Source organism: Hetaerina americana, unplaced genomic scaffold (assembly GCF_022747635.1).
Source record: "Hetaerina americana unplaced genomic scaffold, ioHetAmer1.1.p SCAF_3, whole genome shotgun sequence".
NCBI classification, from domain to species: Eukaryota; Metazoa; Arthropoda; class Insecta; order Odonata; family Calopterygidae; genus Hetaerina; species Hetaerina americana.
The window spans coordinates 87124163-87268341 of record NW_027286874.1 but is presented as its reverse complement, the minus strand read 5'-3'; the positions used below and the strand labels follow the sequence as shown (position 1 = coordinate 87268341).

General features: G+C 37.3%; 9 protein-coding genes and 1 non-coding gene across 10 annotated transcripts in view; 6 read left to right on the top strand and 4 right to left on the bottom strand.

Moving 5' to 3' along the window:
• Positions 1 to 8223, top strand: part of LOC139690892 (aconitate hydratase, mitochondrial-like) — a 14741-nt gene extending 6518 nt beyond the window's left edge. Inside the window, exons 8-15 of the mRNA XM_071588507.1 lie at positions 861 to 990; positions 1613 to 1770; positions 3334 to 3592; positions 3689 to 3894; positions 4213 to 4310; positions 5409 to 5545; positions 6182 to 6393; positions 7714 to 8223. Coding sequence (XP_071444608.1) covers positions 861 to 990; positions 1613 to 1770; positions 3334 to 3592; positions 3689 to 3894; positions 4213 to 4310; positions 5409 to 5545; positions 6182 to 6393; positions 7714 to 7854 — 1341 coding nt within the window. The 3' untranslated portion in view covers positions 7855 to 8223. The remainder of the gene's footprint in view (positions 1 to 860; positions 991 to 1612; positions 1771 to 3333; positions 3593 to 3688; positions 3895 to 4212; positions 4311 to 5408; positions 5546 to 6181; positions 6394 to 7713) is intronic.
• Positions 8224 to 15813: 7590 nt separating this feature from the next.
• Positions 15814 to 28460, bottom strand: LOC139690566 (leucine-rich repeat protein lrrA-like). Its single transcript, XM_071588038.1, has 6 exons — positions 27063 to 28460; positions 26786 to 26950; positions 21306 to 21435; positions 21167 to 21221; positions 18256 to 18335; positions 15814 to 17974 (listed from the first exon to the last, which is right to left on the bottom strand). The coding sequence occupies exons 1-6, from the start codon at positions 28221 to 28223 to the stop codon at positions 17784 to 17786; spliced, it is 1782 nt and encodes a 593-aa protein (XP_071444139.1). The 5' UTR covers positions 28224 to 28460; the 3' UTR covers positions 15814 to 17783.
• Positions 28461 to 35289: 6829 nt separating this feature from the next.
• Positions 35290 to 42638, bottom strand: LSm3 (U6 snRNA-associated Sm-like protein LSm3). Its single transcript, XM_071588388.1, has 3 exons — positions 42302 to 42638; positions 42082 to 42189; positions 35290 to 37374 (listed from the first exon to the last, which is right to left on the bottom strand). The coding sequence occupies exons 1-3, from the start codon at positions 42320 to 42322 to the stop codon at positions 37195 to 37197; spliced, it is 309 nt and encodes a 102-aa protein (XP_071444489.1). The 5' UTR covers positions 42323 to 42638; the 3' UTR covers positions 35290 to 37194.
• Positions 42639 to 43173: 535 nt separating this feature from the next.
• LOC139690761 (UPF0193 protein EVG1 homolog) lies at positions 43174 to 45650 on the top strand. Its single transcript, XM_071588305.1, has 4 exons — positions 43174 to 43527; positions 43607 to 43834; positions 44981 to 45118; positions 45207 to 45650. The coding sequence occupies exons 1-4, from the start codon at positions 43437 to 43439 to the stop codon at positions 45374 to 45376; spliced, it is 627 nt and encodes a 208-aa protein (XP_071444406.1). The 5' UTR covers positions 43174 to 43436; the 3' UTR covers positions 45377 to 45650.
• A 6808-nt stretch (positions 45651 to 52458) lies between these two features.
• On the bottom strand, positions 52459 to 58291 carry LOC139690335 (uncharacterized). Its single transcript, XM_071587734.1, has 2 exons — positions 57787 to 58291; positions 52459 to 52924 (listed from the first exon to the last, which is right to left on the bottom strand). Exons 1-2 carry the CDS (start codon positions 58159 to 58161, stop codon positions 52529 to 52531), a joined length of 771 nt encoding a protein of 256 aa, XP_071443835.1. The 5' UTR covers positions 58162 to 58291; the 3' UTR covers positions 52459 to 52528.
• Positions 58292 to 58495: 204 nt separating this feature from the next.
• Csas (CMP-sialic acid synthase) lies at positions 58496 to 59738 on the top strand. The gene is made up of 5 exons (XM_071587908.1): positions 58496 to 58593; positions 58705 to 58865; positions 58951 to 59103; positions 59216 to 59366; positions 59610 to 59738. Exons 1-5 carry the CDS (start codon positions 58496 to 58498, stop codon positions 59635 to 59637), a joined length of 591 nt encoding a protein of 196 aa, XP_071444009.1. The 3' UTR covers positions 59638 to 59738.
• A 205-nt stretch (positions 59739 to 59943) lies between these two features.
• On the top strand, positions 59944 to 66198 carry LOC139690625 (sorting nexin-8-like). Its single transcript, XM_071588110.1, has 11 exons — positions 59944 to 60040; positions 62060 to 62184; positions 62264 to 62396; positions 62545 to 62738; positions 62819 to 62936; positions 63039 to 63241; positions 63379 to 63500; positions 63618 to 63752; positions 63860 to 64076; positions 65299 to 65487; positions 65819 to 66198. Exons 1-11 carry the CDS (start codon positions 60019 to 60021, stop codon positions 65918 to 65920), a joined length of 1560 nt encoding a protein of 519 aa, XP_071444211.1. The 5' UTR covers positions 59944 to 60018; the 3' UTR covers positions 65921 to 66198.
• Positions 66199 to 76964: 10766 nt separating this feature from the next.
• On the top strand, positions 76965 to 79507 carry LOC139690854 (glutaminyl-peptide cyclotransferase-like). Its single transcript, XM_071588458.1, has 7 exons — positions 76965 to 77073; positions 77328 to 77444; positions 77515 to 77658; positions 77886 to 78155; positions 78340 to 78501; positions 78936 to 79173; positions 79247 to 79507. The coding sequence occupies exons 2-7, from the start codon at positions 77367 to 77369 to the stop codon at positions 79396 to 79398; spliced, it is 1044 nt and encodes a 347-aa protein (XP_071444559.1). The 5' UTR covers positions 76965 to 77073; positions 77328 to 77366; the 3' UTR covers positions 79399 to 79507.
• Positions 79508 to 82359: 2852 nt separating this feature from the next.
• Positions 82360 to 130464, bottom strand: LOC139690684 (homeobox protein Hox-A4-like). The gene is made up of 3 exons (XM_071588182.1): positions 128879 to 130464; positions 84228 to 84391; positions 82360 to 82603 (listed from the first exon to the last, which is right to left on the bottom strand). Exons 1-3 carry the CDS (start codon positions 129870 to 129872, stop codon positions 82496 to 82498), a joined length of 1266 nt encoding a protein of 421 aa, XP_071444283.1. The 5' UTR covers positions 129873 to 130464; the 3' UTR covers positions 82360 to 82495.
• TRNAR-UCU (transfer RNA arginine (anticodon UCU)) lies at positions 116507 to 116579 on the top strand. Its single transcript has one exon. It is a non-coding gene; the product is annotated as a tRNA-Arg (tRNA).
• Positions 130465 to 144179: the final 13715 nt, after the last annotated feature.

The window sequence follows — 144179 nt, the reverse complement described above, 5'->3', positions numbered from 1 at the left end:
ATCGCACCATTTGGTGTTACATTTTGTTAATTAATTATAGTATGCAGTGCTCAATGATTTTATAGCATGAATGACCGAGTGACATTTGGTTGATGAGAGTAAGGCCATCTAGGTCTGAATGTTCTCGCAATAAATTCATCAGAATTCAAGAGGCCTTAAAACTGGAAGCCTTAAGTAAACTAGTCATCTGTAGAATTCATTTGTCAAATCTATAAAAATATGTGTAAAATAATGAATTTTGATTTTGAAGTGCATCACACTGCAATTTTCTCAAACGATTAGCCATGTGTTCCGAATCTTTCAATTTTTATTACCATATTGTTTTATTATCTTGACAACTTACTCTCTCTGCCTCAGTGCTTAAGATGAAGAGCGTGAAGGAAGTTTGTTATTTATGTTCTTCTTAACCAATTAAAGCCAGAATTCTAAATGTGTTTGCTATCGATATTTTTTACTATTCCCTTAGTTATCATCATATGTTAAACATTTTGAAAACTTCTAAGATACAGTTTAGATCCTAAGATACAGTACAACATGATTCAATAGTTGATCTTGTAACTGCTTGCATGACATCCATATCAGTGTCCCAATTTCCTGAATATTTGTGCTAATTTATGACAAAATATGTATTACCAATTTTTCAAAGATGAAAACTTATTGCCAACCAAGTTTCAATATATTTTACTATCTGCTGGACAAAAACCTGAAGATGACATGGTATATCAAAACCTGGTTGGTAATAAAGTTTTATCTAGAGGATAGGGCAATCGTTTGGTCCTTAATATGTTCTAATTTCACTGCATCGTGCCTGAAACTAGGTGATTCATCTGCTAATTTCTTGAATCATCTCTTCCTCATAGGTTATTGAAATTAATCTTAGTGAATTGGAGCCTCATGTGAATGGACCATTCACTCCTGATCTTGCTCATCCTATCTCCAAGCTTGGTGAGACGGCCAAAAAGAATGACTGGCCTCTTGAAATTAAAGTTGGTATGTTGCACCATAATTTTTACACCTTATCTGAAATTGTAAATAGTTCCCCCATGAGCATGTATTGAAATATCCTTTTTGAGGTCACCCTATTGACGCTTGGGTCTCATAATAATTTTATACCCCTTTGTACATAGGGATGTACTCCACCCAAGGTCCATGCAGTCATACCCCTCAGTTCAATTAAACACCTGTGGTAAATTAGTTAACTGCTGCTAATGATAATTATTTAAACCTTCAAAATTAATTATTTTCTTCTGGAATTGTCAATAATGTCTTTATAATTCATGTGTGTGTTATATGACCTGCTTTTCTTTTAATTTATTGAATTTATATCAGTATGGGCTCCTGGTGCAAGAAATTAATTAATATGAAAATTAATTTTCTTATTTCACTTCATTTAATATTTAAAATATGGTCTTATGGTTGAATGTTTGAAAATGAGTCCAAAGTACATTTATATTATGATTTATTATTGGAATTTTTCCCTAAAATACTTCCTGATATAATTGCTCCTGAACTTAATTTTTTAATTTATTGTTTCAAGGAATGTTGTTATTGCAAATGGTGGATGTCTTATAAATATGGTTATGATGAACATATATTCTCCCTTTGTGAATAGGATTGATTGGTAGCTGCACAAATTCCAGCTATGAGGACATGGGTCGCTGTGCAAGCATTGTGAAGCAAGCCCTGAAACATGGCCTCAAGTCTAAAATTGCTTTCAACGTGACACCCGGATCTGAGCAAATCCGTGCTACTATCGAGCGTGATGGAATTGTGAGTCATGCAGTTGGTTAGCTTATCTTCTACTTGTCTAATACAGATATATTCGTTAAATGATCCCTAGAGCTGTACTGGTGGGAGCAATGGTATTTGCTCCTGGTAGGGTCACCCATGCCGTATTGGTCCAAGGGCACTAGCCAGATGAAACACAGTCCTAGCAGTGTCTGTTCCTCATAATATTATCAGTATAAGTATTTACTAAGCCAACAATTTTGGTCATTGTTAAGGTATACATGCCACTGAGCAATCATTGAGGGAAAGAAGTCGATGGTGTATACAATCAGTTAAAGGATATAATCGCTGGTGTCCCTGGAGGGAACTATTTGATAGTGATGGGAGATTGGAATTTGACAGTTGGTGATGGTAATGAGGTGGGAGATTATGGTTTAAGTACAAGGAATTGACCAACGGGAGAAAGCAATCAATTTCCAAGAGAGACCGGTTAATCTAAAAATCACTTGGTTTAAACCACACAAAAGGTATAGGTATTCATGGAAAATGGCTGGAGATGCAGGAAGAAATCAGTTATATTATATTATGGTTAGGCATAGATTTAGGAATATCATGATTAATTCACATTTTCCCAGGAGTGGATGTTGACTCAGACCATAATGTAGTAATGATGAAGTGTAACGTAAAATTCCAAAAGATAAAACATGGAAGAATGTTTAGGAAATTGAATTTGGATTTCACAAGGAGGAGGTGATTTATGACAGGGAATTGAGTGAGGATGTTACAAAAAGGATCATCAGAACTTTGATTTAGTGGCTGGTTTGTGCACTGTGGAAGCATAGTCATTGAAGCAAGGCAATAGGCATAGATTGGAGGCTTTTGAAATATAGGTGTGGAGAAAGATAAAGAAGGTTAGGTGGTCAGAAAGGAAAACAAATAAGGAGGTGCATGGTATGTTGGGGGAGGAGAGGGGATTGGTGGTAGAAATCTGGAGTCAAGAAAGTTAGATGCTGAGCATTTTGATTGGCAGTGGGATGCTGAAGAATGTTAGGCAATCGAGGAAGGGGCAGGAGTAGGAAAGGGATGTTAAATGGAATGAAGGGAGGAAGAAATATCGGGGATTGAAGAGGGGCTTACTATAATATTGGATGTTATTTTATGTTTTGTTGAGAGAGGCATGAGAATTTTCACTGTGCCATTTTGTAGCTTGTGTCCATCTGAAACCTACCTTAACCAGTAGATTACTGATTGTAATAATACAATTCATCAATGATTCTTGGAAGCAAACAACTGTATAATATTTTGAACAAAAGAGCCATATATTTCCAACTAGGTAGCTTTGTTGAATACCAACATTTTAAAGATTTAGCCGAGTCTTTTTCTTCACAGTAACTTTATCATGATGATGATGGAATGAGTAAGCTTAAGGCATCAGTCAGGGTTTGAAAATGCTTCTGAGTGGGAAACTCCAAACTATTTTCAGGAAGGCCTAAGGTTAATTCTGCTATTTTGTGTAGCAGATATAAAGAATGTGCACAGTTGTTTTATTTATTAAGTGACATTACTAATTTTTTTTTATGTTTCTGATTACTTTGTTGATTGTAGGCCCAAACATTGCGAGACTTTGGAGGTACCGTTTTAGCAAATGCCTGTGGTCCTTGCATTGGTCAGTGGGACAGGAAGGATGTGAAGAAGGGGGAAAAGAACACGATAGTGACCTCATATAACAGGAATTTCACCGGCCGAAACGATGCCAACCCAGCAACACATGCATTTGTGACATCCCCTGAGTTGGTGACTGCCCTATCGATTGCTGGCACCTTGAACTTTAACCCACAGACTGATAAACTGAAGGGAAAAGATGGTAACTGAAATAGTCTAAATGTGTGGACTGTTTTGTTTTTATTTTGTTCTGAGAATTGCACCAATCCATTGCTATAATTATTTTGTCATGGTGTAGGTAAGGATTTCCTTTTGGATTCACCTTTTGGTGATGAACTTCCTAAGAGTGGATTTGATCCTGGTGTGGACACATACCAAGCCCCACCTGCCGATGGAAAGAATTTGAAGGTGGATGTGGACCCTAAGTCACAGAGGTTGCAGCTGTTGGAACCATTTGATGTGTGGGATGGAAAAGATCTTACTGATCTTACAGTCCTCATCAAGGTTAGAATGTTTCTTTAAATGGACTATTTTAGATGTGCTATTTATTCACTTTACGGTTTTATGTGCTAAAAGTTTCTGATAACTTAGATCGGACATCATTCATATATTGAGGTAAGCCATGCATATATAGTTGAGGCATAATTCAGATCTTTTTCAAGTTAATTCTGTTATTCCTTCCTAATTTTATGTCTTCCTATCCTGCTGAAAAATACTTCCTTCAATTTTATGGTTAAATGTTCCCTTTCAACTGTTTGTCAATTCAGTCAATAATGAAAATCATCGAAACAAACTGGTAATGTTGGCAATTGAACATTTCAGGTCAAGGGCAAGTGCACTACAGATCATATTTCGGCTGCTGGCCCATGGCTAAAATACAGAGGACACCTTGATAACATTTCAAACAACATGTTCCTTGGGTGAGTTCTTTGATTGGGTCCCATTTTATGGTTTTTTAATATTGAATAGGGTTTCAAAGTCGTCAATAATTAACACCAATGCATCATGAAATGGCCTATATACTCACATGTTAACTTTACTTCTATTAACTGAAGTTCTACTCATAAAATAAGATGCACTCTTTACTAAACAGCATTTTTCAACGAAAATTTTGGCCACAAGTAGGTAATTTCTGGGTCGGCCATTATTCAAATTGCTTGATTTCATCTACTTCGAGCAGAAAAGACACCAGAACAATATTTTTAATGTGCATAGATAGTCCTTGGTTGGGAAAATTAATTATTCATCCCAGCGGAATTAAGTTCCCTGTGTGCACTGAATGTTATAAAGTTAGAACTTTTAAATTTTACTTAAGTTTTAGTTTCCAGTAAATATAAATTGTCTTATATTTAAATGAAATCATAAAAGATAAACATTTTATTTATGCATAAAGAAACTACATTATTAAAATGGTTAATTTATATCAATGATAATCGATGTATAAATTCCTATCCCTTCATCAAGAAGTCAAAGAACCAAACATAAAATATCTTGTCAATCCAGATTGCAACTGATGTTGAGTTCTATAAAACAGAATGACTGAAGTATTTAGAGTCAGATGTGTAATAATTCCAAATTTTTCGTGCTAATTATTGGTTACAGCTTAAAGAAGTTAATGCAATTAAGTATTAGATTTCCTGAGTTTGTTTCCGGGAAAATCAACTGGCATGAGTTAATTGATAATATGTTTTCAATTTTTCCTGTTAAAAAAATTGTGGTACTACTTATATGAAGTGGTGGTGTACAAGCATATATATGCACATAAATGTGTAATACATTTGTTGCGTGTAAACTATATACTAATATTTCTTGCTATTGGTTGTTCATTTACAATTGAAGCTAAACATGTGAAGTAATAATTTATTAATTAATGTAAACTAGTTTTTAAAAATTTCAGGTATTTATCATTTTATTTATTGCTTTGTTTTCCTATTCTTTTGTTAATCTAAATTATGAACACGTGCGAATTCATTCTTGTAACAAAATAATAATATGGCAATAATTTCTTTAAAATACAGTGCTGTTAATTCTGAAAATAATGAAATGAATAAAATCAAAAATCAGCTAACTGGAGAATGGGGTGGTGTTCCTGATGTTGCCCGTCATTACAAGTCAAAAGGAGTCAAGTGGTGCGCTGTTGGAGATGAAAACTACGGTATGTAGCTCCTCATTCACACAGGGGGAAATTTTGTGGCTCTTGTTGGTTCGGATATCAATATATTTACGAGGACTAACAGCAACCATTTTGTTACAATCAATCCAAGCTAATTTTATCATAGTTAATTAGAATACAATATCAGTGTCAACCTATTTAACCAATGGGCTTCATTTTCTAAAGCGACAACTTAGAGAAGCATATTGTTTCCTGTGAATAGTAACCTTATCAAAGAGGTTGCATTGATCTATGAATAGTTATGATGCACTATGTGTAAACTCCTGTGAGATGTGCACCCCATCTTTGAAATCACAAATACAGAATTTTTAAGAAAATTCTTAGCCAAACCAAATCAACTTAACCAAAAATGACTGATCAATAGCAAAATGTAGCCAATGAATCAAGTCGAATCCTGCATCTTCATTTCTCCAAAGTCTTTGATTACTGTTATTTACTGTGGTAGTACATGGGCATATATGGTGCACCAAAATTATATTTTTGTAATTGCACTTCTAAAATGGGTGGAAAAACCATATTAGAACTGCATTTTGATAATAGTTTGCATACATGGGAAAATAATTTGAATTGCTTCCTTTAATTGTGGGTTATTGTCTATCTCTTTGTCCTTTGGAACAGGTGAGGGAAGCAGCAGGGAACATGCAGCTTTGGAACCTCGCCACCTTGGAGGGCGAGCCATAATAGTGAAGTCATTCGCCCGTATTCATGAAACTAACCTGAAGAAGCAGGGGCTTTTGCCTTTGACCTTTGCCAACCCATCCGATTATGACAAAATTCAGCCGACTGACAAAATTTCGCTCCTTGGACTTGCCAATTTAGCCCCAGGACAGGTAGGTTTTCCAAATGCAACCTGCATATCTGGCAGTTTTAATCTTTTATCTTGTTGATTGGTTATTTTTCAGAGGGTATAACTCAAAATGTGCAATAAATACCAGGGGCCACTGCCCCCATCTTTTCTTTCAACCCTGAACTCACCTCTCCCACCTTGAGCTCACTGAATGTTCAGTTAAGTACTGACACGGACATCCTTCCACATAAATCCAGGGTGTCCATTTTTGGGAAATTTAGAAAACTTCAGAAATTTCCATCTTTTTAGAATTTATTTCATTTAGCTGGGTTGATGGGGTGTACAGAGAGTATTCAGCTACTGACAGAGGATGGTCCTGGGTACTGGATGATGACTCTGGACGCTCCCAAACTTCACTCAAAAGTATGTAATTTTAGGAAGCCAGGGAAATCTTCGGCTGCCACTCAAGGGAAGGAAATCCTCCCCCCTTTTAGTTTCATGCTAAAAATCACTAGCTTCAAGGTTTAGTGCAGGGTGGTGTGGCTCTCCTATTAGGCCAATGTTGGTATAATTATTTTTTCTGGGAAAATTAAGTTCAGGTTCATTTGAACAAGGAATGCTTACTCTGTATTACAGTCAGTAGTGTAAGTTTAGAAAAAGTATGTTTCAGGAAGTGTAATCATAACAGCTACATTTTGCCCTTCATTTTTATTCTACCAGTTTTTTATTCATTTTAATTATGAAACAGTGCTGATTGTTTTTCATTTATAGATTTATTATTTTTTGGATGTGTATAGTTTCATTCCTCAGCCCTGCTGTTGTCCAGATAATGTCTGATTCATGTTAGCAATCAATATCATGTTTTCCAGATGAATGATGGCATTATTCAATTTCTTATTCTAAAATTGACTCCAATTGGTACCCATTTCTCATACCATCGTTCAGCAGTCTTGTTCATGTATAATTTAATAAAACCTACAAAATGCCCTGGATAATCATTTTAAAAAACCATAATTATCCCTTGGGAAATGCTATTAAATTTTTTAAATCATTTGATGTATTGGTAGTGGACATCCAGAAAGCCCTCAACATAGTTTTCTCCTTCCTGATGGTGATCAACTTGTTGACTTAAGTATTGATGTCTGAGAAATTTGTCTCGTATATCACTTATGTGACATTAGTTGTTCACCTAGTGGTAGTAGATTTAAACATTAATTGAAGTCTAAGCAATGTCTTTACTCTCTTAAAAACTTAATGTGTGTTTGAAATAGGCCCTTAATGGGATAGAATAGAAATGAATGAAATATAAATTTAAACATCCTTTAATTACTACTACTTATTGCATATGCTTGTTTTTTTTCAGCCAATTAAAGCAGAAATCAAACATGCTGATGGTAAGGTGGAGGCAATAACTCTAAACCACACTCTGAATGAGCAACAAATTGGATGGTTTAAGGCTGGAAGTGCACTTAACCGTATGAAGCAGATTGCGATGGGAAAGTAAAAGACTCGTTATTGTGCGAATGAATAATAGTGTGATTATGGCATCTTTGTGAGACTTGTGGTGATTTTGTACAGGTGTTCAGGCATCATGTGTAGAAAATCAGGAAGATTCTAAATCCAATTGGCATGTTAAGTTGAATGTACCGGATAAAATTTTAATGGAGTACTTTGCAAGACCGCACATGTCAACCTATTGGCCTTTTGTATTTAAAAATTTTTTTTTAATTCATGGTGTAAATAGACTTGAGCCATATGTAGCTGCTAGCAGTTGGATTGCTGCCCTTGTTTTAAACATTTAGCAGTATTAAATGTACAAATTTCAAAATAAACTTAATCAAATTTAAAAATAAATTATTATATTAAAGTATAATTTATGTATGCACTTATTTTCCTTCTCCTTAATTGCTAATCTTCAAGCAGACATTCTCTTAAAAATGTAACTAGTTACTCGACTACTGTAAACATTTTAAGTGCTGTGTAACAGAAAGAATCTATTATAAAGACTATTCACTTTTCTAATAAACAATCTTGTAATAGAGCAAAACTGCATGCTACAACAAAATAAGCTACTAAAACTTCCCGGCAATGCCATTTCTTCAAAATTTTCCTACAAACCTCTTTATTTCTCTACTACCGATTAGTTTAAGTCAGAAAAGAAACATTTTATGTTCCATTGTTTTCATATGAAGCATTGAAACATTTCTAAATATTTTTAGATTTTTTCAAATGTTGTCAGACTTGGAATAGTTGGGAGGGGGGATGACAGCAAAAGGTTAAATTTTTCATGAAAGTCAGTTTCAGAAAGCTTTTCTTCAGTGATCAAAATTTAAAGAAACTGTGGTCCATAATAATTGGAAGCATAATAAATAGGCCCGCATCAGCAGCCAGCTCTGAGAGCCTCTCCTGCATCAAAATTTTCCATGTGATTTCGGAACTAGAAAAATAGGCAGGGAGAGACATAAATATGCATTATGCCAAGGAGCCTATTCCAATATGCCTTTTGAGAATATTCATGAATTTTCATTATTGCTCAATATTTACTATTTTTGGCAATCGTCACTGTGTATTGAGTCACATACAACATTCATTTTTAAAAGTTTAATAATGATGATGATATTGTGTTTTTTCACTCTAGCATAAATTCTATGCAGCGTATTTTGTAGCATCCAAAATTAATACAGCCATGTGAAGTGAAAGTATTGTAAGCAGAGCTAATACTGTACTGCCTGTACTTAGGTTTAGATTTGTGTTCTACGAAGCCTCTTCCATCCTGAAAAACAAATACTGGACTGGATTTGATTATGGCTACAGTTTTACCTCATGAGCAGGGCCCACTTAGTGGCTCATTTGATTCACATATTTAGTACCATTATTGGCCTCCCAACAATTTGTTGTGCAATGAAATCTACTATAGTTTTATAGTTAGTTGTAAGAAAGATATTCAAAGATAAATTTTTAAATACCCTCAATCCTACCAAAGATTCAATTCTAGCTCTTTTATAAAACAATAAAATCTGTTATGGTTTAGAATTAAAGGAGAGGAAATTCAAAACCATTGCAAGGACATATTTTTATTCCATAAGTTTCTTGTCTGCATTTTTCTGGAATCGGCTTCCTAATCCCAATGCTCACCTTAGGTTCATTTTTATGACCATGTACTTTCAGGTTATGACTTTCCAGTAGGTTCTTCATGTAACACCAAATACAGTGTTTAATTAAATGTTAAAAAAAGTATTGCTCCTTGGAGATGAAGTTGAGTACCACATCAAAAAAAAAGGCTGGACCTGGGGTTTTTTCATCATCAAAAACAAAATAAATTGCTTTTTCTTCAGTTGAGCCAAATGGTTATTATCAGCTATCTTGAATTAGGCCCTCGGCTTGTTCCAGGATCGAAGTTATTGGACTTCCACCTTTTCCTAGGTCATCCCAAATTTCTTTTACCACAACGTTTGTATTGAAAAGCTTCCCCAGGAAATCTTCCTTCTTCCATCCATTTCACATAAACCTTGCATTTTTTTGTATTTTCTATTATTTTCTCATTAATATGTTATATTTTAAGTCAATTCTATGATGTCAGTATTCCACAGTCTGTCTTGTCTGGCTCAAATGATCTAAGAAAGTGCATTTCTGCTGCTTGAACCCTGTTTATCTTTCCTTTTTTGAATCCAAAATCATATAGAAGAGTCAGAACTTGCATACCTTTGGAGAGAAATGATATATAGCACTTGTGATGACCACTATACTATTTTTATTCAGGTCAGGTAGTCCCGGGGTAGAGCATTGGACTACTGACCAAAGGGCCCAGGTTCAATTCCCAGGCAAGACTGGGCACCCTTGGCTCCACCCAAGCTGTGTGATTTTTAGGTAGCAGATCTACCTGGGAAACCATAGCCAGCTCAGGGAAGAAACTGACCCGCTTACCCTGTGTGAATTTCACATGCCGTCAGGTTTAATACTGGATGAACTCTACAATCGCCTACCAAACCGACCTTTGGGTTAATTACTGTGTATTTTTATTCACCAACCTTGGTCTCGGCACTATGTCATCTTGATCATGAAGTCAAAAACGTTAAATATCATTTCTCTTCAATATGGATAGTGTCCACAAAGTTAAACCTGAAACTATTCAGTCTGCAATAAGATTGTAGAACTTAATAGAACAATTTTCTTTATGTTCGTCCATTAGTGTAAGATATTCCCAAATGGTAATTTGATATTAAATATACCAGGTTCATGAAGCTCTGGCAGTCTCGTGATTTAACTTTCATAAGTGATCAATGTCATAGCCTATGAATTGGCATACCCCATGGTATACTAGAGCTGGTGGTACAAGCAATGCAAATCCAGAATTTTTAGCACAGGCATTAGCGATGAGAATAATAGATAGAAAGCATATGGGATCTCAGACTTCAGAGAATACCTATATAAATATATATATATAAGGCTTCAACAAGAATGCCAAAACACCATGTAGTTTCATTGATTGCATTCTGTAGTATGGTGCATTGCATACATGGTCACACTCACTCACTCTGATACAAAACATTTTTACCTTCAGCATTGGTGAAAAAATTTCTTTAAATGTGGTGTGGTTTAGTCCAATTTATCTACCTTACCAACACAATACACTACTGGATGAGGATCAATATAAAGGAAACAAACATAATGAGGGTCTCAATAAATAGGCTAAATTAAATTTTAAGGGCATGCACAAAATCAGCTGTAACAGGCCAATTATTTGGTATTAAGACAAAAGTGAGCAAATTATTTAAGACATTAAAAGCAAAGAACTCAAGAAAGAAGTTGACGACTAGAAACTTCAGTAAAGAAAAGATTAGGTAGAGAAATTTCGACATTAAGTGTGGTTATTTTTGGCTCTGAAACATGGACAAAGAGGCACGGGGTTAAGTTTATACTGGAAACTTTTGAGATGCAGGGGTGGAGAAGAAAGGAAATAAATATGTGAGCAGAGAGAAAAAAATTCCATGCAATGCATTTTAACACAAGTCATACAAACAAAATAACTTACTATACAGACACATTCCAATGAATGCCCACACAAACCAGTCGAAAACAGTGACTGTCCAATGCTAGAATAGGTCCATGATCCCAAAACATGTAATCATTGACCAATATCCACTCCAAGGATCATATTATCAAGATATAAAATAAAAATTTTCCTATTTGATTATTCATATTTTGGGATAAATAAGTTAAAAATTTGAGGCTAAGTCCAAATTTGTTTTGTCTTAGTTGAGAGATGCCTCATCCTCAGCACTCTCCCACCAACTTTTTGCCATGCCTCCTGTTCTCTTCCCGTTGCACTTCCAGCAATGTAATCTCTGGTCTTCTTTCTACATATGACAATGTATCACAAAACTTAACATCCAAATCAACAACCATCTTGATTCCTGCAAACATTCTTTCCCATTATTTATCCTCCTAGTCTCAAAGCATGCTTCCCCACATGATTCCTCATTTCATAACAGTTATAGAGTTTTGGTAATTACCTCACTCCCAACCACAGGCTTTCTGAGATCAAACTTAAAAACCCCTTGAGCAGGTCAGCATATGGCTCTTTAAAGCATACTTGAACCATTCACTCACATGCTCACCACGTATATTTGCCCCATTTTTTGTCTCTTTCAGCTACCTAAGCAAATTCTTCACACCCCTCTCTCCCATCTACTCAATCCTCTCCTTCTTTCCAATGAAAAAGAAGAATAATATATTTTCTTCCCCATAGATCAGGAATATACACATATAAGGCACATCAAGGATTGGTACAAAAGTCTTTGTATCAGTAAAATATTACTTTTTGACATTGTAGTAATGTCACAGAAAAAACATCACCCTGCTATATATAATTTATGTAGGGGGTATTGTTTTTAAGTAGTTACTACTAAGAAATAACCAAGATATCTGGATAAAATTTATTTACCATTTACTTGCAATGTGGTTAGGGTCCTTCATTTGAAAATTACAGAGCCCAGCAAACCCACAATGAAATGATGACAGTCTATGGAAATGATAGCCCTTCATAAAACAGAGTTGGAAAAGGAATCTTCAAACTGGCCACATGTCCCTCACAGGCGATCCAAGAAATGGAAAACCATTACTCACATATGATGCTGCCACAGTGAAGGAAGTGGAGGACCGATTACTTATTGGACCGAAGAGCAACTGATCATAAGACTGATCTTAGGTACAGCAGTGCGTGGAAAATTATTAATGAAGAATGGCACAAGACAAAGGTGTCAGCAGGCTGGGTTCCAAGACTACTGACTCCTTTTCAGAAGCAAACACGGCACTACCTGCAATCTTGGCCATGGCACAACCATCAATCAAAGCGATGTGGCTTAAAAATGTTGCCTTATTCTACCGATCTAACCCCAAGCAACTTTTCCTATTCCCAGAACTCAAAAAACCATAGCGGGTCCGGAGATTTGAAAACACAAATGACATCATTTAACAGGTGGAACAATGGTTTTTGATGCAATCCACTGAGTTCCACAATGATGGCATTAAAAACGTCAAGAAATGCTGGGAGGAACTTAGAACTCTGGATTGATGGATTGTCTATACATGCAGAGAAGTCTAAACCATAACCCCTCATAGCACAGTGTTTGCATAGGTAATTATTTAACTTAGATGTTAACACACAGAGACAATGATGCTGATGTGATAAGGAGTGCAACTCATACAGCTTGCTGTTATAGTAAACCACTCAAGTGCTGCTTATAAATCATACTCAAATCCAAAAAGCCTGGAGAACATGAGACTTAGACTGGTCAAAAATGCCTTTGTCATCTTCGTCTTCTTAACATGCCCATACATGGGTATAAATTTTTGAAACTGTCACTGCCCAAGTGAAACTTATAAGTCATTATTATCAAACAGATCATATCAAAAACATATGTAATTTATGCACTTGATGACTTTCCTGGTAGAAAAATAAATTGTACTGAAGATTCAATCTTCTGGAATTTCTTCTACAATGATCCATTTCCTAAGATGACAGTTTTTCCAGTGTAGTAGTCAAGTGTCTTCAGGTCAGAAGTGGCCGATGTCTCGTGTCTTGCCACAATTGTTGTTCTGGCTTTATGTCAGAGGTCTATAATTTGACTTTTGCTCTGTCATCTTTTGTAATTTCCTATTTTTTTGGCAACCCTGCCAAATTTATTTAAAAAGAGTTTTTAAAATGGTTTTAGAGTACTCTATGTCATTTCAGCACATGATTTGGTCTTTTGCTTCTTTCAAATGGACTGTTTTTGTCAATTTTGATGTATTCTATTGTTTTTCCTATCTTTTTTAATTTTTCATAATAATTTGCTCAGTCATTGAACTACTGTCATTATATTTTCTAGATTGATTTTTCCATATTTTCATTTCCATGATATCGTATCGTTTGTTTTCCGTGAGAGTAAATGTATTGACCATATATTTTTTTCTATCTAATATATTTATCTTTCAAAGGGTAGTTTGTTCCGTTATCATTCGAAAAAGGTGATAATTGGGCCTTAATTGCTATTGCTCTTCAGGTTATGTTTTTGAAGTGATCTTTAAAGGTCAGTCTACTATCTATATTTACACCCACGTAGGTGTCGTCTTCACTGTCGAGACCGGTCTAAGTTCTTTTTCTTTTATAGTTTTTCCATCTTCCTAGGGAAAATACCTTATTGTTGCTTCTTGTCAAATTTCAGGAAATTACCCAAAGGTAATGGCCACGCTGGCTATTTCTAGGAAAGATTTTCCGGCTTCCAGTGGGAGTCTTTTTATGACTTTGTTGGAGATGTTGTCTTTTCCTGGGTCTTTCTTATTTTGAAGTTTTTTGACCTCTTTTGATCAAGTCTTTAAGCCTGCGGGAAATCCTACATTGGGCAAACATCCAGAGGAATAAGAAGATGAATTCAAAAACATACCAGAGCTACAAAAAGTAGACATCCACATCTCTCTGCCCATGCAGAGCACACGTGGACAGGTCCGAAACACAACCTAAACTTAGAAGATACCAAATTAATCGCTAAAAAAAAGTCGTTATTGCCCACAAATCACTCGTGAAGCCGTGGAAATAGCCAAGAGGCCCAAGAAATTCCACAAGGATGACAGCCACGCACTTCCCAGCTCATTGGAACCCGTTTAAGTAAAAAAATGTGATCCAAGCAACAGCAACCGTGGTGAAACTGTCGTCCTAGGAAATGGATCAAGGCGGAAGAAATCCTGTAAGATTTGAACCTTCATTCTCTACACTCTGCTTAAGCCTTCACAGCGATTCAGTGGTATTTGTGTGTTGTAATTAAATTTTATTACATGCACCCCTCTCTTTATAACTTTAAAATCCCCTAATCAGTTTACTTTTGCGGGTAATCTGAAAAGTTTCCAACATAACATATAAACGAGACATTAGTTCTTCAAATATATTTTTCAACATAGTTTCCTTTTAAGTTGATACACTTTTTCCACTGACGCTCTTTTTCTTTTTCAATCCTTGCAGATAGTAGTTGATGTTTTTCTCCAAAACATAGGCATTTACGTACGCGATGACCTCATCCGATGCAAACCTCTGTCCTCCCAGCAAAACTTTAGTTAGGAAACAAGAAAAAGTCACTGGAGGGCAGGTCTGGTGAATACAGTGAGTGGCCAAAAAATCCAGAGCAATTCATGAATTTTAGCAATGGCGACCACCGAAGTGAGAGCAGGTGTGTTGTCTTGATGGAAAAGCACTTCCTCTTTTTTCTTCAAATGCAGTAGTTTTTTGCAATTCCTACCTTCAGCTTGTCAAGTAATGATGTGTCATTCTCTCCCATTATTGCTATACTTTTGTGAAGGTAATTGTACACAATTCCATGACTATCCCAAAAAAGTCGCCATCACCTTCCCATTCGATGGAGCTGACTTTGCCTTTTTTGCTGGAGTAGGTTCACCCTTGGCAGTCTACTGTTTCGGCTGTTCTTTCTTATAAGGAGAGTAATTGTGGATCCTTGTTTCATCTACAGTTATGAATCCATGCAAAATATCTGACTTGCATTGCTTTAACTGCTCCAACAGGGCATTGGAAATGTTCATATTGACTGCATTTTTTATCTTAAGAGAACAAACACAGTACCAAAAGCACGGATAGGTAACACATGACCAATTCTTCAGTCAATATATGACAAAAACTTGTTCTTTTGATATGCCCATAGCCTCCGCTATATCCCTAACCTTAATTTGATCGTTATCTGGTACCATTTGGTGAACTTTTTTAATGTATTCTGTGGTTGTTGCAGTTTTTGGCTGTCCCAAATGGTCATCAGTAGCCAACCTGGTACAGCCACATTTGAATTCAACAGCCCAAAATTTCACAGTTGTAATATGAAGCTGTAGAGTCCCCATAAATTGTATCAAACTCATCTTTGATTTGTAGAGGCACATTGCCAATAAAAAACAAATATTTAATGACAGCTTGATACTCCAATTTTTCCAATTTCACAAAAACCCTCACAATGGCTGTCACACAACTGAGAGTCCAAAATTGCTGAAAGCTTGGTAAGTACCTTTCAACGCATGTATGCTACAGAGTGCTACCATCTTCATATTGAGGTCATACCTTTTCAGACAACCCTTGTATATCATTTTGTAAAACACTGCTTGGTCCAAGGGTACCTTTGCATAACCAATGTTTCTAGCATCAACAGGCATTTCTGAAATAAATATATCTATTACCTACTATTTTCAACAGAAATTTTCATCTAGAGAGCATAAGAGGCAAGTAGATTTCAAAGCTTCTACATTTCAAATACATGAACTGGTCAGAGCCACCTATAGATATAGAGGTGGCTCTTATTCCCAATGAAAGAGCAGGGTAAGATTGCCCTAAAGTATTACACGATCCCCTAATAGTGCTGTGAATTGGAAAATGCCTGCTGACAACCAATGCACTATCTCCAATTTTTATAGAAAGGATTATGAATACATATCCTGTGAAATGAAAACTGCATTGCAATTGTTTCTTTGATTTTCTGGACACTTTGTACAGATTATCTAGTCAGACTTGTAAACTGACACAAACCTTTACGAATCAGCCCCTTAGCAAAAAAGGGTCACCCTCTTAAATGAGGGCATAATCACTTCTCGGGCTTCGTTGGCCTTCTGTCAAAAAGTAATGGGCTTATGAAAGTTAATTACTCATGCCAATCTTATAAGTAGACTATAAGAAGTGTCACCGTACAGCCAGATAAATCTGAAATGCAAAGCACAAAAATGAGTCATGGTCACAAGCCATTATTAGAAATGTGGACAATATTGGAAATACCGACAAAAAGTCATAAAGATGCGGCAAAATAATGGAAGAAAATCTCCTTGTAACAGTGTCAAGGAGCCAGAGTTTGGGTAGAAATGATCAGGGAAATAGAATAGCATAGTAAAAGTATGAAATCTATTTGTGATAATCAGGCTTTCACTTTGTAGTCAAATAAGCAGGTAAGTCGATTCCTTCTCGGATAATATGGGAAGTAACATGAACTTAATCAGAGAGGAGACAGGTGAGAGTAAGAATTCGGGGGAACAACAGAGAATGGCTGGGAGGCCAGTTTTTTTTTTTTATATGGACAAACAAAAACATGCATGCATGAAAAATGCATTATTCTTCTAAAAATTTCTTTATGTTTTAAAATGCAGAATTAAACAAGGACAATGTAAACTTAGTTTTGAAGGCTTGTTTAGATACACATGAGTTTATATTAATATAAAAATATTTATGCTATGGACCATCTACAAATATATTCAAATTATAAACGTTAAGATGTAGGTGTTTTTAGTTGCTGCAATAGGTGTGAACTGATTGGCCATGTCATTGAATGGACTTCACAAAGATTTTCTTGGCCTGTGACTCCTGTCCATGTCAGCCTAAGTCTCTGGCTATAGTATAAAACTTTGCACTCATGTGTATCAAGTGCATTTCTTTTACAGAGAACACCTACTAGAATACATGCCTCATCAGGTAATATAAATGTCGTTAGGCTGAAATAATTTATATCCCAAAAACAGAAGATTGATTAACCAGTTTAGTGTATGGGTTAATATTAAAATAGAAACTAGAAGGCAAATTTCACACTAGAAAACATATTAATGTATCTCAATACCATGTCAGTCAATCAGCCAAATTTACAAGAACGTGATTGTCAATCTTTAAAATATTTAGAGTAAAATGCATTTATACAAATGCATGCCTTAATGAACCCTTCTTGTTGCATAATTTTTCTCCCTTTCATTTAAAAAATAAAAGCAACTAGATTGACCTTTTCTTTTTGATAAACTATACTTTCCAAACATATAAACTAGAATGAAAATCTTTTTCACAATGGTTATAAAATGAAAAAAATAACAATCACAAGACACAACAAAAGAAACAATCTTTCTACAAGGAGGGCATCCTTTTCTTAGCTGAAGTCAATCATCCACATCATCGAACTGCCCATCACTTGTTTCAGGCCCCTCCTTCTTTGATGAACGAGGGATTAAGTCAGGGTGGATGTCTGCAGGACAGAAGACATCACTCCCCACAGGTGGCACCCAACGGCCATTATCTCTTGCCCAATGCCACTGACTTCGTCCAACGGAATTCTTTAGAGCTTTTGAATCTATATCATAAAAACATTTTGACAATCAAAAACAAACATATTAAATCATTCAATTACATAAAAAGCATAAATGAAAATAATTCACAGGATAATATACCCTCAAATCTACATATATATGCATTTGTACAATCCTTAAATATTAAGTCCATCCAACTTACGATGCTTATTAAAATTAATGATTACTTTAACATAGCAATTTGAATTTTCATAGCTACTATGCAATTGCTGTGGACCAAATGATCTAAACCAAATGAACTAAATCCTTAAATTTTTGGACTTACATTCTGGATCAAAGAAATCATCTGAACCATCTGTTTTGTCCCAGTCATCCTCTTCTACTATTGCAATATTCTTCATTGACCTGCACACAATTTTAAAATTTTGTTGATTAAACATGAATATTTAATAAAATGACATCAAATAAAAATATCTTTTTCTCTCTTCCATGATATGAAATATTTTTTTCTTTCTTGGCATGAATTTTATATGCATGACCATCGACATACTGTGATAAAGCTAAAATTACTCCCTCCATCTAAATACAAAAGGCTATAGAAGCATACACTTAGGTACATGGGTTATTCAATTACTCCATAGAAAATCAAAGAGATGAAACTACTAGTATCGGAAAAGGCTTTTATTTTAATTTAAGCCTCATTTACCACGAGACTGCTGCTAAAGTTTCAGCTATTCATATATGTCATGTGGTTTTATTTTCATAGCTGATTGAAATAAATACTTTTGTAAATTTAGAAAAATGGAAAAAAATAAGTTTGGTGGGATGATTAATTTAAAAGGCTTAACACCGAAAGAGATCAAAGCTGAGATGGATGAAGTTCATGGCACATCTACTCCTGTGTTCTCGACTGTTTACAATTGGGTAAATGAGTTTAAACAAGGCCATACATCTACAAACGATGAACATCATTCAGGATGTCCAGTAGAAGTGACTTCCTCCGAAATCATTGAAGAAATCCACGATATGGTTTTGAGTGATTGACGAATTAAAGTTTGCCAGATAGTTGAGGCCACAAGCACACACAAGGTACAGTGTTTTCAATTCTGCATGAAAAATTGGGTGTGGAAAACATCTTTTGCAAGATGGGTGCCACTGGATGGATGGGTTAATGATTAACCTCATCATCTGACCTCAAAGATCAGTTTTCAGATCAATACAACAATACACTCCATATTAACATGTGGTTGATTCTCATCCCATATGTATTACACTGTTCCTGTTAATCGCTCAATAATAACTGAAAGACTAACAACTGTTAGCTGCCTGACTAACTATCATTCAATCAGCTGCAAACCTAACTAACTTCATCAAATCATTGCCTACTTTAATTCCAAGCTCAAGCTCTTCCCATGGCACCCTTGACATTTCCACAACACATGTGTTACCAAGTATTTGCAATTATGGGTAACCCTGCATTACTTCCCTGCCTATCACTGTCCATCCTGATTCCTTCTCCTCTATTCTTACCTGAGCCATCTCAATTCATATACAGGGTCTGTCCAAAATGTTTCATGCCATTTTCTATAGCTTACAGCGGAAGGAGTGGAGGGTGGCCTCCATGGGCACTTATGTTGGTAGAGAATGTCAGGTATCCCCGTAACTAAGTTCAATTGCCAATGATGCCCAGAGTGAGCAGCTGTTTTGTGGTGCTATCATGAATTAAGATGAAGAGCATAATTTAACTGCAGCATGCAATCAAATTTTTTGTTAACTGAAAAAATCCACAGCTGAGATTCTTGCCAAGATCTGTGAAGCATAAGGGAAGGATGCCATGTCCAAAACACTAGATTTTAAATCAGCAAGGACAAGGAATGATCAAGACATCCATCACCAAGCAGAAAGAAATTTGAACAATGTGGCAAAAAAAGAACTTTTGGACTTTGATTCTTAGTGTTGGAATAAAAGCAGAAGAGTTGAAATGACTGAAATCCAGGACGCATTCAAATGTGTCAGATGATTTGCAAATGAAGAAGGTTTGAACCAAATTGGTTCTGAAGGTTTTGTCTGGACAACAGAATGAAACAAACGTGTCAATTTGACATGAACTGTTGGAATGTGCGGGCTTTGAGACTGATTTTTTTACAATGCAATAACTGGGGATGAGTCATGGGATTTTGATCTCAAAATGAAAAGACAAAGTGCTGAGAGGCATAGAGGCTCCTCTTCTTGCCCACATGAGCAAATCAAAAGTGAAATCAATGCCCATCATTCTTTTCGACTCAATGGGTGTAATCCACAGAGAATTTGCACCCAAAAGACAAAGGAATGATCAATTTTATATAGTATTGCTCAAGCAGTTGAGGCTAACGGTTCATCACATTCAAAGGGAGAATGACAATACCTGGATCCTCCACTACTACAATGCCCTGAGTCACATATTCCTATGTGCAGGGGAGTGAAGCGCAAAGTTGCAATGCTGCCTCAGACTCAACACAGATCACACCCAGTCCCACCTGATTTCTTTCTCTTCCCTTGGATGAAACAAAACCTGAAAGAATATTATTATTGGACATCACAAAAAATGGCAAGCAGCTTTTATGTTGTGCGAGAAGGAGATTCCAGTTGCAGACTTCCACAGGGCAAACAAAGGTAGGCATTAGCACTGGAAATGGTGCATTAGCACAGAAGGACCTTTTTGTTAAAGTAGTAGTTAGGATACTTTTTGGACAGACCCTATTTAAGTTTCAGTTGCCTATCCCTCCTGCCTACTCATATATTCCACAATAATGCCATTAAATCTACCCACTCTACTTGATCAAACCTCAATGGGGCTGCTTAAGTTCCAGATTGAAGAAAAAATCCATACTTTTTCCAAGCCATAATTTCACTTCTTATAGCTAAAACTTTTGTTTTAGATGATGGCAAAAGTAAAATTCTTAGTCATATGATAGCAAATGACTAGAGGTACAGTAGTCCTCTAAGTAGTCATATTATAAGGCCTACATACGTTGTAACCCACTACCTGCTGCTTCTTTCACTATGAAACTATTCTAATGGAGAAGATTTTGTGAGCATCATGCAAATTGTGTATTACTATGATTGACTGCCAATGCGTTTCTTCTTCAAGGAGTGAGAGTTAATTTCCCAGTCTTTTGCAGCCATATAACAACCAGGTTTAGTTAAACATAGATGTGCATTTTCACAACTACAATGTATTTTTTGTGATTACTCACTCCTGGATCTCTGGTTGATAGTCAGAATTCCACGATAAGCTGTCACTTTCACGATCTATACAATGGAAAGAAATAGAAAATTAATCTAGAATAAAAATGGAGCCAGAATAAAACTATAAAGCAATCACTGTTTACCCACCTGATTCAACATTAGGGATATTACAAGCTGGTGGAGCCTTTGATCCAATGAGTCTATCATTTTGGGGAAGAAATCTTGACCTCAAATTCTTTCTCATTAGCTCATAGCCGGATGGAAAATCTTTGAAAACCTTCAATAAATGACAAAACAGAGAAAATCAACTTATGGGTATAGTAATCCAGAATATAATATTTAAATCTACAATTTGCACTGGGAAAACCAGTGTGATCCACTATTTAAAATGTGCACACACAAAGCAAAGAGTTTACACATATGTTTTCCAGTTAACCACCATGATGAGGCGATTAAGTTTGTGCGTTACATACCAGATGTCTCACTAGTGCTAGTATCTATGCAAATTTTGCATGACGGAGAGTTACATTTAGAACAATGACTTGATATTTCTGCAGTTAAACAAACGGTTGGCTAGATACTCGCAGACAAATGAAATTTGTATAATGTATAAAACTCCTTAAATTATCAAATTTCTAAGATATTTTGAGTTGTATCATTTCATTCACAGATAAGGAATAAGGTTGAGTTCATTTATCTACAAGAAAAGAAAAATCGGAATTGTTGTGAATCATTTAACTTCAGGAATTTGATTTTATTTGAAAGCATTACAATTACATTCAATTGCCAAGTACATACTAGCAAATCTTGTTTCACTAGCCACAGACAATATTTGCAGGATGTGCATCAAAGAGATCTGGCTTACATTCACAAAGCAGGTAGTACCTTAAAGATGAGATGAACAATTGCACATTTGGAAATATTATAATCGCCACAAAAGCACAAGGAGAATTTTTCAAAGCGTAACTTCGGTAATTTATAAAACAGGGGAGCATATGTTAAGTATTATAAATAGTCAAATCTTTCTCATAAAATATATTTTCTTAGTTTAAAAAGTTTTACGCCCCTTTTTACGAATAAATTGCTTCCCGGGAGAATCCAGACTATACTATTTTGAAGCCAATGTTTTTTATGGTTTCATAAACTCATGTTTCAAATAATTTGTGGAAAAATGAACTTGATAAAATTTCCTAATTTCCCTGGAATTTTGCCCTTGAATTTTGGTCGGCACCCTGACAACTGTAGCCTAATCAGCACATTTTCCATTTAAGAGTCGTCTGCAAGAGCGAAAGCCATTCCTCAAAAACTCCAATGGTCTTCTTCTTTTTCAATTCTCAATCTTCCTTAGCCCATATACAATAGCAGTCTTCTACATCTGCCCAAATTCCATCAGTCCAAACTGAGTTGTTTTGGGCAGGATGGGGTGGAATTCAAACACAATAAAGAAAAGACAGCAACAATTTTTCCATGGAAAATTATAATTATCTTTTCTTTATTCCATCTGTCCATCCCCCAACATTCTCAGTTCTACCGCATCCCCACCATATTCAACTCCCTGGCAACACAACTACTTTCCATGAACCTTTCCTGTTCACCTTCAAACTTCAGCTACCTTTTAAGAAACATTTCCACATTTAAGCCCCCACCTAGTGGTCTCCCTGTTTTCATGCACCACCTTTAATTTGCTTTTTCATTATTTTATTGCTTATGATTTGATTTACTTTAGAGTTTATTATCATTGCATAGGTTATTTATTTATTGACCACTGTGCCAGCCAATGTAAAAAGCCTTCTTGCTATTTTTTGTGGTATTTGTATGAATAAAAAAATGTCAAGGAATCACACCTGATTATGAAATCCTAGCACTTTCACTCCTTTCAGCATGAGAGTTCTTGAAAATTATACAAGCCTCCGAGAAAGCCCACACTGCTTAATTTGGTTGCCTTTGTATTCAACATTTAAGACATGTAACCCACAATAGTAAAGATACATAAGAAGTATATTGTCTCCAATAAATACTACTACTGTTCAATCAACCCTTCAATCTCACATAAGTTTTCAGTTTACATTGGACTCATAAAACTAATGCAGGACATTAGTAAGATAAGAAACTACGGGAATTGATAGGGAGAAAGAAGCATGGTGAAAGACTGTGTAAAAGTACAGTACAGAGGAAGGAAGAAATGGATGCACTGAGCAGAAGAGTGAAAATCTATCAACTAGGTGCTTTTCAACATATATGTGAAGGAAATGGTCAAAGAGGCATGTAAAATACTGGATATTGCAACAAAAATAATCAGCAGGGAATTCATAAAATCAGTTAGGTTTGAGGATAATCAAACTTAAGTTAGCCAACCAGCAACGGGGTTGCAAGAATAGCTGAGTCAAATAGAAAATTAGTATGATTGGTATGAGATGAGAATCCATTCAAACATAACAAAGATCACGAGGTTTTCAAGAAGGTGAGTTAAATGTTATAACAGGAGGACAAAAACTACTGCTGGTAGAACAGTCAGCCTATTTCGGAAAGGTTTAGGACTAGTAAGGTCAAAGTAGTATGGATATAAAAAGAAGAATTGCATTATGCAAAGCAGCTTTTACAAGAAAGGAATTGATGAAGGGACATCCAGTACGTTAAGAAAAGATTAGTGAAAACTTTGGCATTAAGCCTGGTTTTGTACAGCTTGGAAACTTGGTTCTTGAAGAAAGATAATAGGTATTGAAGGCTCTTGAGATGCAGGTATGGAGAAGGATCAAAAGGTAAAATGGACAGAAAGAAAAAGTGATAGGCATGGTGGGAAAGGAGAGAGGGTCATTTGAAGAAACCCAAATAAGGCAGGAAATTAGCATTTTGATTGGTGATGGAATGCTGAAGATGGTGATATGGGGGAGGATGCTAGGCAAGTGAGGTAGGGGGAGGAAAAGGATAGTCATGATGGACAGAATGAAGGGAGGTAGAATGCATGAAGAACTAAAGAACATTTAAACATAGTGTAAGATGCCCGGTTGTATCTTGTTAGTTGGTGCTACAAAATATAAGCATGTTCAGTCTGTGTCCACTCAAAATTTACCAAGAATGGTAGACTAACAAATAATAATCCAAGAGATAGTTTAGGTTGATACTTTGAGAAATACCATTTTAATGAACAAGGAAGAATCAAATATAACTTAGAATTTCCACAGAAAAGAATTTTTATTGTCGACTAGTTTTGCTACATTGTGGCATCATTTGGGCTGCAAAACTAGTCAACAATAAAAATTCTATTCTGTGGAAATACAAAGTTATTTGATTCTCCCTTGTTCATAATAAGAATCAGGCCAATCTAATTATTAATAAAGTATTTTCCTCACACCAGATATTTGACTTCAGTCCTTATGAGTCTACAGTATCATGGGTATCAACTTTACCTAAAAAGACATATATGCTGAATGACTGTACTAGAAATGTCCATTTGCAGATCTTTAATACAATTATTGAAAGACTAATTGAAACATACTTCAAAGCTACATACCCAAGCAGTGCAACATGCTACTTTGGCTTTGAAATTAATGGGAATCATGGAAAGGAAAGGCGCTCCATGATAACATTACAATCACAGCTAATGGGCAAGTAAATTAACAAAACGCCTCAATGTAGATATACGAGGGTCATCCGGAAAGTAGTACCCGTTCGTGAATTAAAGACACAAAAGTAAATATTAACAAACATAAAAAATTTTATTTGAAAGAGGATACTTTAAACTACTTCTCAACATAATCTCCAAGCAAATTAAGGCATTTGTCATAACGTGTGACAAGTTTCTGTATTCCTGCTGCATAGTCCTTCGCCGCCAGCTCATTGAGATACGCGAGGGACCCATCTTGCACAAATTTTTGCATAATGCAGATGGTGTTTAACAATTTCATGAACAATTGTTCGAGAAACATTGGGAAAATGCTCACAGATGTCATCAATTGTGACGCGCCGATCGTTCCTCACGAATTCGTCAACTGAGCTCACCAGTTGGTCTGTAATGACAGACGGTCTCCCCGAACGCTCATCGTCGTGTGTGTTCCCCCTCCCCATGTTGAAGTTGCGACACCACCGCCGAACAGACGACTCGTCCATTACATTGTCTCCATACACCTCCTTTAATTGGCGATGAATATCACATGGGCGAACGTTTCTTGCATTGAGGAATTTAATCACTGCCCTCACTTCACAACTGGCGGCGTTCTCAATTTTTTTAAACATTGTAAACAATCACAGAAACAACACAGGCAATGCTAGCGTCACGCAACTTGGCTCAGAGAAGGCAGACAAGCCACTGAAGCTATCTGACCTCGTCCAGCGGCTACTCGCGTCGTCAGCACTTCATGCGGCACGAACGGGTACTACTTTCCGGATGACCCTCGTATCAAAATTCCAGGACAATTTTGTAATTTTCCAGGACTTCCAAACACTCAACATTCAAAACATTTTCAGATTATCCAGATTTATGGCCAATCTAAAAATGCTTGAACATACATTATGTCCAAGTACTCCTGATCCAGGCACTGGACACTTCAATGTGTGTCATCACCATGGGCAGAGTACATTTTATAGCAAGTTGAAGACTTTGTTTCTCTTGTAATCTGATGTTTTTATCAACAATGTAGAACATATTTTGGCCAATACAACAATTTTGAAAATAACACTTCATTCATTTTTCTCAACTAACCTGATGGATGAATAATAAGTATAATGACGATTCATTTTTAACTACGTGTGAGGAATTGGTGACAAATGCTGCAAATCGGATCATACCTGTATAATCTAGTTATAGGGGACAGGAGTAACAATACACAATAAAGGGTGTATGCCACAGAGAGGTAGGCATGTGAATTTATATGAATTCCTTTTACACTATTGATCAACAATACAACAATTAGCTTTTAACTGAAGACGGAAAAAATGTATTTTGAGGTCCTAGTGTGAGTCATATAAAAGGTTGGTACATGGTTACTGCAATTAGTGCCATATTACTCCCTATGAAGTGCTATAACATTTTTTTTAAAAAACTTGTTCAGAAAATATCTCACTGCTAAATCAAGTACAATTTTTGCAGACAGGGGTACCTCATGACATTTTTACATCAACAGATATACAATTTTTCCTTCTGATAACGAACAACAATACCAACATAACTATTATTTCTACATAATTTTAAGGGATGGAATTAAAATTTTTAAACTTTTCTAAAATAGCTTATTATCAACAATTAGATTCAAAATTTCACTGACATTAATAAAAAATGTTTATATCTTCAATCTGTATGAAAGAAACATGCACAATTTTCAAACATGAACAATTTCAATAAAAGTATACATTATTAATAAAGATTTCTTATTACTAATGGAAATGTTTCATTGCCCACAAGATCCTATCAGGGTTCAAAGGCTTCTTATTAACACAAAACAAAGGGAAAATGGGATTAGTGTATGATTTTTGAAAGTGGAACATAAACAACCTTGAAGCTCTATGGATCAAGTTTGATGGGAAGATGGATAAATGTTAAGGAATCACTACCTAAGAGCCAACGTGTGTCTCGATTATACCAGACGGTACCTGAATGGAATCATGATATATAGGGGCAAATAATATCTTACCTTAATAGTGGATTCATCAATGACGATATTATTTAATTCCAGATCCAAGGATTTAAGTTTGTGCAGTCTGCCGATAGAAGTAGGAAATTCTGAGATTTCATTATCATAAAGGTCCAAATAAATCAAGTTCTCAAGGTTCCCAATTGTCTCCGGCAATTCGTTTAGCTGAAAATAATTTATTCAGGAGCCATTGAAAAAACAAGTGCGGGTACATGTGAAATTCCACATGTTTTAAGAATGATAATACTACCTTTCATCATACAGCACTCCAACACACCTTATTTCTGTCCAGTCTGAGTTCTCTAAGTGATTTCACAGCACCAATTTCATTAGGTAGTAGGGCCAAACGATTGCACGATAGAATTAGGACAGTTAAGTGAATGTGACTGGATAATCCATCAGGCAGCCACACTACTGCATTATCTTCCAAGTCCAAAACTTCCAAATTGTTTAGACGTTTCCAAAATTCGTCTGGTAGCACCGGTAAGCCGGCATGTGGAAGTCTAAGTTCCTTTAAATAGCTCAAATTCAAAGCAGGTGATATATCCCAAAGAGAATTCAATAACTTGCGATCAACAGTCAGGTAAGAGAGATGATTGCCGGCATCCAAATAAGTTAGATTTTTCATATTTGTCAAGGAAATCGGGAGATTCTTTAAACTACACGAGTTTATGCTCAACTTAGTCATGGTGAGAGAAGCCAAAGGCATCATATTATCAAGTGGATGGTGAGGCGCACATGTAAAGGGGTTATTCCCAAGGCACAATTCTTCCACACAATGCAAACATCTCATCCAAACGGGAAGCTCAACCATGCAGTTGTCATTCACCTTGAAGCTTTTAAGAGAAGCTGAACATTTGGGCTCCTTTGAGAAGTCTTTCAACGAATTATGAGATAAATCCAAGTAAGTGATACATTTTGAACCAATTACCAATGCGGTAGGCACTTCTCTAAGCTTATTATACGATAAATCAACAGTTTCTAATCTTTTAAGGTTCTTCAGTTCGTCAGGAATCGATACTATGTTATTCCTCGATGCATTTAATACCAACAGCTTGGAAATCATGGATAGAGATGACGGTAACGTCTCCAATTGATTTTCACTGCAGTTTAAGTACTCCAAATTACTTAAATTTCCAACTTCATTTGCGAAGAGTTTCATCTTATTTTTCGCAACATTTAAGGACTTCAAACTTCGTAGAAAAAATATTTCCTGAGGTAATTCGCAAAAAACATTTTCTTCTAAATTGATACTGACAATATTATCAAGAATATAATTTGTTGGCAACTTGGATAGACCTTGTCTATTTAGTGCAAGTTCCCGAGTATCAGGCTCGGATTCGTTTTCATCACCCAGGCACTTTTGATACTGGCTACATTCCATATTCAACGGTGAGTCAAACGTTTTGACAAAAATTTCGTGGGCATTTTTAATCATTTTAAATTGAAAAGAAAACAATACGGCGAAAAATTAATAACTACTAGAATACAACTTTCACCGCTGAATTAGATTACTAAATATTCATTGGCCACATCACAACCCATATAAAAACTAATTAATGTCAAAGTAATGGTCCTATAGATCATTTGGAGATGTGAACACAAGCATTCTAATGATAATAAAACTCACTTTCCACTCTCACGATCAACATTTCCTCTGCCAGACAACTGGGCTTTACGCTTATTGGCTTCCCACTATTTTTGATTGTTCCTTGTTATTTGAAGTTTAAATGGAAAGTCACTGGTGTCTCATGGACTCTTTTATTTAAGCGGCGTTTGAAGCACATCTTCCCCTAGATTTTACAATCATGATTTTTTCCCTTTATACGCACACTACTTGTTATAAGGTAGAATTTATATTTCTTTGAAAAATCTAACGTATTTTTTTATCTTTGTCAGGTTAAGGATAATGGTAAAGAAGGTTACTCATGCTAATATTAAATGTAATAAGAAACTTACGTTTACAAGAAACAGTTGTTTCCTGCTCAGCTTAGTGAATTGCCTTAATAATAAGCTATTGAATGGAAGACATTTCGTTTTCTCGAAAGCATAATACGCATGAAAACCTATGTAGAAAAGTACTGTTTCATTCCATCGCAAATTATGTAGTTTTTTAAGAAAAGCACAATCTCTATTAGATAATCGTATTTGTTTAAAAAAATCGTTCATATATATTTATTTATAATCGTGGTAGTGCAGGTGCAGAGCATTGGACTACCGATCAGAGGGCCTGGGTTCGATTCCCGGCAGCCTCTCTGAGCACCTTCAGCTCCACCCAAACGTTGTGATTTTTCGAATACCAGATCTTCTTAGGAAACCATAACCGGCACAGGGGAAGGAACTAGTTCCCCTACCCTGATGTGTCAATTTTACACGCTGTTGGGCTGTGCTGGGTGAACTCTGCCACCGTGTGTATGGTTTTTTTATGTGTTGTTGTATATTTTAGTGTGCATTACCCGCGCACACGAGTCTTTCACCATGTTTATTTCATGGCTGCTGATTACATGGATTTCTACAATCCATCCCTACTATTTTCCATTAACAAAAGGAAGTTCCCCTGCTTAGAGAATAAAAGCTTCTTTACCTGACGAAATTGATCTAACTTATCATTCTTTAGTTCTTGTATACTGCTGCCATTCCATTTTTTGGAATGAAATCATAACTGATCAAATGAAGTCTAATTGCCAAATTCCTCCCTCTGAGAACTACTAATTTGCCCATATTAACTTTTATTTCTATGTTTCCCTAAATCCTTAAACAATTCTGCAAGGATATCACCTATACCTACAGCCTCGTTCCTTTGAATTTCTCTTGTTTTTCTCTACTTTGTTATCAAGTATGCCTGGTCCTAACATATCCTAATTGATATAAAATGTTCCTTCCATGTCTAAACTTCTTGCCCTAATATCTCTACAATATAGTTAGCTCTTCTATCCATTCTTTCCATCCTGCCTGAGTCTCCCTCCATTTTGATATTTTTCCTGTCAAACTTGCATTTCTAATAGCGTGAATGTTTTCCTACCTTAATTCCTGCAAGTTCTTTCAATCTCCAGTGAATGTACATTTTGCCAGGTCTCTGTAAATTGTCCATATTTGTGTACTGATCTTTCCACCACTTTTTTTACCCATTTGTTTTTCTGGCTCTATTTAATATTCCACTTTGCACAAAGTCTATTATTTATCCCCTCATGATTCCTTCTTCCTAAATATGTTTTTGCCTTTGTCCATTTCCTTATCCAATCTATTTGCCTAATCATTCCTTCTGTATTTGATCTTTGAAAGCTATCATTAAATTATCCATCAGAACTCTGGGAAGGTCAGCGTTTCACAATGGCAAAGGATGGGGCTTCATCGTCGAAAGTGGAAGTAAGTTGATTGATGCACTCCTGTCTTGATAATCCACGTCAGAAGTTGTAAAAAATCATTGCACAAAAGTGTTCACCAGTTAGCTCCATTTTTTCGCCGAGACAAAATTTTCGAGTCACTTTAATCAACACAAGTTATGATCAAATCATAAAATGTTCTGAAGAAAGTCAGCTTTAAAAGGGTCAAACTTTCAGATGGTAAAGTCAGATGGTGCCTAAAGCGCTTAGTGCTGTCAAGGCTCAAAATATAAATAGCAACCCTTGTACATATAGATGGATTACAATCTATCTTCCCGAATACCAGGGAATTTTCAATGTTGCAATGCCTTATTTTGACAATTGTTATTTTGAAACCATGTGCTGGTTATGATTTATTTCTCCTACTGAACCCTATTGCTCTCTCCCTGCAGTGATTACTTATTCTGAAACTGTAGTCCCGTATCTCACTTCCATCTTTCCTTATGCCCACCAGCACATTCTAATTCCCCAACACTATCATGTATTTCCCTACAGGGACAAACTAAACTATTTCTTCCAGTTGACCATACAAATACTTACTACTCCCTTTAATTGCTTGTTGAGATGTGTATCTGGATTACAACAGGTTGCCCTTATTTCTACCAATAAGATTCCACCACTCACCTGCTCAATGTTCACAACTTTAGTCTTAATGTTTTGTTTGATGTCACTGCTACTCCTCTCCACTGTTTATTACTCTGCACCAATTGCTCCAAAAATCCCCACTATCTCTTCATCTTACCTCACTCAGTCGTAATATATTTCCTATCTCCACACCCCACTAGATATTTTCTCATTTTCCTATCCTCATCTTTGTCCTAACATTACAAGTCAATATTCCAACAGTTGTGGTTATCTTCTTTTCTGCTTCTATAAATTCACCACTACCAGGATTTCATGGGATGAAGACCATGGTCTTGTCTCCTCCACTGCCAGCCATGACCCACCCCTGTGAGCTGGGTCTCATAGTTGCCAGGATTTTTTTTCATAATTGTTTTGAGGGATAAATAAATGAGGTGGTTTCATGTTACGTTTCACAGCACTGTTTCCATGATACATTCACTATCATTGGAAAATTTCACAGACATCCCAAATTTTATTTATGAGAGGATTTTTATCTTCAGCCAGAAAATTCAAAATATCCATTAAAGGTTCATTGAATATTACTATTGAACATTCATATGTCATATCCCTTCTGAGGAATACAACCTTGAGGTGGTGGAAGGGCTTGTCTTTCCAGATGAACCCTAGAGCTCTGCTGTCAGAAAGTATATTTGCTGCTGGTAGCATCACCTGTGCCAGATAGGTTGGAACGTAGTCCCCCCAGTGCCTCTCTTCCTCAGTGAGATGGCTGTAATGGCTTCTGACCCCTGTATGGCAGCATTTAGTGAAATATCATGACAACAAAACTATTGAGGAAGGCAATAGGAAACCTACTCCATTATGTACTCATATAACAATGATAGACAAAGACATTAGATAATTTAGCAGTTTATTAAGGGGAGGCAACCAATAGCTGCTGTAATTTCCTCCATTAAGGATGGTTAGGTAAGGAGGAATGGTGGAGAGAAACCCAGGGTCGGCATTAACCTACTCTTAACAAAAGGCACCACGGGGTCCACATCTTGATCTCCTATCCAACTGACAGCATACTCACTTCAAGTGCTCTCAACACAGCACCTAAAGTAGGGATTGGGACAGCCTGACAAAATCTGCCATCTCCAGGATTAGAACCCGCGCCCTCTGAGTGAGAAGTCAGGATTCCAGCCACTATACTAGTGGATGTGGAATATTATTTAGCGCTTGTGTCATGTAATGATAGATTCGAGAGGATAAAACAGAAGACAGATGAGAAAATGGAAAGTATAAGTTTTCAATGGGACAAAAAGAACGATTGTAAGAGAGAATAGGGAGACAGGTACAGTAGGGCAGAGGTAAGAATATCTAAAAAAAGGATAAGGAAAGCTGCAAAAAATACTAAATAGGATAAGGACAAGGAAACCATAGATTACAGATGAGATGATAAAGAAGATAGATGAGAGCAGAAAATGGAAGGATAAACAGAATTAGGTAGAAGTACAGTAAAAGAGAAATAATGAACCAGGGCAATCAACTAGGTAATTGGGTGAAAGGGGAATGATGGAAGAAGCACTAATGGGGCAGACGACATAGAGAGAAAGGGTGATATGGGAACACAGTAAGGGAAAGTGAAAGAACTGTCAGGGAGTAAAAATGGAAAAATCCATGCCCACTAATCATTAAAATGAATGCAAACAAGATTAAGGGGATTAATAACATCCCCATGTGACTAGTTAAGTGATGAGGAAAACATAGTAGGAAGATTTTTGAAGAGGCTAATTTGAAGCATTTAAGAAGAAATTACAAGTTTGAATTTCACTACAGACCTAATATTTAATATTCTAAAGAGGTAGTCAGTTAAAAAAATATCAGAGCCCTAAATACTTCAATTGTTGCCGTTTCCTTCCATTGGAAATGTCCACAGAAATTCATTAACCTCCAAGAGCTAATAATTGATTTAAAGCAATGTGATTATGCCATTTGAATATGAAAAAATGACTACCTGAATCATCTGATAGGCATGTGCAAATAATTCTTAATGATAATAAATCACTTAATTTGGAAATATATCCACATATGCAAGGATTGCATTTTATAAATTCAAAGAATGAAATACTTGGGTGATAAATAAATCATATATGAAAGGATGAACTTTCTTAGGCAATAATATATTACAGCCAGCAATATTCTGAAAATTAAATGGTTTTAAAAATGCTTCACATTATCATTAATGCCTACATGCACCACTGTAAAACATAAGATTGGTAAACATTTCCCAAATCTCTAAGCTGTTAATATATAAGCACATTATATTATACAAAATTGTCAAAACACAAAAAAACAATGCCATTTGCCTGGTTCTTCAAAAAATTCATATCCTTGCATGTAAATAAGGGCATTTGTCTTGAGAGTGAATAACAATAGAGTTATGTTTTGTGTGGGGTATTTGTTTGCCTCGTAGAATTCAAGATGGCAATTTAAGATGGTAATGTAAATAGGATAGGATTAATGAATTCATTGCTGAAGATAGGAGTAATAGGTGGAACCAAAAGGTGGGGGAATAGGCAACATCCAAAATCTGTACATTTTAGATTGCTCAAGTGTGTACTGCAGAGTCAAGGTTAGTCACTTTAGGCAAAGCTGTCCATTGTCACTCAAAAATTTTTAATGAATATGCATATGAAATGGTAAAAGAGGCATGGGAAGAGCTGGAGGAAGGAGTGAAAGTAGGCGGGGAATTCATAAATTCAGATTTGTGAATGATCAAGCTTTAGTTAGCCAGTCAGCCTGAGGGTTACAAGCATTGCTGAATGCATTAAAAAATCAGCGACAGGAATGAGAATTAATATAAACAAGGCAAAAATTGAGAGGTTATCAAGAAATAGGAAGGCTTCTGGCACACAAAAATTAGAGAGCACATACTATCCTTGCAGCAGCAGGAAAAGTTGACTTATCTTGAAAGTATTTAGAACAAGATGGTCAAAGTAGCAGAGACACAAGAAGAATTTTACTAGGCAAAGAATCTTCAACAAAGTGAAGGGAATTGATGACAGGGACATTGAGTAAGGATGTTAAAAAAAGATTCATTTGAAAACTTTGATAAGGAGCATGATTTTGTATGATGTGGAAACTTGGTCATTGAAGAATTATATATGCTGATTGAATGCTTTTGAGGCATGGGTGTGGAGAAGATCGGAAAAAGCAAAATTGATGGAAAGAAAAGCATATGAAGAAGTGCTAGGCATGGTTGAGGAGGACAGAGGGTTGTTGGATGAAATACAAAGGAAACAAGGAAAGTCAATGGAAAGTACTTTAATTGGTGATGAAATGCTGGACTGTTATAACTAGGAAAATGTTAGACAAGTGAGGTAGGGGGTGAAAAAGAATATGCATGTTCTATGGAATGTAGAAAGTAAGCCAAATTGAAGAAGAGTTTATTACAGTGCAAGGTGCTATTAGACAAGACTATATAGATATATAGAGGTGGAAAATATGGTGTATTCATCCACAACAGTAAGCTTTATAATAATGATAATATCATCATTTTAAAGCATTAAAGCTCAGTACTGATAGGATATACAAGGGTGATTCGAAAAGTAAGGCTCCCAATTTTTTCTTTCATGAAAAATCAAATTTATTCTCAACTTTGTGTACATTGTTGGAAAGGTTGAGCATTTAGCTATTTATCTACATAGTCCCCTTGATGATCAATCACTTCTTGCATCCTTGTAAGCAGCTTTCTAATACTGGTGTCATACCTTTCTCCCTCCGCGCGCGGAGCCAACTGACAACTGCTTCTCTGATATAAATTCATTGCCATGTAGCAGAAGTGTTCAGTGAGAAGTGTATGAACATCAAAAACGTGCAAAAGTGGTGCAGGGCGTTTTTCGATGACTGGGAAAATGTCCACATTGAGTAGCGGTCGGGGCAGCCGAGTTTGCCGGAATCAACGGTGGCTCCCATTGACGAGATGGTGGCAATAACCGGAGAATTACCCTTCATGAGATAAAGGAAGGCCTTAATGAAGAGAGTGGCTACTTCTCCGTGCAAATTATTGTGTTTGAGGTCCTCGGTTACAACAAGGTGTCTCACCAAAGGAGTGTGTTTGCATCATGACAATGCACATCCACACGTGTCACATCAAACGACCACCCTACTCAATGAATTCGGCTGGGATATCATCGACCACCCTCCCTACAGCCCGGATGTTGCCCCCAGTGACTACCACTTGTTTCCCCGCTCTCAAAAAACACCTTGGAGGACAGAAATTCAGGTCAGACAAGGAAGTGCAAGAAGCAGTCGTCAGTTGGCTTCGTGACGCCTTGGGAGAAAGGTACAATGCCGGTATTAAAAAGCTGGTTACAAGGATGCAAAAAGTGATTGATCGTCAACGTGACTATGTAGAAAAATAGCTAAATGCTCAAGCCTTTCCTATGATGTACATAAAGTTGAAAAAAAATTTGATTTTTCAAGAAAAATAATAGGAGACCTTGATTTTCGAATTGCCCTTGTATTTCAAGTACATTTATGATACATCAAGTATGTTTTTAACATCCACATCTATTAATATTAGAAATTGGGGAGATTGAGTTCAGAGAGCGATGGCAGATGGAGATGGTAGCTTTGCCATCTCTGAACGAAAAATGCAGTAGCACTTTAGTATTCATTGGCATTCACCTGCGAATTGTTAAATTTGATTATGATTGTATCACCTTAATTGGTATTCACTGGTAAATAATATCATTGTGCTTGAGCTAGGAATCTCAGTTAATAAAATTAGATTTCACTACAATGTTCACCTAAACAGAAATAAAAGACTGCATAAATCAATTCATGGAATAAGTAGGCATGTAAAAATGCATATTTATTTTAACAAACAACTTGCAAACGCTGACAGCACTCATTGCTTAATTGAAAAACAGTCAATTTATTTTCTATTAAAAATTATTCCTATGAAGCTAACATGATAATGATGTTGCCGAGGCTTTTTGTCACCTCAGCAGAAAGGTATCAGAGATAAGGTAAATCATATTGAAGGAATGCTAAGATTACATTTGGAAAAAAGTTACATATAAGTGTCATTCCATGTATTTCAGGAATGCTAAATTCAAACCAATAGTTGTTGACTATTGCCATAGGTACTTTGTTAACACCCAAACCTCCTAAAATGAGAGCTGAAACACCAAAATAATATCATTGTATGAAAATCACATGCCATGTATTTGTACCTGATTCTACACACAAATTAGAATATTTGGTTAGTCAGATTCCAGTTTTCTGTCATACAAATATGAAATATCTGATGAAATCACTGAATGATTGGCTTATTGATATGTAATCATAGTCTCTCTTCACTTAGCACACAGGCAGAAACTCATCTTCTCTGCATTTTATATTTCACTACAAAAAGTAGATTTTCATTAATCAAGGTTATTTCCGTACATGACTGGAATACTCAATCCACCTTAATATGAATATTGCATTGGCAGCCTATGTTCCCAGCCACAAGATGGTGTCTAGCTACAATGATTGCAAAGACTACAGCAATTAAATACACTTAATCAAAGCCCTGTAACCATATTTTAAAAGAATTCATAATCAAGAATTGACTTTAATTGGTAATTCAAAGAATAACAAATTAAAGTCAATAATTTATTAACATAAGAAACTAAAATACATGAACAATAGGCTTATCATAAAAATTTTGGCACAATTTCCTTAAAATTACAGCATATGTATTTTGAACAGGAATTGGGAATACAGGAATTTTGTGAAGTCAAAAATGACAAGTATTAATCACAAACAATTGGAATATAGGACATTATTTAATTAAATTAATATCACTTTTCAAACAAGGAGAATATAGGGCATTCTAAAAAGAGTTTCAATGGCAACATTAAAAAATTGTGCCTGACAAGGTAAAACCAAATTTGATGAATTCATGCCCAGTTGATTACAAAAATCCAGTTTAAGGTGTGATCACTATGCATGTAACAACAAGCAGCATTGACAATGCTTACAAGGTGACCTACTTTGGACAAATACCCTTTTGAAAGGATACGTAGTAATCCAGGGGGCATGGGTTCAATTCTCTGCGATGCCTCTGGGGACCCTCAGTTTCATATAATCTGTGATTTTGACCAGATCTTCCCGGGAAACAGCAGGCAGCACAATGAAAGGAACTGGCCCCACTACCCCGATGTGTGAATTTCACACACCATTGGGCTAAGTACTAGGTGAGCCCTACCATCCTTTGGGTTGATAACCGGATATACATATAGATGCATATATAACCAGCTGAAAGACCTGAGAAACCTCCTTAAACTGACTTTTTACTATCAATTAAATTCACTATTAACCCACGGCATCCACTTTTTAAAAAATCCTTCATAATAATTTTCAATACTATGAGCAGATATATCATAGCATCGTCAAACTTAGAAATGTCTAGATTCCAACTCTTCCAGGGGGCGATACTAATATGACACCATCACCACGAACAAAGAGCATTGGTACATGTCGTTTCTTCTCTTTATAAATCTCCTCATATGTTTCTTCATCAATTTCAACTATTGTGACCGTTTCTTCTACATCTCCAAGGACCATATTCAAGTGCTGGTCGAAGGCCTAAAATCAGAAGAAAAAAAAACAGTATTAAATTAAAATCACAAAAAAACAAATTGAAGTTAGTTGCATTCAAATGTGTACTTGTGTTAGCGCAAGAACAATGCTATTAGGTTATGAGATTTTGACAGTCTTTGGGGTTTGGCAAGTAACGAAAAAAAACAGCTTTTCAACAATTTAATTTGCTTGTTTTCTTAAAATTTGCCTAGTAAATAATATGCATTCATTTATCAGAGAGCATAATCAAATTCTGTTCCTGGAATTGGAAAAATAACGTATTGGGGGATTTAAGAAGTGCAGATGACTGGTTTTCTTTGTTTGAATGCTGTCAATGGCAGATTTTTTGGTGGTTCCTCCAATTTCTACTTGAGAGAGAATTATAAGCTGAATACACCACCCTCAGGTTGCAATACCAAATTGCGACAAACTGGCACCTTCCACAAAGAATCGATCTTCATTCCCCAATTATATACCTACACTTAACACTGCCAATGAAATCTGTTGCTGATCGCCCACCCTAAGAAATAATAAATATCTTTTAGCATAACAATCCAGAGAACTACCAATTTGGCAGTTCCGGATTCAGTTCTCAGCTTTTCCTCTTCAATGAAAAAATTTTTACTAAACACAAATACTGACTGCTTACACAAATAGGAATACAGTGTTAAATAAAATTTTCTAGAAACTCAAATTTTAGGGGACCTGATAGTACATAGGAGCTTTGAAATATTTTATGGTACAAGTCATGAATGAATTTAGGGGCTCAAAGAAACTGCAGGAGATGCCGCAACAGTAACTCTTAACAGAGTCATCCACTAATATGCATTTCAATGCAACAATTTCAGAGTATAAAAATCATTTGCTTTGACCAGGATCCTGGTCAATGCAAATGATTTTTACACTCAGAAATTGTTGCATTGAAATCAGGGGTGATAAGTACCTTATTTTATTTACTTATGGTGCTTAATAATAGGGCAGTTCAAACTATGATTTATTGTTCCATCATATACAATGAAAGAATTATATACTAATGTGCCTAATAATAATAATAATAATAATAATAATACTTTATTCATTTAAAAAATGGTACAACCATATTAAATGTCGTCAATCATAATATTACTTAATATATAAACATAAGTTCTTAAATGTGATGAAGATTGTCACAAAAGAATTCATCCAATGAGTAAAGTGGGTGAGCAAGTAACCAGGTATATACCCTATTCTTGAAACTCTGGATACCATCTGATTTCAACTGAGTAGGCAGATAGTTATACAGTCGTATGTTCATATTGTGAAATGTGTTGTAAGTTGATGACAATCTACAATAAGTAGTATTTAGATTCGATTTACCTCTTGTGGAATAGTTATGGAGGTTGGACCTTAATTGGTAAGTTTCTAGATTAACTTTCACATGAATCAGAGCCTTAAAGATATACAAACAAAATACAGTCATGATTCTATACCTAATAAAAAAAGGTTTGCAGGAATCACGTGGTGGTATATTAGCAAGAGAGCGAATAGCTCTCTTTTGCAGTAGCAAAATTTGTTTAACATGAGGGGAATGACCCCATAACTCAACACCATAATTCAAATGACATTGAAAGAAGGCATGGTAAAGTGTTAAACGATACTCATTTGAAATGATAAAGTTGAGCTTTCTTAACATATAAACAGCTTTACTAAGTTTATTACAGGTCTGACTGATGTGAGTCTCCCAATTAAGTTTTGTATCAATATAAATTCCTAGTATTTTAGCAGTTTCAATATCAGTTGTTTTTGATTTAAGACTGCACACAATATGCTGAGTTTTGTTAGTATTTAATTGTAAATGATTAACATCAAACCATTCCTTAGCCTGTTTTTGGGTAGCGCTAGATCGTAACTTTGCATCTTCTGGATGTTGACACTTTTGCACAAAAGTAGTGTCATCAGCATATAAAACAGATCTAGGTTTCATATTACAGGGCAAATCATTAATCATGATAATGAAAAGTACTGGGCCAAGCACAGAGCCCTGTGGTACACCACATTTTACTTTAAGAGCTGCAGACTGACAGCCATCAAGTTCAACCAATTGGTGGCGATCATCCAAATATGACTTCATTAGTTTCAGTGCAACTCCCTTAATACCATAATATTCTACGAGGGTCATCCGGAAAGTAGTACCCGTTCGTGCCGCATGAAGTGCTGACGACGCGAGTAGCCGCTGGACGAGGTCAGATAGCTTCAGTGGCTTGTCTGCCTTCTCTGAGCCAAGTTGCGTGACGCTAGCATTGCCTGTGTTGTTTCTGTGATTGTTTACAATGTTTAAAAAAATTGAGAACGCCGCCAGTTGTGAAGTGAGGGCAGTGATTAAATTCCTCAATGCAAGAAACGTTCGCCCATGTGATATTCATCGCCAATTAAAGGAGGTGTATGGAGACAATGTAATGGACGAGTCGTCTGTTCGGCGGTGGTGTCGCAACTTCAACATGGGGAGGGGGAACACACACGACGATGAGCGTTCGGGGAGACCGTCTGTCATTACAGACCAACTGGTGAGCTCAGTTGACGAATTCGTGAGGAACGATCGGCGCGTCACAATTGATGACATCTGTGAGCATTTTCCCAATGTTTCTCGAACAATTGTTCATGAAATTGTTAAACACCATCTGCATTATGCAAAAATTTGTGCAAGATGGGTCCCTCGCGTATCTCAATGAGCTGGCAGCGAAGGACTATGCAGCAGGAATACAGAAACTTGTCACACGTTATGACAAATGCCTTAATTTGCTTGGAGATTATGTTGAGAAGTAGTTTAAAGTATCCTCTTTCAAATAAAATTTTTTATGTTTGTTAATATTTACTTTTGTGTCTTTAATTCACGAACGGGTACTACTTTCCGGATGACCCTCGTAGCTTTGTTAGTAATATTGAATGATTAACACAGTCGAAGGCCTTACTAAGATCACATAGTGTCACTGAGACTGATTCCTTTTCTTCAAATGCATTAATGACATAATTAACTATGGACTCTACTGCCAAAATTGTAGATTTCCCAGATCGAAAGCCGTACTGGGATTTGGAAAAGAGATTATTTAACTCAAAAAAATTACATATTTGATCTTTCATAATAGCTTCAAAAATTTTACCAAAAACAGGGACTATGGAAATGGGGCGGTAGTTAGCTAAATCATCTTTATCACCTTTCTTATAGACAGGTACTGTTTTGGAATATTTTAGAGCTGTTGGAAAATCTCCTGTCTCAAAACATAAATTGACTAACATTGCTAATGGTTCCGCAATGAGCACAATAATGTCCTTTATTAGGGAGTTAGAAAGACCATAAATATCCTTACTGTTGGATTTTTTAAATTTTTTAACAGTCGATATAATATCAAGTGGAGTAACAAAATTCCATTTAAAATTTAAATTATTCGGAGGAAGATTTTGCAGCATATTACCAATATTGGCAGCATCAACTTTTCGAGAGAACAAATTGTCTTCAACAGCTTTTAAGAAAAAATTATTTACAGCATCTGGGGTGAAAGGAAGATTTTCTTTTCCATTACCATGACCAACTTCTTGATTGATTACACTCCATGCTGCCTTTTGTTTATTTTTTGCATTCAATATAAAATCCTTGTAAGCATTATTTTCTGCACACCTAACTAAATTATAATAATCTCTTTTGTATTTCAAGTAGGCCTCTTTCTCATGCCGGCTTCCACTGGTTTTGTAAGAGTGGTAGTAACTAAGTAAATCATTTCTAAGAGCTAATAACTCCCCAGTATACCAGAGATTTTTTTTATTTTTAGTGGTGTACCTGATAGTAAGTCTAGCACTGATGTATGAAATGGGAAATGAAGGAAATAATAGGGTCAATAACATAGAAGAAACGTTCTTATATGATATACACTATAGACCCACCAGGACTGAGACATCTTAATCCAATTGGGAGGTCACAAAACTGGCTAGAGCAGTCACGAAAATCAATGTTCTTGTTTATATCATATCAAAACACTCCCTCACAACCGAAGTGTAAAGCATACTACTGAATGTTGAAAAATGGAACAATGTGGTATCTACCATAGTGTAGGGCACCTTATTAGTACTCCATGCAAGTAATTCTCAACCTTCTGCGTCATTTAATAATTTATAGTAACCCTTTCACATTTTATTGCTTGTTGGTTGTTTTTTTAAGCCTTTTGTGCATATTTCTATCAAAGAAAATACATTGTTATGTTGTAATTTCTAAGTACCTTTAAGACTCTTGAATAAAACATTCATTAAATCTCCGTTATTAATCTCTTTGAGAACAAACTTACTCAATGCCAATTGCAATTTGTGTAATCATCAAACTGCTGTTGGAGATATATTTCAATTGTGCCTTTCAGCACCATGCCAGGGTATTGAAATATATATATATATACATAAAATTACCAAAGCCAAAAAAATAGCATGAGCACCATCTACAACATAAACATTTGTTCCACGTGAAAGAAAAAATAAATGACTTTTGACAATAGGGGATATCCTAAGAGTATTTTCTGAAAAACTGAAATTTGTTGAGTTCAGAAAAAGTTTTGAGCACACATAAGTTTTGTGAACAAGGTTTAAACATATAGCCATTTGAGAGTAACCTTATATAAAGAATATTAACAAAAGGTGTTATCCAAAAACAAGACTACCATTCAGAGTTATAAAGAAGTAAATCAGATAACTCACATGTAACCGACCTCTTAACCTCCTCCCATTCCTCATTTTTACTAAAATTCTTTCGTCTAGACTCAGTCGAACTAAATCCAAAGGCTCCTTCACACTTACGGCTGGAACCTGGAGTTAAAAAGTCACCGTTTCAAAAAGCTTACAACTTTTGTTTTGACATATTTTTCTACACCAAAATTTGAAATTTATCACACACTTCTGCGATATAGTGATTTATTACCTGATCAGAATCGTCTGCCATGGTAAACAACGAGAGTTTTCAGAAATAAATCAGTTACACTTGCGACACAAATTGCAGCTGGGACTGGAAGAAAACACGAACTGGGGCCCCAGCCGGCAATTCGTTTCTCCTGAGAAAGGCGCTTCTGTAATCTTCCAGAGGAGGAGAATCTCACAACTCACGTCTTCGCTTGTTTCTTCCGAGATAGAATACAGATGAGACTCACGTAGAAAATTAAATCACCCGGCCAAAGTCCGTCACCAAAGGAACAATTCCGGAGTGACAGACGGGAGAGTCACATTAAATCCTTAAGGCAATTGCGAAGTTTCCTAGCGAGGAGAATTGCGCATTGAGACAATCATTTGTAAATTTTACATCGATATGGCGCATTTTGCTCACAGTATGATTGGAGTAGAACTCTAAAAGTTTCGTATTAATGACATTTTTGCTTCAACAGAATGTAGATGGTATTGCACGTCCCTATCTGCAGAAGAAACTTCTTTTCCTTCCCCTCTCAATTCGAGACAATGTAATATGTCGGTATGCAAATTTCTTGAATTCTTCTCCTAATCATTTGGACGCAATATTTGATTACCATGGATTCATTTTTATTTTTTCATAGTTATTGTTTTATAAAAACATTGGCATATTCAAATGGTTTGGAATAAACTGTGTTTGATCACCATCAAGACATAAAATATATTACTGATAACTAAGCTTATATATACTCCATGAAACTGATTTAGTCACGGTTACACAGAACCCAACTTTTTGCAATCCGACAATGAGAGATCACTAGATAACGCCGTTGGCAAGCTACAGAACGAGCGTCGAAAAATCATTGTGAACAATGAAAGGAAAACACGAAGCATCACAACGTAAAATATTTTTCTGCATTAAGAAAGAGTCGGTGAAAGACGCGAACCTTGCAACGACTCCTTCAGGGTTCATTAAGCGCATTCAAGTTTTTAATTCATAGTGCAAGGCTTTTCTCATCATTCCCCGTGCTATAGAGACAGCCATTTGTCTCACGCAATCCCGCAACGCAGTGACGCGTTGCCTAGCAACGGACTTGGTAAATGAAGTTAAAGAAGGGAAGAAAAACCTCGGCAGTTAAACGGAAATTTAAGTGAAAATGTATTCCTTGAACCAAAGAGTACCACAAGGAGGAATGTATCATGTCCACAAGACAAAATACAGTCCAGAAACCCATAATCTACTTCGGGGTATATTGAGATTTCAATTTCTACGCTTAAACTACTAAAAAACATGAGGTTAAAAATGAGTATCATTTGTATTTTGCAGTGATGATGGACGAATGTAAATTAACGTTCTTGCAAAAGAAGCAGTTGGATTATTCAATCACGCGTGGGGAAGCTTTACCTTCCGTTAAGCAGACTTTGAGCCATTCGGCGGTCTCTAGACACAAGGCGGTAGATTTAAAGACAACCACAGCGAGAAGGAGAACAAGGGATAGCATCCAGAAAACGGGAGCATATGAAAGAGAAAAGTTCATTCCTAAGCACCCCAAAGGTTGGTTTAGCATTCACACAAAGCATGAAATTGGTTGAATATATACGCTATGAAGGGAAAATTAGATACAACAAACGACTTGAGCAATTTTCCCAAAACACCCGATGCACGACTCTATGAAGAGTTTCTAAGCTTCCTACTCCTTGGCATATTCTTTAATCTACTTTTTACTTTTCTACTATACATGAAATTTCAAATCAAGCCCTCAGCACTTAACTTCTACTTAGCATTTTTAATAATATAGTAAAATAATACCTCAAGAAAACAGTAGAATGAATAATGTAATAATTTTATTCAATGAGTATTTATCTGATCAATAAATAGTACTTATCTGCCTCCTCTTGGAAAAGGTAACTCTGGTTATGCAGTTAAATCCAAGAAAACTAAATAATTGATCATGAGGAAAATATTTACTGAGTTGGTTGAAGAAAATTAAATCAGATTACAATGTGAGTATGTGAGAATAACTACAGTAATTACCCAGGAAATAAAATTTGGGTGAACCTTGTGAAATCAAACGTAACTGTAAGTTAAATGAAGAGATCTCTACTTACCAACATCAAAATAAATTCTCAGGCTACTAATGAACAAGGGCCTGAATTGAAATTTACATGCACTGCAGTAAAACAGATCTTAGAGGAAATGATTTACATCAAACATAAACTATTTTATGAGCTCTGACCAAACTTGGTAAAGAGTGCTTGGGTTTCCCATGAGTTTAATAGCACTAAAATTCAAAATTAGCATTTGACTTTCAACCCAAGAACTTTACCTGAGCAGTGTGTCATGAAAAACCCAGTTCGTACAAGTATATAACCAAATTCATCCACTGAAGTAATAAAGGAAATATATGCATCACATTGATGAATGGTTGTTTGAAAGTGCAAGTATGTTACCAAATATGTTTCAGCAAACACCAGTGGGTTTTTATAATAGTGGCTCTTTGATTGTACTCCACACTTGTACGTAACATCTCGGCCAGTTTATAAATACTGCAATTTTTTAGTGAAATGAGTGTACGTAAGGGTAAACATTTTTTTACTGCTAGTTGATTAAGTGAGACTTCTTGTACTTCTGTTGACAATTGAATGAAAATCGATAATGATGATTATGTTTTTGATTTAATGATGAAATCTTTAATTTCAGTGGATAATGAAGTCGAGAAAAGTAAATTGCAGAATATTATGGCATATGGAAAAGAAATACCACAAATACCAGTAGGACAAAGAATTTGGAGAAGAAAAGCAGCAGAATTGTCAGAAAACATTGATCGCTTTGATGAGTGTAAGTACCTAATTCATCAGAAAATGCTATTTAGGTAACTTGGAGAACAAATTTTCATTAAATTAGTGTCTAAACCTTTAAATTGCAGTGATAGAAGAAGTGACAGATCGAAGACAGTTTTTAAATGAAATGGAAGCACTGGGCCATGGAAAAAAATATCAGCAACTGATACAAGCCGAAATTTCAATGAAACTAAAAGAAATGCAAACATTGGACATTGAACGATTCAACAAGCTGTGTAAATTCAGTCGAATTTAAAAATTGCTATGTTAACATGTACATACGCACCATTTATTTTATATTTCAAGAATATTTACACAGCAATCCCAGGAAACTTATATTTGAATCCCATGTTATTTGTGACTTTATGACATTTGTACGTCTTGCATGTTATACAATTTTAAAGATCTATTTTTCAAGAGTGATACATGAACAACTAATTCCTTTTTTTATTCTCAATAGAAATATTGCAATATCATAGAAGCCAGTATTTTCTGACAAACTTTCACCAAACACAACTTCCAAGAAAGCAACATATTATTTAAAAACATGTTATCAAAATATTTTAAATTCATTTCTATCTATGAATTTAAAGAGAAAATAAAAAGTATCATCAGAATTATGCCACCAAAAATTTTTTTTTACTATGAGAGACAATATATGGTTAAAGAGAGAATATATCTCTCTTTAACCATATATTGAACATTATTATGGATAATAATACCAAACAGTTTTTTTGTGTTGATTTTTCCTGAGCAAGCCTGTAAAATTTTCAACAATGTCAAATTAAGATTGAGATGTCATCCCTTGCCTCTAACTCATGTGCGTGGCTCAATAGTGACAAAATAATACTCTGATTCCCATCTCAAAATGACTTGGAAATATATCTAACCTTTTTAGAGGAGGAAAAAACCCCTTGGTCCCTATTCCTTTTGGTCAATTTTAGAGCCCTTCACTTCTTTAAAGATCATGGTAAGCATTGTGCCCATTCCCGTAACTTTGCATTATAGGTCTTTATTCCACAGAAGTTGTATCATTGAGTCCAATGAATTCAGGCCTGAGAATTGACATAACACCTACCATAAATAAATATTTAAAATCAAAAATGGTAAAACATCTTGTAGAATTATTCCTCCCTCACCACAAGGTAGTTTCAGGCAACAAAGCCTGATATCTGTCCATAATTTTCACTGAGTCATGCCTGAACCTTATTTAGTTTAACATAAGCCTGGTATCACCATTTTACACATTCCATGTCCCTGGTTGAGTTAGCTCTAGCTGAAATGAAAATAGATGGAAAGAGAGAAATGGATGGAATATCTGAGAATGAACTGAGGGAAATTTGCCTGTCCCTATTTAAGTTAATTGTTTTCATCATAGGTGTTTGTGGGGGATATGAGACAGTGCATTGGCTTCCCACCCAGAGGCCCAGATTCATATCCCGGCGAAGTTGAAAATTTTTCAGTGGTATCTCGATCCCTACATGAGATGCTTTGTGGAGGGCACTTTGAGTGAGTACGCCATCCATTAGATGGGACGTTAAGCAGCAGAGACCTTGGCACCTTTCCTTAAGAGTAGGTTAATGCCGATGCCAGGTGTCTCTCCACCCTTCATCCTTTCTTGTCCATCCCTAATGGTGCAAATGACCTTCTCTGTCGGTCGCCTCCCCTAAATACTACTACTACTCATAGGTGCTCTAAGCTGAATGAAAGATTCACTGACAGACAATATTAAATGCATCCCAGCATGCAAAACACAGGCAGTTTGCTCCTGTAAGCTCCATGCAGAAGATTATTCTCTTGGATACTCTTAGTTGATTCCAAATGCATGATTTGTATAATAACACACCTGACTATCTGGTTTAATTCTCAATTAATTAAAAGCCACAGGCATAAAATGCAAAATACTAATTGAGATGTTCGGTGAGCTGCACTTTTAACCATGTCAGTTCTCTTCTCTCTGTGTCAAATTTTAAATTAAAGCACTGTCAACAGATGAAATGTCAATCTTTAAGCCATATTTTTTCAAATACCTTGGTGAAGGTTATTCAAGAACACAGCAAAAATCATTGAAAAATAGCATAAGTACTACACTCCCAAACTTAAATAAATTTTTTGAGATAAAAATGTTAATGAAATACCCTTCATTTCACCAGTACAATGTTTGTAAAAAGATTGCATGAAGTGTCTGTCCTATACCTACTCAAACAGTCAAAAATCTCAGCTTAAAAATACCTGATGATTCATCAGTTCTGGAATTTCAAAGATTATACCTCTATAGAAGAGCTATATATGGTCTTAAAACACTTTAAGGCTCTCTTCATGCTTCCATTGTAAGTCATTGTTTTATTGTCATTGTAAATAATGCCAATCTTATAATACATTAATGACACCATGACCTTGGCACAACAATAAACCATAAACACAGTAATCAACCCGAAGGTCAGTTTGGTAGGTGATGGTAGAGTTAACCCAGTACTAAGCCCGACAGCGTGTGAAATTCACACATCAGGGTAGGAGGGCCAGTTCCTTTCCCTGTGCCCGTTATGGTTTCCCAGGAAGATCTGGTACCCAAAAATTCACATAGCTTGGGTGGAGCTGCAGATGCCAAGAGTGCCTTGCCCGGGAATCGAATCTGGGCCCCTCCGTTCAGCAGTCCAACGCTCTACCCCCTGGACTACCGCGACCTGGTACTACAATATATGCGTCAATACAGCTGCCTTAATTGATTAACTTCTTCACTAATTCTAAAGATAATATTATTTATTTTCACTAGTTTTAACCAGGATATTACAGATTGCCTCAATAGATCTCCCACTTCAACTGGAACCTTTAGCTGGAAATCCATTCATCTAAAATGGAGAAAGTAGTTTCTAAATTCAAGGAGTCAAAAAGTAGATCCATTGTCTATGATCAAGCCATATTTCTGGTCTGGTCATTTTCCTGATGCCTTAAAATACGCAAAGGTATGGCCTATTTTTAACGGCGTGATGAAAATAATCCAAAAAATTACTATTCTATCTCATCAGTTCTGATGGGCAAAGCTGGTGAAGCTATTGGTAGTGTCCAAATACTTGCATATTTAGAAGTAAGAACTGACTGAGTTCCTAACAATTTGGCTTTAGACCTGGAGTCTACAGTGCAAGCTCTCGACTCTTGTTTAAAAACAAATACTTGAGTTTTTCAAGATCCTCCCTCCTCAGCATTTGACTGTACGTATAGACCACCCAATCCTCATCCAAAACCTGAAATACCTTGGCATCCAGAGCTCTGGCTAATATTAATGACTTCATATTTAAACTACCATAAATATATGCATGGCCAAAGTTAATAGCTGTAAGTCAAAATGTTTGCAAGTGAAACATAGTGCGTCCCAAGGGTATTTGGGTATCTGTTATTTCTGCTAATGATCAATGACTTACCTGCTGCCTGACTTGACTGCAATACCTACTGATTGTATCCTGATGGCACTACTTTCATGAATAAATTTCAAAACCCTGAACAGACCCATGGACTGATAGATGTGCAACAAGAAGTCAATACCTGGTTCTCAGCAAATCAACTATAATCAAATTTTGAAAAAAAACAATACGCCTAGCCTTAGAAGTGCTGGTTAAGTTTAAAACTCCCATGACATCTATGGTGGTAGACATATGTTGCACTTTGATGAATAAAGATTATAATTACACATAATATACCATGAGTTCAGTCATATTTACCAACACAGGTCTTTTAATTTATCTAAAGGCAAAATACAATGCACAACTGCTACTTCCATGCCACTTGAGGTTCCCAAGTGACTGATTATGGTTGACTTCTTAAAATTTTTATTGTTGTATCAATGAAAAAATATTTTCAACATGACGACAAAAGTGAATGGAAAACTTTAAACCCTGAGCTAAAATATTGACGATGTATTGTGGACTAGAAACCTTTTGAACAATGATCAAATCTCTACAGGTATACCTGTATATTAAGAGTGAGTAGATACACAAAAACAATATCCCATAATGTCCAAACCTCGGCATTATATTTGGTCAAATAAATGTACGGAAGAGGGAAGGTAGGCAAACAGTTGTATTTCATTAATTCACTTGTTGTGCAAACTGTAGATATGCCTTTTCTAAAGTACTTCCATTGAATAAATGATCATATAATGAATCCTCTCAGTACACTACTCTTGTAATTTATGATCAACTACATACGTGAAACTTCATATACTAAAATATCTCTAAAATCTAAAATGCTTTCCAAATTTCTGTTAAAATATTTCACCACAGTGTGTGTGAAGAAAGAAAAGCATATTTTATTCAAGCCTCACAATGATTTCATACTTTTAAATAGGGATGAACACACCTCATTTATGATCTTGTTTTAACATTGACATGGAAATTTGATATCTCCCAACAGCTGGTAGACCGAAGAGATGCCGTCTCCAAAAGCAATTCCTTCCCCGAACTCTGCAGCTCCTTTGCCAACGTCAAGTGATTTAAGATTTCAAGTAATCACGGAATGGATTTATCAGAACAATAAGTTTATTACAAATGGAATAGTGAAACTTCATATACTAAAATATCTCTAAAATCTAAAATGCTTTCCAAATTTCTGTTAAAATATTTCACCACAGTGTGTGTGAAGAAAGAAAAGCATATTTTATTCAAGCCTCACAATGATTTCATACTTTTAAATAGGGATGAACACACCTCATTTATGATCTTGTTTTAACATTGACATGGAAATTTGATATCTCCCAACAGCTGGTAGACCGAAGAGATGCCGTCTCCAAAAGCAATTCCTTCCCCGACCTCTGCAGCTCCTTTGCCAACGTCAAGTGATTTAAGATTTCAAGTAATCACGGAATGGATTTATCAGAACAATAAGTTTATTACAAATGGAATAGTTCCCAGCTGTAATTTATGTGCTAAACCTAAAACATTACTTTAAGTTTATTCGGTAAATGTAAGCATTCTTAAAAGGAATTTTCACTAAAATACAATTTCCACTACTTCACAGTTGAACTTTGGTTTTCAAAAAACTGCTGGTTTTCACAGTTAATACAGGCAGAGGATCTTTTACAAGTGAGGTTAAAAATAATTTCGTATCTCAGTAAAAAATTATTGATCAAGAGAAAAATAACTTTTTTTTCAAATTCACATGAATAACCTTAAAAGAGGTTATTTTACAATTATAAAGAAAATGTCCAAGATGGAAGGCTAGTTTCTTAAATATATCAATTATTTTTACCTCATTCAATCTTCAGAAGTTAATGAGAATAACTTATACAATAAATTAATAAACTTTATTCATATAATTGAGACAATAAAGTAAACAGAAATTACAAAGATAAAATTTTCAATTAGCCACTCTAGAAGACAGTTTTTACTGGGATAAATGACACAGTTTAATTAGTCAGAGGTATGATCTTTTTCCTTTTACCTAGTCAGGAGTTAAATTTTTTTCCTTGATTATTTCTGCTTTTGATTCTCAGAATAAATTAGTTGCAAGGTTTTCCTAACTCAATAGTTTGACATCATTTTTTAGGCTATAAAAGATATCTTCTTTATTTCCAATATTTATTCTTTTGGATGAAATGAAGTCAATAAAATATCAATATATTCAGGTATATACTGGTAAATTGACTCCACATTATGCCAAAAACTAAATTGATGCAAATCAGAATTTGAATTTCAAGACCAATGTCAGCAAATATATCAAGCCACCAGGTACTATACATTCTATTCAAAAATAAAAACCTGAAAATATGTTACTGGTGAGATAGATAGTTGTAAACTATGAACTGGGTCACAATTACCAACTTGCAGAGAATTTCCCTGAATGAAATATTTTAAATTAGTTTCCCTGGATAGGCATTAGGAATAGGCAATTACATGAGTATTAACATATGTAACACTGGAATGATCAAAAAATTGTAATTATTGAATTCCCTCACTCTTTACAAATGAGTTTTAGATCTTCAAAGTAGAACTATCTCTCTGCAATCTTCAAAGTAGAACTAAAGTTACCATCATATAATTATTCTCCCAATTTTTTCTGTATTTCATTCCTTGAAAATTAAGTTTGACTAAAAGTATAAGAAACAGGCAGGTTTTTATATTTAACAAAAAAATTGTATGGCTCAGATAAGTATCTTAATTGTAGTATTTTTTTCACGGAACATTGGGAACTATAAGTGAAGTGACACCAGGCAATTAGGTTGCTGTGGTGATTAGTGCTCCTGCCTCCTACTCCAAGGGTTCAGGATAGAATCATGTTGGTGGCAGAAGTTATCAGTGGTTTTCAATTCCTACTTGGAGAGTCATGTGGAGAGCTCTTCAAGCGGAGTACACCATCTGTTGGATGGGAGGTTATACCATGGATTCCTTGGCATGTTTTGTTTAGAGTAGGCTAATGTTATCACCTGGTTTCTCTCCACCCTTCTTCTATTCAATGAATATCCTACCTGCCACATTACCTACCTATCCCTAGTGATGAAAACCTCAGCTGTTGGTTGCATACTCCAACAGCAACTAATCCTATAGAAAGGAGCATCACCCCGGCATATCTAAATAAGGTATGCAATCTTGCTCGACTGGACTTAGTATTAGAAGACAAAACTACATTTAATGAAAGAACTTATGTTGAAACAATGAAGCTACTGCAGAGGAAAATCAGGCAAAAAATTTGGTATTTTCAATTCAAGAACATTTTTTTTCATTTAAAATAGTAAACTGAGTAAAAAACCTTCTGGCACCCTTAAGAAACGACATAATTTTAACATGGATGTGGACACAAATAAAGGACTTACTGTCCATAAACAAAAACATAAATGTAAGCGGTGCTCCTGATGTATTGTGCAACAACCATTTCACCTTTCTGCATGTTGACCCCTCCCAATGGTGGATTCCTGAGAAATGGAAGTAAGAGTAAAACAGAGCTATCTCCATTTAAATACTAAATTTTCCTCATTGTGGAAACTAGTTAGGACATCTCTCACACTAATTAAAAATGATTATGAAAGTGGACCTATACACTGCCAAATGGCAGAATCAAAGGTCTACAAATGAAGATGGAATTTACTATATCTTTAAATCAAGTACAAAATTATTTCATCTACATAACTGAACACGTGCATTAGTCTGTCACCTAATATGTACTTACCATTCTGAAAGACCTTGAAATACAATGCGAAACATCACTGCACATTTATTTCCAGTTGCCCTTCAATGCCCTGTAGGTTTCAAACTTTTGAAGACCAATTCCTCAAAATATCCATAGGCAGCTCCGATGAGTATGTCTCCACTGATGCCCATGGTGAGCTCTCTCCTTGACATCATGACATGTAAGTCAAACACTGTTTGCACGAAGTACTATCATTTCTTGCGACATGTATAGTTCACAACTCTTGCTGATGTTAGGAGATGGGATGACTCTGAGAAGGATTATTGTTATAAGACGATAGTGATCTTTTATCTGCTATAGCTTTGAGGCGTTTCTTTGTGATTAAAGTTTGAATTTCGGCAATAAGTTCTATTGCGTACTCTTCTGGTAAGTTTTTCATTTGTGCAGCTACACTTCTACCAAATGCATCTAACTCACCCTCCTGAGATACTCGAGGGGAAATTTCTCTCAAGCTATTCATGGAATAATTGTCTATGCGATCGTATGCCTCATGCCTCTGTTCCTCCATCACAACATCACTTCTCTGTAGCCAATTTGCGACAACTGGTGGGTAGCCTTCACTTGAGTCTCCAGCCTCTGCTGCATACTCTTCAGGACGAAATGTTTCATCAACACATTTTTTGGGGACCTTAAAAACAAACATTTTGTTGTTGATATCATTACAGAGCTCAAGATATCGGAACAATTATTTAAATAAATCTATACTTTGATGCATAAAATAAATTCAAGCCTGACGGCCATGAAAGCTACTTCAAAAACTGGGTTATGTACTTAATATTTCAAAGGTTCTTGTATCATTTTGATGAGCTAAACCTGACATTCAAAATGAGCTGTTCACAGGTCATGATCTATCATACAGTCATATTTCCAATATACAGTTAAGAAATAATGCTGGATTACTATAAAAAAATTTAAAGAAATAAATACTTGACCCTAAGGAAGTTTGCTACAATTTTGAAAAATAAAGCTCAGGTGATAGAATACAGTTCAATGATAATATCAACAACTTATATTAAGAATATATCTTAATAACTGTGCTACAACTTTTACAAATATGTTTTGCCAACAAAACCAGAAAAAATTAATAAATAAATGCAACACAGTGTGAGGAATAAATACATAATTCCCTTATATAGTTAAGCCAGCAGACATTTTCTGAAATACACGTCATAATGTCATAAATAATAAATCATGAAAAAACTAACCTAATAAGAATACTAATATCCATGATTTTCTCACTGATTTGCAACTTAAAACTCTTACATATATGCATACTATTAAAATGCTTTAAACAACTTCCTAGATAAAACACAATTCAGACAAAAAATAGGGCCTTCTTCCATGAGCTGTTTAATTAGAGATATGAATGAGAGCAAGCACAGGATATTGCAATAAGAAAAATCCTTTTCATTTAAATACAAAGATTAGCAAGTAGGAATGTCTATAACCAATGGCATTGGACTTTAATTTGTGGAATCATCCCCCATTATAGAAACGAAAAATTTCTTTCTTTCGTTTTCCACACATCTTTTTTTAAGTGTGCAAAATGCCAAGTGTTATATATCTGTAACAGGAGATAGGTCAATGATTTTTCGGGGAAACTCTAATCTGAATATCCCATAATACATCATCTCCCTGGAGAAAATTGATAGAGCAACTCAATGGTAGAGACAGTAAGCTTACATATACGAGCTTGTGGAAAGGGTATATGAGGTAAAAAGGAACAGCCTAGGCCCTGGATTACTTGATATCGAGTCTGAAAAAGCATCAATGGGAATGAAGGGAAAAATGGCAGAAAAAAAGCCACTAGATATCATTCCTGCAAAATTGCTCAAGTGTGAGAATACTGAGAGATATAAGATGGATTATATTTAAATGAGAAGTAATGAAATTCTCTATGGATAAGCAGATTATGATAAATATCAAAATATAACAGCATTAATGATTATTGTTTCTAAATTGACAGGCATAATATTTTATGCAATTTTTCTGGGGAAAGATATTTTTTCTGCATATTAAGCTATTTTATTCAAATTAAGAATAAATATAAACCTACTTTGAAAGTCAAATCATCTATGCAACCAAAGTGAATTAACTCTGAGCTCAAATTTCTAATTAGACAAAAAATAGTCCTACTGAGGAAATATATACCTTCTGGCCTTAACAATGATTACCTGGTATTTGCAATATGTGGAAGTCATTGTAAGGCACTCTTAAGAACCAATTATAATATATTTTTCAATGGGGTTCAGGGTTCAATACTTCAAAATACAGCAAAGTCTTTAATAACACTCATCTTCCCAAGTGAACATTTCTTGCCCTTTGTGAAGGGCAAGAAATATTCTCCTCAAATTTCCTACAATTGAGACACTAATACATGCACCTCTTGCTAAGTAACACTCTCAACAGCAGCCGTGGAAGGTTCATAACCATTAATATGTCCCATTCATGGTTAATCAGAGAGTATTGAGACTGGCATGATGAGGTATTAAGGACCATTAGCTTTTTTATGCAAAAATTAACAGCAAGGAGAAAAAAGATTAGTCTTAGAAAGAGAGGAGTGAGCTTAATGGCTATAGAAGTTATTCTCAAATCTGATTCAGATATCATCATATTACTACATAAATTAGAGGTACTTGTCCGGAACGACAAACAAACATAGAGCCTTAAGAAGAAAGAGAAAACAAATATAGTAAAACAGAATGTTAACAGGGTGGAAACATTCTGAATAAACATTAATCAATTTTTTTATTTCTTACATATTGTGTCCATACACAAACATGTGTTTTAGAATATATGTTTACATATATGGTGGAGTTTACCTAATAATGTACATTCCCTTATTTTCAAGTACCCACAACTTATTTCACCATTTGGCACGTCCCTATAACAGAGAATTCTCACTTCTCTGCAGGTGGTTGTTATAGAGGGATTCGACAGTATAACAAATTTTGATCTTTCAGAAACTCTGATAAGAAATCTAGTCACCTTCCTCATTATATGCATCCTGATAACATCACCCCCAATAGAGATACTGATATTGCTATTTATTTGCATACACATTTTGCTTCTCTTTTCTCACTAGTAAAGCAAGTTAAATCTTCCAGATATTTGCAATTACATTCCTCTGTTAACACCAAATATTTCATTAATTGACAAAGAACCAGAAAAAACTAGTCTTTCTGTCAAGCCTATTTCCTCAAAAAAACAGGCATTTAATGACAAAATACTGATATTCAATTAAAGTATCGCCATAAGGAGTAGAGGTTTTGATAATAACAAGAATATTTCAGCAAGACAATAAATTGGTGTACCTACTTTAAGAATTCCAAGATAGATACACATATAAAATATAACTGGGAGAAATTTTATAATGCTTTGTGTTTGAACAAGTATTTAGGATTAATCAAGGGAAAGACTTCACAGAAATATTAATGGAGAAAAATTATTGACCCTGATTAAATTTAAATTTTATGCTATTTCACAGACAATGCATTATATATTTTTGGAAATAAAGGGCTAATGATTAACACTGGCATTAGTATTTAGTTATTCGTTAACCGAATATAAAAAAACCCCTAACTTTTCAAGAGAGTACTTTAAAATGTAGAACTATTTTTACATTTACCATACTGTTCCTTTTTATTTCCTGCAAGTATATTCATTTGCCATTCAGAATAAACATATAAAATATACTTTTTAAAATAATTATCTTCCTCATGCTATAAAAAACAAACAAACACTAAAACCATGTCCAATTACTTTTGCTGGTATATATTGTAAATTGGTGGCACATCAAGCCTATGTTACCTGCTCTTTCGTCATAGCTTATTCTTTTACATTTCTTAATGATAAAGTTGATAATTTTGTCATGAACATTTATTTTTTATTCCTAACATTGTATATAAATCGTACTCGTGTCTAGACGCCAGCCCAATTCACATTTCATTTGAAATTACTGAGCTCAGCATGTTTATAAAATAGCTGAATTGTTTAATTTTGTGAATAATTGAGTGAAATATTTCAATTTGATTTTTAACTGCTTTATAAATGAGCTTATTGGCTGAAATTATTATAGGATTAGCCATTAGTTAGTTTTTTCTACTTTCAATTTCCTGTAATTCTTGATATTGTTTCTTTAAATTTTGTTCAGCTGATATTTATCTAAAATATCCGTATATTTTTCCTTTTCATCAACTAATTTGATATCAGGTCTACTATAATACCTTATCTGTAATGTTCCAATATTATTGGTAATTTTCACTTTCAATTATGACTCTTTCTTCGAAGGTATAGAATGATTTGCTTTCTCAAAGTTAATATCAAAGGAATGATTTTATAACTGCTGCAGTCTCTCTGGGTACATTATTTCAATAAAATTTTTGCAATAATTTGTAAAATGATCTTTAGTTTTGTCTTTTCTACGGCAACCATTCTCCAATTTCTCCTTTGGTAATTGTAAATTTTATGTTTGGCCGAAATTACTCTATCTTGATCATAGTCATCATGGTAACTTTTGTTTCTTCGAACAAATCTTTTAAATCTACGTATCTTGATTACGTTAGCTGTGATATATGCTACACAGCTGTTTATAATCACATGTTACCAACGCTTTTTATCCTTCTCTATAAATTTGGTTAAAAACTGAATTGTTAACGTATTTTAACTATAGTCGTATGGAGATTCCTCATTTTCTGTTCAACAAGGAAATAATTCCAGAGTTTGACCAAAGATGTACAAAGTAATTTTTTTATTAATCCCCTGCCTCCCCTTGTCTACATATAATCTTTCCATTGAAAAATTTAGATAACTGGTATTATTTTCTGTCAATATTTTTCACATTAATTAATTTAGTGTTAGGCTAGAGAATTATTCCCATTGTGTATGCTTAAATTGCATAAGTTCTAATAGCTCTGATTCTGTGGTAACTATTTTCTTGAGGTTATAATACTTTTCCAAGCCTTGTTTTGTTGATGTTGTTTTATTTGAGAGCAATTTGATTGCTATGCGGTCTCTCTAAAAATAAAAATATTTTCGTGCTCTACCACATCATTAATTTCCATCCTCGAGACGTAATTTTTCCTATGGTATATTATCCTTTAGCTAATGTGGCTCGCATTTATCCAAGCCCAATATCATATTAAAATCATCGCTGAGTGCCGGTTATTTCCAACGGAGAAAGATGTGAAGTTGCTTCTGGTTGGAGAGCAATGATTTTCAGATTGCCGATACCAAATAAGTAATTCTTACAATATTTAAAGTCTGCGCAATTGACCGGATATTAACCCCCTTGCTGCCGAGGGGCTCACACGAATCGCTTAATGAGAAAATAGGGCTCGATTATCCAAATTACGAAGATGTCGTGCGAAGAATCCAGATTTTCCCCCAAAGCCTCACCGTTATCAATTCGACTCATTACGTTTCCCAATTTCTTCTTTACGAACATTTTTCTACATTAATCTTAACTTGCCGTTCTGACACCCAACTTACCGAATTAGTGGGAGACTCGCGTCTTCCAACCATTCCACGAAGAAAACTATCAGCCAATTTAAACCAGGGCATTCTTGGTGTATAAACATCCTCTGCACTTGAACTGTTCTGTTTGCTTTTCCTGACTTTAGTTAGTTCATTAATGTAAGTATTTCGCAGGGAATGAATTTTGGTTTTTAATAAACATATATCTAAACCTTCAATGTCTAACGCGGTAGCTATTTCTTGTAAGGCACGGGACCGTTTGTTTTTATCTTTGTAATCCGCACAGTTTATGTCCCATAAGCACGGATACCGTACATATTGACCAAAGAATTTGATTATTGTATCACTTCCCCACTTCATTTTTGTGTAGGGAATTTTTTCAGGCGTCATCTCTATATTACCTTACTTCCAGGTCCAAAAGATATGAAATAAAATTGGACCACGACTAAAACTATTCATCATGAACAAAGCAACCAAACCTTATTTGTACACAAATTAGTCAACACAAAGCACCCGAGTACCCACGTTAATCACACTGCGCTAGTGTGCAATGCGCATGCGCGTGTTGCGAAATGTCCTTGGTCTCAGAAAACAAAAGAAAGCCTAAAGCCTCCAAAGTACATAGCAGACTGTATTCAGATAGCAGACGATATAAGTATATATTTCAATAATTTATCCCTCTAGATATTATCAACTCGAAGTTGCTTTGGTCACGCTAATCGCAATGAAGCTGGATTTTATTATAGTGATTGTATTGCATCCTAATATTTTCATTGGTGGAAACTATGTCATGAATACTCCTAGCCATTTTCTAGCCAAGAGGTGAAAAACGTTTAGTGCTAAAATGTTGTAGTTTTCAATTCCCTCATTCCAAATGAAGTTATTCTTAAATAATTTTGTCAACATTTATATTTTCATGTTATTCATTAAAAGCACATCCAATTTGTATAATGAAAGTGGAGTTGAAAATGTAAACCTGACGGGTCTTATTTTAGCAAGAGGTGGAAGCAAAGGAATTCCTCTGAAGAATCTTGCTCTTTTCAAGGGAAAAACTCTGCTGCATCGCGCTATATTAGCAATGAAGGAATTTGGAAGTGAGATGATGGCGGAAATTGAAACATTATTATTCCCGAGTTCTTTATATTTCTCTCGTTAAAATGATAACTAATATTTTTTCAGAGTTCTCATCGATTTGGGTGTCAACTGATCACGTAGAAATAGCTAAAGAAGCAGAAAGGTCTGGCGTCTTTGTACATTGGAGAGCGAAAGAGACGGCGACTGATTCTGCGTCATCTTTGCTTGCTGTGCAAGAATTTTGTGGACGTAAACCGGGTAATAAATAATTTGGCTTCAATAGAAAATATCAAAATATTGTCTAGTAAATCATTTACACTAGTTTTCGTTTAACATTTACATTGAATTATTTTTGTTATTTATTTCATAGGGGTCTCGTACATCGGCCTTATTCAATGTACTTCTCCGTTTTTATCTCCACGTATAATAAAAGAAGCTTATAGTATGATTGCAAATGGGTACGATTCGGTCTTTACCGTAACAAGAGATCACAAGCTTCGATGGAAAGAAATGACAAGTTGGTTTTAGCTACCTAAATATTGCCCTTATTTACCTTACCCTTGAGTACCATAAATGAATACGCCCATATACGTAAATTTTCAGACAGTACAAAAAATCTTGCCCAGTCTTTATACATCTGAAAGAGTGAATTATTAATATTATTACTGAAAATACACATATACTGCATTAATTAAAATACTATCGGTTGTTCTCTCGACGTAAAAGTTAATAAGAAGTTATCTCACGTATGTAATCTTTTACAGGTGGAGGAATCACACCTGTAAATTTTGATTTAAGGCGACGACCTAGGAGGCAAGACTGGAAGGGTGATTTACTAGAGAATGGGATGCTCTATTTCACCAATATATATAATATTAATTCCGGTTTTCTCCAGGGTGGGAGGTACTACATTCCATTCGCATTAAAATGTTATTAGTAGAATATTGTCGCGGCAATCAAGATTTAACTCTTCACATTCATTTTATTATGCTGATAGTCCCATCTCTCTCCGTTTCATGACTCAGAATTGGATACGTCGAAGTACCTCAACTCTCTAGCATTGAAATTGACAGCAATATAGATTTGAGAATCGCTGAAATCGTGTTTGATGCTCATCTGTCTGGCATGTGATTCTCGTTAGCAGTTTCAGCTTTCAATTGTGAGGTGTCAAAAATGGCGACGGATTTGTCATTTGGTAAGTGCTGTTAGCAATATATATAAAACGGTTATTTTTATGATAATTTTGAATGTCATGGTTTCTCTGTCATTTCAACGAAGTCTGGCGGATATTTATGGGTATGATTTGTGACTGCCCTATGTTTTTATTTGTTATTATTATCTATTTACAAATAATATGAAGATTTGCTTCGCGTCCAGTAGTAATTATATCTAATTGTGTGTATTTTGCACTATTAATGGCGGTGATTCTACTAAATCATAGATTTATCTTATTTATTCATGTGCCAATTTATATGTAAAAAAATAAGTGCCAGTGTTAAGTGCTCATTTCCTGCGGCGTTTCATGACCCCCTCCCCCAAAGTGACGCCCCCCAAAATGTTGAATATTGTACATACAATGTATAAAGTCCTTTCTGGTGTTTTGTCCTCTAACATAGCCAATTCGTCACTTTTTTACCAGGTTGCAAGTGATATTATTCTTAACAATTTGTTTTTTTAATTATCCAGCTTCTTAATAATATGGTGTTGTGTGTCGTAGATCAACACGAATCAGATATAGAGCCCTTATAGCGCCGTTCGATATAATTTTTATAATCGTTTGCTTCTAAAGGGGCTTATCGAACTTAATTGAATAAATACCTGCATTTACTCTGGAAGTGAATGATGTACTCCAATGATCTATTCTTTTTTGTAATGAAGATTGTACCAACCGTAATTTGTGGAAATATTGTGCCGAAATATTTCTTTTACAACATGATTAAGCTAAATCTAATTGAGTTATTCAGTTTAGCGTTCTCATACTCTGCTAGTATTTTAAGTCACCGCCTTACTACAATCAACTTCCTTTGACATGTAATTACAATTTTTAACTTATTCCGTGTAACCAATGCAAACTCCACTCACCTCTTTCACACAATGCTAGTAGAGACCTCGTTCTATTTAAAATTATAACGTTCCAATATATTTCTCAACGCCAAAGTTCCTTGTTTCCAAATTGACACATCACTATAAAATATTACCTTCCAGGAATATATGCAATTGTTTCTTGTACTTGAGCATTTACCCTGTTGACTTCCTCCTGTCTTTGATTGCTTGGTGGCATGCAGACCTGAACAATGACAGAGTTCGTTGGTTTACCTTTTAATTCTCCTAATAATATTCTATAACTCCTATGCTTTATTTTTACTATACATATTCTTACCTTTCGGTTCAAAATTATTGCCACCCCTTGCTGGTTGGCTGGCATTATAACCATCCCTCTGATGTATATTGCTTAATATTCATTGTTCCAATAATCCCTACAATCCTCCCATCTAACCTCACTATGCCATATTTACTTTCTCCAACTCGTGTCATGTATTTTCTTATTTCTAAGTTCTCACCTTCCGTACATTTCAAATCCATATTATAACTGGTTTGGTCCTCATCTTTTTCTTCTATGCTATTGTGATTTCATCTATGCTTATCAATTTCGCTTTACAAGGACTTCGTAAGATGACAAATGTGGAAACTGTGCCTCTCCCACCGCCAGGCATGAAATATGGCCCAGCAGGCCGAATCGTGTATTGCTAGGACATATACTCTGATCCTTGTCCATTGTAGTAACATGGGATATTTAATTGCTTTCTTGGTGCCTTCCTAAATTGTGGTTTTGAGGTGACACCATCACTCAAATCGCCACCTAACTGTGATCATATGTCTGTGCAAACTACCTTTTGTCTGGCTCCTACAAGGGGCAATTATCATTTCTCCCACGAGCATGGCTCAAGGGGGTCATCAGAATGTGCAAGTCCTTCCATCGCAAGGGTGTAGTCTTGGGGGGGGGATGTCTCAGTGAATATCAACTGAAATATCTAACCTCATGCTGTAGCACCTCTCAATATAGAAGAAGGCTTGTGTTGTGTATCATTAGTCATAGTCATGCTCTAATTTTCTAGTAGAGGAGGTTATATATTTTAGCAGTCACCAGTGATTTATTCTTGTCAAATGCAGGCTGTTGTGTGTGTCTGATTTTCAGATATTTATTTGTTTCCAGGAGCAGTTCCACCATATTACCGTGAAGTGTACCAAATATGCTCACCAAATGCTGACACTATTAGCAGTGAAGTATTTACTCATCTGCTTGTTAAATCTGGCCTCCCATCATCTACATTAAGTCAGGTATTTATGCACAAAACTTAGCTCCAAAAACGTTCCTTTGTGCTATGCTTTGAAGTGATATTTATATGATAATTTTTAGATATGGAACCTGGTTGACTCAAAGCAAGGATCACTCAATCGCACCAATCTTTATAAAGCCTTAGTACTCGTTGCATTTGCCCAGCAAGGAAAGCAGCCTGATGACAAGTTACTTGAAAATTTCTCTGGAAAAGGTAGCTATGTGTTTTTCTTGTGGTAATTTTTTCTAATATTTGTGTATATGTTCTTTTAGTATGGGTCAACTTGCGTATTAATTTCTAGCAATTGAGAAGTAATTTTCTGTGATATTTTCCATCCTAAGTTAATTTTATCCAATCCTAGAGTTGCCTCGTCCTGAATTGGGGGATCTGAATGACTTAAAATCATTCATGCAGCAGTATTCAAGAAGTTCAAATCCTACTCATCTGGGTCTCAACTATTCTGGAATATATGAACTGGACTCTATAGAAGTTACAATTATTCCTGAGAAAAAAGGACTTTTTTTAAAACATGTGGAGTATCAAGTTCATAGCAAGGTACATTTCATTTTTAGTGACTCATTCTATGCCTTTTAAGATATCTCATTATTTTATCCATTGTATAATTTAAATTATAGCGGCTCAGTTCATCTGTCCGAAGGAGGTATAATGATTTTCTGTCATTATATGAGCTTCTCTTGGGAAGATTTCCATATCGACTGATACCAAAATTACCCCCCAAAAAAGTTGTTGGAGGTAAGGGAAATATGATTGATTTTGAAAAAGACAATTTTCAAGGGCTGAAGTCTTCTATATTGTTAGTAATCAATATTAAGCACCTAAATATGTTGTTTCCAGCTGATTCTCACTTCATTGAAGAGAGGAGAAAGTCATTGCGCCGTTGGCTTACTATAGTAGCAAGGCACCCAGTCATAATGCATGACCCTATGTTGGAATTTTTTTTCACCTTTTCGGGACCTGATGCCCAAAACAAAATACGTGAAGTTTTTCGGAGAGTACCTGATGAGTTTACCACTTCAGAGCTTGCTGCAAAAGCAAAAGTAAGTTTTTAATTTTTGGAATGAATTAATTGTTTGATATTCATCAGAATTACCTTTGTTACGATGAAATACTACTTCTGTAAATTTTGTAATTATAAAAATTATGCTTTTTGAAATTAATTTTTTTTCATTTTTAGGAACTTGTTCCTCCTGACACACACACTGAATTTGCTAATAGTAGGGATCAGATAAGGTTAATATTTTCAGGTGTATCTCGTTTGAAGCATATTGCTGACTTATTAGCCATTCGCTCTCATGGGTGAGTATAAATAAATTGATAATTAATAATTGATAAATTGACTAATTCCAGGTGATGATGATGAGTAAATAAGAGCTACTCTTTCAGTAAATCCATTTCATGGTTTCACTTGCTCAGGTATGCTGACAACATGGCTGAGTTTGGTGCCCAACTCACCAATTTGGCAAATGATCCTCATGGTAGTTCCATGTGGGCAACAGGTGGAAACACAGTATGGGCTGACATGAAGAAAGGCTTTCATGTTATATCAAAGTAAGACCCTCTATAACAATCTACATTGCTTAATTTGAATGTTATTTGTTACAGCCTCCTGTTTTATGTGACTGTGTAAACACATAATGTTTTACTTTCACCCTTAGAGAGTTTGCGTTGCTATCGAGTAAAGCTTTACAAAGGGCAGTTCGTGAAGAAGATGAGGTGTGCGAGCGACTGAACCTTCTTCTCGAGGTTTTGGGTGCCCATCGAGATCTGTGTGAACGTCATGAGAAAGGGGTAGTTCATGATCATCAAAGAGCTTTGGCGAAAATGCTTGCCCTGAAAAAGAGGCAAATTCAAGGGGTTATCAAAGGAACTGATGTAGGTGTATTTTATGTTTGGTGTTTTCTCTTGATATGTTATTTGTATGGATGTGTTTTTATAGAACTAACTTGTAAAGGCAGCTCTCTATTTTTAAATTCATCGTAAATATTTGTTTATTTTTTTCATTATATCATTATTGCTGAAGAGCTAGCAACTAGACATATACCTTCGTAAAGTTTAGCTGTGCTAGTCAGCCATAGTGAAATAGCAGGTCCATATCCAGTATGATGTTCTATTACTTGATTAAGCAATGTTTTATTCAAATTCTCCCTGTAATTAATGTTAGTAACTGCTGACATTCTACATTTTAGAGAATTTGGTCTGCATAGAAATGCTTGTGGGTGCTTCGATTGCAGTGTTTGTTAGTGATTCAGAGTAAATAGTTAGCGGGTTATTCAGTGGAAAGTAATTAATCTTGGAGTGAGATGTCTTAAATCTGTAGTGCCAATTCTTAAATTAACTGGAGGACAATGTTTAAATAGTCATGTGAAATAAGAGGAAGGGTGACAAATTATTCCTAAGAATGACACAGCAGAGAAAGTGTTGTCAGAATCTTGTCCTAAGTGTATCCAGAATTAATAGGGCACTTACTGCCTAAAAAAAGTTTTGATAATTAGTGGAACTTCTGATTTACACAACTTTCAAGAGACAGCAGTAAATATGGTAAAATAGGTTTAACAGTTATTTTATATTATACTAAAACCTGATTAAAATAATTAAACTACGTAAAACTTTACAACCATGCTTTGTATTGATTTCACATGACCAGTTTTGTTTGCTTGGGCATCGTTAGCTACATTTGTAGAATTTTGTAAATTTTAATTCTTTTCACCAATGCAAAAATTCTACCAATAAGTGATTGACATTGTTTATTCTTCCTACATCCCATATTTTTGCTTTTCAAGTCTCAATCAAATTTTACTGACTTAAGACATTTTCCTCCACGTTAGGTATTATATTTGGGTTATTAATGAGTACCTAACAGTTTACCTCAACGCTTCAGACAAGGGCTTGTTGCAATATCCATGTCGCAGTTATAATTAATGAAATCAATGCATTACATATTGTTGCGTGCTAAGTGTATTCTCACTTTTACCTAACCCTTTCGTTTCTGTGAATATTTTGCTCACTGATTGTCAATTATTGAAAATTATCAGTAGACGAATAATAACATTTTTTGAAGAAGTGCTATTGATTGGTTATTTTGAATTCCTCTTAGGCTGAATCAGTGGAGCAGATGGAGAGGAAAATGATGGAACAAGAGTCTGTAATAGCTAATGTTGATCTTAGGAATGCCTATGCCCTTCATTGTTTGCATCTTGAAACACAGCTCGTACATGCTCACCTGGAAATTTTAGCATCAATCTTGAACACTTTAGTGGCTGTACAAATTCAAGGACACTCGGAAGTAAGTTTCTTAGGTTATCATTTAAATACTGCAATGCTATCATTTTATAATGTTGATTGTTTAATAGTGTTTTGTTCTCTTTATTATACTTGCTTTGAGGAGAAAATGAGGTGAGTGCCACTAAGAAAATATCTACAATAGACACACTTAAGTATAAAATGTTGGATTAATTAATGATTCTTAGCGTTGAGTTTTCTGATATTTATCATAAATCTCTCTGAGATTGAGGCTTGAAGCAAGTGATATGTGTCAGGGCTGGGTTGAATTTATGTGTAATTGATTAAATTGAGGGGATAGTTTTATTTCCTAATTATTTTTTCTTCATTTACAGCTGGCAGATGTATGGAAGCTGATTCAACCATCCATCATGAAATGCTTACCAGATAACAAACATCAGTTGAACGGTAGTGTACTACCTGGCAATACTCTGTGATAATTTTGTTTATTGTTGATGTGATGTCATCATCCAATTTAAATATGTCATGCTGAGGGATAGTGCACATATGAGTTCTTGTGTTTGTCTCATTACTGTTGTTTATATTAGTAGTTTATATAGAGAATTCTATATATCATCATCATCATTATATATGTATATATAATGAATTTAGGTGCAATAATTTGGCTTATTAGCCAGTTGAAATAACTCATTCCCAGATTGTCGTGTAGACAAACATATGGATAGAAATGTTTAGTGCATATTTCAAAATTGTTTCCCCAACCTACTGAATCTGCAACATTATTTAAATATTGACTGAATTGAGATTATTTTATCAATGTTTTTGCTATGATGTTGAAGCTGCACAGTTATTGGATTGTGCCTGTCAACTGTGACCAATTTTTATTTATATTCGTCGTATTAAGTTGTCATCTGTCTCCAATATTTTTGTTGATATATATTTATATTTTTAATTGTAAGGAATGTGACTTGTATGAACAGTGATCAAAGTCCAATTTTTAGTGGAATCCCTGTTTTCCAGTTCCTATGGGACCAGTTTTTTAATTCTTGAATTGAGAAGCATTATAAATTAAAATTTGTTGTCTCAGGCGTAACTTTGTGGAATTTGCATAACATATTGAAATGTAATGAAATAATTGACTTAGTAATTCCACACACTTTATTTAAAAACACACGACCCAGGTTTCGACGTTGAACGTCATCATCAGGTATCATCACCTGATGATGACGTTCAACGTCGAAACCTGGGTCGTGTGTTTTTAAATAAAGTGTGTGGAATTACTAAGTCAATTATTTCATTACATTTCAATATATTATAAATTAAGCCTGAAATTAGAAGACTTTAAAGCAGCATCTCCCATGTGATCATCGAATAATGAGAACAATTATTAATGGTAAAGCTTGTTTCCCTATCAGGGTACATATTTTTCAAGTGGAACACAAATTTAATCTAATTTATAAATTGTAATTGGCAAATCTGACAAAGATTTAGGTTTGTGTACTCTGTAAATTTTACTTTCATGTTTTTTTTTTAAATGTATAAGACTTATATTTATTCTGACTGTCCCAAGCTATTGTCGAGGAGCGCTGCAAAAGTTAGGGTCAAAATTTGTACAATTTAAAGCTACTAGAAGAATTTGGAATGGTTAAAGATTGAAGTGTAAAAATAAAATATATCCAGGGACATCCAGTGCCTGGAAACAGATGGTATTTGTTACAGAGTGGTCTGCATTCAATTTTTTGCATGAATGCGCGAATGAAATGAATGGATGGAAAAATACTAAGTTGATCAATTTTAGAAAAGGGACGGGTATATGCTTCCCCTCTAGAGATCTCTTTTCTTAATCAAATGATGTCATCCTATTATTATTCAATTTCAATGAAAATGTAATTATCATTCCATCATGATAAGCTCTTTTCTCTCAATATTGCAATTGGTTGTCATTATTTACACCATAGCTAACATCTTTTACCTTCATTTTTATTTATGATACTTTCTATTGTCATCAACACTTTTAAATTGTCAAATACTGAATTAATCAACCTTGAGGACTAGCATTGTAATTATGAAATTATTTTCCATTATCTAAACATTTTATTGAATTTTTCTTAGCTAGTGACTCATGAATTTTATTCTATTAATGGCAGGTGAAAGTACTGAGAGTAGATACATGTGATATATGTGACCTGAGTAATTTAGTAGATTTTTATGGACAGAAAACAAGTTTAGTGACCTCACTAACTTTCATTAATCGTAGGAATTTTGCAAGTGCTTGCAATACTGTGGACTCTCTAAAACGAGCATAATTCTTATTGCAATCTTTCTTTTCAAACAAAACATACATCTAGTGAAACAACTTTTTGCGTTTATATTAATGTAAAATACAATAATGCGTCCCATGCCAAAAAAATAAATTACGTGAAATGGGAATTAAAAGAAAATTATGTACACATTGTTTAGGTTCGCAGGTCATCTTTTAATCTGTTGAGGAATGAAGCAACCGGGAATGTGAACTCGATTTGTAAAAGCAAAAGAGAATCCAAATAAATTGTCAATTATATATCATATGTGCCTAATTCCTTTTGACTTTGCAATTGCTTTTCATTTATCCATATGAGAGACAACCCTTCAGCATCATTGAAAATACATTCCCATTGCATAGATATTCTTGTCATTCTTTTTGAAGCAGCTATCTCCTTAGTCGCGAAGGAAATGCCAATCGTTGATTTTGACCAATTGTTGGTGTGCATACTAGATCAGCCACACACTCACATTGTTCCAGATTTTTGGTGATTTTACTTTTCATTTGTACTTTTATTTTTATGCTGTTGTGGCTTCCTTTTTACGAATTTTTCTTCAGGGCCATTTTTAATAATATGCAAGAAATATTGCTGAACTTTGAACAAAATATCACAAATAGTATATCTGAACACGAGTTTAGAAAAATGTGTGTTCACTAGCGATGCTAAAATTCTATGGAACAAGTACTAAACAGAAAACTGAACTATCAGGCACGCAGTCAATCCAGGATTTCCCCTCTCCTCATCATTCCCAATGCAGAAACTCGCTTGTTAAGCAAGTCATTTTCGGGTCCAATATTTTTGCTTGTTATGTGGATTACTCACTGTGCAAGGTTCTCGTTAAGTGAGGTTCAGCTCTAGTACATTGTCTCATAGATTAACCAACTGCATTCAGTTTGCTTGCCGAGTTAATGATTTTCAAATTTTTGTAAAAACTCAAATGATGTGCATTATTGCATTATATAGGATGGCATACTGAAGAAATTGTAGTAATTTATTATTAAAAATTGGCTGATGTAGGGCACCTCTGTCTTGTATATCCGAATTGGATTTTTCCATATCACCAACTGGCTACTCTAAATTACATCTGCCTCCAGTGCTATTTCTAAATCCTGCTGACAAATATACGTACACTTTATACTATTCCATCTTGTGGTGGTCGAAAAAGTTTAATTTTTGGGCATGAAAGGAAATTTAATCTCTTTTTTTTACCACTTTATTTCCTTTTGCTTTATTCTTGCATACCTCTTTCGCCTCTTGTCATATTCAGACATTGTTTTGTTCATACCCTTCTGTTCTGAAGACGTCAAATATATCCGCGATATATTTGACTTGGCTACACAACTATAAACATCTTGTGAAATGATACATATTGCAATCATTCTAGGTTTTCTGATAATGGCATTTCTCTTCACCATGCATATCTTACTGTCCTAATATTGTAAGTTATTGCTTGTCTCTCTTCACTGTTATGATGTCTAAAATTTATGGTATTATGGTCTTCTCTTGACCATCATCATTTGAAAATTTGTTGTTATTGAACTTCTGAGGTACTAGGAAGTCATCAATTCATGCTTAAAAATGTAGACATTTTGAAAAAGAACAGAATGCATGTTGAAAGCTTCATAAAACAACAAAGCTATTTGCAACCATCATTAATGGAAGAAACCACCTTAAATTCTGTGTTTTATTTCATGGCTTTTAGGTATAATGGACCATATCGTGATATGTTCTTATTATATGCCATTCAAAATCAGTGAGAGATGTATAGGCTTCAATTTTTTTGTCCCAAAAATATGTGAAAATGGGTTCAAATCCTAAAAGCACTGCTGTTCCATCATATTACTTATCATTATGTAAATATTTAAATTTAACTGAAAAGTTGATATTTAAAATTTTTTCAGATGTAAATATGTCTAAAAATTTGAAGATAATGAAGTAACCACCTAAGCTAAGTAAGCTACATTAAGAAGTAGACCTATCAAAATTGTTATTTTTCTAAGCTTTGCTCATGCTTTTTTTAACCCCTATATATTTTGGCAGAATTTGAATTTATCTAAAAAGTAGTTACCTATTATGCATGTGTGTGTGTTAAATGGAATTATAATTGCTGAGAGTAGATGTGGTGTCAATAATTAAATTAAATCTGTTATCAATTGGCTGTCTATTATTAGCTTCCTTAATGGCCAATATTTCATGGAAAGATGTGGCAATTTCACAAACTATCAATTTAGATGTTAAAATTGAGCAAAATTCCTACGTTTTACCTTTGTAAACCTTTTTTTATTCAGTTTTTGAATAACCAGCAGAAAAAATAATATCAAGGTTAAACTTTTCTGTTGGATCAGGTGAATAGTTGAGTTTGAATTATTTTTTCAGCAGTTAACCTTTGCTGTCATATGTCAATGAATTTTGGTGTCATCATTTGAGCTAGGTGTACAGTGTATTTCTATGTTCCATTATTCATAGTGTAGCTATTTCCTTGTTTACCTACATCCTTAATGATTTACAGGGTAAATTATCAGAGTTAGTACAAGCCTGAGAAATATAGATCAACCTTGAAGTCAGTAAGTTATTAGTCTTGGAAATCCAAAGCAAGTCGGGAGAATTAATCCAAGAACATGAAAATCTAGAGATGTTTCGAGCAAATCATAAAAAAACACAGAATTGACTAGTCATTTCAGGAATACTTGAGTTGAAATAAATTTAATAGAAATCCAGCTGAGTAGTAACACTTTTAACAACTGATTTAGGTAATTGTGTGATTTCCTTAGTGGCCAGATTTGCCAGTGGTACTAATCAATAAATTGCGTTAGTGCTAATTTTCTGTTCTAATGAGTTGCTATCAGTGATGTTTTCTGGAAATAATGTGTGCTCCAGGTTTTATCTCAGACTTCTTTAATAATTTTTTTTAATTTCCTAAGAAGATTATATTTTACAAATTAACAAAAAACTTCTGAATTTTCTTCAATAAGTTCCAGAGAATTTTCAGTTTCCATTTCTAACAAAGCTGATCCTCTTACACTTGTATTTGATAGCATAACTATCTGCAAGAGGCACTAGAGCAGTTAAATTTTCAATTCTTGTGGTCCTTCAATATCATGTGCAGGCCTGACTAAATATTTGTTAGGGAACATAGGTCCTTAAAAGAGTAAATAAACCTGGAAACCAGTGAATATTTTTGGGAAATATATAATGATAGAATAGTTTTTCAAGAAATCATGTACAGTATGAAAAAATTATTTCACTCAATTGAGATCTGTACCGACGATCCCCAATTATTGTGGAATTGGCTATAAATTGGCAGCACTCCACCCACCAACCCACCTTATTTCAAAGCAAACTACTTGTGTGATAACTATTTAAGTAGTAAAAAATGGCAATGGAATAATATCTACTACCACTTCTTAATTCTAGTTCTTGATTAATAATTTTTTTTCCTTAGCACAATCTAGTTACTTGATGCTTTGTATATGACCTTTTATTTTCACAATTCTAACATTAATATTCTTGTGTGTTTTTAGTGTAATTATTTAACCATGTAAGAGGTTTGTTCAACAGTTCGTGAAGACCAGTTGCATGTGTTATGATTTCTTGTATTGTGTTGTTTGCCAAGATGCATTGGGCCTTTTACTAAAGATTTCATTCCTTTTGTGTACAGATACTTGAGCCTTTGATGAAACCTAGAGGACTGTGCACTATACACTCAGTATCTTACTACCATCTGCATTTCAGGTGTCATCTTAAATAAATGTAAAAAATACAAGAGCACCTCAGAAACAAACTTGAAACATTGTCATAGCCATGTTAACAAGAATCATGATGTATGATAGAGGTAGATTTGCAAATTCAAATATTAGGTCACATCATTAATTGTCTGTTATCAACTCTAAAAAAATGTTTCACCATACATAATTGATTTATATAATGGATTGCTGTTATAAAATTGATACCAAACTTAATGCTATTGGCTTCGTAATATTGTTACACATTATTTCATCAGAAAAAATGTTCCTCCTTACCCTTATGTCCAAATTGTAAAACTGTTTCATCCTATACAATAGTAGTCCCTGCATTTTCCTTGCCAAGCTTATTGATTGAGAAATTACATCATGTACCTTATGCTTAAACATAGGTCTCTACACCAATCATGGTAATTTTATAAGACTAGAAAACTTTGACGTTAGCCTTTTCATTGTAGGGAAGTGAACTGAATGTGATAAAAATTATATCAGGAAACCCTCAATTGAAAATGTATTCCCATTTGTCAGTGTGTGCTAAAATTTCAGGAAGAATAGCTCGAAATTATTAAAAGACTAAAGTAATGTTATATTCAGAATATATATTTCCTCCTCTTGTTGCAATAATCACTAAATATATATTTGAAAATGTTTATTGAACAAGGATCGGAAGAGTGAGATATAAAAGGGGAAGGGAGATTTGGTCTCCAACAATGAATATTCTGGTCTGAATTCATCTTGGAAGTTCCAGAAATTTAAAATATATTTTCCCAGTGGGAAACCTGACAACTGAAAGTTTCATCGATGACCCAGTGCAAAGAAATAAAGAAATATCTTGTATAAACTAGTTTTTTCCTATTAATACTCTTTATATCTCTTATTGATGAAGGAAAGGGTGGGTATTCTTAGTAGAGAACACTGAAGGATCCCCCAAACATGACCTGGTAGGCTTCCAGAGCATCCTGTGTTATTGGGCATGGTAGCTTAGCTGAAGACATAATTTACAATTTATTCATCGATGTCCACTTAGGTAGATCTCTGATGGCCACTTGCCTTCTCTACTTATCAGAATCACTAGGTGAACTCCACCTCTCCTCAACTGTGAATGTGGATGTTAGAGTTCCATTTAACTGTGAAATTGAATGCAGCTCCCAAACCTGTTATTATTTTGGAATCTATCTATGAGTCACAATTTTCTTTTAGTTTGGTAAAAAATTCATATGGCACAACATTTTGAGTACATATGTAAGATTTTATATTTCATTCATGCAAAGTGGTTTATATATTTTAACTTGATGTCACTTACCTGTCATAAAGACACAACTCTTAGCAACTCCCTAATCCTTTTAATACTCCTCTGAGTCTTACTCTTGCAGCTCCCATAACCTCTTTCCTTTGCATGAGGTGTATAAAGTACCTGCCTGTGACATAGTCCCAGAATATGAACAGAATAGTGATACATAATTACCTATGTAAATATTTTTGTGAAAAATACATGTAGGCAATTGAATGTTCCTTTGGTAGCTTCTTGACATGATAAACCTTTTATGTGGGTGAATATTTTTATACATAGGTGTGTATAAAAGTGAAGTGAATGTATATTTTTGTATACCTTAGTCCTTTCAGAAAGTGTTTGATATTCAAACATCTATGAATAAAACATTTTTATTGTGAATTTTTAATTTTTGTGCATGATGTGTACTTAATGTAAATTTAGTTAATACTTGCCCATTTCATTATGAAGTACTATGAAATCTTTGTTTTGTGTAATTTTATTTCAATTTGTTCTGTTAAAGACTCACTCAGTGTCAGTTAAAGTTAATGATGAAGTTATAAATATCATTCCTATCAATATCTTGTCGGAGAGACCCAGATGATTTATTGTTATCTCACATTTTTAAGCCATAATTAAGCTTTTTGTTTGGTGAACTATGTTGAAAACATATTTTGTCATTTTATGTATGTGAAATGGCCTGGTTGTATCTCTAACATTCCACCATCCAAACTCAATCACTGTATGTATTTGTAATTAACAAAGATCAACTTTGATAATGCTGAAGACAAGTGAAACTGCTGAAGGAAAGCAATTAAGTACCCTGTGTTCAAAAATCGTTATATACCATTAGGTACTATATTGGGTCTGTTGCAGACCAAATTTTGGTTTGGATACCAAAGATCAGGATGAGAGCCTTTTTGTAACACAGTGATAAATTCCAGTTATTTTTAATATCTGGTTCTCATATGATGAGAATAGTATTTATTGCATTATAACTAAATGTTGTACAGTGAATGGCCATTTGTAAATGCGAGATAACTTATTGTACTCTCATTTCAGTGTAATATTTTATGAATAGCCCTATTTGAAGTAGGAAATAAATATGTGCAACAATAGTCCTATCATTTTAGTAAAACTTCTGCATAGTTTTTTACATTCTTTGAATCAGTGGTGGACAGCTCATAACAAATGAAAATTCATCGGGCCCTGGGAGGATAATCAGTTAGCTGATGTAATTCACTTGTGTTAATACTGGCACTTAATCTGTGGATAGGTTACCATAGACCATTAATCATTTGTCCCTGAATTTTCCAGTTGTTTTCTAGGGTTTCCCAGCGGTCTTTGTTCCCACATTCCATATTTTTATGTTCTTGTTATGGGTTTCACTTGACGATCACTGGATAGTTTAGTTATGGAAGAAGGATATGAATCTTAATGTGGCTGTTAATGAATTGTTCAATATTTGGATGAGGTAAGACTTTGTTCGCCTTGATATGTTGCACACATTGTTTGAAGTTTTTTTAAACATTCGTGAATTGTTATTACTGGATTATTAATGCAGTTGTTTGTCAATATTGGCATTTATTTGAAAACAACAGGATTGAAAAATACTACTGCATGTTATATGAGTTTTATATTTTGAATGTTGTTCACTGTCTGAACAGTGATAATTATAAGAAATATATGTACATTATGCTCTGTAATTAAACGTTTCTCTGATACTTGATAAAAATATTTCATTTTTATGTTGAATAGATTAGGTATGTTCGCATTTGTTCAGTACCTTGTGATTAGCACTGTGTTCATGTACCATTACAGTTTTGATTATTTGAAATAATGATCTAGGTAGAAAATACCAGGGTTAGGTAGTTTATAACCAAATGCAATTGATTGCTAATTATATTAATTAATTACCTATTATAAGATCCTGGTGTATAATACGTATTTTGATAATGATTACAAGTATATTCTGAACAAAAATTTGTAATCTGATAGTGTTGATTCCAGTGTCCATGGAATGCTGTAAAAACCAGCACTAATGATTAGAAGTAGTCAAAATTAAAATATATGATCATGTTAAAATATTATAAAGCCTTTAAACTTAATCGGATCTAAGTCGTTCAAGTGCTTCAGGAACATTGCTTTTACTTTTAGATATGTATATTCCAGCATTTTCCTTTATTTTGCAAATAATGCAATTCCTTAATTATAATTCAATTCCCTATGATGTTTTAGAAAGGATTTTTAATCCTTTCTCATTTCTGAAAGAAAAGTTTAACCATCGCTGGTGTCTGAAAATGATATGGTTTTTATTCTGGTACCACCTTCAGCAGTGATTTCTCATTAGGTTTAGTGTGCCATTGCGAAGAGGTAAAACTTTCAAAGTTAATCCACATGTTCAGAAATATTGTGGGCCACATTTGTTGTACTTGGAAAAAATATGGCCATATTTACTATGAGAGGCATAAGATATTGCTCTCAAATATACTGGGTGCCTCTTATTCCATCTGAGCAAGAAAGGTTTGGCATTACTGCTTTGCTCTTCTCAAGCTCACTCAAAGGAGCAAAAAGAATGGTGTCATGATAAAAAATGATGACATCATTATATTTCTCTTCAAGAAGAATCGGTTTCACCTGTAATGGCATCATGGTGTTTTGATCCAATTGAAAATGAATCCAAGGGTTGGATTGGGACTGCAATGTCTCCTTAACTTTTCATTTTATATAGAACACGTAAGGTGAGAAAGTTGATTAACCAGAAATCGTCATAACAAAATTTTCTTTCCGAACATTAGGTATAATGTCTTCATATCCAGTCATATTCTCCACTACCCTCACTTGTACATCTGTCACAGCCATCAACCAATGCCACATAGGTACCCTTACTTGCTCTCATTTGTATTCTGATCCATCATCTCTGCCTCTCTCTCAAACAAGCTCTTTGTATATTCTTCCTATGATGATCTTAATAAAAATGAGACTAAAAAATAAGTTACTTGCACAAACTATGCTTTGCAAAAATAAATTGAACCGGAATTAAGAAATGTGGAAGAATTGTTATTTTATTAAAATCTGACCTATTTTTACTAATTTTATGGACTGGTATATAATTGAATTTAATTTATTATTTTAGAAATATTATGACAGTTTTTGTTTAATCTATAGTTTCACCGGGTTAAATATGATACTCTAGGGGTCCAGCCCACAAAAAAGTGACATAATATTTATAAATTACGTGTTTATCCGGAAGGAATTTGCAACGGTTTGGATTTAGTTTACCTACTGTACTGACAAAGTTTGCAATACCGCATGTTGTATATCTTTCCGATTTCCTAACATCACCTTGACTGTGTAGCACTTGTCCTGAGCCAGGACAAGCGATGACCTCGGTTGAAAATATTTCGAACTATGTAAACGAAATTAGTTTGTAATGGTTCATACTTTCTTCAGTTCATTTTCCGTGACAATTAAATAATAAATACAGGGACAAAATGTTTACATTTGGAACCTCAATTAGTAATGAATATCTGCTGCTCAAATGCTTGTTTTTAATTGTGAAAGCCAATTTATCATTATTAAATTCTTATCTAGATCACCTTAGCAGGTTTATAATTTGTTCATTTTGTGATTTTTAATAATTAACGCAGGAACAACATTATTGTTTAAAATGTATATTAGCATGTATAATGAGGTTGACGTAGTCCGTTTTCTATTGAGTTAGCAACCCTTTTATAGTATTACATGTCTTTCATATGTTAGCATATTCCATAATTGATACAATATTCATGTGTTTTAGTGACATCCGTAAGTTGCCTGGATTTAAGCCAAACATTAATGTAGTTTATATTTTGCCTTTTAAATTAAGCCAGAGTTGCTAAATTTATGGGTTAAAACCGAGTACATAAACATTCGTTTCAACCTTCTCATCCTGATACTTTTCAAGCGGGCGCTTTCATTTTCATTATCAGTATTCTCTTTTACTTAGCATGGTTGCCACTGAAGGAAGAGTAGGGATTGTTTCCTTTAACATCTATTTCCCAAAATAAAAGTCTTTAAAAACTATCATTGATAATTTTTTAGAATTTATTTATAAATCATCTCGTTGTGCTCTCTAAATTTTATGACAAAATGTGAAATGATTTGGCAACCGTGTACCACGTTTCATTGGCCTCGTGCAGGAAGGAACAAGAATCTTCCATTTGCTTTTCGGGTTGTGTGGGTGGAGGTCAAAGTCTCGAAAGTTGACGGCATGGGACGCGCAAACCCTATTTCTCTAATTAATTATTGTATAATGGTTTCTACTAAATTTTCAGGTGAGTTGCATTTAAAATTCCCTTTCATTAATTCCAATGTTAAAGTTTAATCCGTGGCCTTGGTTAATTCTGAACAAATTGTCTTTTCCGTGAAGTGGGCCACGTGAAAGTTTAACAGTAGTGCTAGAGGTCAGCGTTGGTAATGGCTTCAAATTAAATGGGATGCTGTACAATTATTTTACCGAATTGAAATTAATGTACGGTGCTGTATATTTTGGCGGTAGTGTGTAGTAATTGGGAATTAATTTTTTTAGCTGCTCAGTGACGCCATATTTAATTTTTGGGCGATGTAAATGGCGTCTTTGACGTTTATATTGTGTAGTTTATTAGCTACCTCATACGGCAACGCTTTATCCTTTGGAGATGAGCGGGTAAGTTTGACTCCACTATAGTGCGACGTATGGTTATTGTGTGTGTTGCATCTATAAATTTCCGTTTTAGGCCTACCATCGTGGTTCTTCTCTGACGGATGATAGTCTTGGCAGAATCGCCATACGATCCGATGCGGACCACTTCAGAAATGTGTTAAAGACCATTCTTATACCCAGGGTCGTGGGTACGCCGAACCATGAGAAAGTTAAAAAGGTATAAATTGAATTTTGAATTTGTTTTGCTTTCGGCTTATAATAACTTGCCACATGGCGGTCTGTGTAAAATACTCCATGCCACGTGTGTCAACATGCATAGTTGTGTATATTACCCGAGAGTTACTCGTTACTATCTCCTTTTTAGCATTAGCAATTTAAAGTATCTATTGAGAATGCATCTCGCAATTTCCATTTCACTTACATTAACATTCATTTTCTTTTTAGGCACTTATCGGGTATATGGAAGGATTGGGTTGGGATGTCGAGACAGATCCTTTCCAGGACAACACGCCTAAGGGGCGTTTAGACTTTGAAAATGTTGTCGCTCGTCTCAATCCAAACGCCAAACGTTTCCTCGTCCTTGCTTGTCATTACGATTCGAAATATGATCGAGAAGGTAGCTTTTTGGGAGCTACTGATTCTGCAGTGCCATGTGCAATGATGATAAATATTGCTAAAACCATGAAGGAACAGCTGGACACCATACGGGGGCAGGTAAACTACCCCTATTATTTTCTTGTGATAGTTTTCAATTACCAAATCTAATGATGACAATTACACGGCAAATGAATCAAATGATTATATATAACATGCACTACCAACTGAGGCATAAGTTTTAATCTGAATTAAATGCATTCCTGCGTTTCTTTTCTTACTTGAAATTTATTTTCCCTTTCAGACCGATTTGAGTTTAATGTTTATATTTTTTGATGGAGAAGAGGCATTCCGACAGTGGGGCCCTACGGATTCAATATATGGTGCTAGGCACTTAGCCAGAAAATGGGAAAGAACTGCATATCCGCCCAAGAATAGAGATGGCACGAATAAATTAGATCAAATGGTGAGTTGTGGGTTTTGCAGTACGTGCTATTTGTAATTTATAACGGTTCTATTCGTAAAATCATAATCATTTGAACTATCCTCGTAGCAATGTCTGTAATGTGCTTGACATAAGCATTTTCCTATTATCGTTGGTGAAGAAATTTAAACCTTGTGCAATGTATGATTGTCTATTGAGGTCTTTCATGAGAATACAAAATTGAGAAAAGGGTAACAATTTTATCACATGGTCTTGGTTTTCAATGCATATGATGACAACTTGGTTAATGAGAGATGATTACATTTCACATGCATCACCAACTGAGGCATTGAATAAACCAAGAGTACTAATGATAGTAGTAGCATGCTTTGTTCTGCTGCTGTATATTTTCTGTTGCCCGAATACCTCTAACTAATTAATTTTGTTGAAGGTTTAAGACTTCATTGATTTTTCAGGATTTGTTAGTGCTGTTGGATTTGCTGGGAGCACCCAATCCATCATTTTACAGTTTTTTCACCGAGACGCAAAAGTGGTACAATCATCTGGCATCTGCTGAGAAAAGACTCAGGCGAATGGGACATATGGCAAATCCACCAAAGTCTGCTACACTTGCATCACACCCTCCTATTTATTTCAATGAGAAGTCGACATACGCTGGAATAGAGGATGATCACATTCCATTTCTCCGCAAAGGTATCTCATTACAGACTGTCCAACTGATTGATTTTCCATTTAAAATGCTTGGTTAACCATATTCATTTTGCAGGCGTTCCAATTCTTCATGTGATTCCATATCCATTCCCAAGTGTATGGCATACTGATGATGATAACCTGGCTGCCCTGGACTTTGATACCATAGAGAATCTCACGAAGATCCTCAGGGTTTTTGTTACAGTCTATTTGAATTTGCAAGTGTAAAACTTGTGAAGATTTATATTTTTTTAATCTCTGGCCAAAACAGTATTTGAGGAACATTCCATGTGCAATGAAACTTACATTATCTTCTATTAAAGTGTTTTACTTTGAATTTTGGGTTTTATTCGAGTTTTGTTTTTCTGATAGTATTTACTTGGTCAAGGTGGGCGAATCGTGCATGTGATAGCACCTGCACACACTGGTTATACTTGGGGTTCTTTTGTAGTATGTATATTGCTGAATTATCACAATATTTTTCGTTCTTCGGTATCTATTAAGGTTATGCATTTTGTGGAATCACAGTTCCAGCTCCAGGATGTAGTAATTAGCATACCTGGCGTTTCTAAACTGTGTACAGTAAATGGTAGTTCTATGTTCACTCTCTCAATGTGAGGTTTGAATACGCGACTATCATACAAATACTTGGTACTGCTCAATAAATTTATTGAATTACTTGAATTGTTTGGTTTTTTAATGAATTGGTTGGATGATTTTCAAGTAGTTTGGTATAATGATATGAATTTGAGTAAAAGGAGTTTTCCCACACCTGTTGCACGAATCTTGCTTGGCTGAGCATAAATGAATATGTTGAGGATTAATGTTAAACTACTTGAACCGTGTAGCCATTGGGATTTTAGTATTGGCTATCTAGAACTGGGATAATGTTGTCAACTGATACTTGAATCCTTCACTGTCCATTGTCTCAAAATATGCCTTCTATTTGTGGGTACTTACAGGATGCTTTAGCAAGAATTATTTCAATTCCCAGCAATAGTCTATAGCTTGAACACAGTGAGGAGTTAATGGTTGCTGTGCTGTTGAAGTTCTCTTCAGTAATTTGTAACATTAAATTTTGTAAAGTAATCCATTGAGACTTGCAAGTGAAGTTTGTAGTGGAGGAATTCTTGATTTTTGAAACTATTAATCTAGTCTTTGTAAAAAAAAAATGGGACTGATTGCAAGGGATGTTATGTAATACGTAGATGCAATGTGGGTAAATTAGCAATGTTGGTGAGATAGTCAACTAAATGAGAGGTTTCCGTTACACTTCTTGGTGGTAGTGTTGGGCTACTTTCATTTGCAAGGTTCTGTATGTACCCTTGCAATCATCTGAAATTGTTCAGTTTAAAAGTCTTTCTGAAGGATGGCAAGTGTACAGGAATAAAACTGATCCACTGCAATGCTTCTCGAGATGTTAGGTTCAGTCAAACCTACCTTTAGTTTCTTAGTTTGGATTATCATTAGATCAGTTTTGTTCAGTCACCTGTGTTATTTGTAATGACAGCTAATGCTACAGTATCTAAAGTTGGAATTTCAATTGGAGAAACTTTTTGTGACATCCTTAAATAATTTTAGTATTTATCTCGTAACAATGTTCAGATCTATTAGGAGGCTTTTATGATCCAGGCAATTTGCTATGGGGCCATGGCAAAGGATTTCTGGTTCCCTTTTGTATGTTGAAGTTTCTTGTGACATTGCACCCGGTCATAATTGGAAAGTTATTCTGTAAGAGAGTTTGAAATACTCACCCTTGCAGGTAATACTGAATTTCACAGAAATTCATCAATGGAAGTAAATTGCTTTAGGAAGAGCAATAGCTTGTGTAAATGAACTGTATTACAAGTGAATGTCAAAGTATAAGTAAACTTTATGCCCTGGTATGTCGGAGATTGCCTTAAGGTTAATGACTTTCTAAAAGCTTAAAATTGAATTTCAGGAAATGTGAAAGTAGTATTTTTTCAAGATCTTAGAAAATGACGCTATGGTTAGTCCACTATATATAGTATGGTCTCCATTAGTGAAGGAAGTGATGAATGGTGGCTAAATTGTTTTCTACGCATATCATAAATTAATTGCTCTGGGCCCGAGCAGTATTTTCTTGTTAAGAGTTTGGATCGGTGGTGCCTATGCCCAGGAGTCAACAGATGGTGGTCGTTATAAAGATTTCTTTGGAATGGTTAGCAGTTTCCAATTTTTGCTATTACAATGAATCTAAAATCGTATCATTTCAAGGATTGTGTGTAAATTAACAGAAATCAGCTAATGGTTTTTCATGTAAATATAAAACAGTTATTTTGAAAGGCGTTCAACTAACGATTTGGCTTGCAGTGAGTGCAGGTTTCATTTTGAAAATTACTTCACTGCAAATAAGGGGGGTATATTTTGCAAACAAATTTCCAGTGGATGAATAAAGACATACTACAGAAATTTTATCCCAGCTTCAAATCCAAACATGTTTATTCACTCCCTGACTTGTAGGCTGGTTGATAAATTTATCGAACTTCCTAAAAATCTCAACATTCTGCTCATGATACAAGTTGTTTGACATGATGGGTCCAAGATGTTTTCATCATAAATAGTAGCAGTGCCAACTGCATGTTAGTTTTTAATAATGTATCTGGAGTATTTAGCGATATTTGAGGGGCAGGTAACATGAGTGTTTGATTATATTGTTATTTCAATCTTCTTTTGTTGTGTGTTAGAATTGTAACTGCTGCACTTAATTTTATCAGAAGAATTGCGGATTTTCGATTATCATTACGGAAATTGCGAAGCAATGTAATCACCTGGTTTTAAATACCGTAGGTAATTTATTTAAGGGCGCCACTTCCCCTTCTAGTATATCTATAATCAATGGCGGTGCCTTCAATTAGTCAGTGGCTGTGTTAACTCGTTCAATTGCCTTCTCTGAAGACATTTCGTGGTGTCGTTTTCGGTGATTACAGTTGCCTTTCTGAAGAAATGCTTTTCATAAGATCTCGTATTCTGCTGTAGGAAAGGATGAGATGCGTTAAGTTATTCGTGTGTGGGATTAAAAAAAACTTTTGCTTCAAATTGAATTTACTTGTGGCGCAGATTATTTCTGGTTTGTGCATTAAAAAGCTGACTTGATATAAAGGAAGGCGGTGGAATTATCAATGCTTATGTGAGCAGGTATTTCGAAATTTTAATTTGGAAGTACATGTTATATCCAAGTTTATTATATAATAAAATAGAGGTGATATAATTTATGGTAATCATTCTATAGATCAATTATTTACATTACAAAAATTGCAAATCATTGTGAGGCACACAAATCACCCTTAGGACTCTTTGATGCTCAATCGTGGGCGTCGCAGTTGTCTGCTTTTCTGTTTACATGCCGGAGTCGATTATTTCCTTTTGTTCGCTTCCATTTCATTCGCCTGTTCTGAAACCAGACTTTCACCTGCAAAGGAAAGTATTTTAGTTTTGGTACCAGGAAGTAAGCCGGTTTAAGAGGAGAAGTATAGGATTGGAGTGGCCAATGAAGGTTTTGAGGGCAGTTGAATAAACTTCTTTTCATCGTCCGTCGACCATTGCAATAATAAATGAGGTATGTAATAGACTTAATTGGTTCAAATTTTGTTTTCGACATCAGTCAACGCAAAAAGTTGATGCGCAGGCTCGAATGTTAATTCATTTGATCATGACGTGCAATATTTGTGAATAAATCAGTTTGTGCAGCATCATTTTTACAGATATGTATTTTTAAGGGAATGAAGTGCTTTCCCGGCGCAATTTCAGAAGTGCTCTCTCTCTCGAAGTTTAATTTCTAACGGTTTCAAGTCTATTGTGAAGGGCTTTGATTCAGTACGGAATCGGTGCAAAATAACCAATTGATGCTTTTTCCTTGTTAATATTTTGGATTGTTCTAGAAACTTTCCACTTTGAAGCTTAAAGAAAATTTGATAATGAAGAATGGAGTGAATTTTTACATGTGACGGCTTTACTTTGCATAACATTAGAGCTTCATTGCCCTTCCCCTCGGGCATTGCGCTGTGTAATAAATGACAGTCCACTTGAATTCCGTAACTGAAATCCGCTGTAAACCGAAATACTGAGGCAAACAAGCCACTCTGATTGCAATATTCCCCAACGACCTTACCTACTTCATTGCCTCCCCGGTCACATAACCTTGGGTGGTGCAATTTGTATCACAGAGCAACCATATGACTGCCTTAAATGGAAGTACTCTTAAAATGCTTTCAAAATTATGAACAAGCGCAAAACTAGAGTCGTGGAATGCTCTAAATGCACTGTAAGTTAATTTAGTTTCATTATTAGTTATGAATTTTAAAGTTATTGAAATATTTCCAAGAAGTATCTATCACTCACACAAATATGAATTATTGATCAGAATGCAAAATGTTCATATTTTTAGGCAAAATTAACAACTTTTAACTTCTACATCCATTTTGAAATTAGCAGTTGCGATGTGTTCGTGTATTGTGCCGTTCTCATTACCCGCTTTGTAACTTCTCAAGCTTTTGCGATTGAAACGCTAGCTAGCGCTGTCATCCGCTATTCGCGAAAAACCTCTCTGGGCCACTTTCCTGAGGATATAGCAAGTCTAGAGGGAGACCGAGCGATGTAATGTCTCAGTGTAAATGTTAGAGGAAACTTCTTCATCAGAAAGTATTGTAATTCAGAATTTTAAAGTTGAAAAAAATTGAACCCAAAACGTAAAACTATTCTCTGAGAAAATGAGAGGGTACACATTTAATATTGAGAAAATTCAGGGGTATTGACCATAAGTTTAGACATTTAAAGTCCTTTGTAAAATTCTGTTAATTATATTTCACAGCGGGCAGAATTTTTTAAATAATTATATTTCTGCTTTTTGATGGTTTTAAAATGTGTACCTCTCCGTTGTTGCCCGATCTAATACTCTTCATTCTATGTTAAGAATATTTATGCATTCTCGCAGTTATTGTGCATTTTATTTAGGGTTTTTCAATTTGGTCTTGTTATGTTTAATGTGCCAATTTATTTTTCATACCAAGCTACCATTGTGCAGTTGTCAATCTTACCTGTCGCTCAGTTAAGTCGAGGGATACAGCGATCTCATATCTTCTTAAACGAGTCAAATAGTTTGAATGGCAGAATTCGCTTTCAAGTTCTCTTATCTGGCCTTTTGTGAACGCCGTCCTCTCCTTCCTTGGCTTCAAGTCCAGGTCGACACCGTCTTTGCCATCTGGAAAAAGGGACAGAAGACCATTGTATTTCAATGCCCATGGGATGAGTTCTCGACCATGTTCCGCCATGGACGATGTCGAAGACATTTGAACGGAAAGCTCGTCATGGAAACCCTGGTAAAATCGTTTCGGTATTTTTTTAAGGGTCTTCCTCACATGAAATTTTCCTTCCTCACATGAGGATTTTCATATCAGTTAATATTACATTTTTGGACAGATTTCCTACGGATCCACTTATTCGTTTAATCCTATGTCAATTATACCGCCTATAATTAATTTCAAAGCAGAGAATTTCCAGGTACGAATTGGCGCGATTCTGTGGAGTCTGCCTCCCTGTGCCCAACGGCTAGGTTCTTTTTTCAGGCACTAATTTGAGCGAAGATGCGTAATCAGCTATAAATTAATTAATAATAAAATTGTTAATTTTGCGGGGGATATATTCTTCGGCTTGCTTTGTAAATGCTATTCGGTGTATTTCCAGTATGGAAGGAGAGGCTAGTGGAGGATTATCAGTCAGAGGGGTGGGGATGCAAATATGTAAGAGGCACATATTCCGATACGGAATATTTATTCACTGCATGTTCAATTCAAGTTTTGATCAGATTCGAGTCGGATGCCAGGATCTTCATTCAGTTGATGCTTAATCACTTGCATTTTTTAGCTGGGTTCCTCCTGCTCGCAGTTCTCTAGTATTATCGAATTTACTTTTTTTACAGTTTATGTGGAAAGGCGGCATTCATCAAGGGTCACATCAATAGCTCCCTTATTATTATAAAGTGTCACTGAATGTGGCGGAGAAACTTAATCCATCGTGTACTAATGGCACACGAACGTCAATGATAAAAATAGCTTTCGATGATGTTGTCTATCCTACAGCGTTGAAAAGGGTTCGTTAAGATGGTGACAATAACTGTCTATTGCAAGAAAGGCTAAAAGACGGCCGCTATATTATGTTCGATTCGTTATTCGAGCAAAATTATACGTCTGCGGCGATAACTGCATTGACGTCGTTAGCGAAAGAGATTTTGAACCTGACATCGCGTGACGAAATAGAAGATCCTTAAAAATCGGGGCTGAAGTGTCAAAGGAAAGGGAAATATTGAACATTTGGTACGGCAGATGAGACATGAATGGATTTTACGTTAAACCTACACAATTCTTGCATCGCTTAGTACGTATTAGTACCACCGTAATGGTAACCTACGTCTAGGATATTTTCTGAAAAAATACGAAACACTCCTCAAGGGCTAAAAATATGTGATAAAAATAAATCTATAGCATCGACTATAAATCAGTGGACACCATTTTTTGATTTTTCTGTGGGGGCGCTGAATAATTTCAATTTTTTCTTAGCATGCGATCATAATGAATTTTACTAGATCATTGCAGCAGTGTTCTGCATTGTTTTATTTTTAGTAGCTGTTCGAAATTAATGATTAAAGTTTTAAAGATAGATGCTATTTGCAACTGTTAGAGATATAATATTGTATGGTGGACATTTTCCTCGAGGCGATCTCGTACGGGAGTAGTTCAAAGCACTGTTTTCCTACGCGTTATCTGAATTTCAGGAGGGCGTGTTTCTATTAATGTTAATTACCCTAATTTACACGAGTGTTTTTTGTTATCTATGGTCTATTTGTTAAAACCGGCGTCATAGGTTCAATATTGGCGGCATCCGTCAGCTCTTCGGCGACCTATAAGTCTCTTCACACCATCACATTAATCAATCCAAAGGATGGCACAACAGGTGAAAGTGGAGCCCATCTGTGCATATTCTCCAAGTCAAACTTTTCCCGGAAAGCTGGCTAGCATGTGTAAAACGAATTTCATGTATTTTAATTTATTTTAATGGTTACGTATGCAGTAAACTTCATAAAATGTCGTTAGGATCATCGTGATTATCGTCCAGAGTTGCTACCTCAGGTCTGCAATATTCTGTCATCATATTCAGGTTTTTATGGTTATGTAATATGCATATAACGTACGCATGTGTAAATGTGTTATATTTCTGGTAATTTAACCTAATGGAATCTAATTAGATTATCTACGTGAGTAGATATGTGGGCGCAGTTGGATTAAGAATTATTTATGTTGCTATCTGCTGTACTGGATTCTCTTATTTTGTCAGCGCTAATTTCAGAGTGTTATTATTTTTGTTTTCACAAATTAATAAGTTGTGTGATTCATGTGTAATACGCGTGTAATTCATCGCATACTTTTCTTTGTGCCAGTCAGGGTTGATACATGAGTATTATGTTTCATACGCCTCTGGGAGTCTGCCAACTTGGAAAACTGCGGGAATTTGAATGTTCGGAAATTTCACAGAGGAAAGTTCTCCGCCTCTGATTTCGAGTTTGTGAGACGCTACTAATTCCCGCAGGGGCATCTCAGCTCTCTGCAGCCCACGCTATTCATAGTGGGTTACAGTAATTGGGACCACCTACTTGATCCTATATTGAGAGGCACCGTATTGAGATTGTGCAAATTGACATAGTGGTTCAGGCTTTGCCTGAAAATAAGGGCCAAGCAGTTTGTTCCCCATTTATATATACAGTATCATAATATTCCTCGGCCATTTATTTCTCAAGAAAATACTTCCGTGTACTTTTGAGCGATTCTCAAGGTTTATGTTGATCTTTAAGAATTGTAAATTTTTTAATTTACCCGAAATTACACAGTCGCCGTTCCTGTTGAAGTGTGCTATTTTAATGAAATAGTACATATATTTCAGAATGTTGGTTTGATTTTCTAGGAAATTAATGAGACAATCCACTTTCAATAGCTTCTGATAACAAGAGAATTGATGATCAAGATTTTATGCTTAATCGATAGTCCTCACGTATACTTCCGTTATACTGCGAGAAAAGGTTTTTTTTTAAATTAAGTCTTCCTCCAGCATTAATACACATTTTCACGTTATTTGATATCTTTATACCGAATATTTTTCCCTTTCTCTCCCACCTGGTGCTTGCACACCCTGCCCCACACCTTATTGGTAGATCGCGGGGTATTTATATCGATGCTATTAACTCGCCCGATTTCACTTAACGTTCCTCGCGTTTTTTGGCACTTGCTGTCAATAATTATTGGCAGATAACCATTACTTGGGATGTGGAACGCCCGAAAAGACTAAAAATATTCTCTAAAATACTATAAAACTCAAGGAATTTATTGATAGTTGGATATACGAGTTGCTCGTGTGTCGGACACCTTGACGTAAGCCACTACAACGGAAGGGGGTGTTAGGTCACCAGCCATTAAGATAAGTTTTAACAAAGGAGAAGCAGAGGTCGCATAGGAGGTCAGGATATATTATTTTTTTATTAATAGACTTCTTTATTCGTATCCAAAAAGAAATTTAGCATCGACCCAACGTTACCGTAATTACACATGATATGCTCAAGCTGAAGTAATGCGAACGGAGTCATAGAAATTATTGCTTCGATCTTCCCACTCCACGGTTTTCGGTGGCGAGCGCGTCATCCACGTCTTGAGCATACCCGTTGAACCAATAGAGGGCGTGTGGCATGGCGTGATAGGGTGATGCCCTTCGTCGTGTGAAATCAGATTAATTTTATGTGTTCGCTCTAGGGGTCACAAATTAGGTTCGACGAGTATTGCAATCGGGGTAATTAGCCTCGTTCCTGCTGTGATCGCGATTGATGCAAGGGGGAAAGAAAAGAGTATTCAAATATGAGGTGGCCAACAGGTGGTTTTTGTAATAACTGCATGAGATTTAATTCATGCGGTATAATTTAACAAGTGTCATAAAAATTTCATTTTAACAAAATGGAACTTTTGTGACCAATATTTCAATAATGTTTGTATCTTAAAAAAACTGCATATTAGTGTTACGCGGGGTACAAGATTGAGTGAAGTGTTCCCAATTATTGGCTACTGTTGCTCTAGTGCTGTCCACGAAGGAGTTTATTTTTATTATTTTTTATCCTGCTGTTCTGATAATAAGTGGGGTCCCAATAATTTTCTCTCTGATGTCGCAAGTAAACTTGAGTTTCCTCTACTATATGGATTAAATGGAAGAAGGGACCATTTGGTCTCAATTTCGCCCAAATAAAGACCTCTATCTATCTATCTATCTACTATAGGCGGAATAATATTAGGATACTCCCTTCTCATTTCCCCCTTAAAGACTGCTTGACCTTAAATGAAATGTTCCTCTTAAACATCAGGCCTATTCCACCACCTCAGATTTAACACATCCACGTGGGCAAAAACCCCTGCCTCAAATTATTAAACCCAAAGAGTTCATTGTGGTTCTGGATCGCGGTGTCTTGCTCGCCGAGGCTTAGTTGTTTGACGATGGTTAGTTTGTGTCACTCCAAAAAAAAACATTTACCAGTCGGCATGGTGAACACAATACAAATCTTACAAGGGTAATTAATACTCGATGGACCATAGTATAAATATAAACACTTGCCGTAAATTCGAAATAAGCGCCGTGAAGTTTAATACCATTATACGTTTATCTCCACCTCCTCAGGTCTCGTCCCCGTCCCCTTATCTACCTTTCTATAAGTCTTGGCCTCTCAAGCTCCCTTCGTGTTTCGAGGGACTCCCATATCCTAGTTTTTCAGGTAAGCGAGTCGAGACGCGAAATCCCTCCCCTGATTCAACTTCCGTGCACGACCGAGTCCGAAAGAAAAACACGCCAGAGCAAAACTGTTTCGGGGATCAATTTATGAGCTCCTCCGCCTCCTTTCTCCTCCTACTCCTCCCACCGCCCTTGAACCTTTTCCTCCTTAGTGGATTTCAACCCCACACCCTCCCTTAACCCTTCCCACCCGCCCGGGAACACGAGCGTACTACGGGACCTCCCGCACGATTCCATTTCGACTCCAAAGCCACCGCTCCCGGTTCGAACTCTCGCCTTGTTTCTTTTTCTTTTAAAGGTTTTCGTGAGAGTGGATCCCTCTCTTTGCTCTTCGGGTAATGCTTCTTCCTACCACCCCCCCCCCCCACCTCTCCCTCGCGCATCGGCATCTTGTTCGGTGTGCCTTCTCGTCCAGGGCCGCGGTTGGCGCGTGGTGTGGCGGACGTATTCTTTGTGGGGAGTAGGGAGGGAGGAAGAAAGAGCCGGTAGTCTCTCCTCTTTCTTTTTATTTTGGGATAAGACCCTTTTCCAAGCAGGCTTGGGGCAAATTCAATGGAGAGTGCTTTCTTCGCCGTCAAAATTACAAAGAAATCGGTGATTGGGATCAGGAACAACTTTAAGATTTTCTCCGGTTAATTTTTTCAGTTAATTAGTTCTTTTTTTTTGCATTGACCATCATCGCTCTTTTTTTATCGTTGGACAGATACCCAATTCATTAATAAAGACGATACTTTTGGATTCATTAAAACTTTGCATTTTTTTTGCTTTGTCATAATTCATCTAGGATGGACGAAGCTGCTTGCGTGGTTTGAAAATAATTTTCGGGTGAGAAGAATTTTAATTCCTTCCTAATAATCAATGCGGTATCCCTATTGGAAGGCCCCGGGTAATTATTTAGCTCTGACTACCTTGACATTTTACACATCACTCTTAACACTGCACAACAGCAGCGGAAAATGTCACTTATCTAGTAACTCAGGCCTATCGGACATAATTCCATTAACGGGGAAGAGCTATTTTCTCACGGGATTGACGGTGCTTGAAAACTATGCCATTAGAGCGTGTAAATCGATACAATAAATAATTATGAAATCGAGACTTCAAGTTTCCTGCCATTTGGTTAGTGGTGTCGGCAGCAGTGCCTTGGTGAAGTATATCTGCGATAAGCTGTGAAGGAAACTGGTATGGATCATGAAACTGTGAATTTTATGAGTGATGCTGCTCATATAATTTATGATGGATGGAAATATGTCCTGGAGAGGTGGACGATTACTTCCTCCAAAGTAAGGAGCCGAAAACCTACTTCCCATTAGTGTGTTGAGCTCAGTTTTATTTTTAATGGGAGTAGAAATACTTGTTTTCCCAAGAAAAAGCCGATTTTAATCTTAGTTTTCAGCATCTAAATTCAGGGAGACGAAAATATTGCCCACATCATTATTCCTAGGTAGTCCAACGAGATAGGCTATGGGATTTATCGTTGGTTTCTAAAACGCTTCTGAGTCACGTAACGTACTCTACAAGTCCTTCCTCCCACATTCTGTCCGCCCCTTGTTATCATCCAGAACGTCTATTCATTTCCTTCCTCTTCCCAACTTGCCCACATCCTCATTTCTATTACGATCTTCAGCGAACCACTATCACTCCGTTTCTTCCACTTACGCCTTCTTCGAATGACCGCAAATGACATCACTTCTTCCCCAAACACTTCCAGTGCTTCCTTCCTTGCATGCTTTCTGCTACTCCAGCATTTTTTCTTCATGTCTCCATATCCAGATCTCAATGATCTCCATTCGACGGTAATAATAGTAAAGGAACGCTTTCATGGGTCTCTGTAGAAAATCACTATTGACCTCCGATGTCATTTCGAAATGTCATCTAGGCGCAGCTCCAATCATGTCCAATGAAATGGAAGCAAACCGAATCGGGTCGTATGTCGTTAAATTTTGTCCTACGGGAGATTATGTTGGTAGCTATGAAGAAACGAAAAGATACGCAGGTACCAGGATAGCCGTTATCAGCCATTTTTCGGATTGATTACGCAAGAAAATGTTATGTTATATTATTAACTTTTACCATGTATTCTCATGTGGAGAAGAGTTATTTTACTTGTTTTTTAAGAGGGTTTTGAATTGGAGGGCTTACGGAGAAAATAGGTCGTGAGGTAAGATTTGCAATCATTATTATTCGACGGTCCGTATCGGACCACTAGCGATTGGCGACCCATTGAGAATGAAGATTTTTCACGACCCATAAAAACGTCTGCGAAGTCCTGTTTGCCATAATTTAGTTTAGCATAAAAATGCAAATTCATAACATTTAAACGAAAGTGAACGAAGTGCATCGTGAACACGGACGCCATAAAATAAAGAGGATGAGCGTAGTTTTGGAATCTTATGGTATATTGTTGTGGGAGGGAATTGAGAGTGTGTCCCTCATGAAGAAGTTTCAAATATGTTGGGAGATGAGAGGAAGTTTCCCGGAAATCTGGAGATATAGACACTGATAGATGTAAAGTGATGCTGAATACCGATAGAAGGGAAATAATGCAATGAGCAGAGAAGAGGATGGAAGATAGTGATAAGCTTTCTGGACGGCGGGGAGATGATAGGAAGGAAATGATTGTAGGGAAAGCAAGAAAAAGTCAACGCGATTCATAGAAGCTAGGAAGCGCCGCACTAAGCATACCCTTGATAGGGAGATGGCATTTGAAACGAATTGCTCATTGGCTCGGAACGGTGGCCGTGTCGCCGTGGGTCTCTTTGCGGGGATCTTTGGCGGTGCACGACAATGAATGCCCGATGGCGACATCAACGAGCCCGGCGGAATGCGAGCGGAGGATAAGAGGCGGAAAGAGAGGAACTGCGGAATGGATATGCGTATCACTTGCGATGGGTCGGCGGGACAAAGATGGACGCAAAAAGCAAAGAAAGGGCTGACTGCGAGCGGCGTGGAGAGGGAAGGGGACGGCGGCCGGCGCGGCGGGGGTGGAGGGATAAAGCCCTTCGGTTTGATGACGGGAGACCACCCGACGTCGTTCACCCGAAGATGCAGGGGGAGCAGAGGACGGTCGGAGGGAGGCGGGCAGCTGACGCTGCCGTGCGAGCTTGGAAGTTGGCGGCCGCCCGTTTTTTAGGGACCCGGTTCCACGAGACATCACCTTTCCCCCTGGCGTCGCTGCTGTTTCCGCGGCACACCAGCGACGCTCTGTAGTACGCTCACGTCGTCCCGTAAGGCAGGAAGATATATTTTTTATAGGGGCTCCAAATTGATTTTTTTCCTCTTTCAAAGAGGATTAAAATCATTCTTCTATGTGAGGACTCTGCTGCCTTAGAGGGTCAGCCGGAAATTTCCCCTGTGTGCCAGGGAACTATTAGACTGGACGGAGGGAAACACTTTTTATCGTCGAATCAATTGTGTATTCAGATAGGGAAAAATTAAATTTTATTCCTGTCTTGAGTATCCTTTTCCGCTGTCTCAAAACTTTGCCATAATACGCATCCTGTGAGCTAGGGTCAATTTCAATTTGTGCAATGAAATTATACCCCAGTTACATTGTTTTTCATCATGATAAAATATATTTATTGCTAACTTTTGGCACTTTTTTTATCGATCATGTTTCATCATATACATTTTTCGATTAATAGCAGATTCAGGTGCCGGGATCTATAACCCCCGATCTTAATGCGTTAAACGAGGTCTGTTGAAAAAGTGTCGCGAATTTTGAATTTCTGCCGATGACGTATATTTGATTTTCGATTTCTTTGTGGCGTTATGTTGGTACTTATATCTCTCACATATGCCGAAAAGTTCGGCCATTTCGAATGTTCAGTTAATTGTTCACAGCTGTTTTGCTTGGACATGTTTTGGCTTGTCTTCGATTTTTGCCTGTTCCAAAAAATGGATCAAAGAATCTGTATCTAATTTTGTCTATTACGAAATTGAGTGAGCGGACGCATTCCGAAAGTTGACTGTGGTATATGGAGAAGCTACCTTGGACCGAAGCGACGTTTATCTGTGGTACAAAATGTTCTCAGGGGGCCGAGAAGATGTGAACGACGAAAAGGGTGCCGAACGCCGGAGCACGTCAACAACAGACGAAAACATTGATGAAGTGAAGAAAATAATATTAGCCAATTGTCGAATCACCGTTAGAGACGTTGCTGAGGACCTAAACATATCGATTGGCTCGTGCTATTAGATTATTACCAATGATTTCGGTATGACAGGGGTCGCCGCGAAATTCGTACCAAAATTGCTCAATTTCGACCAAAAATAGCAACGCTATGAAAACATTGCTAATGGGGTGTTGGCCTCTGGCCGTGACGACCCGAATTTTCTCCAGAGGGTCATAACTAGTGACGAACCATGGGTTTATGGTTATGACGTGGAAACTAAAGTTCAATCATCCCAATGGAAGCTGCAGCACGAGCCAAGACTGAAAAAAGTGCGCCAAGTTCGGTCGAATGTGAAATTTTTGCTTACAGTTTTCTTCGATTGCAGGGGCGTGGTGCATCATGAATTCTTGCCAAAGGGTAGAACGTTAAATAAGGAATATTACCTGAAAGTTATGCGCAATTTGCGTGAAGCAATCCGCCACAAACACCTGGATTTATGGAAGAACAGAAATTGGCTTTTGCACCATGATAAGGCCCATGCTCACACATCGTTACTTGCGCGCGAAATTTTGGCCAAAAACAACACACTAATGATGCCGCAGCCAACGTATTCCTCAGATCTGGCCACCAGTGACCTTTTTCTTGTTCCCGAGACTGAAGAGGCCCATGAAAGGACGACGCTACGCTACGATTGATGAGATAAAGACTGCAACGAAAGAGGAGCTGAACAAGATCGCAAAAAATGATTTTTTGAAGTATTTCGAGGATTTGGAAAAATGGTGGCACAAGTGTATAATATCTAATGGGGATTATTTTGAAGGGGACAAAATATGCATTCATGAATAAATAAATTATTTTTGAGAAAACACAAAAATCGTGCTACTTTTTGTACATACCTCGTATGCACACACATAGTCGGATTAATTGCCGAATTTGATCACGGGCAACGTAGAGGAGCTAGATTTGTAAAACGTTGTAATGATACACTTAGCAAAATATCCAAAATATTATAGCAGCTAGGCTGGTAATCACTAACAGATTCAAGTTTTTGCATAAATTGGAAGGGCGTCTCTTTAGCAGCCGTGTTGAAAATGTATTATTACCCCTATCGTACTACGGTAGGAGATCATGGTAGTGAAATTAGAGAGATTAAGTGTAGAACAGATGGATTTAATATGTCATTTTTTCCACGAACGATAAGGGATGAAAATAACATTGCTCGACCGCGGTAGGGTCATGCTCGGGTAAAATTAGTCTGGTGTGTATTCACCCCCTGCCACACACCCTAGCGGTAGCTTGCAGGGTATATCAATAAATAAAATAAATAAGTTACACGGTTTCTTTTTAATGTCTCTATGTTTCGATATTCTCACGCCTGTGCTCCCAAACAATTTAATGATCTCTTCGTAAGACCGTGACTTTTTCCTTGAAATATATATATGGGTCGCGGTAGTCCAGGAGTAGAGCACTGAACTACTAACCGGAGGACCCGGATTTGATTCAGGGGCAAGCCTCTCTGGGCACCTGCAGCTCCACCCGAGCTGTGTGATTTTTTCGAGTGCCAGAGCTTCCTGGGAAACCATTACCGGCTCAGAGAAAGGGCCCCCACACCTTCGGAATAGGCACTGGGTGAGATCTATCATCACTTACCAAACCGACCTTAGGGTTGATTACTGTGTTGAATATATCTATATATATATATATATATATATATATATATATATATATATATATATGGCTACATCATGCGAGGACTACAGAACAAAAAGTTTGATATCCCACGCAGCTTAAGTTTTTCTCAGAATCATAAACAAAAGGTTAGAGAGTAGGGCAAATGATTTCTCAGGGGATTACCAGTTTGGGTTTAGGAAGGGGAGAGGTACAGGTTATGCCATTGCAGTAATGAGGTTTTTAATCTAGAGGAATATAGAATACAACCAGGAGGCATTTGCCTGTTTCGTAGATTTCGAAAAAGCGTTTGATAGAGCGAATTGGGGAAAACTAATGAGTATATTGCAGAAAATAAGAAAATATTGGAGGGATAGGAGGCTAATCCGCAACCTGTACATGTCCCAGACTGCTCGAGTGCTATTGAGGAACCCGGATGGGCAGTGTTAGGAAGAGGTGTAAGGCAGGGTTGCCCATTGTCACCGGTGTTCTTCAACCTGTATGCAGAGGAAATGATCAAAGAGGCATGGGAAGAATTGGAGGTAGGAATGAAAGTGGGCGGGGAATTCTTAAAATCAGTTAGGTTTGCTGATGACCAAGCTTTAGTTTGTCAGTCAGCCAAGGGGCTGCAAGCATTGCTTAGAGAATTGGAAATTCAGTGCGACAGGTATGGGATGAGAATCAATATTAATAAAACAAAGGTTATGCGATTTTCTAGAAAGAAAAAGGCTAAGCTTAAAATTAAAATAGGAGGGCAAAAACTAGAGCAGGTAGAACAGTTTACGTATCTCGGTAGTGTTTTGGACCAACACGGTCAAAGTAGTAGGAACGTAAGGAGAAGAATTGCGCTAGGCAAAGAGGCTTTCACAAGGAGGAGGGAGTTGATGACAGGGACGTTGAGTAAGGATGTTAAGAAAAGACTCGTAAAAACTTTGATATGGAGCGTAGCTATGTACGGAGCGGAAACGTGGTCATTGAAGCAGGAGGATAGACGTAGATTGGAGGCTTTTGAAATGTGTGTGTGGAGAAGAATGGAGAAGGTGAAATGGACAGAGAAGAAAACAAATGAGGAAGTACTTGGTATGGTGGGCGAGGAGAGGGGTTTGTTGGGAGAAATCCTATGGAGGCAGGAAAAGTGGATGAAGGTAGTATTGGCCGGCAGGGGGATGTTGAAGACTGTAATTGAGGGGACAATGTTAGGCAAACGAGGAAAGGGAAGGAGCAGGATAGGGATGTTGGACGGGATGAAGGGAGGAAGAAAGTACTCAGAGATGAAGGGGACCTGGCATAGAGTGGGATGCTGGATTTTGTGTTTTGTTAGGAGTCACAAAATGTTTTGTTTATTAGATGTGTCCATCCAAAAACCTACCTTAACCGGTAGATGATCTAATAATAACATTTTCTATATATATATATATATATATATATATATATATATATGGGTCGCGGAAGTCCAGTGGGTAGAGCGTTGGACTGCTGACTGGAGGGTCCCGAGTTCGATTCCCGGGAAAGGTACTCTGGGCACCTGCAGCTCCACCCAAGCTAAAGTGATTTTTCGGGTACCAGGTCTTCCTGGGAAACCATAACCGGCACACAGGGAAAGGAACTGGCCCCCCCTACCCTGATGTGTGAATTTTCACACGCCGTATAGGGCTTAGTACTGGGTGATATCTACCATCATCTACTAAACCGACCTTCGGGTTCATTACTGTGTTTATGGTTATATATATATATATATATATTATACATATATATGCATATATATATATATGTATATAATAGAGATGTATGTTTATCTTTATACATATGTATATATGCATACATAGAAAAAAATATGTATGTATGTGTATATATATATATATATATATATATATATATATATATATATATATATATGTATATATATATATATATATATATATATATATATATAATGTATATAAATAATGTATATCAAGGTAGCACTCGCGAACAAAAACACAGTAACACACGAAAAGAAATTCACACGTATTCCGAATTTTCGGTGGTGCTACTACCTTTCTCAAGGGAGAGAACGAAGCATCAGTTCCTTCTCTTCCTAGATAAAGGTGGTAGCGCCACCAAAAATTCGGAATACGTGCGACTTTCTTTTTTCTATTTTTATGTTTTTGTTTGCTCTCGTTATCTTGATACACATAAAAAGAGACGTATCAGGCGTGATATGGTGGAATATCATGATTAATTAAAAATAGCAATTTTCCACAAAAAGTTTTGTGGAAAATTGCTATTTTTAATTAATCTTGATACACATTATAATTCATATCCGTGAGATAGTCATACAAATTTCATATACTATATAAATACTTGTGTATATTTATGTGCACATATTTGTGTGTGTATATCTTCAGAAAAGAACGTTTCCAGTTATAAGTATTGCGAAAACGATATGATGGCTCGACCGTCGAAGTGTCATTTCCCTGAATTTCTCCGTTCAGTTAAGTTATATACCGGCATTCGTATATATATATTTATGTGTGTGTCTATGAATATATGAAACCGCCAACCTGATTCGACTCCCTGTTCTTGGAACATGGTTCAGAAATCATAATTTGTTTAATAAAATAAGTGTTGAATTTTATCAAGTGGTATGATTTATCATAATCAACGTACAATATTTCTCGCAGAGTAACGCCTAAGGCCATTTATTATAATTTGTCTTATTATGTAGAACATTTCTGACTTCAATTCAAAGAAACCTACTCCCGACCATCTGCTATTACTTGAGTCCAATGCTTGAACTCACAGCGGTGGGGCTACTCTTCTTTCGTGTTTATGTCCCTTTCTTTGAGAGTAATGGTATTACTGCAGCACTCGCAGGGGCACTATTTCGCTGCGCACATATCTACCGTGCAGGCCGTTACATTTCGAAGAGGGTTAAGCCAGAAAGCCTGACTTAGGGATGTGAATCAGGTGGCTTAACTTTATTACACCCTGTCCTACTTCCTTAGCCTCTGTTGCTTACATTCATATGTGAGTTTTGTTCCATAAGTACTTTTCTGTGTCTGAGACCTCTATCATTCCTTGTTCTGAGTGCTCCTTTGACCACCAGCGACTTTCCCGGCTCTTCATTCCTTACTCTCAAATCAATTACTCCTCAACTATTTCTATCCGTGGCTCGACTCTCATTCATTTCCTCAGTGTCCAAGTTTTGATCAATAGCATATCCAATGCATAGTATTTTTTGAACTTTATCAATTCCCATCTAAGAACTGATACTTAGCAATAAATAAAACAATCCGGCTCGGCGAAATTTTTGGGACTGATACAAAATGATACTCTTGACTGGGAATCTCACATTGTGGATATGATCAATAAAATGACCTTAGTGGCCTACGTGATTCGTAAACTTATTCCAACTACCTCTTTAAATGCCTTAAAACTAATTAATGACGCCAAAATCTATTCATATCTGTTTTATGGTGTAATCTTTTGGGGAACTGCAAGTGCTAGGGTCTTTTCCGTGCCAAAAAGTTCTTTAAAAGCAATGGCTCTAGTAGCAGAACTCTCGGAAGTCCACTGTTTCTTGACTTTCAAATAATGACACTATCATCATATATATATATATATATATATATATATATATATATATATATATATATATATATATATATATATATTACTTCGATCGTGAGAGAGATAACGTACTCGTAAATTTACTTCAATGGTCACATGCAGTATCTAAGAAAGATTCCCTTCGTTCGCCTTCACTTATTTGCAGCAAATTGTCAATGGATATAAAAAATAAATACACTGAATATGTTTTAAACTGAATTCAATAAGCTGCCATTACTTAAGTGCTATTGATTGTCATCAGGCCCGGGCCTGGGTTCGATTCTCGGGTAAGCCTCTCTGGGCACCTGCAGCTCCACCCAAGCTATGTTATTTTTCGGGCGCCAGATCTTCCTGGGAAACCATAACTGGCGTAGGGAAAGGAACTGGCCCCCCTACCCTGATGTGTGAATTTCACACGCCGTCGGGCTTAGTACTGGGTAAACTCTACCACCACCTACCAAACCGACCTTCGGGTTGATTACTGTGTTTATGGTCTTTTTTATTAATTTTCCAGGGCTTGTGTAATAGTAATGTGTAGTGTTTTTTTCTAAATTTCATTGGGGAATAACTTCTATATTTCACGGAAGAGTTTATTTTTGCGTATTTTTCTAAATTATATTGTCTGTATACATTTAAGACCATGACCTATGTCACATGCATGACCGATAGAGCAATGCCACGAATAAATATGTCGAAGGAACTGTTCGAATACTGAACTTCTGTTCGAGGCCATAGTCCGGTCTTACATTTCCGGAAACATTTAGTGAGAGCTTTTACGACTAAAAATAAGGAGTGGTAAAAAGACATGTTTGAATACACTAGAGTTGATCTTGGATTATTTTCCATCAGACCTTTCTATTTAAGTGGCAACGTAAAAGAATTAGGTTCACTCCCCTTCGGTTTTCATCCAGTTACGGTTTCATTGTGAGCTATTTCCACCCATTTTATGACTTGCATTTTGTTCAGGGCGTTTGTTTCATTAACCTTCCAGTACCAAGGAATACAGCGCCCTGGTTGACCAATTACTTTTCAAACTTGTTCATTTCGTTCCTTGGTTATGTCGTCTCCATTTTTTCAGAAATGGAAATTCCTTCGTTAACTACCCGAATTTGACTTATTCACTTACTTGTCTTGTTACATTTCGTGCTGAAATTAAAAACCTGACGGAATGGTAATGCTTAACAATGTAATTAAAAAACAGTATTGGGTATTTCATCCTGTACATTTATAAATTGATTTTTTTGGGATTAACATGTTTGGGAATTATTCTGGTAGATAATTCCATTCAATCATGCCTTGCTTTAAAAAGGAATTCTTTGACCTTTTTGCGGTCTCAATCTAATCTTTAGAGAGAGTTCATTTTTCCACACACAATTTGGGGACTCTAGCATCCATTCAAGCTCTATGTTTTATGTAACATTTATGCATCCCTATTATTTTGTTAGTTTGACGTGTCTCGTAGCAAATTCCACCCTAATTACTTTAATAAGGCGTTTCACTTATCCGTTCTTTTATGTTTCCCGAATATATATCTTGCAGCATTTTTTATGGGATCTTCTCCTGTGACTTTATATTTTTTATATCGTAGAGATCCTATATATTACTGTCGTACACAGGGAAGTGTTTAACAGTCATGAAATAAGGATTAATTCCCCTCTTTTGTGCACCTTTATTTATTTCTGATTATATAATGGAGGCTTTTCAAATGCTTGCCTAAAAATATTTTTTAAATGAGTCACCTATCCCAAATCCTTTGGCAGGGCGCCAAGATACTGGTCCGTGGTGGAACTTGCCGATTTTCTCATGGTTTTGCAATATTTAACTGTCACAATATATGTTTTCTAGTCACAGTATACGTTTCCCAACTATTTGAAAATAATCTAAAATATTTCAGGCTTGGACGTTCGACATCACGGGAAATTTGAAACCAGTTTGGCATGATATTTTACAGGTTTCTGCTATTTGTTCAGAAAAAGTTTGAATAAATATTCCACGAAAATGTGAAATATTTCTCTTAGAAATACCTCAAAATCTGATTACTGGTGATTTGAAAATCTCTCAAATCGCAGTAAATTTCTTTCGCCAAGATTACTCCGTAAAATCGGAAGGATCAACGTACTTTCCCTCAGGATTCAATTACTCGGTGAAATGCGTTTCATTGTGATACGGTATAATCAGATGGGTATTGAGGTAATCAAGCTTTGTGGAAAAGTACGATGTTCCTCCCGATTTCATTAATGTATGCAACTTCCACGCAGCGAAACTTAAAGCATTAAGGCCATCTTAGGCTACTGTCGACTATAAATATGGAGCGATACAGGCGGTTCAAAAATTTGCGACATCTGAAGTTGGATCTATTAGAGTTTACTTAATCGCTTGTCTCAAAACCTTCCAAATATTTGCCATAATTTTAACCAAAGGGAAAAAAGGAAAAAAAAATGAGAATCGGTATTCCCTTAGCAGACACATATGTGACGTACGTCATATCCTATGAGTCGCTTGCTGTAGCCCAGCCGTCTGGAAATAATTGGGTGATCGTTATTTTAAAGACGGGAGATAACTTGCCTCCCGTCAATGAACTTGGAGAGTATGGCTTTGGCTTTAAAATGCGGTCAATCATTTTCCTCGGGAACAATGAGTCAGTTATCAATCAGTGAATGAGTAAATAATGGGTGAAATTAATCGTTTTCTGTAATTGTATCTCATATGGCAGTATATCTATAGTTTATATTAATCTTTCTCTCAGTTTTAGAAGTGAACTCAAGTGTCACCGATTATCTTCTGGCTCTCTGTCTCCTAATGGATGTAATAAAATTACTATTTACTCTCTTACCGCCGCAAGTTGTAAAAACTAAAGCTGGCTCTTATATTGAACTTATCATTTTCCTGAACTAAAGCATTTCGATTGGTGTCACGTGCAAACATCTCATTCCGGCCTAAGGTAGACTAACCCATGTGGAATGAAGGAGATAGCTTCAGGCGTCACTTTGTGGAAACGATACATATTGCAAAGGAAACACTTGGTTTTTCCACATAAAATATTTATTCACGACCTAGGTTTCGACGCTCAGCGTCATCTTCAGGATGACCTGAGAGACCAGGACCACCTGAGTGACCAGGTTCACCTGAAGATGACGCTGAGCGTCGAAACCTAGGTCGTGAATAAATATTTTATGTGGAAAAACCAAGTGTTTCCTTTGCCATGTGGAATGATACTCGATCTATGCATTTTCATTATATTCACTCGCCATCCGTATAATAAAGTGTCATGTGTTTTATCTCATAGTAGGTAGGTGCTGGAAGATTGCTCTCGCTCAACTGTTGGAATGCCCTTCGCATATTGATATTCTCTGAGGATATCGTACGGAGAACGTTTCAATGGCAGCCAGTCGTGCGGCATCTGGAACTTTAGCCCTCTTCATCCCAGCGAAAGATCAAACAATGAGAATGGATCCCACTAGCAGAGCCCACCTTGAGAGGCTGCAAGGGGGAAGCAAAATGATCCTTTGATAACTCTTAAGGTGCCTTGCAAGGAATAGAACTAGTGATGGATCCTCTTAGGGATCAAATAATACGATCAAGGCGTCATCGAGAGCATGGAATTACGGTTAATAGTTTTAGAGATACACATTTAAGAAATCGGCCGAATTTATTTTACTTTCATACTTTATTGGGAATCGGAGTGGCGAGACACTTGTGGAAAATCGTTTAAAAGGGTTAATGTACAAAATTGAACGAAGACTCGGTTTCAATAAAATCTGTTTTTTGGGAATCATATTATTTCCAAAGGAGGGACAGATATGGATGACATTAGACAATGGTCACCGCAGGAAAGATTATAACTACATATGGAAAGGTGACACTTTGAGATAATATCTTTGAGGAGAGAAATATGAGTCTCCTGTTTATTACATCTATACTATTGACTAACTCGCGTCGTTCTGGTTAGGTTTGCCGGCACCAAGTTTCCCCCTTCCATTGAATATGTCATTAATTCCTCATTAATGTCACAGGTTATCACACCCTGAAGATTGGTCTGCAGTAGCTCTCTATACTATCGCTAATATATTTGTAACCTGCCATTATTTTTATTTCTCCTTAGTGTCTTGCGCTAATGTCTGATGCTACCTGCTTCCTGTAATTAATCCTCAACCTTCCTCTGTAATTTCCCCATCTCTGTTTCTTCCATTTGCGGTCTTCAGTAAACCGTTGTTGCCTCGGAATGTCCATTGTAGTCAATTTCCTACAACCGTGGAGGAGTAAACTTCATGCAAAAGTTTTATTGGACTATTTTCTTATTTCTTGATCAATAATATATATTATATTATGTCAGTAGCTGTTTGGTCTTATTGAAGGTTTTTCTTTGTCGGCAATGTGTTTTATACCATTTCCCGTTTTTCTTAAATCGCTCATAATCTTGTTTTTTTTAAAATATCAACCGTGAATGATACGTATCAGCATAACATTTAGAGGTTTATTTGGGAAATATCACTGCAGGTCATAGCCTCTTTTTACTCGAATTGGAGACCGAAACTTAACTCTTTCAGAACACTTTTTCCAACCCTCTTTAGGCGTTAAACACTACCAAATTTCTGCTTCAGGTTTAGGGAAGCCTGGCACTAACTCAAAGTACGAGCGAACCCTGACGAAAACTGCATCACATAATCAGAGGAGCTATCCTTGCTAACAGTTTCCTCTTTCGAGGCTCAAACAAATCCACAGCCTTCGAGTAGCTCTTATTCCCACGGTATCCGTATCACAAATATTTCCTTTCGTGTCTGTTTAATACATGTATATTTGCGTTCATTGGCGAATAATGGTAATTGATTAAAGATGAAAAAATGAGGAAAGATTAAAAATATATATTTATTTAGTCGTTTTTATGATTGATCTCAGCTTAATTCAGCAAAATAGATGCTAAGAGAAGTAAATGAGCTGAACATTCCGTGACTGATTCATCAATTGAAACATCTTACGCGCTGTAAGAATTAAAGAGACTTGAATTCATGAGGTCGGAGGGCTGATGTAACAGATGTTATCCACGACAACCGTTCACTTCTGCGATTCGGGAAGTTTCCTAGGTGCATGATTGAAGCTAATAGTTGAAATGGTTGTGGTCGAAATGGCCAGATGTCACCGAAAATCGTGACTCGCTTGTCACGGAATGTCCCGTATACAAAATTGCCTTGGCGGTCACGAAGTTCTGTTCACAACGGATCCAAAATGGGGACGGGTTTGGATTCGGAAATTATTAAATGTCATTTTGCTTTGCTTTTGAGGCAGGAAAAAATATGCCGAGGGAACTTTATGGCGGCAAACGGGAGGGTAGAGCTCATCTCACGGGTCCGCGCTTGACATTCTAACGGACTAGGCCTGGTCAGCTCCTGGATGCGTGGAAAGGCGCATGAATTCACGCTGAAAAACATTTATTTTTACCGCATGCATTCCAGAAATGTCACGCTCACCTGTTTGCAGTTAAATGCGTGGCTGGGATAAGTATTGTCAAGGAATTTTTCAAAACCGCGAATAAATGATTGTATAAAATTAGGTGCAATGTTATTCCGCCCTAGAAACTGTATTGAGTTAATTAAAATATTATTTGTTAATTAATCAAAAACTTTATTAAGTCTACTTCCCATTCCCAAAAGGAAATCACAAAGGTGTTCAATAAAGTCATTCCACCTATGTTTTCCCAATCGCCCTTCATTAATTCTCGATTTCACTTGCATATTAGTTTGACGCGATTATAATGTTGGTTTTATACCCCACGTATCCATTTAAATATCCTTATTCGAGAACGTGCGTCGCCGTCGGAAGGCTTTGAAAAAAAATTTCAGCGAATGATTTATGGCAGATGATGTTATGACGACGCTGGCAAAAACTAAACCATGACAGACTTATGGAATAACGGGGATGATTTCAGCTTCGGTGACCTAGTTCACCGTCAAGTTTTTTTTATTTTAGATTTCAGCAGATCGTTCCACGAACGACGAAGACAAAGGAGGAGTAGATTGTCTCGCTAACCATATTTCTCCGGCTACAATTCAATTTGGGTGATTCGTAAGGACACTCTCATGCATACTAAGTCAATGGGATGTCGCTTTCGTATGGGGATAATTAATTTAGCGTGTCTTTGGAAAGGAAGTCCACCATGCCGTTAAAATTCAAATTTAAGCAGGCAAATTCCTTTCGAATTTTAAACCATTCCTCCGACGACTGCGATGTCGTTTTTTTTTAAACGTGGCGACTGTAATGAAATAATTATCGTATATTAAAGTCAACTGAGTTCTGACGTGACTTCAATGAAGGCGTGGATATTTAAATTGAGTACAAACTATGAAGTTTTTCAAATTAAAGCTTTCTTAAATCGGTTTTTTCTTATAGACTGTGCTTACTCTTCTTACAGTATCCCTCGGAGCTGTCAAAATCTATTTAGTATTAATGCTATAATTAATTCACCAAATAAGGTTATGTTTAATATACGCGTCGCTGTTTCCAATTCTATCGTTGCGTTCTTAAGGCTTTGTTATTGACGAATTAAGCGTTACAACTAGGTCCAAATTCTTCAATTAGTTGATCAAATTTCTGTTATTATTGTTGTAATTACCAATCTGATCCGCGTCGAAAGATTCATTGACTTACAGGACTTGTATATTCGCCGAAACGAGAATTATCTTCGTGGTTTAATTTAAGAACTGCTTTTGCGTAAACTATCCAGTGGTCTATATATATATATATATATATATATATATATATATATATATATATATATATATATATATATATATAATATTACTGACAATTAGCGATGAGATTAATAGTGAATAATAGTAATAGTCGTTTATTTTCCTCGATATTTTTTGAGACGTAATATTCGGGTGGGTAGAGCGATGGAATACTGACCGGAGGACCCGGGTGCGATTCCTTGGGATGCCTTAGTCAAAGGGACTGCCTCCTCTTATTCTGATGTATGAATTTCACCCACCGTTTGGCTTAGTAATAGGTGAGATGTATCCTCTTCTGTCAAATCAACCTTCGGGTTGTTAACTCCGGTGGTGGTGATTTTTTTTTAGATTTTCCCAATTCATATACTTTCACCAAGAGGCGAGAATAGATGATAGGCACCTCAAGAAAAGATATAAAGGAAAGTAATAGTGAAAACAAATATGTCTGGTATATTTATAGAGCTCGGAAACTGGGCCTTTGAGGCAAAGTGATAGGCATACATTGTAGGTTTTTGAGATGTGGGTGTGTGAAAGGATGAACAAAGTAAAATGGACGTAAAGAAAAACAAATAATAAGTCCTAGGCATAGTAGGGAAAGAGAATTTTGTTTGAATAAATTCTAAGAAGGCTATACAATGGATACTGGAGATACGGAGAGGCAATACAATAATGAAGATTTGCTCATACTTTCACGACTTGGCGCGCATATATTTAATTATTTCAGAATCATTTCAGTCCCCTTATAATTACCCCCTCGTCGTGGTTCGCACGTGATGCTCTTAGCACCCATCAATCACGAAAAGTCAAGATGTGTTGTTCCAAGCGTTGAGACCCGGCAGATGACAATTTTCCTCAAAACGGTTAACATTCATGGCTTAATGAGACATGTAAAGAGGTTTTCGTAGCGCGGAGGGGAAGTAAGGGCAGGTCGAAAGAGGGAAATCAGCGTCAAAGACATCGTCCAAGACGCCCACCTCGCCGCTCATGGTGGAGTCACAGAGCACTGAGACGTCGTGTCTGGAGAGAATGAGACAAGGGTTTTTCTCGAAGACCTTCCGTGAAGATGGATGGGGAAACTGCTCGAGACGCGCAGATTGAAAAAAAAATGAGTGACGAAGACATGGATAGACCTCGGATTCTGTGGTGAGTACGGCTCAAGATTGTGGTCTGGAGGGGCGTGGCGTCCTCTTCGCCCGCCCCCCCCTCCATCTCAACCAAGGGATTGCACGAACTACTCCGCGGGAGACTGCTGGAAGGCTCGTCCTCTCAAGAAGGGCCGTGCCTGTGTACACCTTTTCCAATACCGAGCATCCATATGAAATAACATCGAGGGGACCACAATATATTTCAACATGAGAATAATTATCCGGGGTATCGAATAAAGTCGACAATATCGGAAACATCGATCAATTGGAGACTGCTTTCCGTATCGACTGTATCAAATATATCGAATGGCGGAATTGTCGTCATTATCACTATCGGAAATATTGTTTGGAGCGTTTTTTTCTTCTCTATTTGAACGTTCAAAATATCACCAAACATCGCATATACAGTTCATATCATCACTATTGTGTGCTGACTTTCTCGTCCATAGAGTCATATCAAAAATATCATTAATCGATTATATCGTTCATATGGCCATATCGATAAAATTTTCGTTATTGTCATATGGACAACGATCGGCGCCCATCAATTTGATGTTTCCTTAGAATTATTCATAATGACCTACTCAATATGAAAAAATATCGTTATTCTGTCGATATATCGCCTTAATCAAGAGCCCTACGCACACTTTTTTCCCAGCAAGTGATCGATCCTAAACCGTTCAGATATTTGTTGATCTCCCATGGCCATACTCATTTTTGTCCTAGGTATTTACGAGTCGTACTTAGGTCTAGTGGAATGAGGAGTTGTTTTGAGTATGTGCCAGTCATGAGAATAAAGTTGACTTTAGTAGGGGTAATTTGTGAACTACCACGTTTAGTAAGAAAGGTAGCAAAATTTCACAGTTTTTAACGAGGAGCACAAAACGTCTTTCAGCGTGTGAACGTCATCTTCGAGGGTGAAGGCTTGCTTCCCTTCATTAATAATATCGAGGCTTTATTGAGACATCAAAATCGACCGCCCGGTTCCAATGCCTTTCTGATACTATTTGGTTTTCTTCACACCTTAGTATTGCGTACAGTGTATTAATTAGCAGACGTCTGTATTCACGTGAATACATCCTGAAGAAACTTCAAGCATCAACCTGACATTCAACGATGTTTATTTATAAGAGATCGCCAAGGAAAAATACTTGAACTGAAGAACCTAAGTCATATGATTGGTTAAAACAGGTGCTAAAATAATTATAATACGTAATCACAATTAATCCAGTGGCATCTTGGAAGAGGTTTTAGTAAACATCGATGTATGGCGTTGCTTAGATTTCAGCGTGATTACGAGTCGAACATTTGGGACCCTGCGTAGAAGAACCTAATTCTTGAATTGAATAAAGTAGGGAGAGAAGCTACCCCTTTCGTTATAAATCGTTATGAACCACAAGAAAGAGTAGTCTCTATCATTTTTGTAATTCTGTTTCGGGAGATCCTGAAACCACGAAAATTGCATGTATTGGTTCAACAACTAAATGAATACAAATCGTGTGAGACTAATTCTGACAAAGAGGGGATAGTTGTATCTCTACATTTAATTGGTAGACAAGATCACAATTAAATATTTAGAGAAAGTGACTGCCGTACGAAAATTATATATACGACAATATACAATTTGAATTGCCCAAAAATTTAATGGTACCTAACGCGAGTTGTCATCAATTATCGTAATGGCTGGTGAATAAACAGATTGCCATAGATTACCTCTCCCCCCACCCCTGTCAGCTCTCAGGGTGAGATGTTGGTTTTTACTTCACTGAATAATATGCTTTAATGTGACTTCGCCATAGTCGATGTAATATGGTTCAACTTTTGTCACCAAATCGATTGTTATATCGCGGTAACCAAATCAATGCAAGCTGGTTGTGAACCTTACGGTGCTAGTTTTTGATACTAGATTTTGTTTCAAACTCATTTTATTAGCTTCACCGAAGGATTTGCGATCAGGGTTGAGATAAAATCAACCTGGCGTTGGTTGGTACCCCCGAAATTGCTCAAAACACGAAGGGAATGACTTTGCCCTGGGAATCGATTTGAAAATAAATCAAAAATGCCAAAGAAAGCCTTTGCGATGCCTTTTTGTTATACTGTTAGCACATTATCAGGAGTCGCTGAAAAAATAATGTTCACAAATTCCAGAAAAGGAATAATAGAATGGAAGTATCTTAACTATTTATCCAGCGTCCTCTCGTATATAGATATTATTTCAATTCAACTTTCCATACCTTCATTGCCCAATTCAGTCGTAATGTTTATCGTAAGCTTTGAAGTTCCATCTCAAATATGATTACGTGAGAAGCCTATTTAATAACTTCATTGTTTTTTAAATTTCGAATACCTTTGTAACGATAATTATTAGCCGATCGACTTGTTTTCCACTCTGTTTTCTGTGGTCAGCTCTCAGTCAGATAAGTGCGTACTGTCCACCTCTGGTAAAACAGACGCAATTGTATAGACGAACTAGAACTCGCACGTCGCGTGTGTATTTCGTGGTCGCTCATTTCACTGAATGAAAGAGTGTTCCTTCGGATTACATTCAAAGCGCGTAAAATTAACATATAGATGACAGTTGTTCCTCTCTTTCTCTCTCACACACACACACCGCCCAAACTTTTTTAGGGGCGCATTCCCGAGGGAGGGGGAAAGAGAGAGGGGCAGCGAATTCGACCACCGCGCGTCGAGCACCACGGTCATAACCTGCGAGGAATCGCATGTGATGCTCCTCGATCACGCATCCATACGCGTCTCCTGAGTCACGTTCTGATGCAACGGAAAGAGGAGAGGAAAAAAAGAAGAGGGGGGTGGGAATGTGGGGAGGGGGCGAATTTTCGAGGATGACAAATGAGGGAGGAGGGACGCGCGTAGGTGGATGGTGACGAGTGTCGTGGGAGGGAAGAGAGGTGGGGCTCCCGTATCGTTCCACGGAGTGACGGATGTCGCTCGGCTGCAAAAACACCCAGGCGACACCGGCGGTGGCACTCCACCCACGAGTACGGGAGGGAAGGGGGTGGTCGAGTAAAAAATTCGACTGGAGACTCCCTAAAGGCCCACCTCCGTCCCCTCACCACACTCCCACCTCCTTCCCCCCCCCCCACCCTCCCCAGACCCGACTATTTCTCACGCCCATCGGAGCTCTCTTTTTCCGAATCGCTGTCATTGTTCCTCCAAGAGGGGCAGCGACGTCACTCGGGGTGCTTATGCCTCGTGATCGATGCGGCCGCCGAAAGAAACACGCGTGGGAGGACGGGGACGCTACACGAACGACTCGTGTAAAAATATGTAAACGCGGTGCGGCTCCGATAGTGCAAGCCAAGCAGTGGTTTTCGACTCGGGATTTGATTTTGGGATGCGTGGACGGCGTCGCTCGTCAACGGATTACGCGCGTCTAAATATCAATTAGACGCCGCCATCTAACGTAATTATTCAGTTCTGTTAATTCGAGTCGGTTGCTGCAATTTGGCTTGCTGGATTTTCCTCGGCGAGGTGTTTAGTTTTCTCTTGAGCACAGCAGTCAAAACGCGAGGAGTTAGGAGGCTGGAAAGCGCGAAGTACTGCTGGAGATACTCTTGAGCAGTACTTATTGTGCGTGTTATAGTAGCTTTATGTAGTACGGTGCTTCAACGTAACTTAAAACCGTTGCGTAAATTAGGCACGTAAATATCTATTCCATAATAGGAAAGAATATTTGTTCGCATGTGTATTTCAAGCTAGCACTTTCAGGTACGGAATTACTAAATGTATAATCTGTGAATAAATAAATGTAACATTTATGCAATAAGGATATTATCTGGATACTTCTAGATAATATCCTTACAGCATAAATAAAATATTTTATCCGAAATTACATTCTCGAAGTTGATATGAGTATATCGGACACAGTGATGCAGTTGCGATATTCATAATGATGAAAGAAATTTAAAGTCTTGTTCATGCTCGTATATTCTTTGTCTGGTAAGATAGGATTCTAAATTTTTCTTTATCGCGATCGTTGTTAGCTATCATCAACATGGTTTAGTCCTGCTCTCTGAGGAGTTTTATTTTCCAGCAATTCTTCCATATTCACATGTAAAACATTTTCCACATTCACATTTAAAATTTACCATCCTTAGTCTCTCTCTCTCTGCAACTTCTCCCTTCCATTTGTCTATCTGTCAGTTTTTATGAAGCTGATGCATTAATGAGCTGAAATTCGGCGTAGAAAACTTTTCATTTGATCGAGATTCGGGTTCGAATGCTTGAAAATTCGCCACCGGGCATAATGACGTTTTAGGAAACAGAAGGGGTAGTAATGAGAGAGACCGGTTCCCTGTACTCTGGAGTGCATGAATTCCACACCCCATAGGGCGTCTTGTTGTGCAGAGTAAGCTACCTATATCTTACTTAACAGTTTGACCTTTGAGTTGTAGATTGTGACTATCAGGAAATATATATTTACCTATCTCGAAAGTGTTCTGGACCAAAATGGTCTAAGTAGTCGTAGGGACTTAAGAAGAATAATTGAGTTAGGCAAAGAGACTTTCACAAGAAGGAGGGGTGTGATGACAGGGACGTTGAGTAAGAATGTTAAAAAAACACTTCAAAATTTTCATAGGAAGCGTGGTTTTGCTCGGTGCAGAACCATGGCCGTTGAAGCAAGATGATAGGCGTTGATTTGAGGCTTTTGAAATATGGACGTGGTGAAGGATGGAAAAGGTGAAATGGGCAGAAAGGAAAACAAATGGGGAAGTGCTAGGCATTGTGATTTTTGGGAGAAATCCAAAGGAGGCAGGAAAGAAGGATGCAGAGCATTTCGCTTGGTAATGAGGTGTTGAAGAATGCGATAGAATGAAGAACGGGAGATCAGCGAGGAAGGGGTAGGAATGGGATAGGCATGTTTGAGTTAATGTAGGGGGAATGGAAGTATGCTGGATTGAAGAGGGATTTATTGTAGTGTGAGATGACTAGTTGTGTTTTTTGTGGGAGAAACAAGGGAATTATCGTTCTATCGCTGCGTAGGCTATTTCCATCCAAGACCTACCTTAACCAGTAGAATTCCATTAATTATAATAATAATAATTTAATCAGTAGGTTTTAATGTGCAATCGAATTTCTGCATGCCAAAGTTCATCTGGAATAGAAGTTATCTCAAGTTATGAAATATTAAGTTTGGGAAGATATATTTGGATCTGGCCATTATAATTAATAATGCGATATAGTCCATAATGTCTCGGGCACCTCTTGTTGATTATATTTTATTATTATTATCCTAAAGGGTTACCACAAACTATATTTAAAACTTAATTTAATATATTAACCATGGTTTCAACACAGCTTGTCGTTATCAGTGTGGAAATGATTATTATACCTTGTTTTAAACCATGGTCGGTGTATTAAATAATGAATGTATCTTGAGTCATTCCTTTATTACAATAGAAATTAAACCAGAGATATGTGGTTTAGTAATTTTTTAAATATTACGAAGTTTTAGGTAAGGCAGAATAAAAAGCTAGTTCTTGCATAAAACAAACGGTCATGTACTGTCGTGTCACCAAAAATATTCTGCATGTTAAATCAAGTGACTTATTGGAAAAAACAAGGCGAAGTTCTGTTCGTCGACGAGACTAAAAGAGACAGCAATTATGCATGAGACTATGAATAAAATTAGCTATAAATTAGTTATTTAAATCGGAGGTGAAGTTTAAACTAAACTTATCCAATTTCATGCTTTTAAAGAATCGGTCAAGAGTGTTTGCTCCCATCATTTATTGAAATTACCATGCTGAAATGGAACTTTAATTCGACTTAAGCGGTTTTCGGGTGGAGGAAACGTTTTTCGAATGAGGAAAAAATTGGATTCATCGGCATCGAATTGCAGGATAAATTCAATCGGAAGATAGGTCCACTAGGGCCATCCAGTTTTCCGCATCCAATGCATGCTCCTCTACACCCCGACATCTCTTCTTTCTTACGCCCCTTTTAATTGGCCTACGAGTATTTATTCCTTGACTTTAATCGTGGGAACTCCCCCTTCCATCCATAGGAAACCAATTGCATCTAGAGAAAGAAGTAAACAACTTCAAAATTGGTGCCAGAAATTTAAGTAGCAAGTTAGGATGCAATTCTAAATTGCTCCACAACCTCCACCCGAAAGTCTCCGTGTAAGGTTGAACGTGATGAGCCGTGGAACATGAGATGAATACGGTCGAGATATCTAAAATTATGCATCTGTAAAGGAGAATAGGTAACGACTATGCGAAAGGCATAGCATCTGGATGCCTCAAACATTTCACTCGAAATTACATCCGTGGATTAGAAATTATCGGACGGAGCGATGCAGCAGCCAGTCTGACGACATCTAGGAAATACATATATAACGACTGGAGCTGATACAGATCTTCAACAGAGCAAGCTTATATTATTATATTCGAATAATTTCACGGTTAAGTAATCGAAGCCCAGGAAAACAACAGTTAATGATGTACGATTCGATTTTCGCTTCCATGATTAGGGAAACTATACGAGGTCTGTCCAATAAATACGCGAACTGAGGCCATAAAAACTTTATTTTGCAAAATTTAGTCCATATCAGTTTTGTCCCCTTCAAAGTACTCTCCATTCGTTGCTATGCTATATATTCCATCTTCTTTTCCACTGTTTAAAGCACCCTTAGAAGTCCTCGGCAGTTAGGTTTTTTATTTTGCTCCTCGTTTCTGGCTTTATTGTGTCCACATCTCCCCAGTGATGTCCCCTCATCACAGTTTTGCATTTTGGGAATAGAAAAAAGTCGCAGGGGGCGATATCTGGTGAATAAGGAGGACGATCATGGATGATGATTGAATTATTTGCCAGAAACTGGCGAACGATCAATGCTGAATGTGCAAGTGCATTGCCATGGTGAAGGATCCATCCATCATGTTCGTTTAAATAGTGTGCACTGTTGATATTCCAAAATTCAGTTCATCACCTATCATTCGGGCAGTTTTTCGACGATCGGTAAGGGCAAGGGTCCGCACACGATCAATGTTGTCATCAACACAGGTGGTTGAAGGTCTTCCCGGCCTTGCATCATCCGTGGCGTCTTGTCGGCCATCTTTAAAACGCTTAATCCACTTGAATACACGAATGTTTTCTTCAGAGCATTATCACCGTAAACAGCTGTCAACATTGTATTAATTTCTTGATAACTTTTACCGCACTTCACAAAAAAACTTGATGTTGATTCGTTGCTCCGTGATTTCGTCAATTTCCATTTTCTCCAAACAGTAAAGATAAGGACAACGGAAACTAACATTACTGGAACCATACACGCTGCTCGACGATCCGCCCAGAGCCACAGACGGCTCATTAGGTCAAAGAGAACTAGCGCCGCAGGTGGGCGGGACTATAGTCCGCGTCATGGCCGCCAGATTGCACCAGTTCGCGCATTTATTGCACAGACCACTTACTACCAATGCGAAGCGGAAAACGAATGGTTGAGAGCCGATGTGTATTATTCACCACAGGGGGCATTACACCGTCATCGATTTCTCGGTTCGGAGTTAGCGTTATACGATAAAGGGAAGAGTGGAGGGCTGCTTGTCAATCAGTCTTCGGGATGAAATACCAATGATAGTTTAGGACTAGAAGTTAAATTATATAATTAGATTATTGTTCCACCCCCCCCCTATAATTAGATTATTGTTCGAATGTGCGTAGATCAAGCGCATGGAGGAAAGACGTAAAGAAAATACGAGTGAAAACTTTTGAAATGGAGCGTAGTTTTGTATGGCTCGGGAACTTTTTCCGGTGAGGCAAGAGGAGGATAAGCATAATTTGGAGGCCTTTGAGATGTGGATGTGCAGAAAAATGGAAAAAAATTAATAGGACGGAAAGGAGAACAAACGATGAAGTTCTGGGAATGGTAGGGGGAAGAAAGACTGTTATTTAGAGAAATTCGAAGAAGCCAGCAGTGGATGCAGAAGATACTGAGAGGCGAGGGGCGATGCTGAGGACGGTAATTGAGGCAAGAATGCTGGGAAATTGAGGAGGAGGGGCGAAAGGAATGGGTATTTTTGATGGAGGGAAGGAAGATAGACAGTGAGCAGAGTTAAGGAAAAAGTTATTGTGATATGAAGTATGGGGTTTAGGGATATTTTGTGTTACGCAATGTAGGAATTAGGGATTCCGTAGTGCGTAGTGCTGAAGCTCATCAAAAATCAAACCTAACCCGGTAGAACGTTGCTTATTATTCGTCGCGAATCTCTCAAGAAGTGAAAGGGATGATTGGCTTCCACTTAGCATTTAGTGCGAGCATCACTCTCAGCACATTTTTTAATTATTTGCAGCCTTTACTTCAAGTTACAAAAATACCACCGTGTTTGTATGTATTCAATATTTACGTCGGTTTTTTCCCGGTGTAAGGAGACCTTTAGATTTTGTACGCCATTTAAATTCGACCGCGAGATGATCATGTCTCATTCTATACCGTGATAAGTCAAGGAATAACCGTTATTAGGAGTACACATTCCCAGCGGAATATTCTGAAAGCTTATTTCCGTTTGTCGTTAAGGAAAAAATATTTCAATACTATGTTTACTCAATTTTTTTTAGCTATACGACGGAGTATTTGTTTTCTTCCATGTGTCGTAAAATATTTCATCAAATCCAATGTGACCTTCCAGATATATTGTGTCAACAAATGAGACGTGAGCATACCGTTACCGCGAACATTATTTTCGGTGGATGTTTAGGAAATGTTTGAGACAAAATTGTAATATGAAGTGAAATGCCATGCTCCCTTTATTTATCCAATTTAGTCGAAAAACTCCGCAGTCGTGTAAAAAATTGACATGAAATGATCAAGTGTTTCTGTCAACATTATTTTCCTAAGAGGACAAGTTTAGTCATATGTCCGATCCTCCGTCTTTGCTAAATACAGGAGAGTAGGCGGAGAAAGGAAACAAAATTTGCTAATCATCAACCCAGTCCACGTTTATATCCCAAATCATTCAAATCAGCACGGTTAGTTGGAAATTCTTGACCAGAGATATCGTATTCGTTCCCATAGTCAATTTGATGGCCTGTATTATTAATTCACGTTTTCGTAATCAAAAATATGAATTCAGGCAAGCAACTGCAGGGTGTTTACCGCAACGAATTGGTCAATTCTCTGGACGCGGGTGTAAAATAATTCATTCGTGCCTTGGGCTTTGACGTAAATCGGGTCACCACATTCTGTTTCACGCGGTTATCGTCACGTGTAAATGATTTCTGGTTTACAATAATTGAAGTAATTCTCAAAACAGAAATATTTTATCCTTCCAAACAAATCCGTAGATACGGCTTTGGTGGAGATGAAAGCTGAATAAATTAGTTTAGTAGTAGAAAATATGAAATTCCGTGTTTTGAATCGTTAAGTGTATACGGGATCCGCAATGAATTTTAACGACGTGAATATTTAATTTCAAGAATTTTTTAAAAATCCAAGGCGATCTTTTTTTTCCTCTGGTGAAATCGCAAGTGGAAAACATTTACATTATGGGATTTATAATCCTCGTAATTTTTCAGCTTTAAAAATTTGGTCATGCCCTCCTGCCTTATAGCTGGATCTGCATCGTTAAACGCTGGTAAAACAAAAATAACTGTGATCTCGACCGTAGAGATCTAGTCAGCATGGAATCGGACTCTTTATTCGAAACTGACTCTTTTTCCCGCCACAGCTTGCAAGATCGCCAGCGATACCTCCCATTTTGGGAAAGGATGGTGAGAAGGGAAGACAAGTGATACCGCGAAGCACAATCTTAAGTCGGCATCTACTTGATGGTACACCCTCTGGTTCTGGAATCGAAACCAAATTGGTCATGAAAGCCGACCATTTCTTAGCATAAGCCGTGTGCAGCTTTAGTGTCGGGGAGGAAGCAGTGTCTATTTAATTTTCTCTTGAATTTTGTGACCATCTGGTCTGTTGGATTGGTTTAAAAACGATTCTTGCCTCACTAAAAGGTAGACATGAGTGGAGAATATTCTTTAAACAGCAGTTGATGAATGTTTTCATCTTCGTATATCTATCCTAAAAGTTTCTATGCTAGTGGCCAAATTCACTCATGTGTCCTGCCTGGAGCCCTTACGTATTTATGAATTAGAAGTGATAAGAGGACGGCCATCCCAGAAAGCTTAAGACAACGTTGACATGCGTGATGATGGCGAGAACTAAGAAAAAATGTTGCAAATCTCTTCCGCGACTCGTCGCTTGAAAGTTTACCTCTTCCTCCTGCTACCTGCAAATAACATAGTCCGTTTGGCGCAGAGGATAGCGCGTTGGACTTCTAATCCAAAGGTCGTGGGTTCGATCCCCACAACGGATGAAAATTTTGCCGGTCCCACCGCTGCTGGTGCAGGTTTAACGTTCTTGCCTGTCAATCCGGAGTTCTGCCCTGGGTTCGATTCCCGTCTTGGTGGATTTTCATCTACCTAGGGCATTATAGCTATGTTTTTAGGCCTTGGAGGAAGAAAGAGCTGTACGTGTATACTGTCAATCTCGCCCCGATAAAGACTTTTACTCAAATTTCCAAAAAAATAAATAATTCATGGTTCGTCACTGCGATGCTGGCCTTTTATCCTTTTAATTTATTCATTTGTCCTTGCTCTAAGACGAACCTTTCATCGCCTATTTTTCGTAATTCAATCCCGGCCTTCCTTTGTCATACTTCCCCCCTCATGTTTTTTTCACTTGTGGTCTTCAGTAGGCTATCGTTCCTCAGGATGTGTGTGCAATTAGTTAACCCTTTCTTTTTGTTGATGTGTCCTCCATAGGCTTCTCTCTTCACCCACAATTGTTACTCTTGTCAGTTTATTATACTCATTTACATCATTCTTTTCTGGCAACGAATTCACGTCGCTTCTAAATCTTCTTTTCTTTGCCTCTGCTATCGTCGATGTCTCACTGCCGTCGAAAATTAAAACTTTTAAGTTTTTGGTGAATCGCTTCCTAATGTATATGCTAATAATAATGACAGTTAGCACTCGTTTCTCCTGCTAGAACGTCCTCTTCGCCATTTTCATTCCGCTCAACATCCCACTCATGCTTATCACATCGCAGATGACCTTGCTCCCCATATAGCACAATCTTTCCGCTCGTTCCAGCGTATCTCTTGCTATTTTTTTCCTTCTTCGACTGCAAGACCGTTAACTTAGTTTTTGCTCCTTTTTATCGTAATATTGAGATTTTTAATTGAAAAATTTAAAAACCAGCATAAAATTTTATTCCACCTTGAGTTCAGGAGGAGTGGCCAAAATGTTCTGTGAGGGAAAGAAGAGTCGGAACATTACAATTGATGCGGCAGAACTTTCCATTACGATTTTATTCATTCAGAAATCGTATATTTTCATACGATTCCAATTTTCTTCAATCGAGAGTTTTATCTGATTTTTATTTTAATCTTTCTTATTCCCCTTCTGTGAAGTAATACTTTGATGCGGCCCTATTTAGTAATCAGAGATATTGTAGTTACTTACCCCTCCCCTCCTAGATACGTCAGAAAGGAGTGAAAATGTAGACATTTCAGATTTCACCCTGTTTGTCATGCCAATACGTTCGATTGGAAAGTGACAAAGCTGTTCTAATCAACAAAACTGTTTGTGATGTATCAGTTGAAAGTCGTAATACAGCCGATATGGCAACAGTCCACCATTCTCCTCGAGAATTCTGCGTTTGACTAGTCCATATTTCTAGAGTCCCGGTTGATGTCTAATGAATAGTTCTCTGGTGAGTTCCGGTTGACAGAGGCTTCATGAGCGCATCACTGGGCTTTGGTCTGTGCCGGAATTAAAGGTTATCTTAAAGAAAAGCCTACTGGAAAATATGATGAAAAAATATTGAGTGACTCGTTTTGAAAATTGGCTCATGATATCTCTTTTGAGGAAGAGAGTTTTCATTTCTATTTTAAATACAAAATAAAACCCTGAATTTGAGCCTGCGGTTGGGGGACACTTTGCAGCAAATTGATCATAGCGTCCTGGATGTGTATACATCAGATTTTTTTAAAAACGGAGATAGTTTTTACTTTTTAAAAAATTTGGATAATGATAAAGAGGTAATTTAAAGATGCCATCAAGGTCAAAATGATTTAAGCCCTTCAGTGTTTCAGATTTCTCAAATGCTAGGTTAGGTCGCAACATGTAGCGCAAGTTACCGAAAGAATGTTTGCCGTTCATTTATGTTTTTATTATAATAAGTCGTTATTCCAAATAAAACAACGGGTAGTAGTTGAAACATGCGTTTATAGTTTCCAAACGAGATAGAGTTTTCTGAATTCGGGAAGGATTTCCTATCAAGAAAGCGTATTGAGAAAAATTTAGAAGCTGATTTTCGTTCCGTAGTGTTTATAGCGCTTCCATTGTTTAATTTCCGAGTGAATCAATTGTAGTGATTTCTTCGAATCAATTCTTTCCTTTGTATCACCAGTCCAAAAATACCTCTTCGTCCCACGGAGAGAGAAAGCGTGTGGGGTGGAGAGAGGGAGTAGATGGCAGCATTAAATCCCCGTGTATGATTTATGGATATAATTTCAAAATGTACTGATAAACATCTATTGATTTTTGTCATTTGTAGTTCGGAAGAGTTATGAAGATAAATTGCCGATATATCTTATAAACATGAATCATTTGAAACACGAATTCGGAGCTTTTAATAAAACTCTATTTAAAAACTGAATTATTTTGCCCGGTAGTCATCGAAAGTCTAATCAATTCTCTGATTAATAACTTTACAATGGAGAATTTTTCATATATACCTGTGTGTGTGTATATATATATATATATATATATATATATATATATATATAAATAATACGCGTGCAGGGCAAGGCCATTATTTTTAAATAATATTTATCATCGCCTCCATTGTATCGAATTTTTTATGTAGGTATTGTGAAGCTATTTCGAGAAAAAGAAAGATACTACAGATTTATTGCTTTATGAATGTTTTATTCCCGAAACATTCATTTATAACGTGCAGATCTACGAAAAAATACGTTATAATATATCGATTGTTCTTTTCTGCATGTATTACGGCTGATATATCACTCCCTTGGTCGTATTGATTTCGATATTTCATATTAAGCGATAACTACGCACAAGAGATGGCTCGTATTGTAATCTACTCGGTAGGTCTACTTTTACTCATATCATATCCATGTCTATTCAAGTTCACTATCAATCGCCGGCGAGGTGGATATGTGGAAGGAGTTATCCATCGTCCTTGTCGCCACCGAAGTGATTTCTGTTATTTGGAGCATTTTTTTCTGATCGGACTAGAGAGCATTTAGGCCCCAAACTCATTTCATGGCCGAAAAGTTCCATCGCAATCGCATTCTCAGTGGTCTAATTAGTTAGTTGTTTAACTTCACGGTTATGAAGTGCTATACAAATAATAATTAAATTAAAAATTGACTTTGATTTTATAATACTTGATCAATAAACAGATGTATGTAATTTTCTGATAATGCGGTGTCATCATACGTAAGTAATTGCTCTTATCGCAATCACACAATTTCTCGAAAGTTCTCCAGTTTGTAGTCGATAGGATCAGTAGCCTATCATAGCGATCTCAGAGCGGAGATCCAAAAGTTAAGATATTTAAGAATCAATGCTAAAGAAAAGCTGGAGTGCTCACGACGTCATCCGAAGCGGCAACAATAACGTTGTCGAACAGTAACAACGTCATGTAGCATATGGTAATTGACGCTGGAAACTCCAGCAAGTATTTAGTACTTAAATATTTGATGATAATGTAGTATTAATACAGCCGTTTCCCTCATTCTTCACGCCACCTGAGTCTTTTATAAATGTCTTCCTCATTTGTCTGCGGAGCATGCCTTCCTTCAACCCTCAGCCCCATGTTCTCTTCGGCCGCCCTTTTATTCTGCCTGAGGGTTCCCAAGACCATATACTATTTTAAGGGCCACCTTTCCTCATTCATTCATCCTTCGTAGATGTCCATACGAAGGCAATCTCCTTCATTTTATCCTGTCTAGTACATAACATACCCAGGCTAATACACCCTTTCTCTAATTATTTCATTTGGAACATGCCGAAACTCTACAGATTATTCTCATTGCATCCATCTCTTGTTTTCGCAGTTGAATTTCCAGATTTTAAGTTAATCAACATAATTCATACTTCCGAGTTTTATAGTACGATTCCCTCTATGAAGGAGTTTTTTCATTCATTTCTTTGTCTGGGTTTTTATTCCTTTGCCCCACAAAATTCCATTAAGTTGTTGCATGGCCTTACGGACGTAGGTTGATTCGATGGTTTTTAGTTCTCTTGACAACTTGACTATATGCCAATGACGGACCGCAGGTATTTGAACCCTTAACATATTTACTTATATTCTTCGTACAGTTACCGAGTCATGTAATAAGAGTCACCAGCTTGTGCTAAAATCAGTTACTTTTTACTTTTATGATGGTAGAGTGCTTCGATTTCACTCGTAATTATTACGAGTTTTAACGAATGGAGGGATGAACATTATTACTAAGCCCTGTGTTAGCGACAAAGTGGTCGATCAATTTGATAAATAACTAATCATTTTCGTTAAGTGAACGAGAGTCGTTACTTTTGGAATAAAATGAACTTTTTATGTTTGCAATTAAAAACCGCCGCACAAAACATGCCCGTGTTGCGTGACTATGTAGGATTCGCTCCCTATCTCTCTGTCCTTGTTATTACCTTTTTTACTTCGAGCTAGCCAGTAAAATATTAATAAGTGTGGTCTGTTCTACGTTTCGCCGTGGTACCACCGAGGTAGCGCTACTATCGCAGCATGGCCTTCGATTTACTTTATTTTTAGAATATAATTTCTATTTCAAAATAGAAATATGTGTGAAGTAAACATTATGTGTCTCTAAATACTGAATAACTGGGGGTGAATTTTTTTACATGAACCTTTACCAACCTTAAAAGAATTTTCTAAAAGTTTCAGGTTTTAGTTTAGCCACCGTAGCTAAAAGAAACACCTGACCGTGGCTTTGAAGGCCTGGACAAAATTCACTTTCCAAGTTCAGTTACTTTGTTGTTCGATTCGAGAAAAGTCGATCACCTGCGAGATAACTCCTGCTAAATATTGCGAGATAACCCTCCTCTCCTACCTATAATCCTCTACCTCGTACTAAGATGTACAACGAGCGAAATTCACTGTCAGGATTGGAAATAAAGTAACATGTTTATATTAATTTATTTATCGGCATTAATGCGGATAATGAGTAATATGCAATATTTACTAATTTAAAAGACAGTGCAGAGTTTATTAGGAAATAGACAACCTCTGGGAGTAGCTCAACAACTAACTTTAATCTTGCATACTTGGAGTGGAATTAACTCCTGCCACATCCCCTAGCGGTGATCGTCACGTTCCCACGTAGACGTAGATGTGTAATGTTTTCCATCTCACGGAAATGAATAATTAGCCTCTTATTATTGGTTTAAATTTAAACTTTGATTCCTCCTCCTAGCGGTCACCCGCATGGTATCGCTTGAACTTGAATTAGTGGTCACTGTAAGGAGATTCCGTCGCATAAAATTTTTCCATATACCGTGGCGAAGTGGAGCCGACATTTAATTTTTACGGCTCATGCCTGGTGTGGAATTAACTCCTGCCACATCTATAAGTGGTGCTCTTCAGGATAGCATATTGACGTAGTTGAGTGGTGGCTGTAGGGAGGATTCGTCGTGTATATTAATTGTTTTCATCCCCCGGAGCGAGGGAGAAGCCCACATTTAATTTGGCCGGTGTGGGCCTGGTGTGGAATTAACCCCTGCCATATCCCTTGGCAGTGGCACGAAGGGGTCACGTAGATGAAGTTGACGAGTACATAGGCTGCCGGAGGGAGGGTCCATCGTTCGTATAAATTTTTTCCACCCCCTCCCCCGGAGAGTAGAGGGACCCCTCTTTCCTCGCTCCCCTCTTTTACGCCCCACTTTTCCCGCCTCCCCTCGGAAGAAACATCTTGCGTCCTCGACCTCCCATCCACCCCCTCCTCCATCCCCGACCGACCGTCCGTCCCTCCAGTGGGAGAGACTCGTCCAGGAGCGGAGGAGACATTCCGACGGCCGGGGACGAGGGCGATGATGTGGTCCCGCTCCCACAAGGAGGCGAGCGGCGCTGAGCCACCGCGGGCGGACTTTTTGCTCGGTCGTGGGGAGCGGATCGAGGGGAGGAGGGAAGACCGTCGAGCGTTCGCGTCGCGCTGGAGCGGATGGGGGGGGGGGTGAGGGAGCGAATGGACGAGAGAGATGTTGGAAAAAAAGGAAGAGAAGAAAGCCATCGACGGGGCAAGGATGGATATGGACCCTCACGCACGCACGCTCGTTTGCCCTTCGCGGCTGGCGCCTCGGCGTGGTTATTTTTTCGATTATGTGGCGGAAATGTCGAACGGCCATCGATGAAATATTCCGGCGGCGAGTTTGGAATTCTCCGGGCCCCCGCTCGGCTGGAGCGAGGCTTCGTCGTTGGGAGGAGGGGTCTCGGAGACATGCGAATATCGGCGACCCCTTTGATGGGATGGAAATGAGAATGATATCGAATGGGGTGCATTTCTTTCGGGTGTGCGACTTCGGCGATACGGTAACCTAAAGGCATAGAGTTGGTGTTCGGAGGGTCCAGGGTTCAAATCCGGGCGATTCCCCCTCGCAATGTACTCCCTTTCCTCGACTGGACGCATGCCGTGCAATTTGGAGAGCCTACCTTCAAAAATCAGCCTCCTAGCCGGGCGTCAATTCCCATCTCAAAGCGCCGAAGTATTCATTGGTTAGTCTACGTTTGTCTAGTAATCAGCGCTTTATCATTAGGAGTTGAATTAATTTCGCATAGCACAAAAATATTACGCGCATCCAGGAACATCTAACAATAAAAGTCTCAATTTCGGCGAAATTGTGGTTGGTTGCATATATCCTAACTTCATCCATATTGTGCTACGTACATGTATAAGGATATCCTTCCCCCACCCGTCTCCACCTTCCCTGTGTAATGAATATTAAGTTAGGTTTTCGGACTGTTATCCAAGGACTATTATATTCTACTTATCGCGAGAACTTTATATGGTCTACTCTACATTATTTCCTTCTTCATTTCTTATTAACTCATACCTACCTTTATTTTACCTAAAAATCCTATTCTCTTACTTCCTCTACCCAACTTAATCAATGTTCTCCCTTCTAGTACGGTCCACAACGTCCCACTGCCCCTCAATATTTTCTTCACCCAATGTTTTTCCTTTTTTCGGCTTTCTTCTATCAACTTAAACTTTTCGCTCACCATTAATAATATCTTGCGCTGGGATAGTTTGAAAGGTTCTCGCAACCACAACCAGATGTCAACGCTAGTGCAACGAGTTAGCCGCTTAGTAATAGGTAATCCTTAATGAATAAACACCTGGCGCATCAGTACTCTGGGGAGAGATCTGTGATGCAGACGCCTCTCTTGTTGTTCCCGTATAGTGTTTTGTGAGGATGGGACAAATTTAGATTCGATCAGTGATTAAATACTTCGTAAAGAAAGGTATGAAAGCAAAGGAAATCCTCACAAGGAAATATCACATTTGAACAGTGGAGTTGGATATGAGAAAATTATCTGCTAGATGCCGCGACTCATGACGCAAGGTCATAGACGCATCAAAATGGAAATTTCCGAACAATGTTTGACCGTTTTAAGAGCAACCAACAAGATTTTCTGCACCGGTTTATGACCACAGATGACACTTGGGTCCACTGCTTAGAGATAAAGCAGGGGGAACAACAAGAAAGCAAAGGCGATACGGTCGGTCAGGAAGGTAGCGGATTTAGTTTTCTGGGATGCAAAAGGGATTCTGCTGATAGAATATCTTCCCACCGCTCAATTCTTTACTCGACAATACCATGTTAACCTCCTGGACCAACTACGGCGAAAGATATACGAATCAAGGTCAGGTTTGGCAAGGAAGAAAGCCATCTTTCTTCGAGATGACTTCCTTCGTTGTCAACACAGAATTCTCGTTGACATGGCAAAAATACGTGAACTAAGATACGAATTGTTGCCACGCATATATCTCCTATAATGACGGATGAGAAAAAGGTTTCGCTTGAACCTAAAGATGACATTTTCATGTTGAAACTGGGTAGTGAAACAGATTTTTTTGTAGAAACGGATATCAAGTTGATTTTGCTCAATTTTAGTGATTCCCTCCGAGTGTCTGCCAGGACTCACCCATCTCACCGGGTGATTTCTCTGGAAACGCCCCCCTGAAACTCGGGTAAGGGGATTTTCCGTGAACTGGGCTGACATTGGGAAAGGAATTTTCTTCCCTGCCCCGACAGTCAAGACCCTTGTCCGATTTAGCACCTTGTGGTCTCTACCATCACCTATCAAACTGATCTTCTGGTTGAAGCACTGAATCCCGTATGTTCCGGGAGTAATTTCCTATATATTTTGCCCGGCTATGAGCTGTAAAGATACGCGCATAATATAGACGTGCTACTGCACGGCGCTTTCATACTCAGCTCTCCAATAACGTTAATAGCTATTTTTCTTAGATGCCCATTCACGTGGAAGAGATGACAAAATAAGCTCAAAGAATACTGGACTGAGGGGTGATAGGGAGTGAGTGGGGGGTGAGTTCCGATTACAAAAGAAGAGTCTTCGTTAGTTTGTCGATAAGCGTCAATTGATCGCACGGACATAAGACACAAAGGCAAGGATAAAGATTCTTCGTAAGATTTTCAAGAAGTAGGAAAATCAATCGGGGTTATTGCGCCTCAGAAACGGGAGCGTCGAAGAAGGTGGCTTTAATGCTATCGGATGATTTCGATTTTTGTTCTTCGAGAAATTAAGTCTGTTGGATTTGGCAGGAGGGAGCAAAAGAAATAAATGGGCTTAATTCGCTGACGGTGAAGGAGGTGACTGTGATTGATAACTTCTTTACACATGCAATAAAGGATTACCTAATGAAAGGAAAAGCGTTAATTTCACTAGGAAAGAATGTGCAGGGAATAGTTTTATCCAAGCAAAAGAAGGAGAGCAGGGAATTTCAGAATTTAGAGGGATGGAAATAAGGAGGCCATTTTGATAATACACTTTGAATTGACACGGCATACCTTTCTTTTTTATCAAATGGTGTCATAAAAAATGAATACTTCAGCAGAAATTGTAAGATCCACCGTTGACGTCTTGATCCGAATTTAAGGGTTGAAATTTCCATTTTGATCAAATGATCCCATTCTAACTGGCTTTAAACGTTAGACGCCCTCGAGAATAGCTGATTACTCCACTTGGAAGTAGTTATACAATGATTCAGGAAAGTATGGGGCGATGCGGAATCGAGCATCTGAAACTCAGACATAATAAATGAAAAAGAAACACTTTGTTCCAATCCACCACTCAGGTACCTGAGGATGACGCCGTAGCGTCGAAACTAGTCGTACCTGTAATAAAGTGGTGGATTGGAACAAAGTGTTTCTTTTTCATTTGTTAAAATGAACTTCCACAAAGTTGAGGCTGAAACTATTGAAATAACTCAGACATAATGCTCGACTGTTCGTTTAATTATGTAATGTAATTATTTAGAAAACCAGGCAGTTGTGCAGAAGCTTTCAAACCGAAATACAGCGATAAATCATTTGATAAATTCAAATATTACCAGTAAAAAAGTTTTTTAGTCAGATGCTGAGGTCATTTAAATGTATTATAATGAAGCATTTTTGTCATGTGCTATGCACTTGTACATATATTTTAAATAGAATTAGAATATTAATTTGCGTTACATGGTTCCTTCATTATTAAAATATTTCTTTTCTATTTATTCAATTTTATTGCAGTTTCTTCATTGGGAAAAAAATCTATTTATAGCCTTTAATTCGTCCAGCATATTTATTGTATATACCTTACGGTACCCATTACGGATCACGAGATTCATTCACAATTATACCCCTAAATGTATTGGAGAGAAATAGTTAATATGGTTACCCGTTGGAAAATGATAATGAAAGATGTATGATGTTATGCTTGGTTCCCTTTATGTTAGTAATATTTTCTCATTTCCATATTTTTTGGTGTGACATCGTCCCTGAAAGAATTGATTTTTTTTTCTTGCTCTTAAAGCAACGCACCTTCCCGATTTGATTTGGATTTGGCATCCGAATGACAATGATGCATTTTAATGGAAATTGGGAGCACCTCGCAAAATATTTATAACGAAAATATCATGCTCTTTCATGTCAATTTTTACTCGATACAAAATGAGTTCGTTGTGCGAATTCACAAAGGGCAAATAAAAAATGAAACGTCAGTTGTGAAACAGTGCCGCAACGGATTATTCATTCAAGTGAGTGAGTTAGTGAACTTAGAACGGCTTTCCGGTCTTGTATATTTGTAGTTACTTAGCTTTATTCTAAGCAATAAAAGAACCATCGTGGGTAATAAAAACTTTCTCCGTCGTAGGGTTATAACTATATTTTCTCTCAATGGAAAATAAATTTGTGGACCCGAATACTCGTCATACATACACCATTAAATATTTTCTCTTTTCCATGCTTCCTTTACGAATTTAATCATTACTCACGTCAAAAGTATATGCCAGTGTTTATGCTGCAGTTTATCGAACAGAAATCTTCGATAAAATATCGTCTACTACATATTGGCGCTAAAGATATCCTTGCCGACTTTCATAAGCAAATATTTTTACCTGTATATTGATGAATGAATGAACAGATTGTATCATAGTCAATTGGAAGAAATAAAATCGGACATTTAATAACATTAAAATTTGGGGACAGAATAAATTATGGACATAAAATTATGCAAAACCAAAAAAATATTCATTCGAATGCGTACATTAACAAAGGCAAAAATGACGATTACTCGAGGCTTAGAATAGGATTAAAAATTCTTCGTTAGGAATCTCCGTATTCGAATTATAAAAGACAGGGACCGCCAGCAACCTGCCTGGAGTGCGGTCTGTTTATTAAATTCTGATTCCCCGTCCCTTTCATTATTCCATTCATGCGCCTTAGGCTTGGTGAATTAATTTGCCTCTCTTTTTGCCAGATGTGGTTCTCTGTCTTGCTGGTATCGATTAACAGAAAGTACCAGAATACGACACAAATTTAAGCTGAGAAAGAAAGACTATTCTGTGATTGGAATAGAGCCTCGAACATTAAAGTTCTAGATAGCTACAGGTGCTACCTAAAATACTGTATGAACTGAAATCAGAAGCGTAGCACATCTAGAGTTAAGACAGCTCCAATCTTAGAAAGAGCACAAAATGAACGTCCCACCTCTTTCTAAGGCGTATTTGACTAAGAAAGTTTAAAGGATAGAGCCAGAAGCTTTTGGAGGTGTGCAATGGAGAACACTGGAGATAATAAGTTGGACAGAGAGGAAGGTTAACGACGAAGTTTTACAAATGATGGGGAAAGAGAGGAAGTCACGGGGTAAAATCAGCAGTGGAGGGGGTGGTGGAGATGGTGAATGGGAGTGGGAAGGCTGTGTTAGAAGGAACAGAGAATATTGTTAGGCAAGTACGGAAGGGATAGGAATAGAATCGGATTTTTGAACAGCACATGGCCCGGTAGAAAATACGTATGGAGAGTTTCAATACGAAATAATACTGTGCAACCGACATTTGAAACGACGAGGGCATATTAATAATCCTCGAAGATACGTAAAAATGTTTGGTGACTCTACCAAATTTAGGTTAAATTGGCAGATTGACTAAAACGACTGGCGAAATCGACCGCATAGTTTGGACGCGACGCCACGAAGGCCACGAAATAGAAATATTCTACGTTATTCATACCAAATTATCATGAAAATGATATAGAGGTAGAAATAATCTTTGAGGAATACCTTTTAATTGAAATTTATTTGTAGTAACCATGATCAGGTTGCAAATTTAACTGGCAAAAAATCCTACGTTACTGAATTTCGAGCGGGTTTCTCAATTCCAATTATGTTTTTATTATTGCTGAGTTTGATGCGCCACTTATACACCACTCGTAACTGTTTCACATAAAGCTAATATATTCTCACATAAAGCTAATAAAAAACATTATAAATCAGAAAACTGCACATATGTCACTGGTCATCGACTGGAACGGTTCCAACATATCGGGCCTCGTATGTATATAGTATGCAATTGAGTGAGTGTTTCATGTCAACTGCGTAACACAAGGTGCAGTATGGAGTCATTTATATTTGAAATGATATTATTGTTACGCTTTACTCAATTCAAGTACAAGAATGTTATATATTTCTCCTCAGAAAACCACTGAGAAACGATAAAAGACGAGAAGATTGCCCTGTTATAGATACGAGTTCCTTTCCATGGTTTGAAGAGATTGTGTTTTCAAGAAAACGCTAAGATTCGCCGAATGTTATTTTTGACGTGCATGAAGATCCAAGGTGGCGTCAAACCAACAAATAAATACATCTCAAGGCGCCGGAATAAACAAAAAATGAATAAAATTTTTGGAAATATACATAAAACAGTGGTAGAAATAGAAAATTAAAATATTCAAGTGGAATTTAGAAATTCGGCATTAAGAAATACGCTGTGGTATGTAGAACACGCACGTGCGCTTATGATTTTCATACCTACACAAGCTAGCCCGCTTGATCTATCTCTCTCCTCACCTTGCCCGTCCGAGGAGACGTCCGTCTGCCCCACCCGCCTCTGGCACTCCTCAAAGAGCCCCGCGTCCAGGTGACGACCATCGCCGCCTCCGACCGGGCAGGCCTTCGACTCCGCGTCGCCCTCCCTCGTCCGAAGAGTAGCTCCCGGTGGTCGGTCCTCCCGCCGCTGCCCCATATCTTCTCTCGCCTCCTCCTCCGCATCTTCCTCCTCCTCCTCCTCTTCCGTCGACCCGCCGCCGGCGGCTTCCGCCTGGAAGAGAAGGCCGTGGGCCAAACCGGGAGCCCCGTGGAGGAGGGCTCTCTGGACCTGTTGGTAGCGCTGGACCGCGAACCCCTGTAGAGGCAGTTCCGTCGACGGCCCACCGTTCTCCCCAAGTCTTCCGCAATAGGACTGGGCACCACCGTACGGGGAGGAACCCGTGCCCGGCGGGGGATAATGCCGTTCTGGAGACGGTCCCCGGGGGTCTTCCCTCCCCGCGCCCTGTTGGTGGCCGTGGTGCAGAACTTGCTGAAACTGCTGCTGGTGCTGTCGGCTCAGCTGTTCCGTCGGGGCGCAAGTCGACACCACGCCCCTCGTCAGCGATTGACCCAGGAGCGGCGGTGGCGGGCTGGGAGAGGGAACCAGGGCTCCCCACTCGTTCGACCCCAAGAAGTGCCCCTGGGCGACTCCCTGAGCGAACGGGTGCATGGGGAAGTGGTGGTGATGGTGCAGTAGATGGCTCCCATTGGGAGAGGGCGGTGTCGGCGGAAAGGTGGTGGGTGCGTAGTAGAAGTCCGCCGGGTGGTGGTGGTGGTGCTGCTGCTGGTGTTGCTGCTGGTGCACGGACGTCGGGAAGGCAGTGTGCATCGGAGAAGAGGCGGATGAGGAGGTGGGTGAGTAGGAGATAGCGGAGGAGGTGGAGGAGGGGGAGACGGACGGTGGGGCCGCAGAGAAATGGTGGGCGAGGATGTGCGTCTGCACGCCGGGGGGACAGACTCCAAAGCAGTCCTCCATGTCGAACCGGAGGTGGTCACTAGGGGGTCGGGAGGCCTCCCGCGGGGGGCTCGTGACCACTCGGCCGGAAGATGGTTGCTCCCACGAGGTCCAAAATCACCTTAAGACCGAGGAACGAGTTACCGTCGCTTCTGTCCTGCGAGGTGGCCTCTCGTATTACTTACTCGTATTGTTGTTGGTAACTTGGAAGGTCTTAGTGGCAAAATGTCAGAGAGTCGGACGGTCGGTTAGGACCGAAGGGAGGGCTCCATCGGATCTCGATTAGAGCTTAGCCTCTGGGGTAATCCTCTGGACCTCTAACGATTTGTGCCGGCGTTGGTTGTTAGACCTTACGAGGACTCAGTATCCCACGGCAGTGCCCGCAGATGTTCACCTCCTACGAGGGGTCATTCCCCGTAAACGGCCGTTCCAGGGAAGTAATTCGCGGGGGAGGGGAAGGTCGGAGTGTATGTGTGCGTGTTAAGGGGTTGCGTCGGAAGATTGCGGCCAGTAGGGACTCGCTGGATCGCCGGCGTCGTTGCGTGCTGTCTCGTCTTCACGTCGCTCCCTTTCTTTCCCTCTCTCCTCTCCGTGAATCCGTGCTCTCTTTTGAGTGTCGGGAGTCATCTGCGTGTCGTGTGTGTGTGTGGCGAGCACGCCTTCGTTGACGAGGGGGGGGTAGGGGTGGGTGCTCGGTTGGAGACGGGGGACGGGAGGGAGGGGACAGTTTCACAGCCAATGGGATGGAGGGGGATGCTGCGGGAAAACAGAGAGCAGCCAGCGAAGGAGAAGAAGAAGAAGGGAAAGAGAGGAAGCAGGAGACGTGTGTGCGTGCGGGGGTGGGAGGAGAGGTGAGTAACAGCTTCGGAATATGAGGAGAGCGAAAGCGGGGGTGAGGGATGAGCGAGCGTAGGTGGGAGTGGGCGGGAGGGGGCCCTCAAGACGTCCCCGTGTTAAGAGCCCTCCTCCACGCAGGGACGGCGTTACGTGCGCCCTTGTCCCTTAAGAGTGAAGAGGCCGAGAGGCGATTGCTTCCGTGGACCCGTGTAGTGAGTAAGTGTGTGTGTGTGGATGACTGCCGCCACTCATGGGTGCCCGTCTCTCTGAGGACACATCGCCTCCATCAACGACTCTGGTGAACTCACGAATGGAGGATACTTGGCACAAGGCCCTGCACTTTTAAGTTCAGGGAAACCTGAAGGAAATGGCACCGAGAATGTTTGCCTTCGCGGGAGAACTGGTTGTCACGAGAAATTCGGCCACGCTAAAGGATGTGTTTGCCGCAGGAGCACTTGATAATCCATTGACATTATTATTTTCCCAAAGATCTGGCGGTAGCAATCGATGGTCGCATCGTAAATTGTCGATGGATCTATTTGGACTATGATCCGGGTCGTGTTGCTCAGAGCTTTAAATCAAGTTACAAGCCCCCTGTAAACTAATATGAGCTTAGTATAACTTAACTAATTCGCATCTAATTTAGTAACTTACTGAATCGCATCTCATGAAACATCGATAGACGGCAATTACTGCAAGAGATTTGTTGCATTGAAAAACCTCATATGACGAACTCAAGTAGAAAACAATGTATCTCTCCAGCAAACTTTTTATTAGGTACCACAAGTTTCGACGAATCGGCGTTCCTCAGGTACCCGAGGATGACGCCGATGCGTCGAAACCAGTGGTACCTGATAAAAAATTTGCTGGAAAGATACATTGTTTTTTACTTCAGTGATAGTGGATTTACGCAAAGTTAAGCCTGAATGCATCAAATATACCTATATGACGACTTATATATTGGCTTTTAGCTATGAGAATAAATTTAAATTTTTATATCAACCTCAAAATAAATGTTTTAGGTAGATATAAATAGAGTAGAGCTATATTTTTATCTGCTGACGGTACGGATGTTTTCGGGGTTATCTAATCGTTGGTATACGTTATTCTAAATAATTATTAGCATGCAGTTGTTTTGTAAGAACTGTAACTCAATTAGGTGAAAAATGCTCACTTTTAACGAAAACGGGAATCAGAATGGCCATTTGTTTTTTCAAGGCCTATAGCAATAAATTAGCATGAAAAAGGTATGAAAAATTCCAATCACAGCGAAGGAATAACGGATGCTGCTCTTATGATGAAATATTAAACGGAATAATAAGATGCATTAAAAGAATGCCAGGAAATGTCATACAGCCCTTCTTCAAAAGTGAACAGGAATATGCAATCCAAATAATTATTTTAAGCGGGTTTCCGTCGTTCACTCATTTCGTCATTCTAAAGTGCTTGAGTGCGAGTTATCACCGAATTTAATTTCGCTTCGCTGAAAAAAATGCAACGAGCGTGTCACTCCGCGCGGTTTTAATCCTTTCATGGCCGGAATTTCGTTTCATCCCTCCCGGTGACTCATGAATAATGGTGAAAGTATAATCAGTGATGTGATCCCGTCGTCTGAAATTCACGAAATTCGCACTGAGTTCTTGATTCTCGTTTATTTTGCCCTCTCAGATGGATCGAATGGCATTACTCGCCTAATTCCCTCCAAGGCTGTCCTATGCGCTTACTGAATACGTCACCTCTAGTTGCTGCCGAGAAAAGGAGAAAAAATATTAAGATAGCCGTGCCCGAACGTGGAAAAAAAACATTGGAAGCGTGAACTCTTAGGGCGGAAAAAATGAATCCGATGAGACTTAGGATCACGTGGTCGGTGTTAGGTCATGCGATTTGCAGCTCGATGAAGAACTCATTTCCGCACCCGTCTCCTCCCTCCGACAGTGAAATGAATCACCCAGCAAAATACTGTTGGACTCCTACACTTCAGAAACATTAAAAAAAAATGTTCTGGAGGTGCCAGAGTCCCCTCTCCCTCCCGTGCACTGAACTTTAAGCTCCTGTTTATAGCCTTAAACGCACAGAGGGGAGCTCGGACTAGTTGCGCATGGTGGAAGAGAGAGAGAGGCGTTTCATTAAATGCGTGTTGGTGGGTACTTATACATAAATACCCCGCTATCCACCAAAAAGGTGTGTGGCAGAGGGTGCAAGCACCAGGGGAGAAGGGTAGATATAAGGGAGGATATGGGAAAGGAAGGGTAATGAAAAAAATATTTATTAAAAATCTATCGAATAACACGCAAATTCCTATATATGCTGGATGAAGACTAAATTCCAAAAATGGGTTAATTCACCAAATAAATTTGTTATACGTAAAGAGGGAATAAGAAAGACCAAAACCATCAATGCGGCATGCCTCCACCATAGTAAATAGGCGTTATTTACGCGGGTAGTAACGAGTTAATGTGTGACTGCTGTGGAGCTCTGATGAGAGTGGGGAAAAAACGAAGACAATTGCACTTAAAGGACAATGTGGATGATGATGATGTTAATATATTTGCGGTATTAATGTTCCAGCATCGAATGTCGATGTAAAATCGAGGTGGTTACGATTAATCGGCGAGGTGAAGATTATCGGGAAATATCTTCATTGCGGGTGTCACAAATAAATGTAAATAATGAAAATAAAAAACAATAATAGATAAATAAAAACGCATTTTATGCAGCTTCGGCGGCGGAGACTAAATCAATGTGTGACAAGTGAGGATGGAGCGAACCCATTACTGTTAAAAGTTCATTTCCCTGTGCCGCCTGAGGTTCTCTTGTGCCAGGAAGAACTGGCACCCAATACGGAACTGGGGTGAAGCTGAGGCCGCCCAGAGTTTTCACTCGGATTCGAACCCGGTCTCTCCGCTTAGTAATCCATCGTACTGGACTGCCACGACGTCCCGAAAACTAAAGCAAGAAACGAATAAATCATGAGAAAATAGAGGAAGTTTGCTAAAAATTTTAAATAGTTTAAGACAGTTCGAAATAAACCTATTTCAGTTTTTTAACTCTAACGTAAATAGTCCATAATTTTTTATATGCTACATTTATTGAGTGTTCCAGTGGAAATGCACTCCGACTAAGTGTTTTCCAGTCATTGTGGAAAATTTTCGAGTTGCCGTAATTAATTAATCGATATATCGGTTTCGAGCCACTGTCTGAAGTTTGGCGCGTAAAATGTCAAGAACGAGAACAGAATTGAAATTTCTTTCGATTGATCGAAAATTCAACCATTATTATTTTCGGTCATCGAAGCTAAGACTGTTTTATTGTCGAGGTGAAAAATACGTCATCATCACGGCTGTCAAATCGGTTGGGAATGTATCGGATGTATCATATTGAGGATGTATCACGAACAGTAACCATTTACTATTAATTTTATTCTCTTTGTTGATGAACTCGACGATTTCAGGGATGGCGTGCCAAGTAACCCAGTTCATCAATGTTTACACCCTCTATGGTGAGTTGATGAAGTTGACACACGTCATTACCACCTCTCAGCCCATCACGTACTATATCTGGATTTATGACCAACGGAACGAATGTACTGAAGCCAACGGTGTCATTGGAGATCACCGAGGACGAGAAAGAAAATTGAGTAGACTTATTTAGAGAAGCTGCTGAGATTGCCGCGTCAATGGCTTTGACGGAGTCACTCACTGGTGCGGAGGCAAATGTGTTTTGCGCTGAAAGAATAATTCGCCTAGATGAGGATTCCAATCTGCATCCCTCAATTTCCGCCCGAGTGCTTTAATTAGCTAAGTTACCGAGGCATCCTCTCCTGTCGTCAATTTCCGACGGAATTTGAAGTATCAAGATATTCTGACTAATTCCCGCATACACACTCAGGAAGTAATCGTAGTTGTCCGTAAGATCGCGCTTACCCAGTCTACGAAGCCTAAGTCAACGTTATTACTGTTATTAAAGAAAAGTTACAAGTCGACCGGTCGGGTGGTAAAATTCCAATCATGTGAAAATAATACATTTGACTTGAAATTTAAATTGCAAATAAAATTGTTGCGTAATAAACCCAATTGAGATTGAGATTTATACTAAATTTTAAAATAAAATTAATGATTTCTATATGGAATTCATGTTGTTTCTCATATAAATCAAACAAATCCATACGATTAAGTAATTTGAAAAGTTAAAGTGAAGAGGATCCTTGGTAGGTTAAGGTGATAGTATTCTTGCCTGATAGTGAGTATGGTGTGTACGCTAGAGGGAAGAAATTTTAGCCTTTCCTGTTTTAAAATGTACTTATTCCAATCAGTAATCATAGGAACCCTTTTTTCAGTGGTAATATTGGGCAATGGTATTTCGCCTTATATAATTATTGACCAATTTATTTCATCATTTGCCCGACTAATTAATTAAGGTTAGGCAACATAACAATTGACATAAGAAATTGATATAAAAGAGCGAAGACAAAAACTACTCGCACGCTTTCATTACGGTTAACAAAAGGATATTTACGGAGGTAGTGAAAATTGTTTTTCTGACTTACATTCAAGTTTTCTCTGTCCGAGTGGTTGATACGCAGAAAGGGTAAAATGTTTTGATAAATTCGTTTAGACCTACGTCGAGTCAAACTTATCCAGCATTATAAATAGCCATTTGGCAAGTTCTGACGGTATTGCATTTCAATTTTTGACAAAATTTTCATTTTATCGATCCTGTCATGTCGTAATTAAGTCAATCAAATGAGGAACATCATTCAAGGATGTCAGTTGTCGAATTGGCTTTTAGCTATAGTGATATAAGTATTATGGCTTAAACAAGTCGTTTATAAGATTAAAATAGAGGCTAATGAACAAGGATATTTTACGAGTCAGCAAAAGTATGAGATAGATACATGCAAGTAGTACATACATACCAAGGAAAGGTCCAGTTCGAAGTGAATTTTTACCATGGACCTTTTATTATTGGCGTTATTAATTATTGCCAGTAGATGTAGCTACTCTTAGGAAAACAGACCAGGTAGCTTAGCAATGAAGAAACTCTTAGTATAATATTAAAAAGTAGTTGCAAGAATGCTACTGACCTTCGCCGATTCATTTTTTTCAAGCCTAGTTTAGTGGAATATGTGTATCATATTATACAAATGTATATATATTATATATATATATATGTATAAATATATTTATACATATGGAAATAGGTACAAGGAAAAGGGATAGGGACATTTATAATAAACGAGCGCAGGGCCTGTGTTCGTCTTTTTTATGTATATATATATACATATATGTATATATATATGTATATATATGTATACATACATATATATATATATATATATATATATATATATATATATATATAAATGTGTGGGTGTGTGTATATATATATAAATATACTCTTACCATATTTTACGTATTCGACAATTATTTTCACTAGAAACACCGGATCTTACAATCCCAGGCCCAGAGAAAAATTCCTTTCATTTTTTTAATTCTCTCGTTTTCCGGCAGTTGATATTTACAAAATAGCATACCTGCAACGTTACCATGCTACATTTGACGCCACGACGATTAACTCGAGTAACAGCTAAATAGTGTTGATTTTTTTAATTTAGAAAAAGCGATCATGAGTTTACTTCTACCAGATTAATGTTCAGTTATTACAAAATGCCTTCATTTAGTTATTTTGTACGGGAAATTCTAAGTCGTTACGCCCCGCATACCGTTTTCTCATAGGAGAAATGTAAAAAAAATCGTGTTTCAGTAACGATGTTTCGAATAATTTTACTTTTAGATCTTTTTCGATACCAAGGGATCCCAAATACGATTCGAAATGAATTATATTCGTTGGAATGGAAATTTCAAAATCTGGTGCAACGCGGTGATGAAATAAACTGGATATTCGCCGGCGTCACTCTGTGTTCCTTCATTTTATGAATGAAATAAACTTAGCGAAGCCCAAAAAAAACTTTTTTTATTTTAATAGCCGTGATATGACCATAACTGGCCAAAGCGTTCGTCCGGAAATCGAGTGACCTAGGTTTGAATCCGACCTATGCGAATGATTTTTTTTCACAGCAAAGTTATCGCATTTTTTGGAAGGTTTTTTCGACACGGGTCATTAAGGCACGAGGCTACAAGGTAACCCGTTCCTCGAAGGGAGGAGCTGTCCCTGTGCATGTCCCTTTTTTGTAATTTAACCAGGAGAGGGTGCGGGGCCAGGGGTTCCCGTTTGCCATTTCCTGTCTGCATAATGTGCTTCGCGTTATTTCCTTTTGCATATATTTTCGTTTTACATGAGAACAGCGAGGACGGAACGGGGCGGCATTGTTCGGCGGGATAATGTACGAATTGGATTTTCGCACGAGTTCACAAACATATTTTGTTTGGGCCAACATTACGCACATGCGTTGGAATTCTAAATGTCTCCCTGGAGGCGGCCTCAACATAAAAAAAAGAAATCATAATAAAAAGGCGAAAAACTAACCAAACAAACTTCTTTTCTAACAATAAGGTCTCAATTTTCTCGTTGCTCGTGAGTAAAACTGTTCACTGTCCATCATATTTTTTTGTAAAATACAATAGAGCCAGAGAGTTTTCCTCCTGGATCCATTCTTTATCCTTATCTGGGTACATTGCTCGAAAAATTGCAATTAAATCTACTACTGAACCCAAGAACGATTATCAACTGGGAGATGGGTTTCCTAGGTTGCATTCACGTCCTACCCTGCATGTCGAAGGCATGGTGGTTTGTAAAATAATTTCCGTTGTCTTAAGCCCTGTAATGGTTTGGACATCGCAAATGCCAAACATCACTTTGAAAATTTCACAAAGTATCGAAAATACTGTATTCAGTCTTTAAGGCAAGTGTATAAATTAACAGTCTGAGCTTAATACTTTCAACATGAATTCTAAAAAGAAAACGTAACCCCAATTGTTGTTTTTCTCGATTAATGCTTCGTGATTGCAGATAGTTTCTCTGCGACAGATTCATTTCATCGACCCATTATTATTTCATACTCTTAGAAAATCTCTGGACTCGTTATTATTTATTCTTTTTCATTCTCTCATTCCATTCAGTTCGATTATTCAACGCGCTGAGAAGCATTCGCGACCCCTTTTTCAAGTTATCTACTTCTCTGTGTGCCTTGTCCCTCCCACTCTCTGAATTCAAGATTCAATTATGACCACCCATACTCTTACTTCCTCACTTTCTTTTTCCTACCATTCAATAATATTATTAAGTAATAATATTGAATCCAATAGAGGCAAATAGATCTTGTGTCACCCCTCTTCCTCTATCTCACAATTCACGCATGTTCGGTTTCTGCCATCACATCTGAATCGAAAAACAATTTTTTAATGTTATTCCATTTACATTATTCATTCGCATGAATGGAATCGGATACAGCCATACAAGAAAGGTGCGTTGAAGGTGAAAAGACATTAACTCTTTTGAGCAGTTCAGTGTGGTATCAGTCTATCTCTGGAGAAATTTAACATAGAATTCACATGCAATCATATAAAATTACAATTTAAAGCTGTGAAATTGCCGATCTTAGAAAAATTCGAGAGATTAATATCAACTGCGGAGATGAAAATTTGGAGAAGATCAGTGGGAAATATTAATAGAGAAAGGATAAAGATCGAAATAATCAGGTAAATCATAAATGTAAAGAACACCATAGCGGATGGTATAATAAATACAGCAATACTTTGTGTACGTACAACCAATGGGAAACTTTAGAAACCCTAACTATATATTTTGGAGTGGTACCCAAATGGTGGACGGAGGAAAAATTGGATGGAAAAAATATAGAAGGAGATGAAAGAGAAGTGGGGGGAGAGGAATTAGAAGACGGCCTTTGAATGACCGCAAAGCATGGAGATTAGGAAGGGAAAGGTGTGGTGGTATGGAGATTAGGAGCTTCGTCGTTAGTCGTTGTAAATAAGTAATAAGTAGAATTGCTTATTTTACCTGCCCATAAAATTGAAAATTAATTCTAACATAAATTTTAAATTTCCAGTTAGCGCTAATATAGATGGGTTTATAATAGGTACTATGAAAGGTCTCAAGTAGATATTTTTTCCCTATTTAGCTTATATTTTTTGTATTTAGCTTTTATTATTTGTAGACAAAATCACTCATTATAGCAGCTGCTCTACTTAAATCTTCGAACGGCTAATGCTATATAAATTTTTTACGTTCACACCATTCACGCTTTTCCTTAACGGTGTAGACTATGCCACAAAAAGTCTAATTTTCTTCACCACTTCACTGATGTCTTCCATTCAACTCCACCCGTGCTTGCATTCTTTTGCCTCGGTCGCGATTTCATATATCGTTTCGCACATGGGCATCTGTTCCTGTTTTATTTAATCGAAATAAATACCCAACGGAGCGTTTTAATAAAATTTAATCAAAATTAGCGTAGCACAAAGATATTTTGTGTCAACGTTCCAGTATGCTGCTCTGTTGATTGCTTGACGAACTTCGTTTGCAGAATTTTCAGTTTTATTCCAAGTTGAAATGGTATTCCCAAAGGAATAAATTAAATATACTACACTTATTCAATAAAGAATGATGTAGATTACCATGGTACCAATAATGCTATTGGGGCAAAATTTTCGGGTCCTTAATAGGGATATATTTTACAGTAATTTCGACCAGATGCCGTCTACTTTATTCAGTCCTCTTAATTTGCATTCAAGGGCTCCTTTGGATTGGACGGATTTAAAAAAAGTCACCTCCCGGCCTCTTTTATATGTATGAGGAATCCTTGAGGATGCAAATGAAGTCCTTAAATGAAGAACCTCGAGCATTTGAAGACGGAAAATATTTTTCTTCGTTTATTTCAACGTTCCGCAGTCATCCGCCATTGAAAATTTTAGTTTTCTATGAAGATATTTGGTTTTTTTAAATATCTTTTCACGTATTCCATCGTTCCTTTTTGAACATAATCCGAGATTCTTACGCCATATTTTCGAAAAAAAACTGAAGAAACGAGACTTAAATATGCGCCAGTTTTTTGGATTTTCCCTGAAATGATAAGTAAGAAACATACGCTATTAATTATGATGAAAATGAGAGTCTTAAAAAGATGTCTTCCAGAACTTAATTCGTTCCCGCAGTTCTCAAAAATACATTAATATACGGCATTCTAATTTCCATCTTCATTTGGAGTAGTAGTACAATTTATGACTCACTAAGGCTCATCTCACCGAGCAATCGTTAATAATGAAATGGCTCATATAAAAGTTATAGAATATCGTTATGTGTACCATACTGAAGTAGAAAAATTTCCATTAAAAGACGAGTTGAAATTTATATTTTAGTAAGTTTTCATCCGTACTCCTTATTTTAACAAGTTTACTCAGAATACCTGATGCCAAGTGAATCAGTAAGAGGATTCAAACCACTGACGAAAATTAAGTAGGATATTGTTGGGAAAATTTAAATAATGTCCTAATCCTTACGTTTGAAACAATATAATTTTTCAAGATGTAAAAATATCAAGGCTCTGCAGCTGACAAATCTGCATTTTATGCAGCGCTAATTTTTGTAACAAACTCACAGCATTCCTGAACTCTTCATTATAATCGGACCGATTCAAATGAATGAATATTCTAAAAAAATAATCTAAGTGATTTCATTTGTTTCAACATCCTGCATTAACCCTTAAAATTACTAAACCGCTCTGCGGCTTAGAAAAACGGCGAATGCAACGGCAGTCGTGCGAATGCCGCCCTGAATTGAATTAGCGTCGACGCGGCCGCCGTGATTGCATATTGTCATCAGACAATCGCCCCCACCCTCCTCCACTATGATTCACTAGAGTCCCAACCCATCGTCACCACCACCCTCCCCGCCTCAACCCGTTCCCTCATCCATTTTCTCTCTCTCGCTCTTTCTGTTTACCCATTCGTCGCATATAGCGCCCGCCCTTCCTTAACGACCTTAGCCGGTGGTCTCTCCTTCCTTTAGCGGGAAACGCTCCGGCGACCCGCACGCTTACGACCCACAACAACCCTTCCAGAGACTCCGACGACGGAGCGAGATTACGCACGCTATTTATTTATTTTTTATATCATATCGTCATTCTCATCCAGTGCCCTGTTTGAGGGTTAATGAGAGAGAGAGGGAGGGAGGAAGGATATGGGCTACCCTCTAGCGGCAGTGCCCGAAAAACAAAACAAACGCAGGCGGCGTGTGCGTTTGTGCTTGTGCATGTGTGCGTGTGTCCATGTCCTCCCTACTCTCTCCGCCGAGGTCCAAGTGGGATTGAGACACCACCCTCTTCGCACGGACAGCTGCGTCTTATCCGCACGTCTCCGAGATGCTCTCTCTCTCTTTCCCCCCCTTTCTTCCGTCAGGGCGTGGAAGTTTGAAAGGAGGCAAGTGATTCCGTTCTAATTAGGAATCTCCTTTGACGGTTCCGTCTCCGGGAAGGTGGTCTGGGGGCGTGGGGTGATCGTCCTTATCTTGGAGCAAGGGCCGTGGGTGGAGGCGATCCCCGAGGGGCGGTTGGTCGGTGTCAAGCGTGCCGAGGACTCGAGCGAGGGTTTTACGGGGCCACCCTCATGACGTCCCGGCATCTTCAAAAGGTTCTCCCGGACAATATTCTCTCTCCTTTTTTTATTTTCGCGTTCCCTTCCCCTCTCCCTCCCAGGAGATGAAGGGAGTCCGTGCCCGCGTGTGCTGGTGTCTGCGTATGTGTGTGTGGGTAGTGAGAGGAGGGGAGGCAAAAAAAAACACTCGGCCCAAACGGGTCGCATCACCGCCGTCATTTCCTCCTTTGAAGAGAAAGATTCGGCCGGAGCGGAGAGAGAGAGAGAGAGAGAGAGAGTGAGACGGGTCCCCCGGGTGACTCACCCGATGTGCCGCCGCGAGCATTTGGGATCCGTCTCGGGAAACATTGATCCGAGAATCGGACGAAATAGCGAAGGGATGGCGGCCACGGTTCGGGATAGTCTGCCGCGGAAGGGGGCTGGACAGCGTCGCACGTTCGTTGCAGGATTTGCCTTGGATGCCCCCGGGAACCCGATTAGGGTTTCTGTGCGTCCGGAAATGGTCCTCATTCCAGAGCGGGACTAGACTTCAGGGAAAGAGTCAGGACTGATTATTCAAAAATCCCAAATTTTATAAATGCTTCAAATCTTATTTTTTTATCTTCACCCGGATTGTCACTAAATCGTGGTCTTGCGGTAATTTGCTGATAGCTGTCTATCTAGATTTGTTTGTCTCTAATCCAAGCCACTGTCGATAGAAAGGTCGTTTCACCGTCGTTCAAGATTTCATTTCAGGCAAGATGTTAACAGGTTACAGCGTAAATTTAAGTCCTTGGTGATATCATGCAAAATATTAGTTACATGTGTGAAATATTACCTTTTTGATTGTATTGTATAATTGTTAATGTAGCTTAAAAAATAATTCCGAATTATACATGTATAACTCGTGTAACTTGTCCTAAATTTTATCCTTAGTATTTTGGCAACTCTTGAATCATTCCCTGCTCTCATGGCTACATCAAGACAAAATGATTCAATAAAATGTCGCTCCAGGATATCAATTGCCTTAATGCGGAAATGGAACCTGTTGACGGTATTGTAAAAAGTTTTCAGAAGAGGAAAAGAATAAAAAATGGCACACTGCAAAGGAAAGGAAAGACCAAATGGAATGAGTGAGCCTTGAGGGAAAATGAATTTGTAAAGAATATAATAGAAGGGAAGGACCAGCGAGGGGGAATGAGGAACAAATTGTTAAGCCAAGGGAGAATGCTGGACGGTAGATCTATCAGGGAGAAAGGGATAACATCAAAAAGGGAATAATAGAATAAAATGAACCGAATCAAGCGTGACTGCGTGGAAATATTGGGTATCAATCATTCAAACGCCCAACTTCTGCGTTTCCGAAACCCCCCAAACTTGTTTGAACTACATAGTTGGGTCTTTTCCTTTAGGAAGAATGGAAGGGTGCAGTGAACCAATCTTCGAAATGTAAATACTGATAATGATGAAAGTGTTCCTGGCGTATGAAGCTGTCGTACAATTTTACAGGCGACCAAACGCAGTCGGTTTAATAAGAAAGAACATGCGACAGACAAGTAACTCTTGCTCTTCATACGTATAGAGCTGGATTGCAGGGCATTGTATATATGCAGATGCCGTGCGTACAGACTTACGATGGACGAGGAGAATTTACCCCTAGGTATCTTACGATCCAGCGTTAGGGTGTGTGGCAAGGGGTGACTCCATACCAAATAGGCATGAAACGTCAAAATTAAAGGTTATTTACATTTTTGTTAGTAATGCAAAACTTATTAAATTCAAATGTTGTAAATAATTTTAACAAAATCTTATTTTCTCTGCGGTTTCTAAGTTCTACGTACTTCCATACCCTAACGAGAAGAACCGTTGGTGAGGTTTAAAATAAAATAAAAGAGTTACATAAAAATAATGGTGACAAACTAACCTATTTGACCTTACCAGTTTCATCCTTAGTGCCGTCTGCCATTGGCAGATAATGCATCAGATTATTTATCTATCCTAGGAAAACTTACACTTTAAACCAGTCGGGTCAATAGTTTATCTCTCTAACCTCACATTCAATATCTGTCTTGCCATAGTGCGAAGTAGCTAGTGATACATTTTTAACATCATCACAAAAGGGATTTGTCTCTAAGGATTGTGTTGGCTGGTCCGGAAGGGGGTTCAATTGAATGCTTTATGCGAACAGGGTCTGTCGATATCAAAGTTTATGGGGATATCCATCCTTCTCGCTTTGTCGGTCGGTGTTCGTGGAGAAACCAGTTGTTCGCAGGTTCGGAGGTCTTCTTCATGATATGCGAGGAACTGGGAGAATCATCCACTCCTTCTGCTTTTTTTGTCCAATAGAAAGATTCCACGGAATACGCCACAGCAGTAACCTAAGATGATTATATTACTGATGCCGCTAAATTTACTGTATCGGCATTCCTTGTAGTTTCTTTGCATTCGTTTAATTGTAAGAAAAAGGCGTAAGTATTTGAACGCTGTTAACTACAAGGATTGAGACGCTGTGAGCAGAACGGTTACTTCGTGACATTTTAAGTACGGGAATTCGTCAGAATACCTTGTTCCATTAAAAACACCAAGAAATACGCTGTGGAAGAGGACGCCTCGTTACCTCAACTGACCAAAACTCTCGCTGGAATTCGAAGGATAAGGGTTCGAGTTCCGGCCATGAGGTTAATATGAATTTTTCATGCGTGCAAACATTCTGGTACTCTCTTAGTCCCTTTTCAAATGCGAATTACTGTCCGAATTGAAGAAGCACGCCCTGAAAATGGAATTAACCCGAAAAAAAGTCATTTTCTCCGAAGATCGGTTTTTTTATGTCGTCTGAGGTTGTAGTCAATTATACCTGAGAATCGACCTAAGTGCAGAGATGATGTAGTCAATTTCATTCGTCGGCTCAACAGATGAATCATTAGATCATTGGCTTTCGTAGCGT

Excerpts from the sequence above, each read along its gene's own strand:
- LOC139690566 (XM_071588038.1), bottom strand. The coding sequence starts at position 28,223 with ATGATTAAAAATGCCCACGAAATTTTTGTCAAAACGTTTGACTCACCG. Across the intron at positions 21,222-21,305 it reads TATCCCTAATGTTGAATCAG|ATCGTGAAAGTGACAGCTTA; the intron begins GTGGGTAAACAG and ends TCCATTGTATAG. Across the intron at positions 17,975-18,255 it reads TGATTTCTTTGATCCAGAAT|ATTCAAAAGCTCTAAAGAAT; the intron begins GTAAGTCCAAAA and ends TTTATGATATAG.
- LSm3 (XM_071588388.1), bottom strand. The coding sequence starts at position 42,322 with ATGGCAGACGATTCTGATCAG. Across the intron at positions 42,190-42,301 it reads TGGCAGACGATTCTGATCAG|GTTCCAGCCGTAAGTGTGAA; the intron begins GTAATAAATCAC and ends TTTTAACTCCAG. Across the intron at positions 37,375-42,081 it reads GGTTAAGAGGTCGGTTACAT|GCCTTCGACCAGCACTTGAA; the intron begins GTGAGTTATCTG and ends TTCTGATTTTAG.
- LOC139690761 (XM_071588305.1), top strand. The coding sequence starts at position 43,437 with ATGTATTCCTTGAACCAAAGAGTACCACAAGGAGGAATGTATCATGTC. Across the intron at positions 43,528-43,606 it reads AACCCATAATCTACTTCGGG|TGATGATGGACGAATGTAAA; the intron begins GTATATTGAGAT and ends TGTATTTTGCAG. Across the intron at positions 45,119-45,206 it reads CATTGATCGCTTTGATGAGT|TGATAGAAGAAGTGACAGAT; the intron begins GTAAGTACCTAA and ends TTTAAATTGCAG.
- LOC139690335 (XM_071587734.1), bottom strand. The coding sequence starts at position 58,161 with ATGACGCCTGAAAAAATTCCCTACACAAAAATGAAGTGGGGAAGTGAT. Across the intron at positions 52,925-57,786 it reads GCGAGTCTCCCACTAATTCG|GTCCCCAAAAAATGTGTTGA; the intron begins GTAAGTTGGGTG and ends TTTGTTTTTAAG.
- Csas (XM_071587908.1), top strand. The coding sequence starts at position 58,496 with ATGAAGCTGGATTTTATTATAGTGATTGTATTGCATCCTAATATTTTC. Across the intron at positions 58,594-58,704 it reads AGCCATTTTCTAGCCAAGAG|CACATCCAATTTGTATAATG; the intron begins GTGAAAAACGTT and ends ATTCATTAAAAG. Across the intron at positions 58,866-58,950 it reads AGCAATGAAGGAATTTGGAA|AGTTCTCATCGATTTGGGTG; the intron begins GTGAGATGATGG and ends ATATTTTTTCAG.
- LOC139690625 (XM_071588110.1), top strand. The coding sequence starts at position 60,019 with ATGGCGACGGATTTGTCATTTG. Across the intron at positions 62,739-62,818 it reads AGTATCAAGTTCATAGCAAG|CGGCTCAGTTCATCTGTCCG; the intron begins GTACATTTCATT and ends TTTAAATTATAG. Across the intron at positions 62,937-63,038 it reads CCCCAAAAAAGTTGTTGGAG|CTGATTCTCACTTCATTGAA; the intron begins GTAAGGGAAATA and ends TGTTGTTTCCAG.
- LOC139690854 (XM_071588458.1), top strand. The coding sequence starts at position 77,367 with ATGGCGTCTTTGACGTTTATATTGTGTAGTTTATTAGCTACCTCATAC. Across the intron at positions 77,445-77,514 it reads TATCCTTTGGAGATGAGCGG|GCCTACCATCGTGGTTCTTC; the intron begins GTAAGTTTGACT and ends TTTCCGTTTTAG. Across the intron at positions 78,156-78,339 it reads TGGACACCATACGGGGGCAG|ACCGATTTGAGTTTAATGTT; the intron begins GTAAACTACCCC and ends TTTCCCTTTCAG.
- LOC139690684 (XM_071588182.1), bottom strand. The coding sequence starts at position 129,872 with ATGGAGGACTGCTTTGGAGTCTGTCCCCCCGGCGTGCAGACGCACATC. Across the intron at positions 84,392-128,878 it reads CGTCTCCTCGGACGGGCAAG|ATGGCAAAGACGGTGTCGAC; the intron begins GTGAGGAGAGAG and ends CCCTTTTTCCAG. Across the intron at positions 82,604-84,227 it reads TCGACTTAACTGAGCGACAG|GTGAAAGTCTGGTTTCAGAA; the intron begins GTAAGATTGACA and ends TTTCCTTTGCAG.